General features: G+C 34.4%; 2 protein-coding genes across 2 annotated transcripts; one reads left to right on the top strand and one right to left on the bottom strand.

Moving 5' to 3' along the window:
* Window positions 1–27744: 27744 nt before the first annotated feature.
* On the bottom strand, window positions 27745–73165 carry LOC126810833 (small subunit processome component 20 homolog). Its single transcript, XM_050536133.2, has 63 exons — window positions 73034–73165; window positions 70887–70967; window positions 69736–69802; window positions 69278–69339; window positions 68946–69016; window positions 68474–68668; window positions 68238–68322; window positions 67521–67580; window positions 67327–67404; window positions 66143–66304; window positions 65829–65984; window positions 64475–64678; window positions 64052–64236; window positions 63782–63901; window positions 63376–63467; window positions 62409–62523; window positions 61848–61995; window positions 61317–61379; window positions 60874–61023; window positions 60192–60348; window positions 59109–59358; window positions 58377–58568; window positions 57954–58044; window positions 57784–57869; window positions 57504–57629; window positions 56537–56703; window positions 56209–56287; window positions 55337–55532; window positions 54981–55058; window positions 54636–54715; window positions 53795–54039; window positions 53168–53321; window positions 52498–52588; window positions 51901–51974; window positions 51654–51723; window positions 51471–51509; window positions 51097–51252; window positions 50094–50249; window positions 49642–49779; window positions 49168–49439; window positions 48736–48845; window positions 47916–48136; window positions 47637–47776; window positions 47243–47399; window positions 46671–46769; window positions 46101–46268; window positions 45638–45804; window positions 44942–45086; window positions 44452–44562; window positions 43987–44157; window positions 43606–43737; window positions 42610–42720; window positions 42306–42455; window positions 40651–40770; window positions 40197–40259; window positions 39675–39806; window positions 38982–39111; window positions 38078–38247; window positions 34740–34811; window positions 30240–30443; window positions 29881–29998; window positions 28151–28296; window positions 27745–27953 (listed from the first exon to the last, which is right to left on the bottom strand). Exons 1-63 carry the CDS (start codon window positions 73058–73060, stop codon window positions 27813–27815), a joined length of 8196 nt encoding a protein of 2731 aa, XP_050392090.2. The 5' UTR covers window positions 73061–73165; the 3' UTR covers window positions 27745–27812.
* An 11190-nt stretch (window positions 73166–84355) lies between these two features.
* Window positions 84356–136891, top strand: LOC126810841 (synaptotagmin-9). Its single transcript, XM_050536148.2, has 5 exons — window positions 84356–84593; window positions 104240–105084; window positions 126169–126289; window positions 126642–126813; window positions 133185–136891. Exons 1-5 carry the CDS (start codon window positions 84575–84577, stop codon window positions 133411–133413), a joined length of 1386 nt encoding a protein of 461 aa, XP_050392105.1. The 5' UTR covers window positions 84356–84574; the 3' UTR covers window positions 133414–136891.
* The last annotated feature ends 891 nt before the right edge of the window (window positions 136892–137782 follow it).

Genomic DNA, 137782 nt, shown 5'->3' with positions numbered 1-137782 from the left:
TTACTAGACTATAACAAGATTACACTACCACTTCATTGGTCTGTGGATGCTTTCACCGATTCATCATTCCTGCGTTAAATTCTGTTTTAAGTGGCATGAACAATTAGGCTTTATTTCTTTAAAATACAGTTTCAAATCAAAATTGATTTGTGCGCTTTAAGGACATTCTTTATGAAGAACATAATGTCACATAACCCAGGCTTCTGAGATGAAACTTGTTCTACTTGTTTTGTTGTTTCTATCGAATTGTCGGACCTGATTGAAAATACATTTCTGCTTTATTTTACCAGACCTGAATGTAGGCCATCATATTGGAGATTTTATTTTTAAAATAGACCTAAAATACGAATGGTATGTTATATTCGTTGGCCTATCCGCAGAGTCTAAGAGAAGTGGGGGGGGGGGGGTAAGTTTCTGATCTTCATTACTTTATAATCATATGCTCAACCAATTTCAAACATATACCGTAACCCAGATATGCTACAATTCGAATCAATCTAGCATGTTCGATAAAACCCTTAATTTCTCGACGCCAATGTAAATATTGGGTTTTTATGCACACTCGGAATCTTGTTCCCCAACGGTCACCACGCCCCTGCCTCTCTATATGCAATTGCCATAAGACGGCCTTGGTTCTGTCTTATAATTAGGTCATTCTGAACATTTATATGTACGTGACACTTACACTACAATTTCTTATTTATCGATGAATGAGAAATAAACGTTTGAAAGGATTTTTAGATTGAACAGGAAAGCATGAAGATATTGACTCAGGGACCAGTCGACCAACTGCCGGAATTCTTCCTACTGACTGTAAGATTACAAAGTGGGGGCTCATTCATACATATCGCTGAGCCACACATTATACGAAATGAACTTAATCGGAGAACGCCAAGTTTATTTGCTAAATATTCGGTGATTAATAGCCTATCATTAGCCAGACGAAGTTATTTTGTTGATGAAAAATGGCTTTTGTAACAGGTGTTAGCAAAAAATGATGCCACTCGCGGTTATTGTCCCACTTGTATTTACCACTTGTCTACTGATAACAGTATTACAGAATAGTCTTTAGAATCGAGCTCTGCCCCGTGCGTGCCAAACAAGTGCATGTTTCGTCTTTCACATTGTTGGTGCCAATCCAAGTAATACATTTTTTATTGGTTATATCAACAAAATAACGGCTCTTTCATTTACCTAATCCAGCAACATTTCGCCTAAAATTCAGGTAAAAAATGTATGTATTTATACAAATGAGACAACCTTTTGTCCTTTGGTGTGGGTTTTTTTTGGGGGGGGGGGGGGTAAACAGACGGGCGTCGGTAATTAGTTTTAAAGAAAACAAAACAAAAATACACCCCCCCCCCCCACGCACACCCGTCGGTATTACCGCATATGCCCAAATCGCAAGAAAGTACAAGTCAACACGCAATAGTGAATGTACGGATGATAAGAACGACATTGCAGATGAAATAGAAATCTTATAATTTGGAATTTTCGTTTTTTTAAATGACAAATACATTTTAAAGAATCTCTCGGTGATAACAATAAGTTATATTCGTATGATAATGTGTGCCAAGTTATTTAAAAAACAAAAAGGAAGACAGCCTAAACAAATCTCAGAAGTTTTTGACATTTCGTATTGTAAAGAAGTATAGAATCTTAACAATGGTATTCAAGAACAAGATATAGATCCAGTCGGCGTATGATACCAATAACATAATGCTTTAAAATTCCTTTGTTGCCCGAATGAAAACGACACCTATATCCAAATAATCCCAAAACAAGATTACAGTATTTCATAGGTGCATATGTGCAACACTAATATGTTAATATCCAAATACAACCAGACAAACTTTTACTAATAATTTTACAGTTTGGCGATAGTTGTATCTGGAGTCGCATCGCCTTTTTTTCCAGAAATAAACTATTGAATGGGGTTATTAGAGAAGCGAGGTTTGACGAAAATGTGGATACCCAGACACATTTTTCTCGATCTTTGTTACAAAACGTGGCGATGGTTAGAGATCACGAACTGGCGAAAAAGGTCTAACATTTCTTTATGGAGATTACTGACAGCCACGTTATATTAAGCACACATGAAAGCCCTCCAATATGAAATGAAATCATCATTACTACTTTATATATATATAGTATAGTAATATAAACGAACAGGTAGAAACCCATCCCTCGTTCCCATCCCTATGGAAGTTAGTCACTAGTTACACATGTATATAGAACTTCTCCCGTGGACGTTTACCTATGATAAGATAATATATACCGACCATATGTTTCCTTGGGCTATGAAGTTCAAAGAACTTTAGGTTATTGGTCATTCAACTAAATCCTTGTGTTTAAGTGCTTGATTTTCGCCTACAGTGGAAATCTTTCAGAATTTTTTAATTTATGTGCGTCGTCATTACTAGAAGTAATGTTTGTGTAAATAGCTTTATCCTGAAAATGACCGACGTCAAATTCTACGAACATCAAGATTTTACTTGCAAAACATTTGACCTATCATTAAAATGGAGCTTCAGCTTCTGCAATCCATACCCTCACTCCATTTATCGGTAATTAGTAACGGGTGTCGTACACGGAACATACACGGTATACATACGCTTACTAGATAATACCACTTCTCATTTGGCATAGTTAATAAATGGTTTGTGTTGTATATATAATTTGGATAGGTCTTGGATTTTCGATAAATGGGTGACATATAGCTGGCATTCGGGACGCAGACCCGGCACTCATTTGCTAACCGTATCTGTAAGCACATGTCACGTTTTGTTAAAATCTGGGATATGTGAGATAACCTTTGCCCTAAAGATCATTGAAACAACTTCAATTTCAACGTATTAGGTACGTTAATAACGGGACACCATCTTGACTTACATTTTCTACCGGAAATCGAACTTGAAATTTGGAATATGGTATGATAACAAATGCGAAGACAGGACAGATGGAAATTAGCTTACCAATGATGAAAATTTTGTGAATGTTCTTCATACAGTTACTTTTTGGAATTCATATCTTAAAATAGTTGATGTAAACTTTGGAATGTCAAAACAAATTTGTCAATCACTACACAATTGAAAAACATATTCTATCTCTGAGCCAATTTTGTTCTCAACAAATTTCGCAAGAGAGAGATAAAGGTTAATGTTCGTTCAGAGAAAATTGACGAGGCTGGACAAGCGAACCTATTCCCTATCATCTACAAGCCTAGCATCGAAACCACAAGTATGATCTGTACGATGAAAGCCATTTTAAAAACAAGTGGGAGCGTACTATATGGACCAGGAACCGAGTATGAGATCATTTCAGTCATCTTAAAATTGTGATGTCATATCAATCGATGCGCAATTGTCCAAGGAACAAACATGGCAAGTTTCATGTCGATCGTACTGTTGGAGCCTTAGGGTTGTTCTTTACGAAGCGAGTTGCCCCCAAGAAGAACAACAGGATGAGTAGCGCTTGAGGCTCAGATGCTGGTCCAAAAATACGACAGTCAAGATCATTCTGTATATAACCCTTTCGATTTATAAATAGCTGATTAATTATGGATATTGGTAATAGCTTTAAGTGATTGACGACCTATATCGTAGCTAATTGGTGGTAAAGGTTTTAAATAATTTAGAACACCAGTAATAATAATGAAGAATATCTAGCAATTATTGTGGTCGAATATCTCTACGTGTTTAGCATCCAGCCGTTTCATACTGCACTGTCTGGTCATCAGGTACTATAATACATTACAAAATCAAAATTTATAGATCTTGGTACGTATACGTTTCATGAAATTAGGTAAATCTCAAGGTAGTGACGCCCCTCTCTCTCTCTCTTTCTCTCTCTGTTGCCTATATCATTCCACCCCACACTTGTACATCCGAGAACTTGTAGTTTGCTATCCCGATTTTGAAAACAAATTTTCTTTTGAAAATACGCTCGTACACTTAAAAGAGTCGCGGAGAGGAACAATATTGGCTGGTAACAGCTTGCGTGTAAAATTTATCCTGTATCATTATCAGTCAATTATTGCTTGTTGAGTTGGTCTCTTTCCAACAGCGCAACATTAATAGCTCTGTCTGTGCATCTATAGTGCATGCAAGTACATGTACGTGTAATTCTGTTGAAATCTTATTTAAAAGCACTTAAATCACTTAAATACATGTATTCGTCGAACACATTTCCATTAACCACACACACGCGCATATTCCATATAACTTGATTACTTATCAAACCGACGGTTGATACATTTATATTATCATTAACAAATATATTTTCTTTGGGCCTTTCTGATAATGCTGATGAACAAAGAATAAAACGAATGAGATTTAATCCAAGACACCGCCCCCCCCCCCCCCTTCCCCCAATCCCCCCGATCCCCACCAACAATGTTTTCAGATCCTTACTGTTAAATTCCCTTATCTAAATTTTAGATAGAAGCTAATTCGTCGACGAAGAAAGGGACGTATTCGCGCACTTTTATCACTTTCACAACCTTAAACCAAAGCAGCATTAGGACAAAAAAAAACAATTTAAAAGGGGATAATATGGACATTAGTCAATAACTTACATCCCAGTTTTGCTGAAACTACATCGGCAATTTATTCAAGACATGTTATCTTGTATTGTCTAACAATATACTGAATTGTGTTTTTTGAACTACAATTATAAATGCAGATGTTAAAGCAACTTTGTAAGCAAGTCTGATGGAACTGATGCCCAAAAAAACAATCAACCACTGCCTGTGGCAATGGAAATTACTTCCAGGATACTGCCAAGAGTGAAGGCGGTGGAAAAAATTATGTTGACTGCCGTGATAATTGAACCGTTGTATTTTCTAACACATGAAGACAACTGTTAACTTTTTATACTTACATTACTATCTACACCCTTCAATAACTAGAGATGTCTATAACATATACACACGTTGTTTGATGTTAAATATAACATCATTTCACAAATATACAGATATACAAAAACGTACCTTTTGCTTACAGCCAGACAGACGTTATAACAAGCACATACCTTTGCAACGCTTCGCAAAACTACAATTTTTTTGACAATTAGCGTATTTATAACCAAGCTATACTAATCCTTCTTCAGTGATCCACGATAGATTATTTCATAATCAAACAATTTAAATAGGTTCGCCAGTCAGTCTCCCACTGGGTTCTCATTCAGATGGACTAAGGAACAACCTTAAAGAGGTATTATCACTTATAGCAAGAAAATAAATAATTAGTTTATGAGTTCATATTCTAAAGAACCCTAGACGCCCATGATAATCGACAGTAAAGAATTTTAAGTCTTGACCTATCGGTCACAAAATTTATTCTGATACATAGCGTGTACAAAACCGGACAATTCACAATCTGAACTGATTAATATATCTAAACATTTTTGTTAAGAAAAGGTATTGAAACAAAATGGACTAAAATTGCATAATTTAATTTAAACCCTTACACTTAATCTGGAATTCCTTTCGTCATGGGAATCATGAGTAGCCATTCATCGTCAAATCTACGTTACCCAAGAAAAAGTAGAAGGTATATATTCTTTAATATCTATATTATCTGTCATAAAAATTTCAAGACAATTTTTCTGGTTCTTTACCACAGGTCGTCATTATGCAAACATTTAGAAACCCCATATAGTAAACCTAATGAAGCTTAACCACTGTATAAACCTATATAGAATCCGTCTGATCACACGGAATCAATAGAATTCTATTGGAATTGTCTGACGCGTCCATTGCTTTGCATTAGCGGTAATGTTTGATGTATTGTGCCATTATTGAGATTATAGACCGCAAATTCTACAGTTCTAGCTTTTGCAATGACTCTCCTGGGCTACGTAATGGATATGATGCAAAAACTGCTTTAGTTATGGCGGGCGTTGTCTGCGTAATATACTGCTTTAATAGCATTCCTTTATCTGTAGAGTATCTCAACTGTATAGGTGGTGAGTTTCAGCGATACTGTTGTTGTGTCTACCATCATATACAGAGCATCTTCAAATTACATACACATGCAAATACAACCTATATACTTTCCCGTTTCATCTTTTTACTCTTCATATTTATATATGAATCGAACCAACGCATGGCATAATTATTACGGGGAATAATTCAAGTACTTTTTACTACGTTCTTCATCATTAGTTCACTTCATTGGCAGATACTACAAGGTCATTTTCTGGTCTTGTTATGGGATAATGAAATGAAATGGTATTTAGCCACATTTTAGAGAAATATTTTTGTAGATAGTGTTTGTTAAGATAAATTAGGTTTATTTATATAAATTGCCATTTATCACTGTGTAACATTGGACATTCAACAGTAAGATTCCATCGATTGCGGTCCAAAGCTGCTTTCTTTCCTTCTTCCCTAGTTTCTTCTCACTAGTATTCGCTTGTTATGCTTGAATAAAGGTTGTCATTGCATTCTGTGCGGGATTCTTCAACGGTTTACTGGTTTATTCTTCCCGACATTTCCTGGTATGGGATACGATCTGGTTGCCTCGTTAGTAAATATTTTCTATTATACTATTCTAAGAGCGAAGCAATGGCGTTTGTGGTGCGTTTGTGGTTTATAAGCTTATTGAAAAAAACACTAGAAGAGTGCTCTATAGTTTGGATGCGATCTCAAACATCAGTTTGAAATCTCCATGATCCTTTTCAAAGCTTACTTCAAAGATGACGCCAGTGTTTGTAATATCTGAAGACCCGATAAAGTGTAGCTGATCACTTCTCTGTTGTAAACATCAAAATATCCATAAACAAGATAAAATAGTATTTGAAATCGATGTTAAAAGGGAGACGGGTTCTATTTTCAATAGATGGGTTTGATTGGTTTGCTACCTTTATCTACCAGTAAAATAATCCACCACAAGCGAGCATGGTGTGGGCAATTTTTGATCTAGATGCATACAGAATTTCGTTAAGATTTTAAACCTTTGATAATTTATGATTTTCAAAACTTACTGAGAAAGTTTGCTTTGAATTGTACAGTATCAAATGTTTCCTCAAATCAGATTGGAAGCACTCCTTAAGCCCCCGTGTTTTCGTAAAACCCTTTTACTATTATGTATACATGTACCATCTATTAATTGGGTGACGACCTTGGGGGCCTAGCATCAATGTTTGAACCCGGAAAGGATATGTATGTAATGCCCAGTCATATTTCATATTATAGCATTGCTTTATAAATACTAGAGAAGCCTAGTTGAAACATTGCGCAGTAATAAAAACTGTAATTGTATCCCATAGAATTGTATCCTGTGTATTTCCAGTTCAATTACTGAATACCATTCAAGCAAATTTATTTATTATAAATCTTTTAACATGGTTATACACTATTACAGATCGCTAAAACACTCATTCTTTGTTTCGTGTAATGTCTGGTTTTTGCACTAAGTAAACCACCTGCTTACCGGCTTGCAACACTTCCTGCAATCCAAACGTTATGTCCTGGAAAAGGCGTCGCTACTTCCTATTAATAGCGGCACGAAACTAAAACCAAAACGTAGCCAAATTTATATTTGGCGTAAGAAGTATTTATCTTAGAAATCATGAGCTTTCAAAGAAAGACATGGGCCAAATTTTGAAAAAAGAGTTCATAATTCGCTTGAGTTTTAACAAACGAGGCTGTTTCCATTAAATGTATTTTGGGGGTCGATTATCTGGATTACTTTCAAAATGATTTACTGATTAGCTGAAGTAGAAGAAACTCCCGTTCATAGTTCATCAAGTTGGTTTGATGCCACCTTATAGAAATGAACCAATTTAAAATTCTCTTTTGTTGCAGTATGAATGATTTTAAAGATATGCACACCTACATGTCTGCTTATCTTCCGTTACACAGAAACATATATCATGTAGATATAGGTCTTTATCCTTGTTCTCTTCTCTAAGAGGTTTCCAGAATACTTTTGTTTATTTACATAGTACGTTCATATACATTCACAATGTCATCATAAGACTATTATACCGTATAATGACGTAATATATGTCTTTCGTCACATCTGCACGAGCAATTAAATTGCCGTTGCTATAAAGGTATTTCCCTTCAGATAATTTCAAGATATCAAATAAAAGAATCTCAGTATTGCATTTGCCAAACATCAAACGGGGGGCTATAAATATTCTTACAAGACTGATGAGTCAGAAATGTGAAATGTTATAAACTAGTGCATATGTACATGTAGTCTGCATACATGCGACCAGAATAACCAATATAGGCTACATAGGTAAAAATAGAGTCTTTAGACAAGGCGTTTTTCCTCCACTTGTATTAAAACCACTTTGTGCATGTACATATTACATAGGGTCGTATATTGCATGCTTACTCTTAATAATTACATTGAAATATTTTTAAGTGGTTACGTTGAATCTCCCAACAGGTTTACTTTTTAATTTAAAAAATACCCCCAATAACCAACAAAATAAAGAGGCGGTTGTTAGATTAACAAGTATTATTTGAGAAAACACGTTCATATATTAGAAATATAACCTCTTTCAGATAGTTTCGATTACAAAATGGATGGTATCGTGTGTCAAATTCTGTCCATTGGGACCATTTCTAATGTAATTCCGCCACTGCTATGTCATAATTGAAACGATAAATAAATTTGTGTCATCTTGGTTTCTACCACTTTATTGATCATGTTACTGTCTTACTGAAACATCCGTTCATTTGATAAAACCTCCTGTATTAATATTTAATTTTTACAGCCGCGTCTGTTCTTTTCAGATACTGTAAACCTTAGAATTGTTGAAAATAAAATACATGCCTTCAATAATCTAAATGACGATAACGAGATGCGAAGGTTATTAATGTTCTACAAGATGATCGGTTTCATCGAACAGTAATGGTTGTTGTATGTGACTCATGAAAACACATTATTTTCCACAATGATAAAAGCATTTCAGTCTTGTCGCAATCCATTAAATGTCTCCGTAGATATTGCCTGATAAAGTTCATCTAACATGATTCCCTTGTTTTAATGTCATTTAGAAATTTGAGTTTTATTTAGATAGAAATAAAATAGAAACTCGGAATGAAATGTGATCTGGTGCATTACAAATGTTATTTATGTTGGGGGTTTTATATCAGATTTTAAAAATTTGTTTCAAGTATGAAAGAGATAAACTAATAAATTGGTGTAATTAAAAATGTTTTAGGCTGTTACGTTGTTTTTTTATACTATCACAGCCCATCTACTTACACCTCATCTAATTTAATTTCATTTCATATGTCAGTCCATCCATTGTCCACAATTTATCGTCCAATCTTTTTAGAATTATAGATGTTGTTAACATCAGTGAAATGAATATTTCTGATACTTACGTCCAGATTTGTTGATCTTGTTCAGTGTGTATCCAATTCCGATAATAGCAACAAAAGTTATATTATATCTGCGTTGTTCAGATTAGTGTGATTATCGAATTTCAACAATTTCCGTTAATTACTTCTGAAGCTATTGCTCTGCTCACTTTGTAGAATCTTGTGAACGCTTTTGTGACAAAATTATGATCTGCTTTAAAATATGTATATGCATTGTTCAAATAAGTGAGAATGATAAAACTCCAGTAATTTATGTTTATTGCTTCTAGAGTTATTGAGCTTTCATACGTTGTAGGGTCTTGTAAACTAGTTGAAATTTACATTCTTGGTTCGATATTTTAGACGAATATTTGTTGTATTTGATTATTTTGTAAAAAGTTGTCAAAGGGTACATTTCAGTATCTTTGTTGGACGACTAGAAACTTGTGGGAATATTGTTTTGTTCCTTATGTAACAAGAGGTTACCGTGCAAGATATGTCCACATTTTGCAAGAGAAGAGAGGTTTAACGTCCACTCGACACAAACTAGGTCATTTCGGGGCTAACACATCGTTCAATTTCATTTCAATAATTGGTTTGTGCGTAGGGGTCTTTAGCAGTGGGAGGAAACCGACGTACCCGGAGAAATAACCCACGAGGTTGGACAGACAACCCTACTCCTTGACACGTACAGACGGGGAATCGAAACCAGGTCACTTGGCTCAATGGCAGACCTTATGGTCCAACGCGGCCCCAACCTCCAAGAGATGGATAGAGAACAAGCTACAAAAAACGATTTTTCGTACAATTAGGGGTCATAGTTCACGACGTTCCACAGTGCTCCGTTCTCGGTCCATTACTTTTCATTATATACATCAACGATATGGTAAACCGCATAAAATCAAACATTAGATTATTTGCTGATGACACTAGTTTATATATAAAAATAACTGACCCAACCGAATGTGCGGAAGCCTTAAATGGTGATCTAAGGAGAATAAACCTTTGGGCTAAGACGTGGCTTGTATCTTTTAACCCGCTAAAAACTGAAACACTAGCACTAGTAAATAAAAATAATACATTTTTCCGACACTAAATCTAGACAATGTTGCAATTAAATCAGTTTCTGAGCACAATCACCTGGGGCTTACTATCCAAACAAACTGCAAGTGGGATACTCATATAAATAAGATTTTGGCCAAAACAAGTAAATTTGTAAATTGTCTTTGCTCATTAAAATATAGATTAAGTCGTAGATCTATCCAAACCATGTATACCTATTCTTCCTCATTTCGACTACTGTGGCGTTATTTGGGATGGGAGTACCGCCGAACTAACACATAAACTAGAACTTTTACAATTAGATGCACTCATGACTATATGCGGTACTGTGAAAGGTACAAGACACCAGCTGTTATATAAGGAAACAAGTTTTATTACACTGCAGGAGAGAAGAAGGCGACATAAATTAATTTTATTCTACAAAATCATAAACCATATCACTCCCGAATACTTATTTCAGCTGATACCATTTAATATAAATTCTTATCGCCTACGAAACCAAAGCAACATCCTAACATTTTCTTCTTCTTTTATACCATCTACAATTAGAGAATGGAATCTACTCGATCTTTCTACTAGAAACTTACCTACTTTATCCTCTTTTAAATCTAAACTCGGTTACCTTAATCAAATTATACCTTCAGCATACTGGCAGCAGGAAAAGTCAAATTCACCATTCTCGCCTTCGACTTTCTTGCTGTGATTTAAACGGACATAGTTTTCTCACACATATTTCTGACAGCCCTACATGCGATTGTGGTCACGCCTTTTAAGACTCTGAACATTTTCTTTTAATTTGCCCCTTACATTAAGATGCACGATTTGCGACAATATCAAAACTTTATCAAAATTTATTATTCGGAACTGAAGACAGAAACAATTATGAAGAAATTATTTCTCGTGTATATAGCCATCTTATAATTTAATCTATCCCCTGCTTTACTTTACTTTACTTTTCAATATATATTTATGTTAGTACTTTTATGGAGAGGGGATCTATAGGATTCTGCCTGTTCTCCAATCCAGTTTCTGTGAATAAATATTCACAGGCGTCAATATCGAAAGGAACCGCAATCGTTGGGGTATAATCATATACATGTATTGTAAGTTTCATCAAAATCGAATCAAAATTGTATTACATACTTATACACCATTTGCGTACATGGAGTCGGGTAGTTTCGGTCATTACGGTGTAACGGTGATATATTTGAACGGGTTTTAAAACGCGATTTTTCGTACAATTAGGGACAATAATCAAGGAAGTTACGGTAAGATATGCTCGAATATCGAGAGGAATCGAGATCTTTGGGACATAAATATATATATTTTAAGTTTCATCAAAATCAGATAACAATTGTGACCTTTAGAGGGCCTACAACATTGGTATTACATACTTTTATATTATTTGCGTACAGGAAGCGTTCATTTTATAGGGCAGTTTCGATTACGGTGTAACGGGGATATATTTGAACGGTTTTTAAAATCGGATAAAAATTGTGACCGCTACATGGTCCACGCGCTAACAACGCGTACAATCAGAGACCATATTCCAGGAAGTTACGGTCCGATATGCGCCAATATCGAAAGAAACAGAGATCACTAGGATCTGACCATATTTTAATTTTCATCAAAATCGGATAAAAATTGTGACCTCTAGAGTGTCCACAAATTAGGTATTACGTACTTTTACATAATTTACGTACAGAGAGTGGCCAATCAGGGACCATAATATATAACGTTACAGTCAATATCGAAAGAAACTGAGATCCTTGAGAAATACACATATATTTCTAGTTTCGGCAACAATCGGATAAAAATTGTGACATGTAGAGTGTCCACAAACAAAATGTGAACGGACAGACAGGGGCGACGACAATATACAAGTCAGTCCACACGAAAATGTGGGTATATAAAATGTATAATAATGCACTAATCCAACACAATGTACTAAAGAGATTATAATCTGTATTATAAAGATGATACCTGCTTAACATTATAGGGTCGGATTTGTTTTGGGTATATTGAAACTTTTAAATGTCACATCTGTATATCCATTGTGAATCAGTGATTAGGTTCAAACAAGTGAACATTTTAATCACTCCTCCTGGATTAAATACTTGATGTTTTCTTGTTCTTGTGATGTTCTACTCCGATATCGATCAAGAAATGTTAAATTATTAACTGTACTGTTTGCACACCTCTAGTTTTGTGTATCTCAGAACGTTTCCGTGGTAAGCATGGTGGTAAAAAAAATTTAAAACTGATATCAAGCATCTACCAAACAGAAATACAAGTTATGAGCAAAACAGACAGACACAAAATAACACCAACTCAACACCAAAGCTACATATTGCAAACTTAAATGCACAATCCTGTCGTAATAAGGCTCTAGACATTGCCTATCTTATGTTTGGGGACAACATAAATATCCTATTCTTAACTGGGATATGTCTTTAAGCAGATTATGAGAACTAACCCCAACTGGTTATGCTTTCACTCAGGTTCTCAGATCAACTGGCATTGGTGGGGGCGTTTGAGTAGTTTACAGAGGTTCTCTTTGTATTGAAATACTACAAATCTCTCGACTTGAAGTTAGTTCATTAATATCTGTGCACGTGTGTTTTGCTTGTATCGACAAAAAACAATTTGCCAACTTGACCCTATATACCAACCAAACTTTTAACATATCTTCTTCTGCCGGTCATTCCAGTAATTAACACTAGTCTGAAAACCGCTTGTTTTCCAGAATTATTTACACAGGCTGTAGTTAGACCTCTAATCAAAACATCTGGCCTGGATCGCAACATCCTCAAAAATTACAGACCAGTTTCCAATCCGCCCTTTCTCTCCATTGATAGAAAAAACTGTTAACAAGCGAGTGCAGTTTTTTGTCAGCAGCAATAACTTATTGGATAAATTCCAATCAGAGTACCGACCTCATCGCAGTACTGGAACAACTATAGTTCGGGGGTTGAATGACCTCCTGCGGATAGTTGATAGTGGTAGACTTGCATCCTTAATCCTCTTGGATATGTCTGTTGCATTTAATACGGTGGACCACCAGATTCTTGTTAATAGACTACGTCAATACTTTCATGTCTATAAACGGCATTGCGTTGGGTATCATCATATCTGTCAGACAGCAGTCAAAGGATTTTCGTAAACAGGTCTGAATCAAATCCTGTTAACTTGGTTGTGGTGTGTCCGGGGGTCCGTACTCGGGTCAATGTTGTTTGTGTTGTAATAGACAGTTTCGGGATCACTCACTATTCATACGCTGATGACACCCATGTAATCTGTGACGCAAATCAAAATGGAATTGACGAGTCTCTTCATCAGACAACACACCGCTCTAGACCTGTAAAATCAAACTGAGTAAGCACAAACTGAATGATGACAAGACGGGATTCATGCTTGTAAGGCATCTCAACGACTTAAATGACAGCTCCAAACCCATAATCTGTGAAACCAACATTCAGTTCTCATCATGTGTAAAACAAAATATTGGTGTCCTACTGGATTCCCCATTAACCATGGACAAACAGCACGAAGAACTCTGTCGCACGTGTTACTACCATCTCCGATGTATTGACAATATTCTTCACCTCTTGACAGTTGGTGCCTATAAGCTGCTTGTGCGTTCCTTGGTATTCTCAAGACCCGATTATTGCAACAGTGCTTTGATTGGAATTCCCCAAAAGGATCTATCTATGCGCAAATCTAAAAAAAAAATCAAAACACCGCCAGCAGAATAATAACAAGAACACAAAAATACTCTCACATAACTCCCATCTTAAAATCACTACATTGGTTAAGAAGCCCGGATAACTTTCAAGATTCTAACATTGGTTTATATGTGTCAACACGATCTTTCCCCATTTGACCTCATGGACCCTAAACTGAATTCCAATGGGGGTAAAACCTTCAGTGTCTGCGGACGTAACATGCCTTTGGAGATACAAAGTTCTCAAACATTAGCTGAGTTCGAATCCAAACTCAAAACCCATTTTACTGTTACTTATCAGGATTAGCCATTATCTTCCATCTTTCGTGTGCTTCGATCATGCAATATGGATGGAGTGAGTGCAATCATGAATGTACATTATTATTATAATAACGGTCCAATGCCATCATTACATTTCCTATAACACACATTGGTAGCAACCTACCAAGCTACAGACATCAATAAATATCAAAATGGTATGTGCCATAAGACCGGCACAATTAAATATTTATTTAATCACAAAACAGTAAAGTTACAATCATTTTGGCTTATATTCATGGAAGTCGATTTCCCGAAGAAAATCATGAATGAACGCAAAGAAGATCTTTGGACTGGATTATAACACAAACATATGGTCATTTTTCGTTTGACTACCCACTGGCACCCATCGGATTTTATATCGTATGTAAATATGATACGGTATAACCAGTAGTCTTTTTATCGACCCGTGATGATCTGATATCAGACGTAGCGATAATTCATGACTTTAATAAAACAGAAAACCCCTTAACATAATCAACTAATGAAGCAAGTTGGAACTATAGGGAGAGATTTAATTTAATAGATGCCTCTACTTCCTTAATACTCACGACATTTATGTCTAGCGTCGTGATTTACTATACAAAGTATACCCAAAGATAGAATAGATTCTTTATTGATGAACTAGCACGAAGCGTCACCGAGGAATGTCATTATTATCCACACGTATATACTCCATTTAATTATTTATTAAAGTCAATCATTGAATCATCGATTGAAATTTAACAGGCGCACTGGCTGAAATGGTTGAACGGCTTCAGCTTGGATCGCTCACCGCTAACCTATACCTTAGTAAGAGAGAATTTCGAAATTTTCACGAAAATCACATGAATTCAACATTTGACTTTGGCCATGACCGCAAACTTTAGACAAAAGTTGTAATTCACATTGCGTACTATATTGCTGGTTGGAATAACTTAGGAGATATATAGTCAGATATGCATGTTCAGAGGAATGTCATTTAGAAATAAAGACGAAATTAAAAAATCGATCGTTAAACCAACACACAAACTCACACAAACACTTCTCGACAATAAGAGTAAACGCTGCATGACCATTTAGCCAAAAACGTTTGGTCATCAATAACCTACCCAGCATGTTTTCCCAGCGAATATACGAATACACAACTGAACAGCCTTGCAGACCAAGTGACGGTAGCATTTTTCTCGGCAAATCTGTATGAATCGTTCATATCCCTGCGCAGCCACATTAAACAATAGAGAAAACATGGTATATAGAGTACATATTTAAACAGTTTCTCGAATCTAGACTTTCTAAATACATGTAGACTAAATTCAAGGTGTGTTTAATTAGTTAGTGATTAGTAACATTTTATTTTTGCTTTACAGACCAGAATCCATAGGGGTCATTATCAGCTTGATGAAAAGACCTCACAAAATTACAATCATCTGTCTCTCTAAATCATAATTACCATCGTTCATTCTCGTTAAAACACTAGGGATCGTAAATTGGGACAACGCATCTATTATATATGAATGAGATTTATAAAGCCCTGAAAAGTATTGAAGAAATGTCTCTGATTTAAACGCGAATGATACCACTCTAGCAAAGAAGTCCGATCATATAGAACATATTATAAACACCGTGGATTTATTTTCTGTGCCATATTTGATTCATTCTATATTAACTTGAATTTATGTAGTTTATAATAGAGTCACCTTGACTGTGTGTGTCATTTCCATTTTTGGGGAAAAAATCGGGATTTCTAGAAATGTCGCCTATATAAATTGTCTATATTCTTCATGTGTGTCTAATTGGTTTTGTAACCTTTCTATTTGAAAAGATTACCACGCGGATTTGTTGAGTATTTAGAACTCTAAATATAAAGAGTTGTCTCTTTCTTAAATTTGAATAACTAAAGAACTGTGTATATAGTCTAGAATATATTGTTGATTTATTTTTGTGTCGTTCAATGGATTAAGGTGTCGGGGGATTAGGATTGGCCAATCTGAATGATAAATGTTTCTTTACAATAGTTTAATCTCTATCATCTATCGTATATTAAGCTCAGATTGTCATTATCCACTATTATCCCTAAACATTGACCAGATCTCCGCTGTGATAAATAGTACAACTTAAAAAGAATGATGAGGTTTAGACTTAAGTAGATAGTTATTCTGTATAATATCCCTAATTGTGTGGAGTGTGTGGTTGTTATAAATCTAGTTGGGGATAATGATTTTAAATACAGGGGGGTGATTGAAAGTACGCTGATGAATGAAACAAACTGCGTGTTTTGAAAATTGCCTACAATGACATGGGAAGGTCATAGGGTGGGATGAAAGGTGACCTAAAGAAACGCCCCATAGTGAGTAAGACCATGCCAATTGCTAACCTGCCTATACTTCTGCTTACCGGGGAGAAATGACATACAAATTTATATAAAAAAAAAGATGTACACTATTAAGTTTTTCATGGTGTGTTTTTCTATTCTTTAGAGAAATAACTGACAATAGATTTGAAACATAGCACTGTAATGTTTTTATTAATTACTATTTCTTTATATTCAACCAAAGCAATTACCCACATAATCGTTTAATACGAAATGATTCCTGATTCAAATCGAACTAAATAAGATTTTATATTAATTAATTAGGTAAAAATAAACACACTTGTATGGATATACTACTTCTGAATTTTATTAACATGTTTTATTAACAAGCAAATACTTGATAAAGATACCTGTATGTGTATTGAAACGTAGCATGTTAATAAAATTCAGAAGTAGTATATCCAAATAAGTGTGTTTATTTTTAGTAAAATCTATTTCTATATGTCTTATAAGGATTAATTAATTAGGTATCACGAATAAAACATACATCTGTTTTCCTCACACGAACTAAATAAATTACATAGGAAACTACCCGGTTGTTCTATTCTGATATATCTATATCGTCTAATGTATTACCTATATATAATATAAAACTTGTGCTAGTTCCTGTGCGGACGTTAACACGATGACTATAGCGTTTCTCTTGCATACCGTTCATGTTGTACAGTACTTTATGGGTGGTGAACATCCTCTGTGCAGTATCTATTTTGAGTTATACAATAAAGCCGTTTTCCCCCGGAACCTTAACGAAACTAGTAGTCCACTTAGTCAGTTCAATACTAAATTCGAGGAAGACTTTTAAACTTTCTAAATTTAAATAAAAAGTGGTGCCAGACCCTCTATGACTTCACGACACTCATTAATCTAATAGAGACACAATCATGACTGGGTTATTCCGTATATGCCAACATTTCTATAAATTTGGCTACCCGCTGAGGAGTTTTGACTAGGGTGGGGGCCTGGGCCTAAAGCGTACTCGTTTGAACACAAGCCCCTTCGCCCAGTATTGAATAAGGAATTCTGCTATCATTTAGACGAAATGTGATGACAGAGTTACAATTATGTCAATTACTGTTTTTAATTGCTGATTGAAAATGTTTTTTTCTATACTATCCTCTCTTGTCAAGGAATAGGTATGTGCCACATCGTTAATTAAAAGCTCGAATGGGCATAAGCGCTTTGGAGATCGCCCAAGCCACTCAAAGAAAATTGATAGACCGCGCTTTTCCTTGATTTGACTATGCAGTTGTATTGAGGGTGTTCCCATTAACATTAAAAATTTGATATTCAAATTAGGCAAACTCAGGCCCGTCAATTTTACAGCACCCCTGAGTACACTTCTTCCCCCCCCCCCCCTCGGTTGCTCTGAGCTAGTTACGGCCCTGGGCAAACCATTACTGGTAGAGATTTTTTTAACTGTTAATTTATCTAAAGTTTCTTGGATTTTAATACGTTATAGAAGAGGCGCGCAATATGAATGTTGTGACCATTTATTAAGCTTATCTTCTCGCTCAGGAAAGCCCAGAATAACTTGGAACCAGACGACTTGTTCATCGCCAACTGTTCCCCAAATTTTCCTTGGGCTGAACGCTTTTCACTAGGCCTACAGACAGGGCAACACATGGCCACGGTTTTGCTCCAAATTTTGCTTTATATAGACGAACTACAAATGGTGAAATTTTTTGGTGGACTGCATCCACTTGTTCAGAACTCGACTTCTCGATTCATAACTCTTAAAAATGCTTCGGTCGTCATTGCAAATGTGTTTAAATTGCACTTCCGGGGCAGATGAGTCTAAGGGTTGTTTTTTTAAATGATATATTTTTGAAAATTAATTGCATTTATAATCTTTGAGAAAGTCAAACTTTCACTTCAATTTTGAAAAGATGAAAGTATTATTGCCAAGCAATATTTATATGGTAGAAGTAAACAGGCCAATTCGTCTTTTTACTTTGTCAAAACTATTTTTCTTACACCCGCTTTACATTATTTTATTGACAGTATCAATCAAATACAAATGCATCTTATGTTGATAGATATGCCCAAACATAAACAACCCGACTTCATCCCATGCTCCATTAACCGGATAATGTAAGTGACAATTTATTGGCCAGATGGAGAAGAATTTAAACTGTTTGGCAATGAGGCGTTAGAAAGAAAATTACGAATATGATGAATAGTATTAGAGTTTTATGGCAAAGAACAATTGTATTGTATGTAAGAGGGTGTCTGCTGCTTGTATCTAATATAAGAAACATAGATCTTATAATATATGAAATGTGTTTTTGATGCTTGATAATAAATATTTTAATGATGATTTCCTGCAACTGTTAAACTAGGTCTTTCATAATGAGAATGATATATATTTTAATTGGTTATTATACAGGTTGTTAAGGACGTACCAAAGGGAGTATCGTCATCTATTCAATGGTGAATAATGTTGATGATCAGGGTTACTTTATTGGGACTAAGAGTCTCCTTAATGTCGAGATTTTGATCATCAAGTTTTCTTCAATGTTAACCATCGCAGATTATAACACAGATTTGAGATTCCGCCCTCTACCAGCGTCCTCTGATGACGAATCATGAGATGGTCAGTGGCGAGTAAATAGAACGTATTATGGTGAGTGGTGACTGGTTAATTAGTGACAAGTATTATGACAAATAGTGAATAACAGAGAAGAAAATTATTGTCAATAAGAAATTGTAAAAACGCATTTCGAAGGAAAAAATTCTATGGCGAGTAAAATGCCAACCATTTCTATTTGGATAACTGTTATCTTAATGATTTGCATACCCGTTTAGTTGTATTCTAAAGCAAGACATTCCCGGCTTGTACCCGGAACTTAAACACGCAGATGTGTTTACTTTTTTATAATATCGAAGTTATTAAAGATACATGAATTATTAATATGGGCGTAGTAGATATAAAATGCATTTAACAGCTTTTGACCTACATAGATGACGAAGTTGTTTGATTTTTTAAAAAAATAAATAATATATGCGTACATTTATAATATATACTATGACCTATATCATATGTAATAAATAATATAGTGATATTTACATATAAACAAGTATTGATAGAACGCGCTACACAATGTAACACATATTATGTACTTTTATTAAAACCATGGACCTTATAATATAAGGTCCATTAAAACACAAAGAGGCATAAATAACATCACAGTCTTGTCAATTTAACCCAAGAAGTGAAATCAATTTCATTTTACTGCCGCTATTTCCCCTTAAAGTAATGAAGCGTCAATAGAAAATACAGAATCAAAGGAAACGGTATTATAGATTGATGTAAAAGAAGCATAAGTTGATAACAATATGTATTCAATTACCACAGAACCATTTTGTCATAACCAATCATTAAAGTTCAGGTTTTTTCTTAAAGGTTAAATTGCCACATTAATTCTTAACTACCCCTGAATTAACTCATAAATGCCACATAACTAATTTAAAATCGTATGAGGTAACATCAGTCATCAGTCAAGATCTTTCTCCTCCAGTTGTCCAACGAGAAGTACCAGGATAAACTGCCCGAGGAAAACCCAATGGGAAATTGACAGTGGGAAAACGCTATTTTCTGAACCAGGACCGCAAATGAGGCTTAAAAGTAGTTTTGCACTATGGTCAGAACCGATCTGCCCGCTTTAGTTCTGAACCATTCGGCTCATTTAAGCCGGTCGGTCATCGCGAGACATTACCCAAACTCCCATCGACCGGTGAGTCGAATTTTAATCATGATCAACTTTTTCAAACATTATACACACAGGGGGGATCCACGAATTTTTGCAGGAGGGGGTTTGCCAGGTTCCTGAGACAATGTATCTACCCCCCCCCCCCCCACATTGCCTCTATCGTCATTTTGGCGTATATACATAAACATTGAGCTTTTTAAACAGAGAAATTCAAAACCTCGTTTGACGTCAATTTTTATTATGAATTAATACAATGACATTGTGATTCAATTTCATGAATGCAAAGCATTAATTGTGATATCACATAATGTCTATATCATTATCTCGTGCTTTGTTGAGTGCCCATCCTGTCCCACATCTGACGATAAAGGATAAAGCACACGGCTGAGAAACTTTTCACGTAAAAAGTGTTAATTTACAAAAGAATTTATATAGCTGAGCAGGAGGGGAGGGGGTCGCCCCCCCCCCCCTGGATCCGCCCCTAACTCACCTGTCAATTGACCCTTTTTGTCTAAAATAGAACTAACAGTAGGGATCCCTAGCAACATTAACAAATCAAAAAGTCAAGAATTCACAATTTCAGTTATTTATTTATCATATAATAAAACAATTATAATTCAATTCCAGTGAATGAATTTCAACACTTAAACAGTAGGGTCATTGTCCTGGCAAGAGTTTCTATGACATTGTTTCTTAAAACAACCCTTTAAAGTAAAATAACACTTCATAAAAATGATCATATATTTTAAAGATCTGTCTATGACACACTTTCTGTGACGTTTGTAAGTGAGCTGGCTATAATGTGTAATAAATGAGTGTCGACGCAGGTGTCCTATCCTTTTGGTAACAGACCTACCATTGATTTTATATTTGGGGACCGGTAGTTATTAATCATCTTGCAGAACCTCTATCAATCTGATAGCCTATTATAGTCCGATAGTCACTCGCGTTCCGAACTTCTTTGAAGATGTAAATTCCCTGTTGTTGTATTTCCTTTTTAAAAAGTTTAAAATGGATACCATTATTTTCAATACGAATTGAAGACACTGGACTGAAAGGCAACCACAAATTTTCAGACCATAGCGAAAAGTATATTTGAACAAAACATAAATACGCCATACAGTGTGCTATGAAGGAAATTTTGCCTGGGCAGCGCACTATGGCCTACTCTTATATCAAATTCCAACTGCCAAGGGATATTTTATGTGTACACATGACCTGGGTTTTTCGTCCTGTCCGAACGACTAGACAGCTGTCCTTGTCAGGCCGTCCGGCCTGCATCATTGACAAGGGGAAACCACATCGGAAAATCCCGATGAACTTTCTCGGCCAATGCAGGTATCGAACACGCGACCTTCACGCTAGCAAGCCAGCGTCTTACCCACTTAGCCACCGTGGCTCTTCGCCCAGAAAAAGTAAACCTGGAAATAACTAGGCAAAACTGGTCAAGATTTTTTAAATATGCTTAAATCCACATTAGACCATTATATTGCGTTATAAAATTAATATCCACACGTTTTTATATTAAAATGTGAAATAAGTCTTCGCGTACTGGACAGAAAACAAAATACGACGTTAATATTTTGAAATAGTTATACTTTCAGGTTGAATCACCGACAAGATCGGGTTTTTTTTTTGTTATTTGGGTTGGGGTTGTTTTTTGTTTTTTTGGGGGGGGGGGGGGGTCAATAAAGTATTCCAAAAATTGACCGACAAGGAAAGATAATATTGTTACAGATATGTTTATTCTACAAATCATATCTAAAATCAAATTGATTTTTAAAATAAATGACAGAGTTATGGATAATTGAAATATTGACAAAAACGTTTTTGCTAATCACCACAAGAGCTTCATTTTGTTAGTAGCTCCCAAAGTATTTCAAAAAGTGAGCGACAAGACACGATATGCATATTCTAAACATCATATCCCTTATTTGTCGTAAACATTGTGAAGGCGGTAGAAGCTACAATTTTTATCGGACTTTCTTTCTAAAATTTGATGTAAAGCACTGAGTTTATAAGAAGACTCGATAGATAATCAGCGCTCAGCGACATTCCGCTGGAAACCTTGTGAACACGATAGAGATCAGAACCCGCGTTCACAAAGTATTCTCAGACATACGTTAACAATTTACTCAACTTTCATTCACTGTTTAGGAAAAAAATGTCTTTGTTTTAATCGTCTAAATTATAATAAGAATCCCTTATTTTTGTTTAATTTAACAAAGGAAAATGTTTATTGGCCTTCTGCCACATCAATGTTTTAAAATCGGGTTTCCAGACATATTTGTTCATTGATTAAGATCCGATCGACACCACACCCCCACATGCGGTTGAATTACATTACAAACCATAACCTAACCCATGGTTATGTTAATTGGAAGGAATAAACAGTAAACATATTTTGTGTGGAAATTAGTATGAGAGGTATATGGTTGCAATGCTTTAATTAAACTATTATAATGAAACTGTTCCCCGTAAATCAATATACAGCTGTTAGTGTGTATTAATGCTATCTGATTGATTTTTATGGTCTTCTATCTAGGATTGGAATGATAGGTATCCCCGTAAAGCCTTAAATGTGTGCAGCCAGATGTGTCTGGGAGAGTGGACCCGTTATTAGAAATCAGAATTTAGTAGCAACCCAAATACAACATCCAAAGAAACGCCTGTACTTACGCATAAAAACATCTTTACCATAGTCTATTAAAAAGATTATTATAACTTGTATTTCATTTCTTGTAGCTTGATATTACACGATTCTTTAGAAAATATCTGTGCGAGTGAACCAGTTATTAGAATTATCAGAAATTAGTAGCAAACCAAATGCAATATACATGTACATCCAAAGAAACGCCTGTACTTTCGCAAAAAAGACAACCCAACACCTTTACCATAGTCTATTAAAAAGATTACAGCTTGCATTTCATTTATGGTAGCTTGATGCTACCCCGCCCCCCGAACACATCAGCATGCTGATCTATTCAATCTATTTTCTATTAGCATTATGTAAAAGGATAAATTTATAGGTGTAAGGCACACTGTACCGCTAAATAAGCTCTGCTCAATTCTGTCAGCGCTAAAAGCCATTGATTACAGTTGTCCTGTTTATTTTGATTTTTGTTAGTTGTACATTTTAGGCTAGTGGGTTAGATTCCCAACATGTTTGTGGGAATGAGTAAGGTCGCATGTCACCGACCCGTGGGGTTTTTCAGGTTTTCTCCCGATTCTTAATATCCCTTTAGCGAATTATTGAAAGAAAGGTATACCATGTTTGTCCCGACTTGACCTTATTTGTGGTGAGTGGACATCCCAGCCCCCCCCCCCCCTTTCCGGCGATATACACATAATTCAACAGTTATATTATAGTAAAATGTTCAAGCTATGTGTAAACTTTACACGTGCTTTGTAAAATTAGACCGAGGACCCCAACCTCTGTACTGATTCAACCATTTAGTGTTCCAAACTAAGACAATTCGGTTTATTAGCCAAGTTAATAATTCACTTACAAACGTCAATAAAAACTTTAGCACAAGTACTTTACAGAAATACCCCAAAATGTTATTAAAAATATTTCTCTCTGATTATAGAAACACTTCAACAAAATTACATAAAACTTTATATTGATTAAAACACGTTTTTCTTTAAGTTGAGGTTGAAGTGATGACCTAATTCTTATGAATGTGTTAAGAAGATGGGAGGAGAGTATGTACTGGAGTTAAGAGCCAAACCTTTGATCATTTAGCCAAAACGGATTTATTCGACCCCGAAGACTTCTGCCATCTTTGGTGGCACACGCGCCCCAGAAAACATGCGGAAATACTACAGACAATATGTTCTCTGTACGCACGCTAGCTGTCAATTACAGGCCATATTAGGAATTTGATCCTCGCAATTTTGATGTTCCTGGGTAGCATTTCAAGGTTAACAGCTTTCGGAAGAAAATTAATTTCTTTTGTATGTGGTCGATTAGTTCAGTCGGTACCATTAGCTTCTGTTCGTCTGCTGGCTTGTTAAGCAATGTAGCTTCAGTTTCAGACAGCATCTATACATACGTTTTTATTTTAGTTTGCACTTCCGCTTAAAGAAACTAATCATTTAACAGAAAACACGTTCAAGAAAATTAAATGTTTCTGTAGCTTGGTATAATTAATGTTGTCAAGGAAATAAAATTAATTGGAATTCCATCTCGTACAATAGGGACTACTGGAAACATTTGCCAGACGTTAAAAGCAATAGCCCCACATATGTACATGCATGGCATTTTTGTTTTTTTTTAAATTTATGCTTTTAACATCTTATCTTTATTTTAGCTATTCTTTCAACACTTGGTGTTGGAGTTGAATTGACGTCTCACCCGGAAAAGTATAGTCTTGGCTTGGGTTTAGCAGTACAGTTCTGGTTTTAGAGACCCGACACATGATCGGCTTGTAAGAATCAAAGAAATCATTTACAATAATAACAGCAATATGAAATATTAACGGTTAGCAAACAAAATGTTGTACTTAGTAGGGATTCCTCGAGCAACAACATGAAAGAAACTGAAGACTGCCCCTGTGTACATAACAATTGACATTAAAGGTTGCTTCAAGTGGCGCTCACTCACACGTGCTATTTTCACACCTGGGTAAAGAACGCAGTCACAATTCTTTTGTGGAATGGACTAATGTATCCCACGTGTGTCTGGAACAATTACAAAGGCATATCTGCTTGTTTTGAAAATTACACTTTACAGAAGGAGATACATAGGTATAATAATGCTAAAGATAGTGACGTCAATTAATATGCACGTACAGCATAATATGCATTGATATATATTACAACACCAGAAAACGGACTACAATTTAACATAATATCTTTGTTTATGCGTTCATGTATCTCATAGAACCGGTGCCAAACGTCAATGCTATGCCATTTTATTTGTGACTGAATCCTATAGGTAAGCTCATCTAGTAGGTCTTCCCCTTTGTCCCCTACTGTTGGATAACTGAGAGGCCAAGACGAGATGAACCATCTTCAAGACAAAAGTCAAGTTCAACTTTAATACAGATTCAAAGCGAATATAGAAAAAAGATACGTGTGTTACTGTTGTAATAATGTGATAAATGTAGACAAGAGATTAGATTTCGAGAATGTAATGAATTGACTTACATGTATGTTTTATAAGATTTCTACATGAACTAATACCATTAATACCTATACAACCAGACACCGCCCATATAGTTATCATGTTAATGCAATGATGAGAATTTGGTGGCATGTCTGAACATCCTGTATTTCATCTATAATGTATCTGCTTACTTGTTCTGTATTGTTGTCTGGAAATCGGATTTATTGAATGGATCTAAAACTTGAACTTAAAGCAGTTTCTATCGGTATATATATGAAATTAGACGGCCGTCTGGAAAATGACATAAATTTTTCATGCTTTTGAACATTTATCCCGATACTTTTCTATTGAATGGGCACGAAATAAATACACCGGTAATGTCTGAACGCAAGCATAAACCGTTTGGATTGATGGCCGTGATAGGGAGCCACGGAGGCTCACTGAGTAAGGCACTGGCTCACTAACCTGGAGATCACGGGTTTGATTCAGGTAATGACAGAGAATGTCATCCAAATTTTGCAGCATCATTTCCCCGTCTAGTTGTTAGGATGGGACTAAAAACTGAGGTCCTGTTCCCTTTCTGTGCATGTTGGTTAAGAAATGTGGGATGGTAAACTCAATCCCCACAGTATTTCCGACTGTTTCCTCAAGTTTGTAAGGGTTATTGACAACACCATTAAAGCCTAAAATGCTGTAACCTGTTCAGGATGGTAATGGATGGGTGTTTTTATACGTCCACTGTATAATGTCATCACCCCTGTCCGTCCGGACGCCTGTCCATCCACAATTGGTTTGTGGTCACTCTACAGGGGTCGTAATCCAGGAAGTTATGGGCTGATATGCGCAAATAGCGAGAGGAACCAAGATCTTTGGGACATAAACATATATTTTAAGTTTCATCAAAATCTGATAACAATTGTGACTTCTAGAGAGTCCACAACATGATTTTTCGTACAATCAGGGACCATAATCCAGGAAGTTACAATTCGATATACGCAAATATCAACAGGAACCGCGATCTTTGGATTATAAACATACATTTCAAGTTTCATCAAAATTGGATAAAAATTGTGACTTCTGGGGGGGGTGTTCACAACCTTGGTATTACATACTTTTACACTAATTGCCTACAAGGAGCAGCCATTTTGTCCAGCAGTTTCAGTCAGATTTTTAAGAAATTCAAACTCAACCTTCATTGATGTGTAGCGATTTAAACGGTTTTTAAAATCAAATACAAATTGTGACTTCTAGCCGGTCCACAAGCTAAAAATGTGAACGGACGAACAGACAGGGGCAACGACAATATATATGGTCTCATGAAAATGTGGGGTATAAGAAAATAGAAGCTGAATTAAATATGAATCTTAAGATCCACCAGTTTGGCTTCAATCAAACATACCCTAAAAGAATTCATCTTCAGAGTCAATACAAGACCTGTTGTTCCTGATATCATAGAACTATGCTGGTATATACATACAAATAATTACATGTACCAAACTGACTTTACCACAGTCAATTAAAAACACACTACTTCAATATTTTGTTTAAATTTAGATGTATAATAGCTTCAGATACAATTATTACATCAAAGAAATTATATGAGTATATTCTAAATGAATACATAATTTCTAAATAGAAAATATACATTTAATTATATTCTACTTGATAAAGTAGATGAACGCATTTTTGTTTGAATATTGTCTTCCTCAAGAATCTTAGGAAATTTCTTTTATACTAATGTCTTACGGGATATAGCACAATGCATCTAAAATTCATTTGTTTAGAACAAAGGAGTTTTTGTTTTATGTAGTCTGGTTTCATGAGGACCATAATTCATTAGAATGATGTTTTCACAATCGCGTAAACAGATCAATTCTCTCAAACGCAGCAAAAAATTAAATCCGACAGAATGGGAAAGATGGAAATCACATTTCAGCTACATTATGTCTCATCAGCACTTGCAGTCAGATCAGAGGTGCATTTTCATTGTGTTTCAGTATATATCTCTTCAACTCGCTTGATCATCATCAGAGGAAATCAATTTGTTACATACTATTCCTCCACATATACCAATATTTATTAGTACACTGTACATTCAATCAAACCTATTAATTGCAAGGTTGTGAGAGATAACAGCCATTGATACCAACTGCAGTGTTCTTTTCTACCAGTTATTTTACAGATCACATTTTAATGTTATTGCATACTCATTTTCTCTTGGATTTTTTATTTTTAGGTAATTTAAAACTATTATATATACTGTCAGTATGTTGGCGTTTTTTAGCTTTCTTTCTGTCCACATTTTTTCTAATCTTTTTAGATGTCGCAAAAGCTGGATTTGTTATCATCTAAAAAAAAACAATTGAAAAAAAAATATTTAATTATGAATGAATTTTAGTGATAATACATGATTAGTAATAGGACATTAACCACAACTCCCAATAATCTAACCTGGTATGTTAAAAGTATGGATAATTCCAAGTTAAAATAGTGTTAAACAATCTTATATCTTATAGTTTATTCCATTAATAACAACGAAATTCACCTGAACAGCTCTCTTGCGCTTTCTCTCAACTCGTCGTTCTGTTCTCATGTTTTGTATAGCGGCATAAACTTTTGAAAATGTTTCAATCGGTATCTTTTTCTTTATCATGTTTAAAACTTCATCTGCTAGTTGCTTTAATTCTACATCTATAAACAAATCACAATAATATTAATACCATAATATTGTCTAATTATAATACACGAAGAGTCCAGGTGAAGAACGATCTAAGTCACATTTTTTGTCTTTTCGCACAAAAGGCAAAACAGACTTTTAGACGAGAATGCTTGACGCGAACAGAACAATAAATGGGTTTAATTACAACTTCAAATGATGTTTAATACGAATCATCATTTCATTACCAGTACAACAACTGACTTCCACTTTTCAGCCAAATTAAGGTCAAATAAAGGGTACGATGGACATATTTGTCCAGGAGACCATTTCAGAAGGGCCTTGGTTCGATGTGACTCCAATCGTTTTTACCTGAAATTGATTGTTCCACAGAAAGCTTATACGATTTGCTACCAGATGGCGCCATTAACTTGAAAAAGTGACTTAGATCGTTCTTCCCCGGGGCTTTTCCCATCTTATAATCAATATATTTACACAACTGTATTTATTCTGCATTTAAATTCACATACAAGATAAGAAAAATGTAATGCATCAAAAAATGAAGATGAACTACATGCAAACTGATATTGAAAACTATTGTTACAATATCATCTGATATCAATCATTATGTCTCAAGTGATAAGACTTTTTTTGTTCATATGTACAATCTCACCAAACAAAATGTGCTTCTTATATGTACGAATTTCAAACTAAATCAAAAATGATTTTTTTTTTACACCTCAACAAACAAAAGATGCTTTTAAGAAAAAGATATATGAGTATTTCAATAGTATCTTGAATCTAAAGAAAATATCCTGGGGACATCTGACTAACTGATGATACATATTTGTATCAAGATAGGTTGCAAGGCAATGAAACATATGACAACAGCAGCTAAGTCGTGTGGGCAGTCAACAAGTGTTGTCTCATATTTTTCATTTGTCAGTGATGAGAACATTTACAACACATGAAAATCTGATTATGAGTAATAACCTATGAAGTAATTATCAGAAAACATTAGAATTTGTTTCGATTGTTTGTCACATGGCCTTAAACAATTTATATTAACTTAACCCTCGAGAGCGTCTATAAGATTTTTCGAAGTGATCAAGGACCATAACTCTGACAGTAATTATCAGAAATCATTGAAAATGAATAGGATTCTTTGTCTCATGACTTTAAACACTGTATAAGTTTAAAGTCAATCAGATATTCACCTTAGCCTCAAGGGCTTCTACAAGATTTTTTCAAAGCGATCAAGAGTTATATCTCCATCAGTAATTATCGAAAATAGTTGATAAGCAATTGTGGACGCCGGACAGGGGTGATGACAATATACAACCACATTTCAATGTGGGCGCATAAAAACTGCTAGAGGTTTGTCATCAGGACTGTAACGGAAAAGTGTCACATTTCAATGTGGGCATATAAAAATTGTTTTACTTGCAATAAATATAAAAACTGTAAGAGGTTTGTCATCAGGACTGTAATGGAAAAGTGTCACATTTCACAGGAAAATTACATTTGTTTAATCTACATTTTCCTCACATGTAGCTATTAGCACAAACAATCAGGGGCCACAGTATAACATGTATACGCACATCTACAGTAGCACCTACCTAAACCAGATACTGATTCCCGCTGTAATAATGGCATGATTATTGGTAAAATGGCTGATAATTGATCAGATTCAAGTTCTAAACTTAATGCTGCTATCCATTTAATAACACCATTTCTCTAAACATAAAATAAAACATTTTTTTTATAAAAATAACAGAAAAGCATGAATGAAATAAAAACAAATTAAGATGATGAGGAGATTGATTTCGGCACAATACATGTCTATTTATAAGTTACAGGAGATTCACCATAAATATAGTTAAAGAATGGTTATTTATTCCAAATTAATGATATACTGTAAATATAATGGTGATTTATTGAAATTGATCATAAAAACCTTTGACCTGTTTAACCATACCTTTATAGTATCTTTACTAAACTTGGCTACTATTTCCTCATTAGCTTCATTGATCATTTTAGCTACCAGCCAGGATAATGTTAAAGACGGATCATCTCCTTCATTTTCTGCTGCTTCTTCTATATCATCTTTATCATCCTTGACAGGCTCCGATCTTGATATCAACTTAAATATTTTGCCCATATATAACATATTCTTACTGATCTGCAGAAGACAAAAAATTAACTCAACAGTCAACTTCTTATTAATGGGTATATGCTTACTCTTCCAAAACACTTGGTACCAATTCTTATGGGCTCATCTTTGAGAGCGATGTCATGTCGCTAGATCACTTAGCTGACAGTTTTAAAATCTGTATTAAATTTTTGTACGTAATATCATATTTTTGTCGCTGTAGAGAGCTTTGCCAAGACTTTTGCTATTTTGGAATATATGTGTTTTTTTGGGCAGTTGTACTGTACTGTTGATTAAAACACAAAACTAATTTGAATAATATAAGTTTAGATGAATGGGCTAAAATGTTCTCAAATGTTGGCATTTAATTGCAATATAATATACCAATGTTTTAACATTAGCTTGTTTCACAACATTTAAGGAAGAAACTAGAAGCATTTCATTTAATCATGCATGACATCCTATATAGTGTATGCTTACTCTTCCAAAACACTTTGTACAACACTTCTTATGGTCTCACCTTTAAGAGCGATGTCCTGTGGCTGGATCACATAGCTGATAGTTTTAAAATTTAGTTTTACAACATTTAAGGAAGAAAACTATATAGAACTAGAAGCATTTCATTTAATGTCATTATTGACATTTAAAAACTGCTAAATAATTCATGTAGTCTTACGGCTAAAAGACAAGTCAATGAGTTGTTGTATTTCACTTGAAGCGTATCATTGTAGCTTATGTGGCATCAATCATATTTTTACAATCTGTATAAATATTACAATAATTCTTATATAGCATTATAATGAGTTGTTGTATTTCACTTGAAGCGTATCATTGTAGTTTATGTGACATCAATCATATTTTTACAATCTCTATAAATATTACAATAATTTTTATACAGCATTATACTCATATAGGTTCAAAACCAACTTATAATCAAACAATGAAATGGGGTTTAACGTCCTACTGTTCTGCTCCGACTGGGCTAATCACGACGAGCATATGCCATACAGTGGGTCAATTCAAGTCCCGGGTTACACTTGTGTTAAGGTTGTGTTGTAGTGGTGTATAACTGGTGTTGTGTTTTGGGCCTTAACCTGAGCGACTCGATGTAGCACTAGTGTTTACACCAGTGTCTAAACTAGGTTAACACCAGTGTCTAAACTAGGTTAATACCAGTGTTAACACTGGTGGAAAATAAAAAAAAAACACCTAAAACACTAGTGTTATCTTTAAATGTTGCACTGTGTTTTTGTCTTCTGTTATTTGCATGAGCTGGCCAACTAAAAAAAATCAGCAGTTGCCAGGCAAGATACGCCCGCCCACCTTTTGCACGAGATGGATAGAGAACAAGCTAAAAACAAAAGTCACTTTTCGTTATGGTCTGAAATCAGCAAATATCAACAGAGACTGAGAACATAAACACATATTTTAAGTTTCATCAAAATCAGATACAAATTGGGACCTCTAGAGTGTCCACAACCTTCGTATTACATACTTTTACACAATTTGCATACAAAGAGCGGCTATTTTGTCTGGCAGTTCTGATCCGATTTTCACGAAGTTGGAACTCAACAGTCATGAGGGTGCAACGGTGATCAATTTATATGTTTTTTTTTTAAAATTGGATAAAAATTATGACCTAGAGAGTCCACAAGCTAAAAAAGTGGTTTTCGTACAAACAGGGGCCATAATCCAGGAAGTTACGGTCTGATATGCGAAAATATCAAAAGGAACCACAATCTTTAGATTATAAACTCACCTTTCAAATGTCATCAAATTCCACAACCTTGTGTACAAGGAGCGGCCATTTGTCTGGCAGTTTCAGTCAGATTTATTATGAAATTCGAACTCAACCTTCATTAATATTTATTTATTGAATACAAATTGTGACTTCTTGGGGGTCCACAATCAGTGGCCATAATCTAGGAAGTTATATTCAGATATGTGCGATTATCAACAGGAACAAAGATCCTTGTGATATAAACATAAATTTAAGGTTTCATCATAATCGGATAAACATTGTGGCCTCTAGAAAGTCCACAACCTTGATATGCCATATTTTTTACATTATTTGCATACGAGGAGCGGACATTTTATCCGACAGTTTTGGTCCGATTTTCACTAAATTGGAACTAAACCCTCATGAGGATGTAACGGTGATCAATTTATACATTTTTTAAAATATTGGGCAAAAATTGTGACCTAGAGAGTCCATGAGCTAAAAACGTGATTTTTCTTACAATCAGGAGCCATAATCCAGGAAGTTATGGTCCGATATATGCCAATATCGACAGGAACCGAGAGCCTAGGGAGACAGACCTATATCGTCAAAATCGGATAAAAATTGTGACCTGTTGAGTTTCCACAAACAAATTGTGGGAGAAAGAGAGAGAAATGGGGTTTAACGTCCACACGACACAAACTAGGTCATTTCGGGACTAACATATGGTTTAATTTTATTTCAATAATTCGCTTGTGCGTAGGGGTCTTTAGCAGTGGGAGGAAACCGGAGGACCTGGAGAAAACCCACGAGGTTGGACAGGTGACCCTACTCCTTGTCACCTACAACCAGGGATTCGAAACCACACCAGTTGACTCAATGACAGACTTTATGATACAGCGTGCACATGCTAACCATTCAGCCATCCAACCCCCCCACAAATTGTGGACGGACGGACGTCCAGGGGCGATGGCATAATACATCCACATGAAAATGTGGGATTATAAAAAAACAGCAAAAGAAAGGCAATTGAGGAAAACTAACCGCTTTTATGAAATTAAGTAACTAGGATCTATGTAGAATTTTTGTAGTCTCATTTGATCATTATTCAGTTGAAATTTCCTATCTGAAATTTCTCGTAAATCAGCAGGCTTGCAATCAACATTTCTTTGTCTTACGATTTGGCTATATATGGGTAAAAAAATCATTTTAAGCCTTAAAACTAAATCTAAAAGTCTTAAAAGAAATTCCCTTCTTGCCGTATGTTGTTTCACACCAGTGTTGTAATAAATGACTTGAACTGAGATTTTTTTTAACCCCTAGAGGTTAGTGTTAGAGTTATTTTTAAAAAGATAATAACTTTTATCAAGTTATTATAATTTAACATTTTTTTATGTAATTAGAAATAATATTGCATAAAGCTCCTTGTCTTTATATTTTTTCCATGTAAATTTGTTTCTTAAATCGAGATACTGATACTGAAAATATAGACAAACTGAGGGGGCCAGGTATCAGTTAGTGTTGGGGTAACACAGATATGACACTGATGTTTATGTTGTGTAAATATATCCATGTTTAACACAACCTCAACACCACAGACCTTAACTCAGATTGATTTCAAATATAGAGGGGGTCTGAGGTTGAGTTAGCACGGCGTTACACCAGTGGTACACTGATCTAACTGGTGTTAGACACTACACCACCTTAACCCAGGACTTGAATTGACCCAGTGTGCTATGAGAGAAATTTTGCCTGGGCAGCAACACAATGGCTTACTCTTATATCAAATTCCAACTGTCCAGGGATCTTTACATGCATGTCAATGTATACACGGGACTTCGGTTTTTTGTCCCATCCGAATGACTAGACAGCTGTCTTTGTTAGGCCCTCACTCCTGCACCACTGACAAGGGGAACCACGCCGGAAAAGTGATAAGAATAGGGTTTCATACACTCGTTTTGATACTATGAAGTATGGTGATATTATCTATGGTTACGCGAGTAGTACAAAGTAGGAGAGCGGTGTTTCTCCAAACTCTTCTTCAAATTCAAACTGCCAAGAATTCTTTTACATGTACTTCAATATATACACAAGATGACCCTGTTTGTTTGTCTGCTTTAAGGGGGGTTGGATGGTCGAATGGTTAGCACGTGCGTGCTGTATCATAAGGCCTGTCATTGAGTCAACTGGCATGGTTTCGAATCCCCGGTTGTACGTGACAAGGAGTTGGGTCGCCTGTCCAACCTCGTGGGTTTTCTCCGGGTCCTCCGGTTTCCTCCCACTGCTAAAGACCCCTATGCGCAAGCGAATTATTGAAATAAAATTAAACCATATGTTAGTCCCAAAATGACCTAGTTTGTGTCAATGGACGTTAAACACCATTTCTCTCTCTCTCTTGTCTGCCTTAGACAAACAACTATACACAGTTTTTCCTTGTCTGCAGGCACCACCCATGAAAAATGGGAAATCTTAATTTATATAGTTTCTTATACAAGTAGAGGTGTAGAAAATGTAATTTTAGAAGCGAAATAATTTGTAATTATGATCTGAAGGAAGTTTTAATAAATATATAATAAGTTATAGTTTAATTATAAGAGTAACTATACCTGTGTGATAAGATCATCATCTAAATATTCTGATCTCATTTGATTACAGAACAAACACACTAGATTAATTAACTGAAAAACAACCAAAACATTTTATCAATATTACTTCATCTTAAAACATTTAAACTCCACTCTCCCGGTGATCCTATAAAAAGATAAGTAATCAATTACTTATCAGTAGAAACTAGAAATGTAATTACCCAATTAGAATCAACGTTATTGTGTTCCAAAACATCTACAAATATAATTGCTTATCTCTGCTTGCCTAAACAAAAAATTCTCATCACCAACCAAATAAGACATTCACTTAATAAACATCTACAAGAGGTTTAAACAGTTTATGTCCATTAAAAGCAGAGTTACTATGTCCAAAAGGTGTGATGACCAGACAGCTGCTAACCCTAAGCAGACGCAACACAAATAAAATAAGTTGTTTCTCGGGCACCGCCCGCACGCAAAATTGGTTGCGCGTGCGGCCTATTTATTAGTCTTGATGAAAAATAAAAAATATGTAACGCCCGCCCGAACATCGATAAGCAAGTCATAAAAAGAATATGCCGCATGTACCTACATGCGTCATACGTGTATATCCATTCAAATGTATTAAACTGATCCAGATGTAAATGCTCATTTACTGGTCTTTTTTATTGATATCGAAAGAACCTCCATTTTTGTATCACATGATTTTAATTACCTCCCCTGGTGAACTAGAATTTGATTCGTGTTCAACACCGAAAGTCATCGACAACAATGCAATGTATTTCAATCATTCGATATTAATCGGCTCATTATTGCTGGCTTCAGTCGGTCCATGTTTGAAAAATCCTACTGATAAAACAATGAATCGTAGAACAGGTTAATTATTACTTGTGGCTACGAATACGACACGATGATAGTCACCATACCTCAGTCAGAATTTGGGTCATTAGCACATTTAATGGTAGTTTTGATAATCCGGAAAATAATAATTGGATTACACATTTGATGGTTTTACTGACCAGTTGTTAGTTAAATTTAAATAGTCATTCTATATAAACCCCAGATAGAACACCGAACATCATGAGAAACACACCGAATATCCTAAGAAACAGTCATTTCCCGAATCCCGATGACACGTGACATGCATTGGTTGGAATTAGGTCGATAATTATAAACCAGCGATACTAGATTTAGTTCTAAGTGTCGTTTACCGTGATGATTATTTTTGATACACATGCTGACAGAGGGTTACTCTTTAAAATATTGTCGTTATAATGGACGGCTATTAATAGTCGTACGGAATTTTATTTTAAACCAATTTCAATTATGTTTGTCACCATTACCATTAGTAAGCTACATTACGTGAATTAAATATGGAAAATTATTTTCCTTTCAGTCAGTGTTCAGTGTTTGAGTAGACTTGATTTTTGGGTTTATTTTCTAAGTATGTACAATATATAACTGAAAGCAAAACCGTAGACAAGTAATGACTTTCTCATTAAAAAAAAAATAAAAAATACAAGGCCGCCCTCCCGCCCCAACAATTTTCAACAATAGCCAAATTTTATTTTGCACCATCCTCTAGCCAGCAATGGGGTAAAAAAAAAAGAAACCGCCCTCCCCCCCTACAGTTTCAGCTGTCAGTTGCCCGAGAAACAAGACATTTATTTTGTGTGGCCTAATCATCATCAAACTCAATCTGTTAGAGTGTTAGATCTAACCTAAGGCAACACAAATAAAATAACTTGTTTCTCGGACACCGCCCGCACGCAAAATTGGTTGCGCGTGCAGTCTATTTATTAGTCTTGATGAAAAAAAATAAATACCGGTATGTAACGCCCGCCCGCACATCGACAAGCAAGTCGTAAAAAAAATATCCCGCATGTACCTACATCCGCCATACATGTATATCTATTCAAATGTATTAAAACTGATTCAGATGAACATGCTGTCTTTTTTATCCGAACAATGGCGAAGTTTGGCAGATTTGCCTTTTTTATTGATATCGAAAGAACCTCCATTTTGTATCACGTGATATTAATTACCTCCCCTGATAAACTAGAATTTGATTCGTGTTAAAAGTCATTGGCGACAATATTTCAATCATTCGATCGTAATCGGCTCATTATTGCCGGCTTCAGTCGGTCCTTGTTTGGAAAATCCTATTGATAAAATAATGAACCGTAGAACAGGTTAATTAATTATAGCTAAGAATACGATACGATGACGATAGTCGTCATAATGCATACCTTAGAATCTGGGTCATTATTAGCACATTTACGGTAGTTTCGATAATCCGGAAAATAATAATTGGATTACCGATTTGATGGTTTTACTGACCAGTTGTTAGTTAGATTTAAATAGTCATTCAATATAAACACCGGATAGAACACCGAATATCCTGAGAAACACACCGAATATCCCAAGAAACAGTATTTCCGGCAATCTCCAATACCGATGACACGGTGTGACATGCATTGGTTGGAATTCGGTAAATAATTATAAATAAACCGGCGATACTAGATTTAGTTTTAAATACTGTTTACCATGATTATTATTTTTGATACACCTGGTGAAAGAGGCTTAGTTTTTAAAAATATTGTTGTCTTTATGGAGGGCTATTACATAGTCGTATGGAATTTTATTTTAAACCAATTTCAATTATGTGAATTAAATATGGAAAATTATTTTCCTTTCAGTCAGTGTTCAGTCTCAGTGTTTTAGTAGACTTGATTTTGGGTTTATGTTTTAAGTATGTACAATAAAGTTGAATATAACGGAAAGCAAAAACATAAACAAGTAATGACTTTCTCATTTAAAAAAAAAAAAAAAGAAAGACCGCCCTCCCGCCCCAACAATTTTCAGCAATAGCCAAATTTTATTTTGCACCATCAATGAGTTAAAAAAAAAAAAGAAACCGCCCTCCCTCCCTACAGTTTCAGCTGTCAGTTGCCCGAGAAACAAGACATTTATTTTGTGTGGCCTAATATTGTTAAGGAGCTCATCTGAGAATATACAGATTTACTGTAAAAACAAATTCGCTTAAAATAATGGCAACTCTAACTGACATTGTCAGACACAAAGGCAAGCTTTCATAGTCATTCTATCATAATGTTGGTAAAACTTAAACTGCACCCAACACCTTGACAGGTAGATGTAAAATCCTTTTTTCCAGGCCAGAAACTATTATAAAGATTTTAATGCTGGCATTTATCAATTTTAACAGGACCCCACCATACATAACAATTAACTAGACACCTAGAAGACATACACACAGACATTGTAAGCCATAAACGAACTATAATATTTAGTGACTTTCAACTTTGGCATTTAACCAATTTATTTCATGTATTCCTCACCTTATTTTCTGTATCAAAGGAAAAATAATGATCGGTTTCCTTGCCATCAGGTTTATCTACAAAATCAGATATTTCTTGAGGAGTCCATGCACCAAATAATAACCCATATAGTTGGGCTGCTATCAAACGAACCCAATTATGAGGATGTTCTAAATGATTCTCTACATGTTCTGAAACAAGATTTAAAACAAATTTGATGTTTATTTCCATTAAGGATGGGACAATATCTAAACAATTAATTTTCATTTGGAAATACTAAGCGAAAGTCAGATAGTTTACCAATTGGTTCTATCTGTGGACCTAATATTTAAAGATGCATTATGGAAGAGCTATATTTGCCTATTGTGGGTCTTTATTTTGGTTTCAATTGTTATATATAAACTATTATTAAAACATTTATAAACATGACAAGACCATAATCAACTCTCTAGGTCATCAGTTGGCTTCCAATTTTAAATAGATTATAATCTTTTGGCCATTTAATGGTTTAATCTAAAAATGGAGAAGCGAGGCTAAGTTTCGAATAATAAGTACCATTGTTACAATAATAAACAATCAATTATTGTTAAAACTCCAATCAGTTATAACTTGGCTCAGAATAAAGTAATTTGAATGAAATTTTCAATATATTCATTTTGCATTATCTATTTTTGAACTATTATAGCAAGAACGGCCAGCTCTGTATTTAAATCTTTCATAATGCATCTTTAAATGTGGACAGATAACCACTTCACAAGCCAAATCAAAGAGGTCTTATCATTGTAATCCACATGATTTCAGCATCATAGCGTACAAAATAAGAATTCATAACTACATCAGTTCTTGAGTATGATCTGCTCTAACATTTTCAGCAACAAAAGCATAAGCTTTTGCTTTTATCTAAAGAAATCAATTCTAAACTCACCCCAAATTGTATTCATATCATCCTGCCAGGTTTTATCTCGTAATATAGGACAGACTTTAATAATTTTAGCTAATGTATTTAATAGTCTATATAGTGAACTGTCCACATCTTTATTTACACTTTCACCAACCTAAACATTAAAAAAGGTATTTCTTATAATACAAATTGTTTAAATACATTCATAGTGACAGTTTAACATTTTCAAATATATACAGGACAAATAGACAGGATTAAGATAACTGTATCGAAAAACAGATAAATATATGGATTCTTATCAGAATGATTGTATATACGGCAGTTCATACAAATCTGGTCATATATGAAATATCTTAAAATCCATAGGATTATAGGAGCCATGGTGGCTCAGTGAGTAAGACGCTTTGCTAACATGGAGGTCCTGTGTTCGATCCAGGTGTTGGCCGAGAAAGTTCATGAGGATTTTCCATTGTGGTTCCCCCTTGTCATTTGTGTAAGACGGAGGGCCTGTGTACACATTGGTATGCACGTAAAAGAACCCTTGACAATTGTAATTCGATGTAAGGGTAGGCCGTAGCGCCGCTGTCCAGACAAAATTCCCCTCATAGCACACTGCATGGTGTATGCCTGTCTTCATTAGTCCAGTGGCCGCAGAATAATTGAAGTTAAACCCCATATCATTTCATTTCATATGCTTATACACAATATAAATCTAACCTCTTCATATCTAGTAGGATCTATTTGTTGTTTTATTAAAGGTAGAACTTCTGTTAATCTGCTATCAAATCCCTCACCTTCTATTTCTACAAATAAGCCCAACAGTTGAGCAGCCAAAGACCTATGTTGAACCTAGAAAATGTATAACAGGTAGAAGAATAATACAACAAACCCACATCACTCCACAGGACAATGGGCACACAATAAAAGAGAATGTATGAATGAAGGGACACAACTCTATATTACAATTTAAGCTTTCGTGGCGCTGTAAAGTCCCAGGTCTTCACTTATAACAGTATTAGTTCTGCTCTTCAGGTTTAATCCTAAAATGACCTAGTTTGTGTTGATCTCTCTCTAGGACTTCGCAGGATAGTAAAAAAAAGAATTTTCAAATTGATGTGTTTTGATTGACTATAAAATGGTTTTCCAGGAATGTTTATCCAAAACACCCAACTGTAAGTATGTTTATTTTCTAGGTAAAAGAGAAGTGTCTTGAATCTGTAAGTTAAAAAACAGATTTACCTTATTATCTTTTAACCAGGTCATAGTTATAGAAAACAGCTCATTCTTCTTCTTTAGTTCTACCTATAAACATAAAATACACATCTTCTTAGTTTGGTACAGTTGTAGATATTCACTGAAGTAAATTACCTTTTCACCTTGATTGTTTACAATAAATCAAAATCATATATGTACTTTTCTTGTTTCTACAAATGTCAAATAAAAATTAATACAAGAACATCTTATATATTATTGATTATGCACAAAGTAAGCACAATTATCCTAACTAATTATAAACCATTCCTTTCAAAAATAATTTGAGATGGATTTACATACTGGTCTTTGATACATAATTCAAATTATTTAGATAGATCAACGCTTGTAAAATTGCACCTGAAAATATCAAATACAAAAGTGATAAAAATGGTAATATATTGCCGGTATGCTTGCAAAATTTGATAAACTAATATCATACCTTTTCCAATAAAGCCTTTAGACAAATAGCAGTTAACTTCCTGCATTTTTCAGAATCATCATTTACCATAGTAGCTGCCATTGGGACAAAAAACATTCCAGCATGAAAGCATAGCAGTTTCTGAAATTATAATGACATTATAACTATTTTGTTTGGCTCCAGCTGTCATGGATAAACTAAAGCCTGTTGTGGTCCTAAAATGCTTTTATACAAGAATTACCTTGTTAGTCCCAAAGAATCAACCAGAATAAGTAAAATGAAAGCCAAGACAATAATCATTATTCATTCCATACAACATTCAATCTAATGGCAAGTTAAACTGGCTTAAAATGGAAAGGCGGGGCAAATAAACCAGTTTAAAAACTCCAGCTTTGTAACTGTCTTCGAGAATACGGGGCGCCGTTTGTAAAATAATTATTTAAATTTATTTATAGCAAAAAACATTAGATTTATCTCCGAATATATATATTTAGATAAATATTAGAACAAAAATGGCATATATGTAAATATCAAAATATATTGTAGCTAAAAGTCGAGTTTTTGGTCTATGAAAAACTTTAAATGTTATATCTTGATTTCACATCGCTTAGTTAAATATATAGCTAAATGTGCTGTTTTTCGTAGGTATAAATGCTAAATACTAAATCACTGAAAAATCTAAAGTTAAATATTTAGCTAAATATATAAACATTTAGCTGAATATATAAACAATTAGCTAAATATATAAACATTTAGCTAAATATATAAACATTTAGCTAAATATATAAACATTTAACTAAATATATAAACATTTAGCTAAATATATATTATTTAGCTAAATATATATTATTTAGCTAAATATATATTATTTAGCTAAATATATATTATTTAGCTAAATATATATTATTTAGCTAAATATATATTATTTAGCTAAATATATATTATTTAGCTAAATATATATTATTTAGCTAAATATATAAATGTTTAACTAAATATATAAATGTTTAACTAAATATTTTAACATTTAACTAAATATATATTTAGCTAAATGTTTAAACATTTAACTAAATATTTAGCTAAATATTTATATATCATCAATTGGTCTTAATATTCAATGCTAAATGTTAAATATGAAAATAGAGACAAATCAAGAAATATTTATATATATTATGTTAAATATTGAGTTTTTGTTGTATTTTTAGTTTAAATATTAAAAGTGAAAAATTTGCACAAAAGTCGAGATTTAACTATATATATAAATTTAAATTAAATCTAGTGATTTTTGCTATATAAAAAGCTAAATAATTAATTTACAAACGGCTTTCTTAAAAGCTGTCTTATCTTGTTCTTCTGAACATGATCAACTTAAAATTGCTGACTACAGGTTGCCTTGGGCACAGCAGTAAGTTATCTTCCTGGCAAAATGACGACATATGCTTAATTAACTCTAATCTTTAACCCACAAGGTGAAAATAGCAATACAATATCCTGTCTTAAAATGCCAGGCGATTTTGAACTAGTTTAAATATAAGTGTTTGAACGGCCTATAAGGATTGGAGTATAAATGGTGAGCGAAACAGCTCTGATTACAATTTGAATATTATTTCTCTCCTAATGGTCTTTTCAGCTCCCTTTTTTTGCATTTAATTAAAAATATTAAGAGCAAAATAATTTACCGGTGGAAATTTAGCTATCATTGTAGCTATCATTTCTAGAGCAGATTCTCTACCAGATTCACGGTCAAACTGTAGCTGTGCCACAAAATACTGGATATGATTATTGATGTTTCTACCTAGAGGGTAGTCTAACAGATACTGCAGAACTAACTGAAATCATGAAAAGAAAAACGTTATGAATTTAATCAATTTTATTTGTGGAAATTACATTATTAACACAATTTATGGTACTTACACATGGTGAAAATTAATCTATTTGTGATAAATATGTAAACAGATCCCTGTATATTATTTATAATGTTACCTGTCTACTCTGTAATCTAGTACTAGGTATTTCACTGGTTATACTAATATCCTCTAATTTCTTCATTAAATCATGTAATTCAACCACATCTATCTTACGTGATAATATAGCCTGAAAAAATAAACCCAACTAATTATAAATATACATATTGTTTAATGGTCGAGAGCGAGACATTAAGTAATATATTGTAACAACATGAGGGCTGTGAGGCCCGAATGTTTTTACAATATATTACACAATGTCTTAAGCTCGAGACCATTAAACAACTTAAAATACAGACACTTGCACGTGCTTTGCAATGATATACGTCACTCGAGTTCAATATTTTACCAAGTTACGCTTGGCCCATTGCCCGTACGATTATTTGAAATAATGGTACCCCAACATCAAAGGATGACGTCACATCTGTATTTTAAAGGTTAATAATGTACACTAACCCAATTATACATACCTTACATAACTCTTCATTATATCTAGTACTATAATACCAAATTATACATATATCTAAGGCAGTACAAAAAATATTCTGGTTCTCAAATAATCCTTACTACAAATTTTATGCGGGAGGATGGTTTTTTGGGGTTTTTTTTATTTTGTCTAAAGAATCACTACTGCTGTACTGGGCTAAACAACTTCTTATAAACATCACATTTATAAACACTTCATTCATCTCACGTTGTTTATAAGAATGTATGATTATCTAGTATCATTTATGATTGTCAGCAACATTTATCAGGGTTGTATACTTGATAACTGAGACTACGCCACATTTCTGGATCAATTAAAAAGGTCAAACATTTACATGTGATAATGAATGACACCATTTTTAAATTCTATTTTTTAAAATAAAATTGGGTCACGTAGCCCTTTTTAAGTGATGAGGTATTATCTGAGAACCATAATATTTTTTTATTTGGCCAAAAAACATCATTTTTTGGAATTAAAATTTAATTGGATCATATGGAATGCTTATTTGCATTTTGTATATTACTATACCTTGAGTAAAGAGAAAGCTGTACTTTGTCTGTTATAATCTAATAAATCTTCTTCACAGAATGATAACAATACTTGTAGTTGATCTTTATCTATATTATAGAATGACACATCTCTCACTAATACTGTTACAGCCTACAATATATAATAATACTATATTAATGCCACATCTCGCAATAATGTTGTTACGTATATCACTAATGTATAATCCAAATAATGTATATTTTTTGTTATAGTTAAATAGATCAATTGCACACTATTTTTTCAGTCAATACTAGGAAATACATTTCCCTGTTGAGTAAGTAACACTAAAACTACAAACTATAAAGATTCTGTATTCCTAACCATATGAAATGAAGGGACAACGTTATAAAACTATCATACCTTAAAACACATGTTGACTAGTTCAGAGTTCTGTCCCCTTGCTGCACCAGCAGATGCGTAATTTTTCAATAGAATAAACATACCATTGGCTATTTTACGCATAAATTTCTTTAAACTAGGTAAAGGAAACCTTAATATGTAAGTAACACATCTTAAACTGTATGTGTTTACCTGAAATGAAAAGAAAAATATAAGTCCTTAAATTTGTAGTCAGTCGACATTCCCCTTTTCAACCATTTTTTTCTTCGTAGAAGTATATATTAAATAGTAACCAAATTTAAAGTTACAGTATTCCAAATTGTAAATGAAAGCTTTTAATGTCTGTTTATTGAATAGTATAATGGTAACTGTGTATGAAGGAAAGATATCGTACTTGTATATGCTTATTGAATAAATTTAGATAAAGATTAATTATTAGATGGTATAAATGTTAATTATGTATAAAAGAATAGTAATAAATCTTACCAGTATATGTTTAGAAAACAAACAATCAGATATTGTTGATACAAGAGGATCTAATAGCTGTAGATTTTCTTCTTTATTCTGATCTAATTTCTTTAAACAGTTCACTAACAACTATATTAAAACAAAAAAAAAAACGTGTCAAGCATGGGGATCAATATAAAGAAACACACGGCATCATAGTAATTCCACTCCAAGTTTCTCAGGACTTTGTTCATTTCTACTTCTGAGTTAATCATAAAATTTGCTTAGTTGAGCATCTAATATTCAATCAATTTATGACTATTTGCCCTTGTCCAGAGGTCGAGTTAAGCTAAGAAAAAGCTAATAGCAAAATGAAAGAAACTGTATGAGGATCCAGGGATAAACAGATAGTTTCAGAGAATGTAGAAAAGAAAATCATTATCAACAATAAAAATATATCACAAAATTTGATTTATTAGATACTAAGATTTATCAGAAAATATTCTATGAAGGGATTTGTTCAACTTACATGTAAACCAAACTCGACAATAATATGTATATTTGTATGTTTATGTAGTTTAGATTTAGTAATACCATGTGGCACATTATCTGGTAACAATAAACAACTTGGTGGTCTCTCTCCTTCATGCTTATTCTCTTCTATCTTATTTTCTCTATAAGAACACAATACCATATTTACCATATATCTTATTATCTTAAGCAGGTTAACAGTCTTCAGGATACAAAATTAACTCTGATACAATATTTAAGAACAATCCATGTATGTCAACTAGTCCTGCATAAAGCTGATTTTTAAGACAGGACTACATATAGAAGCACTGAACAAGGTAACAAGAGCTATTATTATAGACCTTGCTTTAAAAGATCAACATAAAGGGCTAAATATATACTTGTGAATATATATATTTTTAAGAAGACCGAGCACTTTCCAGTAAATCATTGCCATAGCATTTTTACACAAAAAAAACCCAAAGCTTAACGCAGTAAAATAATAGAGAGAGAAATGGGGTTTAACATCTACTTGACACAAACTAGGTCATTTCAGAACTAACATGGTTAAATTTTATTTCAATAATTTAGCAGTGAGTCTTTAGCAGTGGGTGGATACCGGTATCCTGGAGAAAAGCAACCCTACTCCTTCTCACTAACCATCCAACCCCTCAGTAAAATAATAACAAATCAGTAATTAACAAACTAAACTTACAATTTAGTATCTTCTAAAGCTGCTAGATTATCAGCTGTTAAACCATGTACGAATATCATCAATGTTTGTACATTTAAAGATGTATTAATTAATAAACCCATAGAGACTTTCTCTAATACATCTCTTACTTTCTGTGCTATCTTATGTGATGATGTAGTTTCTAATTTCTAAAACAAATAAATAATAGCGGAGACATTAGCAGATAACAAATTAAAATATAATGGTTTATGATATGTATAATGGTTTATGATATGCCGAGATTATATTGTCAAAGCAATAAACAAATAAACCCAAAACAATATACTGCTTCCTTGTGCTGAATTAGACATTTTCTTTGTATATTTCATGTAAATATTCTATCCAACTACATACATGGAATGTAATTGCAACCAATAACAGACAGGAACACTATGATGACTGTCAACTTTTCAGGGGTTTGAAATCAAACATAATAAATACTAACCTCTTTTAGTGGTGCAATCAACTGGTTTAAAGATTTAGGACGTAAGAATTGAGATATAATGAAGAATGATTCTGGACCTTTTTTATATTTAGCTTCAAACACTTGATTTGTAATAGCTTCTACTTCCTTCTCTTCTGCTACCTTACCAAACATTTCTTCTATAAATATCTGAAATAAAATCATTACCAAGTTGTAGAACTCTCGTCAGATCTTTTACTGGACCCCCAGTAATTCAATGGAGCTATATAAGTGTGAATGTGTTTTGTGCACAGTGTTCAGATATTTTTATGTCATCCTTTCTTTTTAAATTTTCCAACAGGTGTTGGGGTTGGGGTGGATGTACTATGAAACTTAATTTTCAAGGCCTCTAATCCCAGAGGTGCCCACAGAAGTGATTTTAGTTCATATTACCCAAGCTTCAGGGACCTACTAGTGGCTGACATTTTTTTCAACAGATGATATTCTCTTTATGGTTTATTAGCATAAACTTGAATACACATTTCTCCTTTATGTATATATGTAAGTCTTCAATTTCATACAAATTATTTTATAAAGTATAAAAATCTATACCTCTTGTATAATCTCTAGAGCTGGTTGAAGGTCTCCTGCTTTCAATTTAGGTGATATATGTACTAACAGTTTATGTACAGAATAACATAAAACATGGCGCTGGAAAAAACAAAGTAACATTTACATTTTTATGTCATTCTAAAATTTACATTTAACAAGAAAGACAATTCTTCATATTCTTGTACCAGTACTTAGTTAAAGTCTCTATGCACCACTTGCATTTTTCAGAAAATATCAAATTTTCCATGCAAAAATGTACTCAAATTAATCTTTTAACATTTAGTCAGGAAAATAGGCCCATCAAATGATTTAAAACGGAACTCAAAGCTAGTGTTGGCTTTAATCGACTATATCCTATTGACTGAAGTGGATGTCGAATATTGACAATTTTCAATTCATCATAATATTGTAAATACTGAACAGACTTCAACCATTTTTAGACAAATTCCTTTTAGAGATTCAACTTTCACAATATTGAAGATTGCAAAGGCATTAACAATCCCTTAAATGAAAATCAGAGACTTCAAGTAAAATCAATTCAAATATATTGATACATATTATCGTTTACTTACCTGATATCCTTTAACTAACACAGACTTCATTTGTTTTAACACAAATGAGAAATATCGTGGTCCTAGAGCTACACAGATTTTACATAATGTAGCTCTAGCATTCTCTCTTATTTCTTTAGCTCGAGACTTTAAGAACAAACATACCCTTGATAACACACTAAAATACAGAAAATGATCACAATAAATATCTAAAATATGTATCCATTTAAAACAATAGTAATTTTAAACCATAAATATCTTTGAGATTTTAAAAGTGGCAATTTGAACATTCATCAGAATGTTATAGAGAATATCTCATTTAATATGGAAATGTCTTTGTAAGTACATTTATGGGTTATTTAGTCATTTTAAAGGGTCTAAATAAATGTATCCATGAATAAAATTGTATAGCTACCCTGGTAATTTGACCTCTAGTATTTTGTGAGGTAATGTCTGTAAGAGTTTTACCATAGCCAAAGCTAATGGTACACGTAATACCTCATCATCTCGGGCAAAACTAGATCTCTGAGATTTATGCTGGGTCTCACTCTTAGCCTAAAAAAAAAAAAAATAATGAATTAATGAATATTTATTTAATGGCTTAGTCAATTTCTAACTCCTTGCTATTCTACCCTTCCCTAATCCCCTTTTCTTTTACATAATATTTGGTAAACATAATAGATATCAAACTTACTCTTTGAGTTAAAACTTTATGTAACCAAGGTATCATTTCTTTAACTACTTTTCTATGTATCTCTGTAGCTAATTCTTCTGTACACATTTCCATATCTGATTTCTTATTAGCATTCTTAGGTCCTAGTTCTACCAAATCTTCAGATCCTTTCTCCTCTGTTGCTTCATCATCTAAATCATCCACCATTGGGTTCTTGTCTTCTTCATCTTTCTTACCTTTACCTATAAATATTTATACACATTTCAGATTTATATATATATATTGTTACTCATCGATTGAGATGGTGTGATAGAAAGAGAGAGGGTTTAACATCCACTCGACACAAACTAGGACCAACATATGGTTCAATTTTATTTTAATAATTTGTTTGCGCATAGGGGTCTTTAGCCATGGGAAGAAACTGGGGGTCCCAGAGAAAACCCATGAGGTTGGACGGGCGACCCTATTCCTTGTCACGTACAAACGGGGAATCGAAACCATGCCAGTTGACTCAATATCAGTGCACGGGTATCATAGAAAGATTGACATTATTCGATATGGCTGCAAAAACATGTTCTAATCTTAAAGTGATTAATGATCCAATTGTCTAGAATGTACTGTAAATTGAATAAGTTATTTTCTTAATTTTTTTATTGCAGCATATTTGGAAACATTTCCATAATTTGTTCCATTTCATGAATTTTTAAATAATGTCTGTTGAACAATGTTGTGGATTGTAATTTACTTATCTCTCCATGACAAATTATAATACAACTATTTCATACACATAAAATAACACTATACATATTCAAAAATTCACCATTCACATGTATTCACTTGCCTTTGAATTTCTTATTAGGTCTTGGGTTTCCCATAAAAGGCTTTACTGGTGGTTTATATAAAGATTTAGACAGGTTGAAATGGAACGATTTTAATATCACGGATATAACTCTGAAATAACAGTCAACATTATACTTATAAAAGAAAGCATATGCTATACAGTCTATATATATACTGATATTAATTGATAAGAATCTGTTCATTTAATTTGCTACATAGTTCTGTTTATAAATGTTTATTGTAAATATCAAATAACAAATTCAGGATAAAAAAGAAAAAAATCCCAATAGATTGAACAATCATAGTCACAGACTTAGCTGATCTTATTGATAATTAATACAGACAATTCACTGATCATATCAGCACAATTATTTTATGAAAGAATATTTGACGATCAACAGAGTAGAAAAGATATACTAATGACTTTTCTCACCTGACAAATAATTTTTGCTGTGATATAGATTTTATAAGTAATTGTAGATATTGTTTAAGTTGTTGATAGTAGGCTGTCCATGGTAGTTGTTTACATATAACACCTAATGTCTCTACAGCTGAGTCAACTAGATCATTCTGTTTACCGTAAGATTCATCTATTATAAATCTACTTATGATAGGCAGAAAATAATGGTTTATTACTCCGCTACTGGGTGTATGGGTTTCTAGATATTTCTGTAATCTTCGTACAGCTATCGCTTTCTTCTGTAGCTATAATAACACATTAAATCAATTCATAGAATATTGATTTAGGATTTTCATATATACTTTAGTATCATTAATATCTGTGAATTTAAATTGAACTTTTTTCTGTACTAGGGGCAATAATTAATCATTTGTGATAATAAATTTTATTGACAAATTACTTTCATTTTAACGCCGAGAATGCCTAGATACAGAAGACTGAACTAACCTGAATATGTCGAATAGTTTCAAAGAAATCTAAATCCATTGAAGGATCTTTTAGATCCTGTAGTTCTGAGAAAACTGGATCATGTGGAAACTGTTCTACTAATACACCCCACAGTGATATATATTCATGTTGAATAATCTATAAATAATACGATACAAAATATATTCAATTAACATGTCATCACTAACACACATATTTCAATGTTGATTTTTATATAAATTTTATATAAGTTATTTTATATGAAGGGTTACTGTCTATCTATTAACATAAATTTTGTTATTAATTTCTTTATTCATTAAAATCTGAACTATCCTTTAACTCACAAAACAGGACCAAGACAGATAAAAATTTCTGAAACATAATCAGATAGTGACAACATCTGCTGTATTTAATATGTTCATGTAAAGTGAAAGTAGTTGGTACTAATAGTTTATATGACAAGATATACTTACATCAGTTTTTGCTATCAATCCATGTTTAACACGTGGTATAATAATCTGATTTATAACAGTTTGATATACAGTTTTATCTACATTTATTAAAGCCATCTGTTTTATAATGACAGTTAAACAATTAATACTACTATCTCTTAATGACATATCATCTTCCTGTAATAAAATAAACATTACATAAATTAATATTCAATCAAAGACATTAAATCAGGTAACTGAAGAAACAAAGGCAGTTGATTAACAAATTGCATTAATGAAATTAAATTTTGTTTTTGAATTACAATGTAATACTTAGCTATAAGTCAGTAAGCCTGCATCTTAGACACTGAGCCACTGTGACTTATTGAGTTTATAAAATACCACAATTACGTATCAGTAACAGATATAAGTTATAACAACTTTCAGAGTTTTTAAAATAACGTGGTGATGGTATAAGGTGACATTCAGAGTTATAAAATACCACAATTATATATATGGTAAAAGATATAAATTATAACAACTTCCACAGTTTTTAAAATAACGTGGCGATGTTAAGGTGACATTCAGAGTTTATAAAGTACCACAATTATATACATGGTAAAAGGTATAAATTATAACAACTTCCACAGTTTTTAAAATAACGTGGCGATGTTAAGGTGACATTCAGAGTTTATAAAGTACCACAATTATATACATGGTAAAAGGTATAAATTATAACAACTTCCACAGTTTTTAAAATAACGTGGCGATGTTAAGGTGACATTCAGAGTTTATTAAGTACCACAATTATATACATGGTAAAAGGTATAAATTATAACAACTTCCATTGTTTTTAAAATAACATGGCGATGTTAAGGTGACATTCAGAGTTTATAAAGTACCACAATTATATACATGGTAAAAGGTATAAATTATATCAACTTCCAGAGTCCTTAATTTAAGGTGGAGATGTTAAGGTAACATTTATTCAGAGTTTATATAAAAAAAAACAGTCACATGTAAGTGACATGCTATAATGACTTACAGAGTTTATAAAATAACAACAATTCTGTATTACAGGTAGAAGAAAATCACAGTCTAAACTGGTAGCATCTTTCACCATTGTATTATAACTACTAAAAGCATCCAATCTCACTCGATAATCTGGTTCATCAGTTCTTTTAGGATTCCACGAGTTCAACTAAAACAATAATAAGTTAATCATGTAAATTATACATATTGGTTTATCACAACTCATAACTATTTCATTAGTTTATATGTACATGTACTACTTTAGAATGTGAGGGATTCTTTTTTTTCAAAAAATAATAAAAAAATTACAGGTGTAAAGATTTTTTTGAATTTGTCCATATAGATTTACTCTATGAAATACTTTTTAAAAAAATCTTTTATCATTACCTTTATAACAATATCAGCTATTGGTGTTGTACATACAAGCTATAAATAAACAAAATACAAACATTTACATCATGTTTCTACTATAATATAACTTCAATTAAATTACAAGTACAATTAATAAAATAAAATATTCTGCTGCAAACATTTCTTTCAATGATTAATAGATTATTTGAGAAAACTTACCTTAAAAATATTACATAACATTTGTCTGGAACTTCTATTACCAATAATAAAAAACAGATCTGACACTTGTCTGAAAATAAATGTATTAAACTGAATGAATGCTTGTAAAATTAAGTCTCAAGAAATCAGTCAGTGTATGTTAACTTTATTAGAAAAGTTCGACATTATACTCATTTCATTTCATAACTTTATTAGTATCATAATACAAAAAACCATTAGAACTACAGTTGTCAGCTAATGTACATACCTATAGAAATCTGTTGGTTGATCAACTACATTTAATAAATTCTGTACACTTTCTAACAAATTCTCTTCTCCTTCCTATAATAAACATTGAACAACAGGTACATTTACGTAGTGAATTGCAGGATAAAGAGCAGTAATTCTCTTCCCACTGATCTGAATGTTAAATCCATGCCATTTATAACAACAAAGGGCCCAACAATCTATGCCATAAAAATATTGTTGTGGGTTGACAATCTCGATTTTTTTCTTACACCATCCTATGCCATTATGTTATTTTCGTATATGATTTCTCTAATTCATGTTGGTTTAGCTCCTGATCCTTCCACCCAAAATTCATGAATATACCAAAACCTAGCAGAAAATGTACATCCAAATGCTATTCTTCGATTCTAGCCAAAAACGTCAACAGAAATTGTCACGCATAAAGGGAGAAAAGGGATTTGCTTTAAATAGATTAACTACATCATGGTTCATGAAATCAGGGGAAGTAATTACAGGTCTTAATCCTGTATTTCACAAGAATTATCTTTTACTGTTGCAATTTATATTCAAAACTTATAGATCATATTATTCCATGGAAATAATAAAATATATTTACCTGTGTAGATTTTTTTTTCTTACTGAAGAATGATAGTAATAAACTACATAGACTAGCACATTGTGTTTTATCACTGATATAACCACATATCCTGATAATATGAAAAACAATAAACACAGTATTACATCAACCAGTCAATACATAAAAAAAATACTTTTACAACAAATACCAATGGTCATGATCTGGTCATGCTTTACACTGATCTCTAAATATAGAGGGGAAAAATACAATCTGATTAAAATACAGATCTATATTTTGTTTCGTATTTTTATATTTTCGATGGCCTTCACTACATGAAGATCTGACCGGTTGTAGAGGGAGGTCACGTTATGGGTCATAAAAGCGGCTTTTGACCCTATGATGTCAGACATTTGATTAACAAATCAGCATTGGTTTACCCACAGTTCTGTGCACAACACTCCAAGAGCTCGCTGCAACAGACTGTTTCATTGGCTAATCCCAAACATCAACCAGAACGCGGGCTACATAACAACTCTTCCATATCCTAGTGTAGTAAAGATAAATAAACAAAATTTTGAATTACAAAAAACAAAATGAAATAGAATCAGTGTTTTAATCAGATTGGGGAATGATAACAAAGTAACAATTCTCTAAGAACAGTAAGTTTTACTGATCAATTTGTATATAAAATTAAAATCTGTTTAATTACCTCTGTAATATCTTCAGTTCAACACTATCACCTTTCTTTCGAATTGTTTTACTATTTCTCTTAACAATATTATGTAGATATTGAAAGATATCTGTTATATGTGGTAATAATAATTCTATTCCTTCTTTCTTAACTATCTCCATTTCTTCTTCATCTAGAATTTAAAATCAAATATTGCATGTATCATATACACTGTACTACAATTTACATTTGTAATATCAATGAAATAAGTTCTACTAACAAACAGGCTTTGCCTGTTGTTCAATCCTTTACAAACAAATAAAATGTTGTTTAAAATAAACCAAAATTCCAACACTTATATAAGCTTTGCCTGTTGTCCAATCCTTTTCAAATGAATAAAATATTGTTTAAACTAACACTTGCATCCAAACGGTTAGACTTCAACCCACCCATCCACCTGCACCTCGGTGTAAGAAAATGTTGACATATTTCTGCTCATGATTCAATATTAAATAACCAACATTTAATTTATCATTTTCTGTTCAATCCATCAACCCAGTTCCGCAAGTTATTCATTTGGACGTAAGTGTTGAAATTTTGCCACGGTCCCTTAGTGGTTTTATTTGTAAGAAATTTGTATATACGCCATCAAATGTATACACACACCTGGTCTATGTTGGCCGAGGGACTCTTCTTCTTCTGATCCAGAATCTGTGTCCATTTCTTCCTCATCTGCATCTAATTCTGTAGAGGTGTTGTTTTCACCATAATATAGAAACTGATAGACCATATTCATTATAAGCTGAGATATTTTTATATCTATATTTTCTTTATTTAACAGATGAAATATCTGAGATAATGGTGTCATTCCTTTATTATCAGGATGTTCTTTTCTCAGCAAATAAAAGTATCTAAAAAATATAAAACATATCCTCCTTAAACTAATATTTCTTTATATTTACGTGTGGACCACCTCATGAAAAAGGCAAGATAACAGTGAGGATGGTGTTGCCTACCGCTTTTCCTTAAAGAAATACGTAAAACGGGTTAATTAGTAGTTCCACATTTACTTTTTTAACGTCCAGACCAATCAAATTGTTATGAATCTGCTTAACCTGAGCAAAAAATGCTCGAACTATTATGAAACTATACAGCAGGATTTATCACTCTCACTCAATTAGAATCAAAGTTATCATTTCCCAAAGCATTGACAAATCAAATTACATATCTATGCTTAGCCTTAACAGAAATGCTTATAATCCCACTTGTCAAGACATTCACCTAATAAACATCTACACCAAGTTTGAACATCTCAGTTAGAACCAAAGTTATGGTGTCCCAAAAAGTGTGACGGACGGACAACCAGAGATAGAAACGGACGAACCCATTTTAATAGTCCCTTGCTATCTTCGGAAGGTGGGTGCCAAAAGGGTAGGAAAAAAATATGACACATCAGTAAATCTAAAACGATACACTCTCTTTCTAAACATATTAAATCATGAATTACCTTGGGTTTTTCGACCATATGTTGAAGAGTGATAGCAATGGTGTTACATAGGATGTGGTGTCATTATTCAAATTAACCAACTGAAATAAATTAAATAAATATACTATTCTATTCAAATTGTTAATGTTAAGAAAATTGTTTAAATACTATCATCATGTAACGATTTCACCGTTCATATATTATGCATTCAGAGTTCGAGATTAAATCTGGTTAATGTCAATCATCTGTATAGGTAAACCTTTTATTTCTTTATTTGTTATATCATTTCAATACTTTATATCACATATATTACCATTGTTTATAATTGTGTGTTGTAATATTGTCTTTTATCAACGAATTTCTTACCTTAGGCCAAACAATAGTTTCAAATAAAGCATCTATATCACTGGCTGTGTAATCATACTTATCAAATTCTTCAAAAACCTAGAAAATATATACAACTTTATAAATATAGTATAATATTTCTCAACATTCCTAAATTTGTCTACGAACTGGTTGTCATAAAAGTGATCGGATGAAATATTAAACACATATCACTTGTCTATCAGCATTCAACATGGAAATTGTGTCTGAATATTTACTTTGACAAGTCTTTCCTGTAAATGGATTGAGGAAAATGCAGAGATCATGTTACCTTTTCACTCTAAAAAAGCAGAACGAATAGACAACATTGAAATATATAAATAATGAATTGTACTTACCTGTGTTAATCTAACTAATGTGACATGTCTACATGTTCTAACTGTATCTAATACAGCATGTCGTACATTAGTTGATTGGTTTAATATAGTATTAAACATAGTATATAAACCTAATATCATACGATATAACGATGGCACATAGAAATCTAATCTCTGAGATAAATTTTTTATTACCACATCCATCATACCCAATAATCTACAAATAAAATATTTTATTTTTAATATTTTCATTTAACAAGCTGTTCACAAGACTTGTCATCTGAGAAAATCTATATCATGCATGGCACAGGGAATGCAATACCCCCAATAGACTAGTATACAAAATTTAAAGATACAATATGGGAGATTCGGTAACGAGTTGGCAGTTCTCACTATAATAGTTAAAAACTAGATAATGTAAAGGCAATTTGCTGAAAATTTCATTCAAATTGATCCACTATGAACCGACAACAAAGCTATTGAAATTTCCGCCTAGCCTCGAGCATCATTACTAAAGTCAGTACGATAAACAGCATAGTTTTGATTATCGATTTAATCGTTAAATCGTGAAGGAAAGTTATGCAGTAAATCGGCTCACAATCCACTAACAATCGCAGGCTAGCGATGCCATCTAGAGTTGATTATGGTCTGGATAAGTTAATTAATGTCTAATTAATAATTTAGATAACATTTCAGGCCTAAAGAAAGACCTGCAATAGACAGATTTAACTCTTGCATAATGTATGTTTAAGTTTATCTACTTTTTATACTATATAATCTGTAGTAAACACAATAATGTGATAACATATTCTTTAAGTGGCATTTAGCGATCGGGGAACACATTAACAGAACACAGTTTTTATGGGATATTTTAAGTACAGCAATATACTTACGCTTTTAGTTTTTTTAATGGTATCACAGTTGTTAAATCAAGGCTCTTTTCAACCTGCCTCACCATATCCAAAGGATTGTCTATAATAACAATATTTAGTGATATTTAAAAGCAAGTCCAAGATATACAAATTAAATTTGTTAAACGGCTGTTTTTTCTAGAATTAACCCTATATTAAAATGATAATTAATGACATAATTTGGTGCAACTGATTTGATTTGTATTCAAGATGACACATATGGGGTACTGCCAGCAAGACACTTAAAAAATATTCCAAACAGGTGTGATTTAGTTTCTAATGTGACAAAAAAATAAAGTTACTTCAGTACCTGTGATAAAATGAGTAATCGGTGAAAAGACAAGTTTCAAGTAAAATTCTAATTCATCTTCTGTACACCCACTCAAAAACCTGAATATCATATCTTTTCTTAATGTATCTTTTATTCTACCAGATCCATCTTTCCTGGCTTTACTCAACATTTTACCAAATAATATTCTGTAACATAAATAATAACACCGGACATTTAATTTGTTTGGAGGGAGATAGAAATGGGACTTAACATCCAATCAATAGACTTTAGTCATTAAAACCTACTGTAGTGACAAAAACTAAATTTATTCATTGGGTCATATTAATTAAAAGGCCATTAACTGAAAGTTATGGCTGGCCATTTACTGATGACTTAGTTATCACAGTTTTACGAACATTTAACTATTTATAATCTTTACTGTATAATTCTTTTCCTGTTATTTTGCCAGCCTTTGAGTTTACAAAAGGTCACTCTATTGTCTGCCATAAGATTAAGGAGGGAGAGAGAAATGGGGTTTAACGTCCACTTGACACAAACTAGGTCATTTCGGGACTAACATATGGTTTAATTTTATTTCAATAATTTGCTTGCGCATAGGGGTCTTTAGCAGTGGGAGGAAACCGGAGGACCCAGAGAATACCCACGAGGTTGGACAGGCGACCCTACTCCTTGTCACGTACAACCGGGGATTCGAAACCACGCCAGTCGACTCAATGACAGACTTAATGATAAAGCGCGCGCGCACGCTAACCATTCAGCCATCCACCACCCCCCTCAAAATAAAAACAAAAGCAAACCAATGAATGATTTTCAAGAAGGACATAATAGAAATAATGCAATCATTCCAGTCGTCTCCAGAATGGCAAAAGTCTGTCATTTGACATCACAAGTTAGAACTTCAAAATCAAATTAACAATAAGGGTGATAATCCAAATAGAATGTCAGAAAACACTAAAAATGAAGGAGATGTAAATATTCAACTTACCTCAATAAAAGTGGTAGAATATCTTTTCTATGTTCTGTTTTAATTATTGTAATCTCTTCATCTAAACCAAATACAATCAGTTCTTCTTTAAATGTTGTATTGTTTAATATATTTAGTATATGATCCCTATAATTAAAAAAACCCCAAAGAATTAGTGGTTGAAATTATGTCTTGAAATTGTATCCGTTACAGCATTTTTTGCTACTTGATATTGTAAACTGCATGAATCAATCAATGCAAGAGAAATCCAGAAACACTGAAATAACATGGATATACTTACTTGTATGGAGTTATATATTTAAACTTGTAACATAGCAGACATTTAAAGGCTATTGTTTGTATTTCTGGATCTTGGTGTTGTAAAAACTACAAGAGAAAATATAATCAGATTAGAATACAGGTAAAAGATTGATAGAAATTATAATATAAATCTATATAAAGTATAATCACCTGTGTATATAGATCTAATAACTGGGGATGTTTTCTCATCTTTTTAGGTTTAGTAAATAAAGCTAGCAGCTGGAGATGTGTTACAAGTGATCTATAAAATATATAATTAGACATATGATGTATAATAATATATTACCAATATCATTTATAAGCTGTTATAATTTGTTTCTATATCAAAAATGTGTTGTGTCGTCTTTAATACACTTAAAAGAACAAACTAATGCCTCTAGAGCATGCGTAAGACTTTAAAGTCAGTAACAATAATAGGGAGAGGGGGTTTTACATAGGCTAAGCCTGTTCCTCAATCCAATTCAGACAATATGAATAAAATATTGTTTATAAAAAAAACCCAAACATAACTGATGCATATCCTTAAATTTCAAGATACGTAAATAGCAAAATATATTGGAAATAAAACTTTACTTTGAAGCAGCATTCTTCCTCCTAAATGAAAAAGGAATTTTCTGTTGGTCAGTGTTTTCATTTTCGTCTTCCTCCTCTACTGCATCCCCATCCTCATCATCATCTTCATCATCACTTGTCTTATGTTCACGTTTATTATATTTGATATTCTGTGATGGTATTTTATCAACATCAGTAGGAAAATACTCATCTCTATAAATAGAGAAAAAAAACCATCATTCTTGTACAATAATGGATTATATCGCCGTCACCTGTGTAGGATGAGTTGAATAAACATAGAAATGAAATGGGAATGGGGTTTAACATCCTACTGTTCTGCTCCGACTGGGCTAATGAGGACGGGAATGAACATAGAAGTTAGCTTAAGTTGACCACATAGACACTTGATTACGTTTGTTGTTAATTAAATAACCGGTAGACACTCTATAAATATATATTTCAATGTCATAAATAGCTTCAAGCCAGACAAATGAAATGAAATGGGATTTAACATCCTACTGTTCTGCTCCGAACTGGGCTAATGAAGACGGGAATACACCATACAGTGTGCTATGAGGGAAATTTTGCCCAGACAGCGGCACTACGGCCTACTCTTATATCAAATTCCAATGTGTACATGGGACCTTGGTTTTTCGTCCCATCCGAACGACTCCAGTCAGACAAATTGGAGCATAAATTACCAATAAAACATATTAAACACTTGATGCTTTTTATTAAAACAATGTGACTCACTTGATAAATTTTAGGACCATATCACCAATATCATCAATCTGACTTTCACAAACTTCAGGGAACTGTTGCATAGCTTTCCACAGTTCTAGTCTAAATATGGTGAAATCAGGCTGTCTATCTTCCTCCTTACAGAATGTCACATGATTTTCAAATAATGAGTCCATATAAAGATCCAAATTATCATCAACTTCTTCATTTTCTAAATCATTACCTTCCTCTCCAACACTTCTTCCTCGCACCAAACTTTGTTCTAGTAAAATATCAACAATACAATAAAATGTCATTTTCAAGAAAAACATACCAACCACATGCCTGTATTTATTGAGTTCATTTATAAAAGTCTATAGATGGTAGTTCTCACTATAATAGTTAAAAACTAGATAATGTAAAGGGAATTTGCTGAAAATTTCAGTCAAATTGATCCACCCTGAACCAAGTATTTAGCGATTAAATTTGGGGCCTAGCCTCGATCATCATTACTAAAGTCGTTACGATAAAAAACATAGTCTCGTTTTTCACTTTTTTTATTTAATCAGAAGCAGTAGACCAGGTTCTAATCCAGTAAATATTGCAGGCTAGGGATGCCATCGAGAGTTGATTATCGTCTGGATAAGTTAATTAATGTCTAATTAATAATTTAGATAACATTTCAGGCCTAAAGAAAGACCTGCAATTGGCAGATTTAACTCTTGCATAATGTATGTTCAAAGATAGAATGGTGACGATGTTTCAGGTGAATTTAACTACCGGTAGCTAAAAAATTCAACATTAAATTCTGACATTTACAGTACATACTTGTAAAACATTTATCTATTTGAATCAAGATCTTATTTCTGTTATCTATCAATAATAATGCCTGTCCATCCTCGTTTTTTTTTTCTCCCTTACCCCTACGCACAAGCGAATTATTGAAATAAAGTTGAACCATATGTTAGTCTCGAAATGACCTGGTTTGTGTCAAGTAGACGTTAAACCCCCTTTCTCTCTCTCTTTATCAATAATATTTGTTTAAGTATAATATGCTGTTAGAAAATATATAACAGTATGTACTTTAGATGTATTCCAGTTACAGCAATATCATACCTGATTTTAAAGAAGCAAAATCAAGTTGTTGCTTGAATTCCTTCCAAAACTCAGATGTATCCATATTTTCAGCATGAGTTGAAATTAATGTCCTAACTTTCTCCCATAGTAATGTGAGATTACAGAACAGGTTGCCTATTAGGTACAGTAATGGTACCTATGTGGAAGAAGATAGAAATATAAAAATAAACAATATTTGTAAGATGATGCTTATATTGTTATTATTTGATTTATACACTAAGCGCATTCACAACAAAACGTTTCGAGAACATTTTTGAAATAAATATGCTTTTAAGTTAGTCTTAAAGCTCTGGATGGAAGAGGACTCTAGAAGAGTTTTTGGAAGATCATTCCAAATTTTAGCTGCTCCGACAGAGAAAGCATATTTACCAGAATGTTTATTATATTTAGGAATCCTCAAAATGCTCTGATCATCTGAAGAATGAAGGTTGGATTGCCGGAGAGTATAGAAATCAACCAATTCTTTAAATAACGTTTATTTCAATGGCAGTCACAATCGTTAATCAAATAAGTAAAACTAATTATTGTTATTCACTTACTAACATATTGTCCATATCATATAAAAATGCTTAACATTACAAAACAATTTAGATCTTGTTATCCAGTCACCACCCTATGCTAGGCAATAACATAATGTGTTAATGCTCAAATTTTAACTCACCTTATTAAAAGGACCAATAGGAAGAAAGTTATGTACTAAGTTGTAATCTAGTTTTTGTAGATGTACAATACGTTCTCTATATTTCTGTACACTAGCTGGTGTTCTTTCTGCTGATAAACAAATCTCCAATACTGACATCTGTTCTATTTCCTATAAAACATAATATATTTATAGTTTAAATCTTCTTTATATATTTTATAGAATATGAGCAATTTATGTAATGTGATGGAGGCTACGTAAATGAATAAATACTAACTATTTTCATAATGAAATTGGGTCAAAGCAGGAAAGTAATGTAGTTTTGTTTTGGCAGGGCATGTAGGCATATCTATATATATATAATATCGTAGGCTTGCATAAATCTCTGACAATTTATGAAAGATCCTCTTAACAGTTCATAATTTATACAAGTATGTTTGGTATATGTACAAATAGAAACTAACCTCTTCTACAACTGGTAGCTTTACAGGAAATATAGATAAAATATGAAGAGACAACAACCGAATCTAAAAATAATAATAAACATTTGTAAATTAGTAAAATTTTATTTTTCTACTTGGATTATTTTGAGACTAACAAAATGATCAAAATATTTGTCATGTCTCACTTTCACCTCCATTTATTCAAGAGGGGTTGGATGGCTGAATTGTTGGCACATGTGCGCTGTATCATAAGGTCTGTCATTGCGCCAAGTGAACTGGTTTCGATTCCCAGTTTGTACGTGTCAAGGAGTAGGGTGGCCTGTCCAACCTCGTCGGTTTTCTCCGAGTCCTCCAGTTTCCTTCCACTGCTAAAGACCCCTACGTGCAAGCGAATTATTGAAATAAAATTGAACTATATGTTAGTCCCGAAATGACCTAGTTTGTGTCAAGTGGACGTTAAACCCCATTTCTCTCTCTCTCTCCATTTATTCAAAAATGTAACAGATTCTACCTAAATATTAAATATAATGTACATAATAATGTTTTAGATACCTTATGAGACCAATGAGCTAAGTTAGGTTGCAAAATATCAAATAACTTCAGTAGATTATCGTCATTTATTACAGATAAACCATCTTGTGCTGCTTGACTTAAATACAAATCACCTAATCGCAATATTAAGACATTCTGGGGATACGCTCTGGAAATAAAAAGATACAATTCAGCAATAGTTCAAGGCATATTCAATACATTATAATAGCTATTGTATTACCCTCTGTTACCTAGGAACCTCTTTGTAAGAAATCTGACAAGGGTTAGACTCATCAGATTTCTTCAAACAGATGGCTTTAAATAAAATTTTAAAATAATACATAATTGATTTATATCAACCCCTGTAAATAACTGAATTTGTTTGATTCAATGTCTTTTTTCGATTAAGGACAAAAATCTGTTGAATTAATTCATGTTACAAAAGACAGACAAAAAAACTCAATATATAAAATCCAATGAAATTGACAATTTTACTTTTGACACAAATCAATCAGGTCTAGACATATAATGAAAACTTAATTCTACAGGTGGACTATTTGTGTGATGGTTCACTTTACTTACTTAATAAGTTGTAGAATCTGTGACCAGGAAATGTCAGTGTATGTACAACTCTTGTCATCTTTACACAACAACAAATAGTTAACTAATACTTGATTCATAATAAATAACATCTTATCTATAAAACAGGAAACACAAAATGGTGATTGTTCAATTTCTAAATTTTAAACAGTATATGACCCAATCTGATTTAAACACAGACCGTTTCATTGGCTAAACCCTCAAATCAACCAGAACGCAGGTTATATAACAACTCATCCAGGTCCTAGCTAGTGTAGTGAAGACAAACAACACAAAATTTTAAACTATAACAAAAAAAAAACGAAACAAAATAAGATCTGTGTTTTAATCAGATTGGGATATGACCAGGAAATTATCTACCGATGCTATTTTTATTTTATTTTATTAAATTTTAAATAATCGATATAAGTAAATTTTAGCATGGATTAAGCTCTGAAATAATCGAATGATAATCAGCAGCTTTAACAAATATAAACAATTTTATACAGTTTGAACAATAGTATAAAATGGTAAGAGCTCTTCAAAATATAATCTATAGTTTGTTAAAGCTGCATTATTAAAGAGCTAAATCTGCCTATTTCTTTAGGCCTTAAATGTTATATAAATTATTAATTAGACATTTATTAACTTGCCAAGATCATAATTTTGACACGATGTGCGCATAGTTGTAACCACGGCACTGGTATGATCAAGACTGAGCCTCGCTTTCCCATTTTTAAATTAAATTTTCAAATGGTGAACCATTCTAATCTAGTTAAAATCTCGAGTATCAGATGCCATCAAGAGTTGATCATGGTCTTATTTTGCTAATAAATGTCTAATTAATAGTTTATACAACATCTCAGGCCTAAAGAAATACCTGCAATAGGCAGATTTAGCTCTTGCATAATGTATGTTTAAGTCAACAGAACAAACTATAATGTGTTTCTAAAATATCAAAATCTCTCACCTTTCTTTTCACCACAATTTATTTTATTAACAACTTTAAACAAAGAATTCCACATCATAGTACATATACTAACAACCTGTTTTACATCAGAACTAAAAAAAAACAAACAACATAATACAGAAAACAGATAACAGATAAGATTTTATTTAATATAATTACGATACAAAAGAGAAATGTGGTATAACTAGGTTATTTTAGGATCAATGTGGGTGTTTAGCAGCTGCAGGAAACTCAGGTATCTGGAGAAAAACAAGGATATTAGACAGGTGAACGAACTCTTTGTCATAAACACATATAATTAACAATCATCACATCATCAATAATCAACTAATTATAAGAAGAATGAACAATATAGCATTCATTATTACTAATTAATACATATAGATATTTGTAATAATAATCTTACCATATATTAGGTAGGCATATCAAGAAAGACCATAATCTATACAGTGTTTGTTTATTTATATCTTTACATGATGTTTTTAGGTATTTAATCATATACTCATAGACACACTTAACTTCATATCTGTAAAAGAACAACAAGATATAAACATTTATATGAAAAATAAAAATTGTTCAGCATAATCCATCAACATACTGCTGCATAGAAGAAAACAAGCTCTTGATATTTTTAAATCCAAAAATGAAATCTTTAAGATAAATAATATAAACTTACTTGTCACTATATTTACTGTATAACTTATATAACTTTAACTTTAATATATCTGAACCATCTTCTATATTAAGTACAGATTTCTGTAGTATTATATCAACTAATATCTGTACTACAAGATTTCTATCATCTTCATCCATTGTAGTAAAATGGCTATTTATATACAATAGTAAATTAGGCAGCACATCCTAGAAAACAAATGTTATTAAGAACGTAGGTAAATAACAATAAGCGGCATGTTCAAATTAAGCACCCTGTTGCCATTGACAAAATCTAAGTACAGTAATAGCCCCCCCCCCCCAATTCATTTCTCTAACATTTCTTTTAAAAAAAAAAGACATTAATTTTCCAACCAACCTGAACTTCCCTATAAAATTTTTATCATAAATTATCATTCTGTAAATAAAAATCCAGATGTCTACATACCTTTTCAAACATATGAAGCTTGGTGAGAGTTTTGGTGAATATAACTAGATCTTGTAGAGGGAAACTTTGTTTAAATGGATTAGATATTAAACTCTGTGTAGATGATACAAGATAGGTATTTGTTAATAATGTAGATATACATGATAATAAGGAGCTGGCTATAATAGTTTTATCTGCTGGACTTTTACATATACCATTTAATACCTAAAATAAAATAAGAAGGATACATGTCAGATATTCTATTGCTTCGAAAACATTTAAAATGACTTTTATCCACATGCATGGCTAACCATTTAACAAAAGATAGGTTGCCAGGCAATGAAACATATGCCCACAGCAGCTAAATCGTCCTGGCAGTCAACAAACGTTGTTGCATATCTTTACTTTTGTCGGTAATTAAACATTTATAATACACTAAAGTAATTATCATAAAATCATTAGAATTTGTTTGGCACATGCTAACGTTTAGTATACAGACCATTTAATATCACGGATTTAGCTGTTCAAGTTATCAAAAATCATTGAAAATCAATATACTTGTTCGTCTCAAGACCTTAAACAATTATATATAGGCGTACACACAGTGTATAAATATAAAATCAATCAGATGATAACTATGGTCTCTAAAGCATCAACAAGATTTTTCAAAGTGATCAAGGGCCATAACTCTGACAGTAATTATCTGAAATCAGTGAAAATCAATTGACTTCTTCGTCTCATGACGGACGGTCGGATGACCTGACAACAATATTGACCACATTTCAATGTGGGCGTATAAAAATGTTTAGACTATGACAAACACATAGAGGATATTTGTCGTTTTAGAGTGAATAACATATTTTATTTCATCGTGAAAATATAAACGTTTTCTTGCTTAGAGATGAAATAAAATATGTTATTCACGACAAAACGACAAATGTTCTATTTATTTTATGATTTTACAATCATTTTAGGTAAAAACAACATGGACTACTGCTAGCCAGTGGAATAACACTTTTATTTCACTGATAAAACGTGGTATTCCACTACTGATCATAAAATAAACCTTTTTATTCTTCTAAATGAAACTAAAAGAAAATATTATATATCAAGGTAGTAGGCGCTAGGCCAAGCATTATGCATTTTTAGGTTCTAATACCCTTAAAATATTCATTAAATTTGCTTCTCATTAATAAAATATTCACAAAGATCATCCAACAACTATCGCTATATGCATCATATTAATACAGATTTGAACATATATTTCTGTTAACTGTGGGGAGAACAAATACACATGTAATGACATCACCCACACAACTGATTTTAGACTAATTGCAGTTGTCTTATAGCCTTTACCCAAATATTTGAAACTTACATCTCCAATTTTATCAGTAGAAATCATCAATCCACCATTTTTACATTTGATCATCATAGTGAGTAGATTTATCTGTCTGGCAAGTTGACAACATAATGTTTTCTGTTCTTCATCATTACTCTTTGTACAAGCTATATGAACCTTACTTATAGTATCCTATAACACAAAGAAAAATACATTTACAAGCAACGTGAACCTTACTTATAGTATCCTATAAAACACACAGAAAAATCATTATCAATAAAATACATTAACAAGATTTTGAATTTTACATGTGTGTCACTTGTTTATGTAAACAGAAACTCTATACATACCAATAATGTGCTCCACAATATTTCAGAATATTCTTTCTTGGTGTATTCAAGACATTCTGCCATAAAGAAAGTTACTGATTTATCTACTAATTTCCAAGGTAGCTTGCATTTCTTTTCATCTGGGTTCCATGGACCAAGTTTATAAAATAATATAGGTAAAAGCTGCAAATATATAAGATGGTGATTTAAAACATCACAACAAAAATCATCATTTAATTTTGTTTGATTGTCTACATTAGGAGCTATTAAGATAAGAGGGCCGGCTGAAAAGTTCTAAGTCTATCTGTGAAAGACCTGTACAAAGTCGATGGTTTCCATTTATATTAGTCCCCTTTTAGGTGTGCACACTTTTGCCAATGATGTTGCAAGGCCTTGATGCCAGACAGGAAGAAATTTTCTTCAGCCACCCTAAAAAAAAAGTTGTTCACAGCTGCCATGATGTCATCATTAACAGGAAAGTGACGACCGGCTAGTTCCTTTTACATTTTTGGAAACCGGTCTCATCCATGGTTACAAATCTGGCCAAAAAATTACCAGGGTCAGCTTCAAGTCGGCGCAGATTGTCACGGGACATCAGGAATCTGACACATTTCTGATCCGCAGTCATTGGCACCCATTTTCGGAAACTTTTGCCATTCCAAACTCGTTGGCGATCATGTACTCAACCAACTCATGAGAGATGACCACGACACTGGCAGTATGTCGAGTGTTCAATCGTCGATCAGCCATCACCATGTCATGCACCCGCATAGTGTCTTCTTGAATGGTTGCTGTTGATGACCTTTCAGGACGAAGGTCATCGTCAAGGTTCTCTCTGCCACGCTTAAATTCCACATTCCACTTCTTTACTGTGGAGACCATTTTGGCATGTATGTGTGTTGGGGTTAGTCCTTTCAGATTCAGGTACTTAATGACTGCCCTATAGCCAGTTTTGTCCATTTCTGTTTCAACCCAATTGATCTATCATTTTCAGGCATAGAACTTTTCAGCCACCCCTTAATAATATTTTCACCTACAATACATGACTCTGTATTAAATATGTAGAGCTTGTATAAACTAAATGCTATAAATGATAACTGTCAGGAATTGTATAAACTAAATGCTATAAATGACAACTGTCAGTAATTGCATAAACTAAATGCATGTTAGTAATTGCATAAACTATAATAATGGATATTACGTACCTGTTCACTTATACTATGAAATTGGTGATTGACGCCTTTGATCACTTCAAACAGTAGTTTACCCAATCCTTCTGATGTCTATAATAATCAAATAAAACAATTATATAATCAATATTCGATTCAAAGTTATATGTAATTACACACCATGATATCAAAATTAAAAAAATTATATACAAGAAAAACAAACATAGTACCTCTGGTGATTGTTTCAGACTTTTAAACAAAAAATTCAACAACTTGTTTTGATCAGGAACCTGAAAGAAAATTAATTATTGTCTGAATTTGTTTGATATCATTTGTGTCTATTAAAGTAGAGTTAACCCCCATTATTCTAATATATATGTGTAAACATTTTAAAGAAGTAAACAGTATTAAACATACATTATGCAAGAGCTAAATCTGCCTATTGCAAGTCTTTATTTAGGCTTCAGATGTTATAGAAATTATTAATGAGACCTTTATTTACATGACAAACTCAAAATCAACTCTGCAGACCCTCGGATGGCTTGGATACAGTTTGGATTTAAACAGTCGTCCATTTAAAATTAAATCAATAAATGGCGGACCAAGCTAACGTTTACCATTAGTCGCTGATGTCACTACAGGAAACTGGTGATGAAAGCCTGCCAAGCGAGGCTACTTGATAATGGAGAATATGTGCGTGGAGTTATCGTCTGTCATTCAAACAATCGCCAATTCTCATAGACGGTGCAGACACAATTGATGCCTATTTCTAGTTCAAATTTCCAACAGTGACAATTCCGTTCAGAACAAAGTAATTTGACTGAAATTTTCAACATTTTCTTTTTTATCATCTATTTTTGAATTATTATAGCAAGAATGGCCAAATCTTTATAAAACTCTTAACTAATGTATCTTTAATATATTTTGAGTTAATAGTTAATACCTACCTTTCTCAGCAGAAAAGAGAAACTTTCTGATGCAAAATCTTTAATAAAATCTCTCTGTTTACCATGTAATAGTACAGAAAAAAACCTGAAAAATATTTATAGATATATTTACCATTATACGGAGAAACAAGATTCCATGATAACAACTCTTTCATTTAAAACTACTCACATAGAGGGGGGGGGGAACCTATTAATCAAATATGAAGGGTTGTTAAAGATATCTTACATGTACTTACCCATATACCTCTTGTATATCTTTAACTAAATAACGCCACAAAAATTTAAATAAGTATGCTAAAGTTGTAAATATTTTTTCTAATATTGTTGGATCTTGTCGGTAGGTTTTCAAAAGGTTGGTTAAAATGAAGAGAAAGTCTTTGAAATGTTTGTAGAAGTCGGATTGTAAATCTCGTGCTAGCTGCACAACCAAACTGAAAATATAAAGATTTTTTTTTCAAATATATTTCAATGCACTACAGTAAATCAATAGAGGGTAAAAAAAATAACTAACAATATTATCTAAAACCAAACATGCACAGAAGAAATTAGTGTAAAAATTAGTGAATGCCCTGGAGGTCACTTCAATATCACGACATACTAGAGAAGTCCCAATTGATTTATTTTAGCTTGCACCGACTCACAGTATGTTTTACTCTGGTGTATACACTTCACAATTATTAAATGGAATAATAAGTTTGGTTAACTCACTCCAGCAAAGATTCCATAGCCATACTGTTTGGTACTTGAAGATGTTCTTTCAGGCCTGCCACAATATTCTCCTGAAAATTTTATATGTAAATGTATAAGATTTACTTTTGTTGGATAAATTCAGTTTAAGGCAATGTATGTAGAAATCTAACATGTCTTATTTCATGACAAGAACAACAATCCATCTGCAGAATATTTTTGCTCAAATTATTTTTTTCTGATAAACATTTTACACATTTCTAAATGCCCAAGAAAACTTTACAGGAGAATATTCACTAATTTTAATTCTACTTGTGGGTAACACGTTAAATGAAAACTATGATATATCTTACCTCATTATGAACTAGCTGTTCAAATGATTGAAACTGATTTGCAATAACGCACCTGAATTTATCTGAAACATTATGAAACAAAATATAGGTTTAATGTGTAAGTTCTGGTAATAACATTAGTCACTAATGAAGTTTAAATTTACATAATGAAATGGGGTTTAACGTCCTACTGTTCTGCTTCGACTGGGCTAATGAAGACGGGCATACACCATGCAGTGTACTATGAGTGAAATTTTGCCTGGGAAAACGGCACTATGGCCTACTATTATATCGAATTCCAATTTCCAAGAAATCTTTCATGGGCAAGCCAATGTACACACAGGGTCTCAATTTGTCATGCCATCCGACGGACTAGACAGCTGTCTTTGTCAGGCCCTCCGTCCTGCACCACTGACAAGGGGAAACCACATCGGAAAATCCTGATGAACTTTCTCAGCAAAATTTACATAATGACTTACAAAAATCCTCTGTACAATCTAGATCAACCCATTTTCTTATAGCTTCATAAAAATAGGTAGATTCTTCCTAAAAATAATATAAAACATCTGAATATAATATTATGAAACATAACATACATTTTACAATGTAATTTTTTCACTATTATACAAATTCATGTTAATGAAGAGCTAACAAATTTTTAAAGTTTCAACGATACAAGCAATTAAATGGCCTATAATAGGTTATAAATCCATACTTGATGTCATCAGTGAAAATATCAAATCAAATTAGAATTCATAATTTCATACTTTATTATGGTTAAACATACATTATGCAAGAGCTAAATCTGCTTATTGCAGGTCTTTCTTTAGGCCTGAAATGTTATCTAAATTATTAATTAGACAATAATTAACTTATCCAGATCATAATCAACTCTCAATGTCATCGCTAGCCTGCGATGTTTATTGGATTAGGTTCCGATTTGCTGTTCGACTTCCATTCATAATTTAATTATTAAATGGATAATCGAGACTATGTTTTATATCCTACCGACTTTAGTAATGATGATCGAGGCTACGCAGAAAATTCAATCGATAAAATCTGGATTCATAGTGGATCAATTTGACTGAAATTTTCAGCAAATTCCCTTTACATTATCTAGTTTTTAACTATTATAGTGACAACTGCCAGCTCTTTATCTAATCTCCCATAATGTATCTTTAAACAATTGTTAGTCATTTAGTAATGGTAAATTCCGAGATGGTACTCGCCACCTTTGATTTTTATATCACTTCAGGTACCATCACTGGTTCAATACACTGGTAGTTAATAAACTAGTATCACTGCAAGAGCTTAGTTTATTCCCAATGAATTGACGCATCAAAGGGAGATAATAATTTAACTTATCTTGCAGTAATTCATGAAGCTAATCATTATAAATCATACATCTAAAATATTATATACATTACATAATAAAGGCACAATAACGTATCAACCTATTTTTAGTTTTAATTTCAGTTTTAAGGTATAATATGTAAAAATCTGCAAAGTAGTCCAACATGTGTAGTGTATACAACAAAATGGTGCCTGACCAACACAAATGACAGACATACATGTAGCTGATAATATGCCCACATAAAATCTTGGCATAAAGAATTTAAAAAACACTTACTGTGATAGTATCATCTTTATGTCGTATCTTACGAATGACATCAATGTTGATCTTTGATATTCTATCTGTGAAGGACTTGTACTAAAAACAAAACATATTTTACTATAATTATTTATATAGTTTAGATTAAGATCTGTGACAGATTTTAAGGATCAGGTTTTGTTTATAACAGCACTGTGTTGCTTATTTTCATTTCAAATCCAAACCAGAAGATGTACATAGACTACTACTGTTACTTAGTACGTTTATGGTTGGCTCATTAGTCCCAAAATGACCTAGTTTGAGTCAAGTGGACTTAAACCCCATTTCTCTCTCTCTCTCTCTGGTTGGCTCATGAGTAATGCAGCACAACATTGTGTGTTTGTATTATGGTCAGCAAATACTTAATAACTTAAATGAAAATGTTTGCAGTTATGCAAAAGTTGTGTCGCTTCGCACATTAAACTGTGTATATTTGTGATAAAAGTATACATCTTATTTATAAGATATTACAGACAAAATGAGTTGCAAGGTGAAACTGAAGTCATAATCTGAGTTGACATTATTCTCACTTTCGATTGAAAATATATTTGGCCATGGTCATGTCAAATCACGACACAGCTCACGAAAAATGGATACTGAGTACTGACACATATTTTAAAAACCAAAATAAAAATAGGATTTATTCTTTATATCGTAAAAACTTGTTTTGTTTTTAAGGGGCAAGGTAAAGTGCTACCATCTAGGTCATTTCGGGACCAACACATGGTTCAATTTTATTTCAATAATTCGCTTAGCAGGGAAGGAAACCGGAGGACCTTGAGAAAACCCAGAAGGTTGGACAGGCGACCCTACTCCTTGTCACGTACAACCTGGGAATTGAAACCCTGCCAGTTGACTCAATGACAGACCTTATGATACAGCGGACACATGCTAACCAATCGGCCATCCAACACCCCTCCCCCCCGATCTATGTAGTACAGTAGTCAAGTCTTAGATTTTAAATTTCTTTTCCTGTTTCCATCAATCTAGAAAATGGCCCTTCGTATCTTTAGATGGGCGATGCGAATAATTGTTAAACTGACAATGTTTACCAGAACATTTTATCAATGTGTAAAGGTTTCATTTACATCACTATACACACGACTATACCGTATTCCGTTTAGTAAGAAAACACTTCACCGTTTGTATAAACATAAACATTTTTTTTCTGCAACGTAGCTTCTCCCCCAATATCAAACATCCTCTAACATACATTCAGTTCAGTTAGACGCTTCCATGTTCAATAGTGAACCATTAGTGTACAATCTAACATATATCAAATGCTGTTTTATTTTGAGTGTAAATAAATATTCAGTAAAATGTATTTCAAAATATTTTAGAGTAAAACTTAGTAAATATGTCCAATGTTTAATTGTTAGATATCTTTATACTTTCAGGCACAAAGTTTTGAAGGGTGAATTAAGAAATCATAAAAATGTTAACAATGTTTATTCACTGCACAAACAGCTGAATAAGGACTTGGTGTGCTAAAGCAAAGACAGTTTTCAAAATTTGAATTAAGAAATCATAAAAATGTTAACAATGTTTATTCACTGCACAAACAGCTGAATAAGGACTTGGTGTGCTAAAGCAAAGACAGTTTTCAAAATTTGAATACTTGATGGTTGTAGTGTATATATTCAGGCACCTGTGTGAGACTTTGTGATTTCCCTTGCTGGGCATATTTTCCAAAGTTACAAATTTCAAAGTCATTATTTTTAATTTTCATCCATTTTTTATAGTTCAATATCATCTCTAGCACATTAAGTTACCAAAATAAAGCCACTAAGGCGGTTGTGAATGTCTTTTTGAGGCCCCTCTCCCCCATTTCAGGTGTGACAATTCTTATCACACCTTCAATGACGGGCTTCAAGCATTTCATTTATGGAAAAGAAATCGTGGATGTTCCCAGAGAGAGACATGTATATGGGAATGTCTAATTGTACAATTGAAGTTTATCTACGGGAGCTAACGCCAAGTTTCATCTAAGGGTTTCAGAAATCTTTAGACTCCTTCCTTCCTTGTGCTTGCTTCATTTTGAAAATTGAAGTTCATACTATTACCGTGTGAATGTGACAGCGACAGTATGTATTTCTTTATCAAGAATCATTTGACACTAATCTTACCCTGAACGTTTGGTCTTTCTTCCCCATATTTCTATAATTATCTGTACTCAAACAAAATACAAAAACTTAGCGTAATTCTAGATTACCACCGACTTCAATTTCACATTTTCTCAACACGTGTTTTTACAACAGACTGGAACTTCCGGTTAAAATTGTAAACAAAATATTTATCTCCCTTTATTATTTAAGTTAAAGAATAGAAATTTAGCTCCTTTAACTTTAACCTTTCGAAAACCCGAAGTGGTATCGTGAAAGTCCGATTTTGCCACGAAAAGGGTGTAATTTAGTCTGGGGTGGGGGTAATTTTTAAATTTTATCAAATAGCCTTGATTTTTTTATGTTCTATTTTTCTCGTGCAAACGTTAAATCCATAAACACACATTTTTATATGTGGGTATTAGTGTTTAATATAAAACACGAATTAACGGCAGTCAGGGCGGGGGGGGGGGGGGCGAGTATAACCGTGGTTTAGAATGAAGAACTCATTCGCAAAAATGATTGATTTTTTCAGCTGACTGTATTTTTGATTTATTCATGATTGTATGTATCTATCGCAAACGTAGACTACTTGTACTAAATTATTACCCAGTCGGACTCAGGAGTATAGGTCTACTGCCCGGTCGGGCTAGGGCTCATAAGTATCGGTCACCGAGAACCTAAGAGTCTTCAATATTTGTAGAATATTTGTCTAAATGAGAGAAAAAAAGGGAAGCGTAATGGCATAGTCCATAGAACCCATTAGCTCTGCATTGTCATAAAGCAACCTGATAATAACTAAATAAGTATAAATGATCATTTCACATTTGCGCCCCGCCCCCTCCCAATCAAAAAAACCCACTGGTAAATGGGGTTTAACCTCTTACTGTTCTTTTGCTACGACCTACTCTTATATCGAATTCCAAACTCTCAATGGTTCTTTTACGTACACGCCATTGTGTACACGGGACCTCGGTTTTTACGTCCCATCCGAACGACTAGACACTGTCCCTGCCAGACTCTCCGTCCTGGGTACCACGTCGCAGAATCCCGAGACCGCCTGGTTAGCGAGCCAGCGTCCTGTGCACTGAGCCGCCACAGCCCCACTGGTCTATGCCAGAGCATTCACTTAAAAAGCAAAGCTTCTAAAGCATCCCTTTGGTCTATTCCCCATCATTCAAATCCATTTTGTATTTTTCAAGTTTTATAGGTCTATCTTATTTCTACATTTTATTTTTATGAACCACCTTTTTTAATTAACAAGAGCATGTTAATTTGCAAATTATATGACTTCAATTATCTATGGAAGACGAGGTTAGGTCAGAGTTAGGATCAAATTAAACCAACGGATAAACCTTTCACAGATATGTGACTGATAGTTTCTACGTAATTTTTACACAAAATAGCCTACTTTTTTCTTTTTTTCTGGAATGCCACGAATCGCCCCGAATAGCGCCTAATCGAAATTCGCGCCGATTTGACAAAAAAAGTTAAAAAACACCGCGAAGGATCGGGAGTAGCTACGAAGCAGTTACAAATAGTTTACGAAAGCGTTACGATAATCCGTGTGTAATTGGGTGAAAAATATGCCAAATGTCAAGATACGGTTACGATAAAGGTACGAAATGAAAGAATCAGTTACGAATTGTAGCGATTCAGTTACGAATATGACGAATTCAGTTACGAATATGACGAATTCAGTTACGAATACACTACGATCTCCACGAATGATGGCGTGAGGTTTTAGTTCGCGCCAGATTCGTGATTAGTTCTGCACATTCGGCCCCAATTCGTGGGTTCGGAGTATTCGTAGTTGATTCCTGGCGGGATCGGTGCATTCGTGCCAGTCCGAAGCGTTTTGGGTATCGTTCCACGAATTTTAGGCAGCCACGCATGACCACGAATGTCAAAGAATCGAATGACGACCAGAAAGGATTACGACGGGTTTACGAGGTTACGAAATTCCGAAATCCGTAGACCGGTCACGAATGGGAGAGCTACGGACTGCTACGTACAATATGAATGTGTAAGAACCAAATAAGAATCATTTAAGAACTTCAAGAACCGTCTACGATTTATCTACGAATCGGAAAAAGTTTTCATTCGGGACAATTCGTGGCATCCGTAGCCCATGTGAAAGCGGGCATTTGTAGCACCATGGGTCTTCTGTCAGACGTGGAGTGCGAAGGACATGCTAAAACCGGTCGACATCTCCGGCGTATGACCCATGCATCTTTTCTTACTACATATCTTAGTAGCCTTGTGATCGTCTAGTATTTTCACATGTCTTTGCTTCCACTTCTGGTTGTGTATTCTATTCTTATCTATCTCAGTTAGTTTGTCTTCTCAGTAGTTGTAACAATGCAATAGTTCGTTTTCACATTTTATATATCAAGCTGCTTTACATACAATGCATAATAGAATAAAGTCATTCGCTCAAACCCTATCCGACCAGGCTCGCTGGGGCGAGTCTGCTGATAGAAATCGCAACATCTTTTCCTTTCCAGAATCAAGCTGCTGCCTTCGTCGACGAATTCTCACATGATAGATTTATAGCTTTGGGTTTTGGACTTTCAAGTATCTAATTGGTCAAATATGATGTAAATAATAATAGAGCGTGGTTACTCAAGCCAAATGATGCAATAGGTAAATTTCCAGTCACGTGTTAAACATGATATTCTCATTCCCACGGAACCAGCTAATGTTTACCAAATTATAACCCTTTTTTATATACCAATCTGTCATTCATTCGCTCATTTTGATTTAAGTACAAGTACATATATGTGAATCTAATAATTTGCCAAAGATATTAATAAATTCAATGCTACTAATTTAAAGAGCAAACATTCTACAAAAGTCTTACACATTATAGTTTCCCATTTGAATTCACTCTTAGGTTATGCACAAAGCTGTGCAACAAACAAATTATGAAACTACCTTGGGAATATAGTTTTACCCATAGCAGGTTTGCACAGCCATGGTAATAAACACATTAACCAATTATTTAATGGTTTTCGAGGAATACTTCAGTAGACCTATAATTCCAAGAAAATGTGATGCATTGGACTAATTTAATTAAATTCACCTTCTCATCTAGGAAGTCATAAATAAATCCTATACCATGTATACCATTCTGCGTAATAGATTGGTTTCTTGGAAATGGTAATTTTGTTATTATGCTACACAGTTTTCATTAATTGTTTCTTTAGAGATTAGTGTTTTATGGCTAATAAAGTAAAAAAAAGAACGTTCCGAAATTGATTAATAATTTCATTTTGTTTTACATGGTGTTAATTTCTCTGAATTTGTTGGCAATGTATCAGTTTTGCCCAGATGTGCTTTCTATAAAGGAGTTTTATTTTTATCCATGACAATTTAAGGCTTTTTATGACTAGTTCAAATTTAGCATTCTTAACCTACCGATTTCATACTCCTTTACTAGTCTTTCGTTTAGACCTTTCGTCGGTCCTGCCATTCCAGATAATATTAAAAATCTCAGTTGTCTAAAATATACTATTCAAAAAAAGTAGGGGATATTTGATTTTTAAGTGTTATTAAAGTCACCTAATGAAACTGACGAAGAAACAAATGACAAAATGAAATGAAGTTCACATTCATCGATTTATTCCAAATGATCGTTAGACTAAGTAAGGCACAGACTGACCATTATAAGGGTAAAATGATACCCGGGGTCAAACAGCAAAGTTACCACAGCATCACAACCAAGTCAGTAACGGGTAAATCCTCCTCTGTTTGCCAAACAAGCATTGATCCGACGTGGCATACTCCTAATGAGACGTCTAAGGTCATTTTGGTCCAGATTGTCCCATTCCTGTTGCAACGCAGCAGCAAGTTCTTTGACATTGGCAGGACGTTGTCGACGTTGACGTAACCTCTGTCCAAGCATGTCCCAGACATGCTCGATGGGGGAGAGGTCGGGACTCAGTGCTGGCCAAGGTAATGTGGTGATGTTCTGTTGTTGGAGGTAACCTGTAACGATCCTGGCCCTGTGACATCTTGCGTTGTCATCCTGGAAGATGAAACGGCGGCCATGACGTCGTGCGAACGGCACAACATGGACTGCCAAGATGTTGTCCCGGTAGTACTGGCCTGTAACACGCCCTGCAACAACATGTAAAGCCGTTCTTCCAGCAACAGTGATGCCTCCCCACACCATAACAGAACCACCCCCAAATCGATCATTTCTGATGACGTTAACGTCTTGGAAGCGCTCGTTTCGACGACGCCACACCCTCCTACGTCTGTCCAAAAAATCAACAGTGAACCTTGACTCATCTGAAAACATCACATTGCTCCAGCGTCGATTATCCCAGTGTTGACGATCCCTACACCAACGACGTCTTGCCTGAATGTGATGATCTCTCAAACAAGGGATCACGCGAGGACGTCGGGCGCGAAGGTGACCCCTATGCAGTCGATTCCGAATCGTCTGGCCACTCACTCTCACACCAGTGTCTGTTTGAAGACGAGCGCTGATCTGATTTGCTGTGATGACACGATTTCTCAAGGCCAAGGTACGGATAAATCGATCCTGGGCTTGAGTTGTCGCCCTTGGTCGACCTGAGCGTGGTCTGTCCTGTACAGATTGTGTATCACGGTATCTGGACCATAGCCTGCTTATGACAGACTGAGAAACATTCATCGTCCGCGCCACAACCGCCTGTGTTGTGCCGATCTGTAGCATGCCAAGGGCACGTAACCTTTCATTTTGGGTAAGCCGACGCATATCAAAATTTGTTTTCTGGTCACTAAAACAATTAAACTGATGTTTCCACCCTGGAATTCAATGCCACAATGACTGTAACATTCAAAGTCAGAGTCGTGCAAATCTTGGGTTGGACCCCCATGATGATCCCAAGCATCACCTGCATTCCATGCGGTAGCTATTGGTGCGTTTGGGCGTCACATGTAACTGGAAATGTTTCTTCTGTTAGGTTCTATAGTGACTTTTTTCGTAGTCATTTGCATATTTTAGTATTATGCCCCCAAAATCAAATATCCCCTACTTTTTTTGAATAGTATAATTTCTTTATTTGGAGTAGGTAGAAAATAATAGGATACTTTATAATATATGTACTGTTATTTTCACTGGTATTATAAACCTATAACAGTAAATCTCTTTGATCTTTGGGGTATATTCTATGCCCGTAATAACTTGCGGTCTGAAAGTCAGGGCGGCTTTGAATATATACAGGGGAATTTGTGGTCATTCTTCTGAATTTTATTCTATTAAACCTGTAACGGGTTTTTCTTCCTTCCAGGGTAGGTGTTTTTCTTTTCCATAAGGAAACATGATGGAATTCTTGGATATTCTCATATTACATATACATAAATACATAGACGGTTTATAAGCAAGATAACGTCCTCGACTTCAGTTAAGCTGGGGTAGAAAGACTCTAGAAAAAACCCTCGTGTTATTTACTTCAGTCTTTCTTTCCCCAGCATAACCCCAGACTCGTGCTTTATCCTACTCTGAATCATTTTGATCACATAACATGTACAATTGTTATTTGGACTTCACCAACTTCATGCTTTTTATCCCATCAATATTTCTAGAAAGGTTATTCCCAAAGGATTTGGGTCATGAAAGGACGAACCTTATCGATATTTAGTGTTAAACACCCCGTTCAGGAGTTACCCCGTCTTTGCCGTAAACCCTGGTCTGTAGAGTCTTAAGGTAATCTGTAAAGTGTGTTTAAATATGCAGTTGTATTTGGGGATTTTATTTTTTAAAGTATTGGGCAGAGAATCCATCTATAGCAGGAATTATTTAATTTTTATTGTCTGTTAAAGCGGTGAATGCCTCTGATTTTGTTATATAATTTCAACAGATGACAAATGATCTGTACGTTTCTTGAATTAATTGATGAAGATTAACATCATCTAATATATCACCTCTACTTTTAGAACGATGGTTATCATAAAACGACTTTAATTCCATATTAATTTCCTGTTGATTATTGATGACATTTTCTCTTATATTTATCACTTTTGCTATGGTTATGTTCGCATAATTCCTTTTCCTATGTAACAGAAATACTTGTTTTTTTTCCCATACTCAATCTTCAACTCTGGATCTTAATTATAATTATATGTCCATCAATTTCCTGTTGTCTCAGTTCTTCAAATTTTCTTTTATTTCATTTAGACTCTGTTCACCCTCGGTATCCCTAGGTGACCTCATTCTGTTCTACTCCACTGTAACCTGGGTTGATCCACAGGGTTTCCACGATTTCAAATTATCTGCCCTGGCCTTGATTGTAACTAAAGTCAACGAACCAATCAAAAACAGTTTACAAACCAGTCTTACTAATGAAACCGTCTTCGTTCGTTCCTGGAGTTTTACGTCCACTTCCACCAAAGTAAACAAAGAAACGGCCTTCGTTTCGAGTTGTTTTTATAAGGGTATATAACCATATCCATGTCCATGTAAATAATGTATATATTTCTAATTCTTTTATACGTAATTGTATTATCAAAATATGTAGTATGTTTCGCGGATTTTAGATATGTATAACATCTATATGTTTGACTTTTGTTATTATTATTACTCTGGAATGTTTCATTCTGTTATGTTTATTATTACTGAACTTATACTTGTCAATTTGATTTACAAATTGTCTGCGATATGACCTTCGGTGGAAGCGGACGTTAAACACAACAACAACAACAACAACATTCTCAAAACTCTTGAGCCTACAATATAAACACCTGTCCGGTACTCATTAATATATTATATAATACTTGTAATTTGTTGTTAATGAATACGCATTTAGTATAATAGGGAATTCTCCCATTCAGGCTAATTCATAACCTTGTCTCTTGAAGGGGGAGCCTTTGCGTTTTGCTTACCGGTACTTTACCCGATGAGAGTTACTTCCCTTTGCCAACTTCCTTTTCAATTTACAATTAACGATTTATGGGATTGGTCGATAAAAATAGCACAATCATCAAGGACAGATAATTTGAAAACGTGTCCTTCCCATAGATTAAGAAAGGGGTTAATGGAGTAGAACGGAATGGGACCACTGGGAATACAGAGGATTGACTCCATTCTAATGAATTCGAATCTAAATCTTGATAAAGATCTACTAAAATATGTAGCCTACAGTATTCATCCTTTTCTCTTTGTCTTTGTCCTGCATTAGGGGATTGTTATTGGTCGTATGTTCAGTACAGTCATTCCAGTACAGTACAGGTTATCTTCAAATTAATGTAGTTTATGTGATTTAAGTTGGGTTGAAACACCAAAAAGTAATTTCCTTTATACCAAAAAGAAACCTAGACGTGATTTTTTGTCGAATTTTTTCTGCACCATGTTTAAGATATTGGTGTGGGGTTTGAATACAGCGAGGGTTAATATGACACTTTGTATGTTATATAAATTATTAATTAGACATTTATTCCAATGACAAGCCCATAATCAACTCTCTAAATCTGCCTATTTCTTTAAGCCTTAAATGTTATATAAATTATTAATTAGACATTTATTAAAGATACATTATGGAATATTAGATAAAGAGCTGGCATTTCTCACTATAATAGTTAAAATGTAAAGGGAATTTACTGAAAATTTCATTCAAATTGATTCACTCTGAACCGAGATTTTAGCGATTGAATTTCCGGCCTAGACTCGATCATCATTACTAAACTCGGTACGATAAAAAAAACATAGTCTCGATTATCCATTTCATGATTAAATCATGAATGGAAGTCGAACAGCAAATCGGAACCCAATCCAATAAACATCGCAGGCTAGCGATGACATCGAGAGTTGATTATGATCTGGATGAGTTAATTTTATTGTCTAATTAATAATTTAGATAACATTTCAGGCCTAAAGAAAGACCTGCAATAGGCAGATTTAGCTCTTGCATAATGTATGTTGAACTTGCCAAGATCATAATCAACTCTCGATGTCATCGAATGGTTCTAATTTTAATAGATTGAAACACGATCGCCATTTAAGAATTTAATTTAAAAATGGATAATCGAGACTTTGTTTATTATAGTAACAATGGTAACAATGAAAATAGAGACTACGGTACGCTATATTATACTCTTATCAATATTCGTAACCTCTCTCAGAATGATGTAATTTGACTAAAACTTTTGATATATTCCCTTTTTAATATCTATTTTTAAACTATTATAGTCAGCTCTTTATCTAAATCTTACATAATGCATCTTCAAATGTTTATAATAAAAGCAATCTCGTTTATAATCTTCCAGAGTTCCTGCCCTACAATTGATTGTGAATTCGTTACGCTGTAATTTGATCGACAATTTATGGCTGTTGTGATGGTTAATCAATGTTTTCGGGCATTATTAATGTTCATATTCCATAAGTGCTTTTTTTTTGCACTGCCATGTTCAGTCCATTGGGGTCAGAGTGCTCTAGCTGAGTGTATCAAAGATTTTTTCTGCCATTTCCATGTTGACACCGTGGCAAAATAGCATTGTTACTTATATTATACCACCGAATAGTGGAGTTTAACGTCTTGGGGTGTTATTTCGACTAAGTGTTTCTTGTCTGTATAAGACAAATGTTAAGGTCATACTGTTTTGTTGTTAACACGCCTTTTAGAAAATGATGCTTTCTGCGGGCCAGCTCTTAGATTTACGATAATTGGCATTTATTGGTCTATTAATAATGATATTTTGAAGGCGGTATTATATAAAATCAATCACATTTATTTTCTTGCTGAAGGGCATAATACTCATGTAAATACATACTGTGTTAATTTTGTACACCGCGTTGTTCAATCGACAGCTTCGTAATTTCTTATAAGCCTCTTACAACCTAATGGGTGCACAAAATATAATCCCCGTATGGTGAAGGAAATCGGTTAGCCGCAGAAACTCCCACAGGTCACCATTACTTTTAAAGATACATTCGTGGCAAAGTGCATCCTTCTTTTCGCACGACACTTGAGACGATATTGTTACTGTTTTACAAAATAGGATTAGGTATTAAGAAACATACAGGGAGATTAGCCTTATTCTAAATACTTTAGAGAGAGGATGCTCTTATGTGTTGGTGGTATTATTCAAGATAACATAAGCCCGAAGGAGGTGTTGTATAAAGGCTTTACGTTTTCTTGTAAACTTATAACGGTAAATATATCTTTGATCTTTGGGGTATATTCTAAGCCCTGAAAGTCTGAAAGTCAGGGGCGACTTTGCTTATATACAGGGGAACTTGTGGTTATTCTTCTGAAAGTTTTTCTTTAAACCTGTAACGGGTTATTCTTCCAGGGTAGGTTTTCTGTTTCCATAAGAAAACATGATATAAGGTTTTCCTTACTGGAATTCTGGCTCATTTTACGTACATGTAAACACAGACGGTTTATAAGCAAGATAAATTCCTCGACTTCGGTTATGCTGGGGAAGAAAGAGTGAAGACAAAAAACCCTCTTCAGCCTTTCTTTCCCCATCATAACCTCAGTCTCGTGCTTTATCCTATACATAATCCCTACAACCATAAACATAACCATCCTGTATGGACACTATTTAAGATATTATTGGAATTAAAATTTCGGCAAAGTAAAAGCAGTTTGCGTGTTTCAGCTTGTGGGAGGAAATTATCGACGCTTAGTTAAATTTATTTTTGTGCTTTCACAATATCAGTCAAATCAAGCATTGATATATTGGTGCTTCAACTTTAACATTTTTAGCGGTTGCCAGGAAATTTTAGGCAACTCTGGTTTAAAATGACTAGTATTGATCAATATTTGTTTAGTTATTTTCTCCGCGAATGAAGCCACGATGACACGGTGAGTATGACACTGGCATAGGAAGTTTCGGGTTTGGCTTGGTCCCTATTTTGGTCGAGGAAGTGTCTCGGGATTTCCAGAATGGTTTGTTCTTGGTTGGTGGTGTAGAATGGAGGGCCTGGTATAGAAAAGCGTTCTGTCGTACGGATAGTCCAAAACCCGAGGTCTTGTGTAAAGCATCGAAAGCATGTTAAAAGTCACTCGAAATTTGAAAATCGAAATTAGAGTAGACCGTAGTGTCGCTGACATGACAAATTTTCATCATAGCACATTTAATTTCTAAAACCTCTTTAACAGTGATAATGCCAGAGGTGGAAATATTGTGTAGACAGCTACGTTGCTCTGCGGGCGGTCATTGTTCCGAGATAAGTTTCGACCAAGCTGTTTCGGCGTTGGAAATCCACACCCATGCTTTCGTTCATTTAAACTATAACCACGACCGAGTGTCGTATTTGCTACAATGTAGGATTACTATATTTATAACATATGGTATCACTTGTCTATTATTTGGGAGATTCGTATAGATTTGAATTTATATTAGCCTAAATCTAACCATATCTACACATCATTGCAGTTTTATTAAATAGAAGAATTAAGTGAAAGTGTTTTAAAGGGACCATCTGTGTATTCATATGTTGCGTGCATGTTATATTTTCTCTTTATGAATTCCCATCTATTATTTATGACCAAATATAGCATTTTCTGTATGCTGAACAAAGCTTTGTCGTGTGAATGCGATATAGGTAATATTGGAACTCGGGGACTTCTTCAGTTGCTATAGTAACTACCACGGTGCCTGGTTAATTCAACACGACAGCAGTCTATATACAGGGTACTGGTTTAGTACGAGTCACCGTGCTAAAATATTCATTGTTGGATAGAATAATTGTCATTATCATACACTATTCACTTCCCATTAAACACTATACCGATTCACAGAATCCCTGGCACCACTTGTTGATGGAGAATATTCACACATATCTGCAGACCTTGATATAGTACCTGCAGATTAACACGTTACCCGTGTTACTATTTCTAGTAATGTGACACTATGCAGCAGTTCATTGATTGTTTATTTCAATGTTAATCTATCGGAATGTGAATAAAATCTACTCCCTTCTTGATTTAATATTAGTTTTATTGATTTGAACTGTAAGTCAGTTACACAGTGCAATTTTGATAGGACGTGGTTACGAATAATGCATTGCTGTGTTAATAATTTTGTTTTATGGACACATTACGACAACTGTACCGTCTGAACGCATGTATATTAGATTCTCTGTGTACTAACTAAGCGACATCGTTAAATTGCTACGTCAATCAATGGGTTTAATTCCGCAACATTTGAGTTAAACGATGTTTAGTAGGTTAATGGTAAGCCACAGACGTAAAAGCAAGTGACATACGTACTAAAAGACAATTAGTGTTTCTCATCTTCTATCGATTGGTGTACGTCGCTATAAAAGCTGTAATCCTAACGTACATATATATCACCAGTGTTTGTTATCTCTAGCATACTGATGTTTGTGTTGTGACTATCCAATAAGTGCTCACTAAAACATGTTGGATTAATGGATTGCTTGTTACGATGTTTCTGGATTTGACTTAGATGTAGGTTTCTAGATAACTTTGCAACCCGATCGCGTACCAATTTATAATCGACAAATTCTTTTCAACTTCCGCGCGAGACACACACACGCTGCGTATGATCATTAACAGATGAAGATTCTGCTTGAAATATTTTGATATCTACTTTAAACGTTCTAAGATGATGAAGCATTGGCCAGGTAAGATTAACGCACTTTTTAAATAAATACAAATTTATATGCTAAATGACAAGGAATGTAACAATTTGATTAATGTGGAAATATCTGAACCCACTTAATTAGTTAAAACACACAATATAGCTTTAAATCCACTAATCTATGTTCCTAGGTTCCAAAAAGAACTTTTCAGTCGGATCATCCAAACATACACGGATATCATTTTATTTTTAAGACCAGGCATATACTTGCATTTGACGATAAGCTCCACGTAACCGTCAAGACTATATTCAGCAATAATTGCTATTATATGTGCGTTACTTTCGTCGTATTAAGGAATAGTTAATGAGCAATAAATCTGGGGCGAATATACCCCGAATAAAAACTTATTATGCGTACACAGTTTTCCGATTGACTGTAGTTTCCATCGTTGGTCGTTTACCAAAAAAGACAGATATCGATGACGTAGAGGGTTTAACTTTCAAATAATTGAATTATCAACACGAAGCAGATGGCTATGTCGGTTACTGCCAATTATAAATACATTGTATATGCTTGCAAGAGAGATCAATTCTGGAACTTTTGTGTCTCAAAGTGACATATTTTATGTAGGGTCAAAGAGAATGCTTCAAAATCTTTCAGTTAAATTGGTATTTTCAGATATATAATATATATTATGAATTATAAGCATTTTATGTTCATTTATATCCTTGCGATTACTGATGGTTTTGGAATGTGACAGCATTTTATTTTGGACTCACATATAACAAAAGCGAACGATTCATGATAGTATTCTAAAATAAATCAAATATATGGTGGATATTTCCTAAAATGGAGAGAATATTTTATAGGTTATGTTGAATTGTTTGTTTTGTACGATTTTATACAAAATGTTTAAATAAGGGTGTCTTGACATAAGTGATGTCATTAATAAGTGAATAAACAGCTAATATAAGAACTTGCCAACGGCCCCTTGTTTTGGGGATGAAGGATTAGTGAAAGTTGAGTATTTACGAATATGATATACAGTTGTAGAAAGTTGAAGCAGCCTCTGGATATTGCTTGTTGCATGTTTTTATAGTATATGCAATACCAGTGTTGACCTTTGCTTCGTCTCTAGGATCCGATGACACTAATTGCAACACCAAGTATTAGTTACCAATGTGACATACTGTTGTAGAAAGTTGAAGCAGCCCAAGGATATTGTTTGTTGCATGTTGTTTATAGAATATACAATACCAGTGTTGACCTTTGCTTCCTCTCTAGGAGCCGATGACACTAATTTCAACATCTAGTATTAGTTGTTAACCCGGTGTGGTTTTTAGATGAAAAAACAAATGACTTCAACTGGTCACGATTTGGAACTCTATTTTTTTTCAATTTTTACTGCTGAAAGTGCCTTTTCTCAGACCCAAATATGTCCGTTCCCAACCGTTGCAGGGATCCCAAATGACTCAAACCATCGACTCAAACACACCAGTCTGGTCTAATCAATGCTTCCACTTTCAAACGAATTCTTGTTGTTTAGCTGACGGTGCCCTAATCCTATAGAGTGATTATAGACAGACATCAGTGATAGCATCTTGTGGAATCGGCGGCGTATACACTCATGCCGATCACCGACGCGCAGGAGTGCAACTTGATATAGCATTGTTTCATGTGTGGACAGTACACAGTACAAATTACAAGGCTTAAATAGTGAAGTGGCTAGGGAATAGATTCGTCTTTTTTCCCATCATAATGCCTCGCTCGCCTAGACAATTTTCGAGTCGCATGTTCAATTGGCTTTTTTACTCGATTTTAAGGCTCCTTTTCAACGATTTCCGAACGTTTACTTAGACGAAAATATCAGCCAAATAGCTCTTGGAATGGCTACAGATGCAAGGAAAAGACGGATAATTTTTTTATGCGCCCCCCCCCCCCAAAAAACCCCCACCCCTCTCAGCGGCTTGCCCCGTCTCCGCGGTCAGTGCCCTCATTATGCGGCGCGCCCCCCCCCCCCTTTTCAAAATTCCTAGACAAATCGGCCCCGTTTGTCGCGACGCAGGAGCGCCATCACGTAGTGATCTCTAAAACTATTATGGCCACTTCCGCCTTCATTTCTATCGGGTTTGGAGCTCAAAGTACGGCAATAAACTCGCTCTAACTTGACTGAATGAAAAATCTAACATACCTTTCGACTTTGTGGAATAACAATCTATAATTCTACTGATCTTTTTTTTGAAAATCTTATCGGATTCCTGAGAACAGATGTAGGCCTATTTTCTTCATGATCACCATCAAAACAGTGAAGAATCCATTATGTCGTAAATTTTATGTTAATTAGATTGCCATTACTTAGATTTTCCTTTTTCTCACTGTTTTATTGTCGATTTGGGATGATACGAATATTTAATATATATTAAAGACGTCTCTATTCATTTGACCTCATTTGACGTTTAAACCTATATAATGTACATGAATTTTAGATACTATTTTTTTTTCGGATGAATACAGCTGTTCTGTATTGTATTCTGTTGTAGACTGTGAAAATTTTGGATCCATGTGTCGACGCTTTAAATCACATGGATCCATTAAACATTCTAACTGTTTAATTCCATTTTTTTCATTGAAGATTCTTATATTACAAATCTTTCCTTACACTAGAAACGTAAACACTGGATCCGCCCCTGAATCTGATACTTTTTTCACCATCTCTTCCAATTCTAAGTCTCCTATTTAATCGTGTGATTTTTAAATATGACCACGTACCATAATGGGAATCGAATCATGTGCGGTAGACATCTTCGTGCTAGATTTCGCTGAAATTCGTCCATTGTAGGTGAACATGACAGTATGCTGTGGCGCATGCAAGACTGATAATGAGCGCCAGTACGCCACTGACTTTATTCATCGTCGTTATTATTAATGGCGGATGTCCCATTCGAATATTTTAAACTTCTAAATCCCGTGCGCAATAGAGTAACGTTAGCTATAGTTTGTGACTGTAAATCAAGGTTTAGTAAAGTATTACAAGTTGGACGATGCTCTGTATCGGTTTGTAAAGACTTGCGTTGCGAAACCAAAACACCGATCAAAGCGGGACAGCCACAAAGCCATAAATCTTTGATTTATGAAGTGTCAGTCTGATTGTAACTTATGTGGTATGCTGGAAGTGTTCACTCTAAACAGTTATAGTGTTCAGATCAATGGATATTGTGTTCTTTCAATTAACTTGGAAATTTGATGTGATTTCGAGGATATCGGTTGTGCTGAAGGTTTAAAGACCTTAAAGTAGGTAAGTCTCTAACTCAGTGATTCTCAACCAGTGTGCCGCGGCACACAGTTGTGCCGCAAGATCTTCCTAAGTTTGCCGATAAATTTTGAACGGCACACTAAGAAAATTTCTTAGTTATTTGACTGATGAAATTCGAAACACTGCAATAAAATAAGTTCATAGCTGTGTTTTTCTTTATTTAGTTTAAGTCATTCTATGTGTCTATGACTAGTCTGTGTCTACGGTAGTATGCCGTTTATGACTTGCCATGTTTTTATTTTGCAAAATTCAAATATTTTTCATATATATTTAGCCAGGTGTGCCGCTATTTTTTTTATGTGTTTCAAGGTGTGCCATTGGCAAAAAAAGGTTGAGAACCACTGCTCCAACTCAATATCATCCAAAGTCTTCTACATTGAAAACACTAAGTATTTGTCAATTTAAATCGACATTGATGTTGTGATCTTACCGGGAAAAGATGGGCATCTGATATACAATATTTAAGACAAAATAAACATTTTACCATTGGTACACGAATCGTGTAACATAATGCGTTTCAGCGCCATTTGTAACAAGGGACTCGAAGAACGAGGCTAGACGTATTTCAAAAGTCATGTCAAACGGTGACGCGATATTCTTATCTGGACAGCATGCGCAATAAATACTATCGGTGTAGACTGGAATAACCAGCCGCTAGAGATTGCCACTCGACAGAGACTTCTGGCGTATTTCGCCGAACATAACTGACTTGAAATTAGAGTAAAAACGGAAACGATTGAATGTTAATCAGTTTATATACATTCATATTACATTATTATATGCGTTGTGACCCATTTGTGTCAATTTCTAGGTCCCAAATATTAGCGATTTTGCCCCTTTAAATAACGGTATATTAGGCAGCAACGACCAATCGTAATTCTATAATTAACTAACTTCCTGTATTCATTATGTCGGCATGAAATAACACTTCCAAATATATATATATACCTAAGGCCACGATTTTTATTATATACGTTACATATATAAAGGCTGAGCAAGAACACCACAGGTCAATGAATGAAACGTGACAATTTCAGACACTACACTGGATGTTATGAGACACAGCTGGTAGGAACAATATCATTCAGATATGAATTAAACTAACTATGCTAAAGTCTTATTGTGTTAGGACTATACAATTAATTCACTGTCTTCTAACACAAGAGAATTCAGAGTTAATTTCCTTTCCCCTACAGGCTTCAATAATTACATCATGGCTTTCTTATGCATGTCAGACGAATATCTAGCCTGAAATTAAAATTGCTATTAATTATAGACAGCTTCTGATTCACTGAGCGGTAGTACATAACTATAATATAGTGGGAAGTACTTTCTTGTGGAATTCCACAGAGACTAACGCTTTGAAAACATACCATTTAGCTAAAATAGACTTTAACCCCATCTGGTCTCAAGAGGCGGGAGTCGTAATGATGTCGACCAATGCAGTTCCAGACTTACTCATCAATTAAGAGGGCACTGGGATAAAGGGGGTCTTTCTCGAACCCATATTTGAGATGAAGGAAGTTCTAAAAATTTACAAATTTAATATTAACTTTTCTCGATGAGCAGTAAATTCCCTGCATTAACTTCCGTGGGGGGCAAAAATGTCCCATATTTATATTGTTAGGGGCAGACCCCAACCCTCCCCTCCTCTCCTGGCGCCGAGAAAAAACATTTGAGGTAAGTGGAACATGCTTTAATCGATTTTAAGCGTATCTGGACCACTGTGACTGTGATTTGGCCAAGTGTTTTCAAATTTTTAGTAATGTTGGAACAGATATCTTAAAACCGCATTGAAACCATTTGAGAAGGGGCTCAAAAACTCAATGGACGCAAACGTTCTAAACCCATGACTTAAAGCACGGCATTGTCCCCCCCCCCCCCCCGACCCCCTTTCACTTAGCCCCCGATACTTGAACATTATATCTACATTATCGCAATGTGATACCTGTACTTGTAATAGCAGTATTTTTAGATTTGAACTCGAATAGAGTTTCCCGTAAAGATTATATACTGAGCGCCATGGAAAACGCATCACTTTTTTTTCCCAAATATTTTATTACTAGGTGGTTTGATATGTATAATATTATGCAATACTATGAACTATTGTTTCACACAATGCTCCCAAACGCAAAAAATATCGGCCCGTGTGCACAAAAAAAAATTGCACGAGATGCACATGAAAAACCCAATATTGACGTGCAGCATTGTGTGTGAGCCCTTTAATGCTGTAGCTTACCGTGATGATGTCTTGCAACCAATTGTTGTTCCGATGTTTCGAGCGCACCCACAACTTCAGCACTTCCAACAGGATAATGCACGTCCGCATACCGCCCGTTTTAGTATGGACGACCTGGCTGGCCATCCATGTCTCCAGACATGGCACCGATAGAACATGCCTGGGATGAGATTGGACGCCGTCTCTATCGGAGACCACAGATGCACACCATTGCTGCTTTAGAAGCTGCTCTTGTCCAAGAATGGAACAATTTGCCCCAGGCCTTCTTTCAAACATTGGTAAATTCCATGCGACGTCGCTGCACAGCGTGCGTAAGAACCCGTGGAGGACACACGCGCTACTGACATCTGTGTCGTACTTTTGGTTTTGACCCCTCTGACATTGTACCGTTGATTACAGATTAAACATCCATAAGTGTACAAATGTGTTGTTTTTGATGTGTTCCCATTTGAATATTATTCATAATAAGAAGCAAAATAAATAAGATATGTTTACAGGATCATTTTGTTATACGAAAAACTAAGTGATGCGTTTTCCATGGCGCTCATATTTAGGCCGTAGGTTATGGAGGAAATATGACATAGTCCTATTTGATATGGTTGTTACTTTTTATAGGTCTATTAATTGGACTGTTTTATAACCCATATTATAGATAGTAACTGTTTTATAACTCACATTAGATATAGTAATCGATATTGTAATCAGTTACTAATTTCTGGCCACACTACCGTCTCTACAAAACAAACATTAAGAGGTTGAGTTACAGCGTATGTTGGTAATAAAATACAGATTAATTATATTGAAATGGCACACCGTCATGCAATTAAGGCTTATATGTACGTAATACAGTGATATGTATGACCTCTGACGCGACCTATCGCTACAACCCGTCAGATCTTCATGTAGTGTAGGCCATCGAAAGTATAAAAAAACGAAACGAAATATAGATCTGTATTTTAATCAGATTGTCTTATATATATAAGATTGTAATTTACATATTTAAACTAACTAGACATATCGATATGATCTTGTAATAGTAACAGTAGATATTTTAATTAGGGTATTTTGAGAATAGCTCACACACATAAACTAATTAATTCACCATGTACTAAAAGAGCAGGCATCCAAATTTCAAAATGGAGGGAAAAAACCATAGATAATAATGCAGGGCCCGATTCCTAGAAAATTCTTAAGCACGTTCTTGTGCTTAGATTTAAGTAGACTTTGCATTTAAGTAAACTTACCTTATTTTGTGTTCCCAGAAAATTCTTAAGAACGTTCTTGTGCTTAGAGTTTAAGTAGACTTCATTATATGCGTTCCAAGAAAAAACTTAAGCACAACTTCGTTCTTAAATAACATAGTCAATCTAAGGACAAGTCCCAGCTTACCAACCATAAGTCTGTTTCTGCTTCAAAAAGGTGGCTGACCGTAGAGTTATTCGACGGCATTTCCGATACCAAAAGGACAATTACAAGACAGAAAAAAATCTTTCTCCAGAAGAAATTTCAAATTAAGAATGCTATAGAAAATTTCGCTTCTAGGCCTACCCTGAAATCATTTTATTTATTTGCTAATTCGTAAACAATAGGCTACAAACACACAGACTACTATAAGATCAGGCGCTCTCACAATTATTCAGTTAGTTTGTATGTGTCTGCGTTTTTTATCTTGTGGCACATTTTATATGTGAATAGGGGACATGTCAAATGCATCGAAATGAACCATATATATATATATATATATATATATATATATATATATATATGACGCCAATGAAGCAGGCGACAAACTTAAGACGTAATTCGCATACAAAAGTTGTTTTTATGACGTTAAAGAGCATCGTAGTCTCAGTTTATGGCAAACTTTACCAGTCACAATGTGCTTAGACTTATACTTGACTTGTGCTTTCGAATTAGTGGTCTTGAGAATTTTCTAGGGACGGTATTTTTATAAGTTTCTTAGGCTACCTTAAATAATTTCTAGGAACGGGGCCCAGTTGTTAAATAATCCATAAAAATTTCAGTGAGATCGGATCAAGATTGAAGCTTCTTACATTCTACCAAGATTTCGTTTAACGACTTTTCAGCCTCTTCTGGACTAATGAAGATGAGCATACACCATACACTGTTCTATGCATGGAGGTTATCAATATATAGCTCTATGGTTCTATGAGAGAAATTTTGCCCAGATAGCGGCCTACTCTTATTTCGATTACCAATTGTGTAGAACCATGGGTCTTTTGTCAGACATGGAAAGCGGAAACTACCTAACACCGGTCGCCACATCCAGCGTATAACCCATGCACCTTTTCTTACTACATATCTTAACAGCCTTGTGGTCGTCTAATATTTTCACTTGTTGTCTCTGCTTCCCCTTCACGGTGTGTATTCTCTTCTTATTCAATAGTTAAGACGGTTGTTCGTTTTTACATTTTATATATCAAGCTGCTTACGTATGGTACAATGCATAATAGATTACAATAGAGTCATTCTCTCAATCCTAATTCACCAAGGCTCGCTAGGGCGAGTCTGCTGATAGAAATGAATATATAAATGCTTTTCTTCTAGAATCAAGCGACTGTCTGACAAATGACCAGAAATATGATGGTCTTGTAGCTTTGGGTTTTTGGACCTTCAATTATCTAATTGGTCAAATATGACGTAATTAAAAAACACAACACAATTTATATGGAATACAATCACTGGTTTATACACATATAGCACGACGTTTCGACAAGTATTCTCTTATCGTTATCAAGTACAAATGTACTTTAATGTGCTCAATCACTAAATGCCACTCAAGGATTATGACGTAATTAGTTATAGTGATTGGTTACTCAAGCCAAATGATGCAATTAGTAAATTTCCAATCACGTATTAAACATGATATTCTCATTCCCACGGAACAAGCTAATGTCTACCAATCTTGCTACAACTGCTAAGGCCTATTTTACGCGCACGCCATGTGTACACTGGACCTGTGTATTTTGTCCCATCCGAATGATTTTAAATTGTCTATGGCCAGCCACCACCTACCCTCCTCCGCCGTCCTGCACCACTGACAAGGGGGGATCATGACGTAAAATCCAGATGAACATGATTTCGGAACAAGGGGTGTTTACTTCAGAAGGATATACGTTGTAATAAGATTAGTAGATTTTTTGCTCTTTAAATAAATAATTTCATTATATTATATCTTTAATTATTGGGTTTCATTTTGGTAAAGAAGTCATATCGCGTGCATATGGGCTTATATAGGCCTTTGCCTGTTGTTCAATCCATTTCAGTTTATTGAATAAAATATTGTTTAAACTACATCTCATGCACTTAAATGGAATGAGTCATGGGTTGACACATAAAAAGATTTATAAAACCAAACCATAGCTGGTTCAGTGTGAAAAACAAAATATCACCATATCATGGTAGGAAAAATACCATTGCATCATTAAGCTTAGCAACCAATCATTATTATTAATTACGCCATATTTGACCAATTAGATAACTGAAAGCCGAAACCCAAGGGGGGAAACCATCAGAGCTCTGAGCTATAGACAGACAGACGCTAAATTCGGGAGAGACCGCCGAGGTTCAAAAGACCCCAGCTGGCCTGAGTAAACCCCATTGATTTGTAGGAGAGCCATATGATGTAGGGTGTTCCGTCAGTCAACTCGATCTGCAAATTAGGGGATGGAGAGAAAGGCATGTCAATTTTAAGTATTGCAGTGTAACCTAAGCTTGTAACCTATGTATCCAGTGCTTGATTTAAAATGTAGAAACGAACTGATACATTGTTATGCCTGGTAGTTTAACGTCTTAACTGCTGGGGTACAAATATATACACAACGTGAGTCCTAAGAAGAGAATAAGAAACAAATATAAACAGATCAAAACTAGATGATCTCAGGGTTATTACCGCGTTTGTTAGGGATTAAATGTGAGCTTTCCAATCTGAACCACTGAAATTTTACATTACCTTTTTCAAGCGTGCAACGTGTGAAGCGTGAGCCTTCTCCTTCTGCCCACCGAAGTACTGCAGTAGTGTATATTTTTATATATAATTTGCACACGTATTTAATTAATAAGGTTTAAATGTCAGTTTCTATTTTAAAACTAAAGTAACATTTCTTTGCTGACGTTGACTGATAACAGATTAACTCTGTTATATAAGAATATTGACGTATTAAAGAGACACTAGAAGAGTCCTGTATTGTATCTTATTTTAGATTGGTTTTAGGTATAATTAATGGTGACGTGTAAGACTTTTCAAACGATACGCTGGGATTAACTGGAGGTAATATAATTACTCAATATGACACTTGAGGGATTGAGCTGGGCAAGATTAGTTTTCAACCAATCAATGGCCAAACCTCTAGTTTTCTCTGGATGTTTTAAACAGCCAGCAATCAAATTACTAGAAAATAACTAGGCGTGTTATTCGGAAATTCAAGCCTTTAAATTTGCGGACAAATTGTCTTGTCGTCACTTGAATAAATTATGCTTTTAACTACAATATTGGAACTTGAATTTCAATTCAAAGCTATGTCTCTTTACTTACTGTATGTAAAATGTTTTAAGTTTATTTCTATGTTTTGTATTGTATGAATTGTATAATTGTAGGAATAAGTTTTGATGAAAATGTGTTATTGATAAAAATGATATTGTTGTTTCAATCAAATTGATATTGTTGTTTCAATCAAATTAATATTGTTGTTTTAATAAATTGATGGTTATGTTTCACTATTTGTATTAATGTTTTAGTACTTTGTTGGTTTAACAGATTTCACAATTATATTTCTATTACAACCCATATGTTTCTACTTTTTGTAGACTGCCTACACCTATTTTGGGATGAGTGTTGTTTTTTTAAAGTTGGGATGAGTTGTCTTTTAAACTTGGGATGAGTTGTCTTTGGGATGAGTTGTCAGGTATTCGTTATTTTATAGCATAGGTGAACTTCTAGTTTCTATCAGCTAATTTAAAGGACAATATTGGTGTCAGTCATTATTACATATGTGATAGAACTGGTTAAATATATACATTCCAAATATAATTTTAACACAGAGATCATTGCTACGGGAGACGTGTAACAAGCACGGGGAGAAATGGGAAGTGACGTCAAACATGACAAACACGAGTTGTCCTTCTATATAACTGGCTGAAGTAACGAGCGATAACAGACAAACGATTGAATTTCATTTCACTGATAATTCAGTTGAAGATGAAAACTTGTTATATGAGACGATGAGAGGATATCTGACAATTAAAAAAAAAAAATTGGCTGTCAGTAGATAAAAGATAACGTACAAATTAGAAAAAGTCCGTGCATTACCATGTTTTTATTAAGAACAGAATAAATAAAAACGGGGGAATGTACGGGATTTTTCTATTTTTCTCGTGTCCCTTATCTAGTTACAGCCAATTCTTCATGGATTTTCTTCAAACTTGGTATACTTATTCCTTATACCCCAAGGAAGATCCCTATTGTTTTTGGTGCATGCCCGACCCCCCGGGGCAGAGCCACGCCCATTTCTAGTATTTGTTTGTTTGTCGTCTACAGGCCACATTTCTTAACTAATAATCTTGAAACTTTGCATACACATTCTTTGTACCCTAAGGAACATCCCTATCGTTTGGGGTGCATGCCCAACCCCCAGGGGCAGAGCCACGCCCATTTTCTTTTCGTGTGTCTTTGTGTCGCCTACAGGGCGCAATTCTTACTGGATTTTCTTCAAACTTGGTATACTTATTCCTTATACCCCAAGGAAGATCCCTATTGTTTTTGGTGCATGCCCGACCCCCAGGGGCAGAGCCACGCCCATTTCTAGTATTTGTTTGTTTGTCGTCTACAGGCCACATTTCTTAACTTATAATCTTGCATACACATTCTTTGTACCCTAAGGAACATCCCTATCGTTTGGGGTACATGCCCAACCCCCAGGGGCAGAGCCACGCCCATTTCCCATTTTCTTTTCGTGTGTCTTTGTGTCGCCTACAGGGCGCAATTCTTACTGGATTTTCTTCAAACTTGGTATACTTATTCCTTATACCCCAAGGAAGATCCCTATTGTTTTTGGTGCATGCCCGACCCCCAGGGGCAGAGCCACGCCCATTTCTAGTTTTAAAAAGTACCATATCAATCAAAGCAGGAATGTGGACGTATATTGCAGCGGTAGCGATGCTCTTGTTGAATTGTGAGATACCCTCTCACCGTCCCATATAATAACTTTTGAACTTCAACGGAATTATCAGTGAAACGAAATTCAATCGTTTGTCTGTTATCGCTCGTTACTTCAGCCAGTTATATAGAAGGACAACTCGTGTTTGTCATGTTTGACGTCACTTCCCGTTTCTTCACGTGCTTGTTACACGTCTCCCGTAGAAATGATCTCTGTGTTAAAATTATATTTGGGATGTATTTAACGAGCTCTATCACATATTTTATAATGACTGACACCAATATTGTCCTTTAAATAAAATAACCACTGTTATTTCATTGATTTATATAACGATTTTACTGAGCCGAAAAGTAGAATTTAACAAATCTAGTAAGTACTTGTTTAGTAAAATAAACGTGATTTAAAATATTCGTCGATTTATGTGAAATATCAAATTATGATATCATGATTATATAAACGGAAAAGTATTTGTTTATATTTAAATTTCAATGATTTAATATTGCTTTAATTATATAAAATACATAAATTAGTAAACGGAAAAGTAAGATTTCATTATAATTGATAATACTTGTTTTACTACAATTTATAGTTAAGATTTAAATGATTTCAGATATCAGATATCTCTCACAAAGCGAGTTATATTTAATTTGTATTTTCATATTACACCCATAATCAATTATATTTGTTTATTTACACCACCCACAATTGTTTATATATTCGCACTTTTATTTCATACATTTTGATAAAGACTTGCCTAAATTATATTTTTAACTAGTTTCTACTCAAAGGGACACGGAAACGCACGTTTATAGTACGGTTAAACTTTTGTAGCGGAAACTGTAAATGTCCTGAGATTATTCATTAGAACCCTGGACGCTAATTTCGTGTGTAAACGGTATCCGTTCTGAAAACGGTTTTCTGCGCATAATTTAGTATTAACTCTGACTATTTTCCCGGATAACTTGTAATACGACAACTGTGGGGTATTTATAAACGATACAATTGTTCGCTTTTGTCTCCTCTGGTAGCATCATATATCGACAAATAATTTGATGAGTCTGCAGCTAACACATTCAAGTCATGCATCAAGTTGCTCGAAATATACTCACAGAGTTACAGGACACCTGGTCAATCATGGATGGTGCACCATAAAGGCACTCGTTTTACCGGACTCTCATTCCACATAACTTTGATGCGTTTGATTAAACTAGACCAGTATTAACTGTACATGATTGGTATAAATTGGAATTTATTTGAATTTGTTCAGTCAATCAGACAGCTTCAACCCACTTTCTGGATTAAACTGCCGCATATGGGGATCAAGTTGTTTGTCCTGAACGCGAAGGAAATATCCGGAAAACGGCGATGATTATATAAAAAGTCTTAATATCGTAGATCTTATGTATAACATTAGATCTATATTGAATAAACGAAATAAAGATATATCTTAGATCTTATGTATAACATTAGATCTATATTGAATAAACGAAATAAAGATATACCTCTTTTTGTTATTAAACCGCATTTTCTATAAACTCATTTATGGGAATATCCAATAAAATACGTGAAATTGAATATACAAGAACCAATATTTAAATTGTCTGTTATATCTAGAAGGAAAAAATCAATAAAAAGAAATCCCATTGCAGTCGTTAAAATGAAGATTATGATTTTGTACTTGGTATAACATAACGTAATGTTTTAATGCTGGCCATCATAGCATGCACTTATTTATTGTCATTTTGTAAGATTTTATTGGTGACCTTAAAGCACATTTCTGTGTAGTATAGTTTGCGGTTTCTCTATCGAGTCGGAATTGAAGCAGTTGGGATTTGAGAGAGAGAGAGAGAGAGAGAGGGAGGAGGGGGAGAGAGAAGAGAAGAGAGAGACAGAAACTAGGTCATTTCGGGACTAACCTAACACATGGTTCAATTTTATTTCAATAATTCGCTTGCCCGTAGGGTCTTTACCAGTGGGAGGAAACCGGAGGACCCGGAGAAAACCCACGCGGTTGGACAGACGATCCTACTCCTTGTCACGTACAACGGGGAAATCGAAACCACGCAAGTTGACTCAATGACAGGCCTTATGATACATCGTGCTAACCATTCGGCCATCCAACCCCCTTGACATCCTGTAATAAGATCTAAAATGGAACTGGAAATGTGTTGTTACAAATGTAACAGGGGTTGTAAACATCTGTGATTATACCAAGAATACAATGAACCAAAAGATTTTAAAAACATGTGTAATCTCGACCTTCTCATAGCATTCCCTGGTGTGTATTTATTCTGCTCATGTTGAGTGTTTGGTGATATATCTACATATAATGCATCAAAGCCCCAACACACCAGAAGGGTTAATTATATCGTTTAAAACCATTAAAAGCACTTTTTCTTTTTAAAAAAACCCCAACCAAAAACATTAATCAAATTGACCAATTCTAACTTATAAAAACAGACCCCAGTGAATAAACGTGATTAATTCTGTGTACAGCTGCTCTTGAAGCACTTTATTATAGGTCCAAGCGATCATCTGAGCTTTACACGAAATACAATTACTGTTCATTACTGAGCGACGGTTTGACCTAAATAAATATCATTAAAACAATCCATCTGGAGCTTGGTCATACGATTTCAAAGAAATCTCTATTGAAAGTACGCTTTATTTATTCAAATTTCTTAATTTTAACTTAAAGAAGACATCCCAGATATATTTAACTGAATAAACTTGTTAATTCTGTGCGGTCGGCTCTTAGGACATTTTACTTTAGTTCCAATTAAGCAGCAATCTGGATTACCGAAGTCCCAGTTGGTTGACATGTAAAGGTTTGAAACGAACTTAATTAGCAATCACCATCTATAACCTACATCTTTCCACTTTTCTTTCGTGTTTTGATGATTCATTCTTGTTGCTCTCTAGCGAGTAATCCAATCTAGTAAGGTGTTGCTGTGATATACTTACCTCTTGGTAAAGTTTACAAATAATACATTTATAAAGTTATATCGAACAGTGATCATCAATTACATATAATGTATACAGTTATATCGAACAGTGATCATCAATATACAAAGTTATGTCGAACAGTGATCACCATAGTGACACCTGTCGTTTTAGTATATATTTACTAATATATTTCTGTTGCACTAATGGATTAAGATAATTTGACGAAAGTGAAATTCAGAATGTCTAAAAGCAATTTCCTGAAGAATATGTAAATAGTCTTCAGATCTACCCATGTGGTCCCGAGTTTAACATATGTTGTTGACATAATCATTAGTTCTTCACTGACGTGAGTGACATATATAGTCCGGGAGCTAGGTGGGTTTTGTTCAACATGGAAGGTGCGGAAGGTTTGGTATGCTAGTGGTGTATGGCTGGGTTAGGAGACCCCAGAAACCCAATTCTTAAGTTGCGCCAGCGGTGGGTGTGGTAGGAGGAGCCACCCATAGTACCCCCCAAAATGGGTTTATTCAACATGGAAGGTGCAAGTTCCACTTCAATGGCATTTGATAGAGGAATGTGCCCTGAATTCGGAAATATAACTTAAGAATGGGATTTTTGGTGGAAAGGCCACTTAAGAAGAGGTCAAAGGTCACTAATTAGCAATTTTTCGATTTTACTGAAAACGATCTTTCCATTATCTCGTGATCAATTCTAAGTACATTGCACAAAACTACATGGACAATTTGATAGTGCTAGGAGCAAAGATATGAGAAATAAAATAAATGAAGTTTTAGTTAAAAGTATGACATAATCTCAAAAATAACGGAAATATCACCTGACCCCCAACGGTAATTAAAATTTTAATCAACATGGAAGGTGCAAGTGAGAAACCAAGCCTAAATTGTACGTAATGATATCAGAAATCAGTATCATCAACTTAAGAATGAAATTTCTGGTGGTCAGTGTACTTAAAGAAGAGAAAAATGCTGGTTTGCACCGAATGACCCCTAATTAGAAATTTAATTAACATGAAAGGTGCGACATTGGAACAAGGTGTAAAATGTAGGGAATGATCATAGGATTCACAACCACTAACATAAGAATCAATATTTTGGTGGTAAATGAACTTAAGAACAGCAGATGTGACCAATAACCATAAAAAGTCAGTGACAAGCAGTGCAATATGCCCACAATGCTATGTTTCCTCTTGATCTCTGATAGTAACACTAATGATATATTAATTACCGCCCACTTCCTTCATACTAAGAATCATTTAAAACATAGATCTATGTCATGTTATTGCAGATATCAATCAAGACCCAATCAACCAGAACCTAACTTAGGAGAGGCAACCATTTCGATCAAATTAAGCATCATCAGATTCCTCATTCCTCAATGAATTCCTCAACCAATGACTCCCATAGGTCAGGACCATTAAACGATAAGATTTCATACTGTCTTTCCTTAAACTCCCAACCATCTTCTGCCGATGGATGCTGGTTAATTCCTGATTTATCAGCGTTTCCCTATATCTTTGCGACCAAAAATGCCCTTGTCATCTGTAGTGACACTTCGGTTTGTCCAGAAGATTTGAACATCTTGCCTTAGACCCATTACGTCTTCTCAAACACGGTGTAGCGATGCCTGTTGAGTGAGGAGATTGCTTGTCGCTTAGCCCCATACATCTGCACCTTGAATGATATCGCTACATCGTGTTTGAGAAGACGCAATGGGCCAAAGGCAAGATTGTTACATAACAGATGTTACAGACGCTTCCTACCATCTTGACACGCGACAGTGATTTTAAACCTGTCTGCTATCGACACCCCTGGAGGTCTTGGTGACATTCCTTATGTTATTATGTAATCTTAACTTGTTGTTGGCCTGTCTTATTTAAACTTTCTTTGTCTGATAGGCATGTGTTGGGTGTTAGACCTGATATGATACATTAGCCAGGTGTCTTATAAGATCCATTTTCTTGAAGGGTTTATAAAACCAGAATGGAAACGACATAGTCAGTTAGGTCCGGACAGGACACAAGACCGGAGGTCCTGGGCGCCTTTGGCGCGAGACAAGACGGAACGAGGGAGAGCGTCTTGGAGTCGGCACACTCGTGCCTAGCCAAACTAGGACATGGCTCCCTCAATACAAGTTAGTTCTGTGTGTCCTTAACATTACGATGTTTGTACGTGATATGTAAGAAGCAGAGAATAAAAGTATTATAAGATGTTAAACTAGTCTTGTCATCTGAACCTGATATAAAGACCCAATACTGTCACAAGATGTAAAAATCGTCTGGACAAACTAAAGGGCATCGATGATAGCAGGAGTCCTCCTTGCGAATCAGAAGTGTCACTACAAATCAAAAGGGGCATCTTTTGTCGCCGAGATTTCGAGAAGCGCTGATAAATCAGGAATTACCCAGCACCCATCGCCAGAAGATAGTTGAGAAAAGGACAGAATGAAATCATTCGTTTTAATGGTCCTGAACTCCGGGAGTCATTGGTTGAAGAGGGCATTGAGCAATCTGATCAGGATACATCTGATGATGACGTTGACACTGCTTCCTCTGATGAAGACAGTTGCCTTTCCTAAGTTAGGTTCTGGTTGATTGGGTCTTGATTGATATCTGCAATAACATGACATAGATCTATGTTTTAAATGACTCTTAGTATGGAGGAAGTGGGCGGTAATTAATGTATCACTGTTACTATCAGAGATCAAAGGAAACAGCATTGTGGGCATAATGCCATGTTTGTCACTGATTTTTAAAGGTTATTGGTCACATTCGTAAGTTAGTGGTTGTGATGATCAGTCCCTATATTTTACACCTTGTTCCAATCTCGCACCTTTCATGTTAATTAAATTTCTAATTAGGGGACATTCAGTGCAAACCAGCATTATTCTCTTCTAAGTACACTGACCACCAGAAATTTCATTCTTAAGTTGATGATACTGATTTCTGATATCATTCCGTACAATTTAGGCTTGGTTTCTCACTTGCACCTTCCATGCTGATTAAAATTTTAATTACCGATGGGGGTCGAGTGATATTTTCGTTATTTTTGAGATTATGTCATACTTTTGTCATAACTAAAACTTCATTTATTTTATGTCTTATATTTTTGCTCCTAGCACTATCAAATTGTCCATGTAGTTTTGTGTAATATACTTGGAATAGATCACGAGATAATGGAAAAATCGTTTTCAGTAAAATCGAAAAATTGCTAATTAGTGACCTTTGACCTCTTCTTAAGTGGCCTTTCCACCAAAAATCCCATTCTTAAGTTATATTTCCTAATTCAGGGCACATTCCTCTATCAAATGTCATTGAAGTGGAACTTGCACCTTCCATGTTGAATAAACCCATTTTGGGGGGTACTATGGGTGGCTCCTCCTACCACACCCACCACTGACGCAACTTAAGAATTGGGTTTCTGGGGTCTCCTAACGCAGCCATACACCACTAGCATGTCAAACCTTCCACACCTTCCATGTTGAACAAAACCTACCTAGCTCCCGGACTAATACTACTCTACGCTCATTAAATTTTATAGTTCTAGTTTATATTTTAGATGTACCCATTGTCAACGTTTCCTTGATAAACCCTTAATTGGCAAAATGGTTGCATTGCTAACATTGCTAAAAAGTTGAGACGATTGGTTATGAAATGTGCAATACTTCCCAGACAACAGTTATTGTCCTAAATAACGGAATGCCACAAAACATCTTATTATTCCCGCTAATGGTTTATATTATGTGAATCATATTTACGTGTTTATCCAGTACTGGAGAAATCCATCCAGACAATTAGGGCTATCTAGTGATTATTGTGCTAAGTCATTAATAATTACTGGAATCAACCGTCTAATTACAATATTTGATACCATTTCCCCCACTTAAAGTTTGTAACCGCATATATGACCATGCGTATATTTTAATGATAACATTAGCTGCATTTGTTAATGTCCTATGACTGCGTTAGAGAGAGTCTTATTAAATATGATAATGTCCTATGACTGCGTTAGAGAGAGTCTAATTAAATATGATAATGTCCTATGACCATGTGTTATAGGTTGCGTATTCGGGGCGTCTGAATTTAATAATATCCTACAACTATGTGTTATCTAATAATGTCAACAGTAGCAAGGGTGCGAAACGGGGCGTCTAAATTTAATAATGTCCTATGACTACGTTACAGAGAGTCTAAATTTGATAATGTCCTTTGACTGAGTTTAAATTTGATAATGTCCCATGGCCAGCATACTCCTCGCAGTGTTACGTTTGATTAGACCTAATCCCACACCCACTACTGTAAAGAAGGCAAATTCTTGTTCTAAATTATGACTGGTCAATAGTCCGATTAACAACCAATAGCTTACTGCGTAACAATACCAAACAGAGCTCTAAATTGGACCAAATATGTTTACATAACGTTACGTCATGACTCACGATTTTATTATGCCCAATTAACCAGTGCTTAGCAGAATATTCCAGAAAAACTAATTGTGTGACAAATGAGGCTATCAGTACGGATATAATGTAAACAATACTGTTTTGAGTTGAACAACACTTTCACCGTTTTTAATACCGTAAATCACTGTCCAAAGTTTTAGGGAAGGCACTTGATTAAAAGAAGGGCTGTCATGTTGCTGTGCTTGGGGATAGATTTGATTGGACGGGAAGAATAGACACACACCCTCAAAAGCGCAAGTATCAGAAACTAATCCAGCAATGGCCAGAGAGGGATTTCTCGGGCCATTGCTTCAGGAATATGCATGGTCATGTGCTATATTATAATGTCAACAGTAGCAATGGTGCGTTGACAGCAACGTGATTTCTGAATCTGAACTTGATAGACTTGTGAATGGTGTAAGAATGTATCGGTGGAGAAGAAAGGAGAGTCTCAAGAACGTATAAAACGACATTTATACCCGTTCTCAAGCACTGCTGTATAATTAATATGTGTTATTTACCAAGTAGTATTTATATCTCATTATTTGTCATATTTCAGGCACTCTGGATCCAGTAATAGCAGGTTCTGTGTTTGGTTGTAGCGCATTAGTGTTGGCTATCCTGTTAACAGCTGCCTGGTATGTTTGTACGAGAAAACTCAACAGAAATAAAGCATTAGTGGCTGGGTTGAATCAATGTGGAGAAAAGGGATTTGGTCAAAATGTAAGAATAAGTCAAAGTACGCCTGATCTGGCTAATGAATCCTCGCCAAAGCACATTGCCTCGGAAACACCAACCAGACGTGGCATATTTCAAATCAGTTCCCGCCAATGGACTCTTCCTACAGTGTCACCACGTCATATGAACTTTCAGCGCATGCTGTCGCATAAAATAGACTTGTCAAATATAGAGTTTTCTGTTCAGAGTATAAAACATAAAGAGCAACCAGAACTGGGCTCAATTAAACCAGAATTATACAAACAAGCATCCATAGACAGTCTCAGATCAGAGCACACGCCTTGTGGAAAACTACTTTTTAGTTTGACATATTCACAAGAAGAGGGGAATTTATACGTTGACATACACCGTGCTGAAAATTTGCCAGCTAAAGATTTTTCTGGTACCTCGGATCCCTATGTTAAAGTTTATCTTCTGCCGGACAGAAAGACAAAATTTCAAACTAAGGTTCACAGAAAAACACTAAACCCCGAATTTGAGGAAACTTTTGTTTTTAATTTACCGTATGAAAGTTTACCTACAAGAACCTTACAGTTTAATGTGTACGATTTTGATCGGTTTTCACGCCACGATATTATTGGTGCTGTAATTGTGAAAGACATCTTAGGTGAAGGCAGTCTTGGCAAAGAAACATTTTTTGTGAGAGACATATACGTCACAAACCAGGTAAAGTATATTCAATACATTATTTCTGCATGTATTTAAGTTGCTTTATTTCTTTAGATCTTTTAATGGATCTAAATATAGTTTTATCCTTAAGAAATCCAATCTTTTTTTATTATATTGGAGTAAAGAATTAACACGAAGTTAATATTTCACAAAACAGCCGAGGACTGCGTCATGTTTACCATTAAAGAGATTGATTATAATGTCAATATATCATTATATCACTTTCTAGACATCACCAATTAATAATATTTAATATCATGTAGTTATTTTAATGATAGCTCGTGTATTGTTTTATTATATAATATCCCATGGTCATAATGAGACTGTATATATAAATTGTGAACGATACTACTAAGGTAGCGAAGCTTCATGGGAAATAGACCTAATTTTCTTGGCATCTTTAGGGATTTGTTACATATTATGACTTCAATTATTGGTCTTTAGTACGGCAATCAAATGATGTGTTGGGGATATAACGCAATTTATAAGCCGACTACGCCGTATATTGCTTTCGCAAATTTCCAATCATTACTGTAATTATTGTTAAAGGTTCTCGATAGCTGAACTAGTTCCGCTAAACTTGGTCTTCATATTACGTATAGTTCATGTTATAAAACAAAGGAGTCCAGTTGGGTTTTAATCCAAGCTTTTTAACTGAAGTTTGCATCAATCCGGGCAGTTGTTGCAATAGAAATGCCACCACGGTTTATGGTCGGTCTAGACGTATATTATCTGCAAATAAAAGGCCCAGTCCGAAATCCGTGTTCAAATGGGTCAAATTGGCAAAAATCCAAAATGGCCGCCAGTTTTGGCTGGCAAATACGAATTTTTATCCAATTATCATGATATGATCGATAATAGTATCAAAATATATCCTTTCGGGGTAGCTGAATCGATTACCATACATATTTTGGTGATTAGTTATACTACTGAGTTAATGTTGGGAAGTAATTCCCGATGGCGGTCCAGTTTGGAGGAAAAATTCGAATTTTACAAAATGACATTTGGTGTCAAAATATGCCTTTTGGGGGTAGCTTATTCCATTTTTGACACATATTCTCATCTTGATAATTATTTGGTTCCCCTGGGTCAAAGTATGAGAAAATCCCATTTGAGATTAGGGGTTTAAGAATATCCGAGTGTGCCTCAGACCTAATACGATGGCATTCATTAAGCCTCAACTTAATTTCACTTAGACTCTCTGGCCGACCAATGCTCACTGCGGAAGCAGCCTAGCAGGCATGACGAAATGGGCCACTCTCAGCTCACTGTGGACGCAGCGTTGTGGACGTGTAATATTTCGATCACCAACCTCGAAAATTAATTCAAGATGACCAAACCTATTTCGCAAAATGATTCAAATGATGAGACACGGGTGAATCCCGATATGCAGTGAACCATTTTATAATGAACGGGTATTGGAGGCCGACAATAATGAACCGATTAAGATCTATGGCCTTGACTAAGTTCAATAATGAGCGGGGATAGCAATTTCAATGGCAGAGTATTTAGGACATGACTAAGTTCGACAATGAGCATTTTTACACAGAGAGATGAACAATTTCATTGCTAGATGCTTTATAAAAATGTTAGATGTGTAAGTAATTAATGAGAATTATGGAAACAATTCTCACTGCTGATTTGTTAAATACAACTAGATTAATGTCCAGTCGTCATTTGCCCTGTCTTGGCAGGTCCACAAAATAGTTGTTGCGAGTTCTACTGCTTACCGCTGTAACAGCGATCACCGATTTTATTTGCTGGAATGGACCGTCTAAAATCTTTCCTACAGACCACGTAAAAGACAACGGCCCGCAAAAATGAATTTTGGCGCTACGGACCGTCTAGAACTCGATACAGACTCCTTCACTTCAATAGCTTTACAACATTGTGTAATATTAGTTTAATGATAGTGAAATTTGCGACATTCCACATGGTATTTTTCACCGAGCTCGAAATCACGACCATAATTTCTCAGCTTAGCCGCCTCATGAAAGCCTCCAATATCCGTTATCTTCGGAATGATGGTGGGCTATTCATTATCAAATGGTTTACGGAAGATCTGAGAAACAAGTGATACTGTATCCATTTGTCTCTGAACATTTGAATCGTTTTGTATGGCCAGCTTCCGCAGTGACCTGAGAGTGACACAATCGACATATCCGCTACGCTACTACCGCAGTGAGCTGGGAGACATTTCAAATGAAATTTAGTTGATGCAGGATGAATGTCATTGTATTAGTTAGGCCTAAGGTAGGAATATCATAACGGAAATATAAATCCCTGATTGAACTTCCTCCAATATATATACAGGGGAATGACTTAATCACTAAAATATGTACGAAAATGGATTCAGAATCACTACACCTACCAAATAATTGTTGTGTGTTTTAACTGGCCGTCCTAAAGATGATGATTCACTTCACATTCTGTTTGAATTGTCTGCAGTTTTTGACATGCTAGGTTTCTACTGCATGACTGAAGACTTAACGTTGGCATCACGGACACTGCATATATTCTGAAACAGCGTGAACTCATGTTTGGAGTACCACAAGAAACTGTATCAGGTCCAGTTCTGTTCACTATTTCCATTATATCAATTGGAGATAGAATTAGATTCCACAATGATAATTTCTATGTATCTTGCGTGACAGAATATGTTCTGAAACTGAATGATGGTAAAATTAGAATCTATTAAACATGCATTATGCAAGAACAAAATCTGCTTATTACAAGTCTTTCTTTAGGCCTGAAATGTTATCTAAATTAGACATTAATTAACTTATCCAGACCATAATAAACTCTCGATGTCAAGGCTAGCCTTCGATGTTGGCTGGATTAGATTCTTATATGGCGCTAACGGCTATTGATAATTAAATCAAGAAAAGTGGATAATCGAGACTATGCTGTTTATATTAATGATTTTAGTAATGATGACCGAGACTATGCAAAAATTTCACCCGCTTCTTTCTCGGCCCATAGTGGATCAATTTGACTGAAATTTTTAGCAAATTACCTTTACACTATTTAGTTTTTAACTATTATAACGAGAACTGCCATCTCTTTATCTTATCTCCCATAATGTATCTTTAACTGAATGAAACCTAAAATAATATTTTCAGCTTTATGGATAGGTGACAGTATTTTTCGTGAAATTTTATTTGCTAGAACCCTTGGCGTGGTCAGCGATTCTGCCCTTAGCCTGGCACAGGATGTATATGGTATATGCACAAATGACCTTTTTCGCATCAGAAATATCAAGCAAATATTAATAAAACAATAGCCCAGTGCTTCGGATGGGATTGGGGGACATACATTCGTTACATACAACCTGCTTTATGGAATACCGTAACATCTCTTCGTTATATTTCAATCTCCAAATAACCTCATGTTATCCAATTCCTTCCCTATTCTAATCGCCAGACTTCGTCTTTTAATATAATTATTCAGTAAATGAAGCTAAGTCAACAATCCCTCTTATTGTATTTCTTCTCGTTAAGAAATTGATTTAAAGGAATAACCGGATATTGATTATTGGTTGTATTTCATCGCATTAAAAACTGAAATAGGTTGGTGATGACCTACGGTGATGTTTTAAGCCAAGATTGGCGGATAATTCCCAACACGTTGGCGTTTGATTAGCTACTTGTATCGCCGTTCCTTTAAACATTTACTAGTCAACTATCATTTTACATAATATGATCGATGACATAATGTCATAACCTATCGAATAAAATTGCCATTGGCAGCCTTCCAGGTTACTACGGCCATAATATTGTAAGAAAACGAATAATGGTATCGTGATATGCTTAGCCATATTCACCTAACCGACGACCGACGTTCATAATATTTAATTGTAAAATTCATGGCAACGACACTTTCTAAATATTTGCAAATGCTAGTAATTAATGTCACATTACCGGTCACAGGATACATTGTGATCAGCTAGCTTATTCTATAGACGACTGCAGATTCCGGTTTCATCTCATTACGAGAACTGTCTTCGATTTGCTCTGATGGTTCAACAATTTGGAAGTAAGTGAATTACCAACATATTCCCAAATTTCAATTTGCTAGACGTCTAGAGGTTTTTGATTCGCTCCCTCGCTTTCCTTTCTAAACTGAAAAATAGTGGGATAGAGTCTCCCATCTAAGCAATGATGGTATAAAAACTCTTTTATTTCAAGTACAACATGAGTATATGTAAAAATGGATTTTAAAACAAGCTGAGCCTTATATAAATTGATCTTCATAACCATGTTGTGGGCCGAGTTTGCACCATTGTCGGCCCGGGTTGCAGGAAGCTTTCTAGTATATTTAAAACCAGAAATTTTGATTGGATTGTTATCTCCTGGAAACAACCACAATCCACCTTGATAATCATCGTTTACTTTCAAGCAAAAAAAGCTTCACACCGTGATTCTTAAAGCAAATTGCAACATCAAAGCAAACATTACATGAATGCTAAGTACACAAACAAAATCTTTGATTATTTCAAAGTAAATACCGCTATTCTCTCGATGGCAATCGATAAGTATTTAATTTCTGTGATGCAATTCTTTTAGGTAAAATGTCATTCAAACTATTCTGTTCAAATTGATATTTTGTTGGACGGAAATCTTGTTTTGGACAATTTAACACAATCTATTTCAAGTTCTTTAAGTTCCGTGCTTTAATTTCCCTGGAGTTTATACAAAATTACAGAATAGTCTGTATGAAATCGTTCTGTCATTAAAAGGATTACTCATAAAAAGTGTCTAATATTACGATCAGCAATAATTAGCGCTTGCGGCAATACTATGGTGGTTACCAACAAAATATATCAATATAAATGTTCACATCCTTCAACGTTGATATTACGCAAGACTTAATTTTCCATATTAACCTCATTAAAGATGATTTAGTTAAAATTGTCTGAGTAGGTGTCTTCTTTGTGACAATCTTCTATTTTATCAGTGACTAGCAATATGTCTAATGAAACCGTTTATATTCAACAGAACATACAAGCTATAACATGTACATAAAACTCTCTGATATTAATAAATAAAAGCAAAATTATATACAATTGTACTCGGGGTAATTTTACTTAGACGGGGCTGGTTATTATTTATTCCAGTGACTAATGACTTGGGATTATTGGTTAAAGCAGTATATTCCCATTAAACCTGACCGACTGTCTGACCCTCGGTCATGAGTTATTGTGGACGCGTTTATAGCTGACTTTCATATGGGCCACGAATCGTCTCGAATCCAAACTTTTTCCGATTCATAGATAAATCGTAATCGGTATTTAAAGTTCGTGAGTGATTCTTTTTTGGTTCTTATACATTCGTATTGTTCGTAGCAGTTCTTAGTTCAGCCATGAAAGTTTTTGTTTGTCAAAAACTTTCGTGAACGGTCTACGAATTTCGAAATTGGAAGTGTATCGTCGTAGCCCGTTATTATCGTAACAGCTTCCTATTCGATTCTTTGACGATTAGAATTAGATATCGTAAACTTTTCATAGCTTTATCGGCATCATTCGTGGAGAGCGTAGTGTATTCGTAACTGTGGTGTATTCGGCATATTCGTGAGGAATTCCGCGTATCCATAAGCAATTCGGCATATCAATAACTCATTGGTAACTGAATCGCTTCAATTCGTATAGATGATTCTTTCATTTTGGACCTTTATCGTAACCTTACCTTTACACGTCAGGCTTATTTGTCATCCGATTACATATAAATTACCGTAACTCTTTCGTAAACTATTCGTAACTGCTTTGTAGCTTCTCCAGATTCTCGACGATCTTTTTGTTTTTTTGCGAATCTCCACGAATTTCGATTCGCCACTCTTCGGTGGGATTCGTAGCATTCGTAGATCACATGAAAACCGGGTATAACACCGAAGAGTCCACAGCTATCACCATATCTATACGAAATATCTATCTATATTTGGGGGGTTGGATGGCCGAATGGTTAGCACGTGCGCGCTGTATCATAAGGTCTGTCATTGAGTCAACTGGCGTGGTTTTGATTCCCCGGTTTTACGTGACAAGGAGTAGGGTTACCTGTCCAACCTCATGGGTTTTCTCTTGGTCCTTCGGTTTCCTCCCACTGCTAAAGACCCCTACCGCTCAGTATTTATAGAAATATGACGAATAGAAATTTTCACAACTCCCCTAGAAATACTTTGAAAAATCGATGTTATTTGGTGGATTCTGGCCATATCTTGGGCAAAACAAAAATCGAGTTTGCCGTCTTGAAAAGGGTCACTAGACAATGACGATGAACTATAGAAATCTACACCTATTAGATTGAGTAAAAAACACACATTGGTTTATTATTCAAGTGGACACAGAACATATAACATAGCCTACCCAAAGATACCTCCCAAAACACTCCTTTAATCAGTGACTTTAACATTTAAAAAGGGTTAAGAATTCACAAAAATGTGCAGAAAAGTAAAAGAGTAAAATTCTGTCAACGTTTCATTACTGCACGAATGACAACGCTTCTGGTAAGGGGGGTTGGATGGCCGAATGGTTAGCACGTGCGCGCTGTATCATAAGGTCTGTCATTGATTCAACTTGCGTGGTTTCGATTCCCCGGTTGTACGTGACAAGGACTAGGGTCGCCTGTCCAACCTCATGGGTTTTCTCCGGGTCCTTCGGTTTCCTCCCACTGTTAAAGACCCCTACGCGCAAGCGAATAATTGAAATAAAATGGAACGATGTGTTAGTCTCGAAATGACCTAGTTTATGTCGAGTGGGCGTTAAACCCCATTTCTCTCTCTCTCTCTCTCTCTCTCTCTCTCTCTCTCTCTCTCTTCTGTTAAGTTTAATTTCCGTTGGCTGGTAAACTATTATGTATACGTCTCTTTGACAATTTTCCGGAAAAGCTGGTGCCACATTCCTTTATGAGTTGTCAGATCTTGTCTACCGGTTAGAATCGATTGTGGATGTCTTTTATTGATATTTTATCCAAATGTAAAACTCATATAATTGAAAACTACTCTGGCATCGACGCCTGAAATTGAATTAGTTGCTAGGATTAATAATGGATTGTTTGTTTAATGCATAAGGGCACAACAGTAGTCATTTTTATTTTTTTCAAATGTGAAGTAGTATATTTGAAACGATTCTACTGCATTAAATTGTTGAGAGAAAACTGATATAATGTAGCGGAGATAACGACGTAGTTTCTGCCAAACTTTAATAAACGAGATGCCTGAATCTATGTTAATAGTTATTTTTCAGAAGAAAACAAAATACATGTACGGCAAGGTAAAATGGAAAATGTCTATATAATGAAGATGTCTGGTTAGCTACGTTTCTGGGCTTGTTATCTTGACGTTGACATTATCTAAACGTAGATCTGCGTGTTATCTAAAAGTATGATATTTGTTTTAACTGCGAAAATAATATCATAGATATATATAACCCAATCAACACGCCCCCCCCCCCACACTCTGCTGTTTATATCTAGGAATCTGCGTAATTCACACGTTTTCCGGTAACGGCAGCGCGCGTCCTTTTGTCGTCTCGCAAGTGTACCAATTTATGGAAGCTTCCCTTAAATTATCTTGAAGGATATTGAAAGATCTAGTTTCTCCGATAGTTTATGTATGGTTTCCAATCGATGTTTAAGATCCGCGACTGTCGACAAAACACTCTACCACTGAAATATTATTTATATGGACATAATTAGTTCGGCGACAGGAAGACAGGAAGTTGGTTAGTTTCTTTGCTAGAACCTCCGCTGTTGAATGAATAGTTAATTATTTTTAAAAAAGCAGTGAATTCAGAATTTTCTCTCTAGCTTGAAAATATACAAATAATTAGGTCAGTGTCAGTTAAATAGGTCTCTGAGTACAATGTATCAGGGAAGGAACTTTAATACAAATGATTTAATTTCCTGTTCAAGCCTACGGGTGTATAGCTATTATAGCTTTTTAATCGTGTTCATTTCACAACTTTACGATCTGGCCTCGGAGCATACAATTTTATTGTATGGGTTAATCTGACGATATCGGTTATATCTCAATAACGGGCTAAATCTGTGCAGATGTTAGGGATATTTCTGATGTAGGGAGATCTCATCTGGATAGAAAACAAAATGTACCACATCAAATTTAATCCAACTCACACGGCCATGACCTTTTAAATATGACTTTTACAGAAAATTAATTGGCGATGTTGAATAGTAAAGGTCATGATTGAGATTTCTGTTTGCTCATGGTGCCGATTTTTGAAAAGTTTTTATTAATCACTAAATCTTTCAAAGTGTGGGATTTAATTTCTAATCTTACTGAATATTAAATTGTTAATCGTCTACCCAGTAGCATCAGCTTCTGAAATCAATATCCAAACTATAGCCTAGTCTCTATCACCCAGATAAAATATTCTAGGAATATTAGTCTGGATGTGTTGTCAGCATTTGAGAATAATAGGTCATTGACTAGATTATCGGGTCTTTTACATTATCATAAACAAAGTCTAAGAGAGGTAACTGTCCTGAAACAAGATGTTGAAGCCAATGAAATTTCATTTGATTGCATTGCCAGTTCAACATCCAACACTCTTTTAATTTTTTTTAATGTAAAATTACTTTCTTCATGGGCCATATTTATGGTTTTTTTTAATTAATCCTAATTCTTCGTCACGATTCATGTTTGTTTATATTAATGCAAGAATTATGGGATTTATTACGGGAAGGAGCCCAACTCTTACTTGACTTGGCCAAAGATACTGGATAATCAACCACATACAAAAAAAAACTCCCGGTTACGCATGGGCAATGGAACTTTTCGTCAAATATTGACAACGGTCCTAGACCCTCCGTACGTTGAAGACTAGGAGGTTCTGGGTGACCGAGACTAACCATAACTTCGTTTACATAGCGAATGGCGTATTGCACAAGTCAAACAATACTGGTGTCAGTCATTATCACATATGTGATAGAACTGGTCAAACACATTCCAAATATAATTTTAACACAGAGATCATTGCTACGATGTGTAACGAAGATATGAAGAAACGAAAGTGACCCAAACAATGGAAACAAGAGTTATCCTTCTATATAACTAGTGATAATCAATTCTTTTTATGAATTGTCAGATATCCTCTCACAGTCTCATATAACAACTTTTGGTCTTCAGAGGAATTTTCAGTGAGCAGAAATTCGGCCGTTTCTCCAAATTTGCGTTGCAGTGATCTCTGTGTTAAAATTATATTTGGAACGTGCTTAAAGGCTCAATACCACTCTTGTTGTAACTGAATAATATGTCCCAATCTTTATTCTGGTCAACAAATTGAACTATTTTAGAATATTTCAATTAATTGATGATACAAATTTCATCTTAACACACCTTATTTAAAAATTTTGAAAAATTCAACATAATGGTTTGAAACGTCGATTTAAAAATATTTTCGAACCCTCTGGACAAGTAAAATAGGATGTAATGGATAATTTACACAGCAGGTAGGACACTTAATTAAACATCTAGTACTTAGATAGAGATATTATTTATTTTCTGGAGCTTTCAAGCCAGCAAGAGTGTTATTGTCCCTTTAACCAGTTTTATCACATGTGATAATGGTTGACACCAATATTTTCCTTTAATTTCACTTCCAGAATATTTGCGTACTTATTTTCGAAAATGCCCTTTATCTTGGTTGGCTACATTATTTACCATGTAGCTGCTTTCAAAAATCAGCCTTTTGCGCTATCGTCGTTTGAAATGAACGTCACGTTTTTTATTGGATACATTATACAAGTAGGACATTATCTGTACTGGTTTACAAACCCGACATTTTTATGAACCTAGGTATTCCAGTACGTCTACCTCATAACCCGATTGTTATTTAATGTGTGTAAAGCGATGTAATATAGCTAGGATACTAGAGTCTAATGGCATTATGGATGTGACCAGGTGATAATATATCCTATTATATCTCTTATGATTATTTGACATGAGAAACCAACTAACGTTACCAAGGGAATAGAAAGTCTGTAATATCAGGAAGACGTGGCATAATAAATTAGAGACACGTTCTTTTTGGGTCATTTAACATCATTAGATAACTCGTTATATAAATGTAGATTGGACCATTTATTATTAATTCCTAGAGCAACGACTGTAGTTATAATAGAATAGAGGTGATTAATTATTTCTTTTAGTTTTTTTAAAACAAAAAAGATGAAATAACAATCGATACAAGTAGGCCTACATACATATAAATAATATAGCTATAGAAGAAGAAGAAGAAACTTGATTGCATAAAAAACTTACAAGGCTATGTGCATATACAAATAAACATAATAGAAAAAATACATGAAACAAACAAAGGATACATACATGGACATAATTATGCAAAGATACACAGCTTTACAAAGACATAAACGAATTGTATACAAAAGCTCCTAAACATTTTAAAATTTCTGTATTTTTATTCATCATCAGTATTTTAAATTGTTGTAAATCATTCAGTTTATAAAAATTTGGTTCACGAACTAGAATTAATCTGAACAGTTCTTTTCTTTTTTCGTCATGTCTTTTACAATTTGTTATCAAATGAATTTCATCTTCTACCTCTTGACATACATTACACAAACGATCGTTCACTTCTAATTTTAAATATCTCCCTGTTTCGATTTTCAATTTATGTGCGCTTATTCTTAGATTTGTTAGTGCTTTTCTGTGTTTTCGATTTCTTATCACATCTAAATAATTTTCATAATTTATATCATTTTTTATAATTGCATATGTCCTTAACTTATTTAAGGACGTTCCATCACGGCCTTTATTATTATTTATTTTTTCGGACAGTAAATTATTATAGTACGATTTCAAATCTATGCTTGATTTTATATTTTCACAATTCTTTATAAATGAAAACCAGCTATATCTTCCGTCTGCATGCATCTTTTGATTTTCAATCAAAGCAAGTCTTGTTAAATTTGAAGTTGGTAGTTTCGTAATTCTTTCATAATTTTTAAGTGCTAAACATCTAATAAAGCTTTCAATTGGCCTGCATCCCATTTCTGCACGTACAGCTATGTTGCTACTCTTTCTGCTTGTTTCTAAGGCATATTTGCACATTTTAATGTTCAATTTTTCTATCATTGTTGAATCTATATAGGAAAGATGATCAAAATATTTGTCTTTTAAAGTACATCTGTTTTTAGCTTTTTGTTGTTTTTCGTCTATATCCATGAACCATATATCCGAATTTGGGAGATAAAAAGTTTCTTTACAAGATACGGATCTGGATTTATTTTTGATAATTTGTTAATCATAATGTTAAATGCCTTACTTCCTTTCTGTGTCAAGTTATCCATGGCAGCTAAACAAGAGCCAGTGTCTGATATGACGGTTCCAAGATAATTGAATTCATGAACGTTTTCTAAATATTTTCCATTATACATAAAATTATGTGAGTTATTTGTTAACTTGGAGTGTGTTAGGCACATAGTTTTTGTTTTATTTGTATTTATCGTTAGTCTCCACTCATCTGAATAATTTTCTAAGTTGTCTAGACATTTTTGCAGACCGTCTTTAGTTTTCGAGATCAAAACGATATCATCAGCAAACATTATACTGTTGACTGATATATTATTTAATTCTACTGGTTTACATTCTTCATTGAAAACCTCGTTTATATCATCAATGAATATGTTGAACAAGGTTGGACTTAAACAGTCCCCCTGTCTAACACCTGTATCTATCTGAAAATCTCTGCTTAGCTGTTCTCCTATTTTTACTCTTGATATTGTTCTTTTATACAAGTCTTGGATTATATTGAAGCACTTTTTGCCAATACCTATTTTTGCTAACTTAAGGAGAAGAGCTTGTCTCCATACAGAATCGAACGCTTTACGGAAATCAACAAATGCTACATATATTTTATCCTGTTTATTTTTGACGTATTTTGAGATTAGTGTTTTCAATATAAGTAAATTATCTGATGTTCGGTGGTTTTCTCTAAACCCAAACTGGAAATTGGAGAGCTTACTCTCTATTAATGTTTTTAACCTAGTATTGATCAGAGAATTAAAAAGTTTACTTAGGTGACTAGATATCGCAATACATCTATAATTATTGGGATCGGATTTTTCACCTTTTTTATGTAATGAAGTAATATATGTCTTTCTCCAAGAATCGGGATATATTGACGTGGAAAGTATTTCATTAAATAATTTTGTTATAATGGAGGTAATAACATTTTTTCCACATTTTAGCATTTCCGAATCTATACGATCTAGACCTACTGCTTTATTACCTTTTAGTTTATTTATTTCTTTCTTAACTTCACTTATTGTAAATGGTTTGTCTGTTATCTCCGATTCTTCGAGATTTTCCTTCAATTTATTTAATTCATTAAATATTTTCTGTTCTATTTTATTGTTATTTTCTTCACATTTAACTCCTTGGTTTTTATAATGTTCTTCCCAAGTATTTGGTTCTATTTCGGAAGCACTATCATTATTTATTGTTCTTTTCATTTGCAGAGAGTTTAATAATTTTCAAAATTTCTTAGGTTCATTATTTTTACTGAGAGATTCCAATTGTTCTTTAATGTTGTTGTAATATTGTATTTTTTTATTCTTCATAGTTGTTTTTAACTTTTCTTTCTCCGAATAGTATAGTCTTCTAAGGAGTTCATTTGTTGAGTTTCGACTTAGTTGTTTTGCCATTTTTTCCAGACATTTATATTTGGATCTAAGGTCACTATCAAATCAGATCTTTTTTCTGGTGCGACACTGTTTAGGGGCCGACTTAATCTTTAGGCAATTTTCTGCTGCTGTAGTCAGCAGGTTTGTTATTCTATCATTTAATATATTTATTTCATTAACCCCGGATGCAGGTTTACTAAGTTCAAGATCAATTAGTTTATCACAAAAGGTATTTGATAAGAGTGTATCAACATACTTCTCTTTATCCTCTGGATTCCATTTAAAAAATTTAGGCATAAATTTGTGGTTATTTTGATTTTTTGTGAATATTTTAGGGTTTGTTGTATTTACTGGTATGTGTATATCAACTTCAATTTGACAGTGGTCTAAAAGGGGAGTTAGTGGATGTACGCACATATATTTAATCGCTTTCAACATCTTAGAGCTGCATATAGCTAGATCTATTGTGCTGGACCCGTTGTATTGGAAACATGTTGGATTACCTAGCAGATCTCCTATAAACCTACCGTTTAGAATTCGCAATTTTGATGAAATACAAATATCTATTAATTGTTTACCATGATTATTGACTGATTTAGATTCACTCTTTCGATTTATGGTCCGATCGCTAACATAGTTATCAGAAAGATATTTATCAATATGTCTGCAGTCATCAAAAGGAATATAATCTTTGAAATTCCCCACTTTTGCATTAAGGTCCCCCATTAACAGTATGTCCCCATCGTCATTTTATTCATTAACATTGGTTTGCAGTGTTTGAAAATCGTCGTCTGAGTGTGGAGAACCTTCTGGTGGTACATAAGCGGCACATAAGTACAAGTCTCTTTCCGTTACGAAACCTTTGCTGTCTAGTTTTAACCAGCATATGTTTTTCGAGACTTGTTTACAATTTATTTTCTTGATATATTTGTTAAGAAATTTTCTATAGTAAATTGTTATTGATTTCAATTTTATCACTTGGTTCAGTCCAAGTTTCTAGAATTATATTTATATCAAACTTATTAATGTTCGAAATAAAATTGGGCTCTTCGATTTTGTGCCTCAAGCCATGAACATTCCATGACGATATTCTTATGTTATTTTGATTCATAGATTATAACAGTTATGGAAACTCAACATAGATAAAGGCAAAATATAAGTTGTACCATGGGAAATTGAGCAAATTTTAAAATGATAAAATATATATATATATGACATATATGTGTGCATGCTTATTACTATTAGAATCTTTTATAGTTATTACAAACTACTTACTACATCTTACACATGCAATTTAATTTAATTCATTAATCAGTTTTTTCAGTAGATATTTTAACTGATTATTATTATTGTCCATTTTTGAAGAAGGTCTAAAGTTCCGTTGTGGTTGATTATATATGTAACCCGGGTTCATTTGATAAAAATCTGATCGTGGTTGCTGACTGTGAAACCCTTCAGTAGTATATCTGTTATAGTTATCATCTCTTTGATAGTAAGGCGGTTTTTCACCAATTTGTTGCTTTATGTTCGATACTAATTTACCTGTGCCTTTTGTGTTTAGGTGTATACCATCTGGCTTAAAGTCGTTTTCTAGAAAACAATTCTGTTTAATGATATTTATTCCTGTGCGCTCAGCCTGCCGATGGAGTATTGCATTATAGATTGATCTTCTGCGCATATAAAGTCCATCATTGTATCTTGGCAATATCTCTGATAAATATATCTTACTGTTTGGGTTTGAGCGCTGAGTTGTGTGGATCAAATCATCGAGTATATTCTCGATATGTGATTGTGAAACATTTTTGTTCGCAACATCGTTACTACCTGTCAAAATTATGATTTTCTCGGCTTCTAATTTTTCAGTCTTGATCAAGTTTATAGCGTTTCTTAAGTTTATAGGCTCTGGTAAAACAATCTTTATGCGTTTCTGTGTGAAACGACTTGGTATGACGTCTCTGATGATCGAGGATCCAATTAATAAAATATCAAGTTTAGTGTCGTTTATTTCACTGGGTGTTGTCAGTGTCTTTGATTCTGTCTGCTCAATTTGTTCCACCTCTTGTGAATGCTCTATGGTTAGATTTACTTGTTTATATCCCGGGATGTCTTTAAGTTCTGTTGGATTGTTGTCTGTTTTATTTTGTTCATCATCCTTATCTGATATGAATTGCACAGAAGCAGTTAGTTCTAATTGACTGTCTTCTAATTGCTTAAACCTATGATAGAGTTCAATTTCTAAAAGTTCAATTCTTTTTGTGTTATCATTTATCATTTTTGTAATATCATGTGTCTTGTTTGCGGAATCTTTTGGTAGGTCACTGATGGTCATTTTTACTTTATTTTGTTCTTTTTCAATTTGAGATATCCGTTTAGCTAGCGTAGCTACACTGTCTGTCACCCTTGTTAGATCGTGAGTCAATTTTGATATGAGTTCTTTTACTTCAGTATGTTGATCTTGTAGTGTGGCTGTATCTTTGATATTTACCACTTCAACTTCAAGGTTATGTAAACACTCTTTGATAGACGAGATTTCATTAGGTGATGATGTATTTGTGTTGGATTGTAACTGTAAGTCAGGGAGTGGAATCAGCTTGAGGGGGTCTAGTATGCACGCTGACCCTTTTCCTTCAGTAACCATAGTGATCATTGTTTCCACTTCATTTTTCAAATTTTCAAATTCTTTGTGGGTCCATGTTTGGCATTTATTGCCCTGAATCATTATTTTGTGAATACTGTAATAAATTGTTATAGTTAATAGTTTTTCTTCCTTGTAACTTAGCTTTACTATTGTTTTAAAAAGATCGTCATGTGGTAGTTTTGCACTTATTATATCTGTGTCTTTTTCATCATTTAGCACCAACGTTTTATTATCTTTATTGCAGTCTGCCCATTCAACTAATGTGTCATCTATATTTCCAAGACATATGAAGTATCTTAATAATAATAATTTTCTCCACATTAGTATTCCTAATTGATTTGACTGAAATGAGTTTTGTCTATGGTCATTATAGGTATGTAGTTCGTGGTCATTGGTTCCTTTCTTTGGCGCCATTTTCACTTTCACTTTTATGAACACTTATTAATCCAAAAAAACACAAATTTCACCACAAATATCTTACTAATTTTCTGTGTATTAATTATACTTCCTTAGTGATGAATCTGTAACATTTTGTAACTTTCAATATCCATGGTACACTTATAAATGGAGCTTCTAGCAGCAAGTCTGACACTTGGCGGCCATACACTATACAGCTACCATGATTCCGGTGGAATGGCAGCAGGTATAATCACCAAATCATAAATCCTACAAAAACAATACGAGAAGGAAAAAAAAAACAACCATCATTATTAACACAGCTGATTTGGAGTTGCTGTTGTATCTAAGATAATTAAATTGCATTCCTGCAATTACAATGTTTGTATGAACACATTATTTTTATGGCTTGTATGAAATACAGTGGGGGTTTTGATTATACAATATAACTAGGGGTGAGTTCGTGGGGGCGGGTAGTCGAATGGTTAGCGCGTGCGTGCTGTATCATAAGGTATGTCATTGAGTCAACTGGCGTGGTTTCGAATACCCGGTTATGCGTGACAAGGAGTGGGATCGCCTAGGCAAGTGAATTATTGAAATAAAATTGAACCATATCTCTTGCAATTGATTTTTAGAAAGATTAGTATCCACGGTACCGCTTCAACCCTTTGATTCTTTGAAGCTTAAATCCCAGATATGTTTCTTTTTTAATGGCTAATTCGACTCTGAAGGCTCGTAAAGCCCTTTATTCTAGTTCCAAGTAATTATCCGGACCTCTTTGGCAAGTTTTTGTTTTATCGAAGTCTAATTGTCTGGTTGAGTTGAAGATGAGCTTCTTGACTATCAATCACGTATCCGCGGTGTCAACTATGCATTCATTTTTTCCCAGCGAGTAATAGAATTTGAAGGTTATAACTTCTTGGTAAAGTTTACAAATGGTGTCTAATTGTCGCGTTTATAAGGCCATCCTATTTCTTCACATACCTGAATGTACTTTTCTTCCGGAGACCCAGTGGAAACCGAGACTTTCCCCCAGCTCCCACATCCCCATTCCCATTTAATGTTACCATGGCAATTCTATAAGGACGCATTCAAACATGGTCATTACCATACTGATTTATTTGACAGATTTGTTTTTTTAAAATATGCTGTACTAGACATAATCATATTTAGAATGACTCCTGAGTTTCTGAATATTGTGAAATGATATAGAATGGAGTCAGTGTTTCATGTCATCATGCAGCCACTGACATCCAACCTACCACTAATTAGAATGGCAAGTGAAAGCTTAATAATGGTATATTATTGGTAAAGTTATAATTTGTGTCAAGATGTCCACCTATATCTACACATGCAGATTGATTTTACATTTAATATTGGAATAATATAAAACTGTTGAAATAAAAAACAAAGTACACCGTGTTTCCAGACAATGTAAATACGCATTCTGATAGCTTTAAGGTCAGGCATGTAAATCAGAGTCAACATTCTCAACAAACTCTCAAAAAAAGTAACCACAAGGTGTGGATGCGATGGAAAGTGTAAGTGGATGCTCGGTGCTGAATTCTGGTAGGGTTCCTGCTTATGAATAGTCGGATTATCTTAACAGAATCGAAGGAAAGTATCTTTAAAAAAAACTATGACATGTAGGGCGTTTACAACGGGAAACAAATCAGCCAAAAATCGATACGTGACTCTCAATTGCGCCCCCCCCCCCTCCCCTCGCGACCCACGCCCACCCCCTCCTGCCATGAATAACCGAAAGATCGAATGTTTTGAAAACAATTAAGGATTTGAATTGCGTTTACAAGATTCTAGTGACAGTGACAAAAACTGCGAGTAAAATTGATGCTTCACTTTAAATGTCGATAGGGTTTCGCCATATGAATCGTGTGTTTATAAGAATTGTCAAAACAAACCCAGACGGACGCACTTACTTGGTGACGGCAATCTATTTCCTCATGACAAGTAGGCGTAATAGTATGATGATAAAAAAAAATGTCAAGCAATTTTACGTGTTTTTATCATCCCCTAGCGAAATAATCGATAATTTGTATCGGAAATTCAATAAAAGAAAAAACTATTGGAGTAGTCAGTAAATTTGTCGCCATTACAAAGAGATCCTATAAAAAAACAACAAAGACATAGTTCATTGATTAGGTTACCCGCTCGAGTACAGTTGTCAGCCATTAACGATCATTGCTGTATGTAAAAACTCAAAATTCATTTTTTTTTTTTATGAGAAACGCTGTAATGAAATCTATTAATGTGGGTGTCCATTTTGATGAATAAAAATGTAATAGGATACCATTATATGTCGTTATAATCAGTTCTGATTAACATCACAATAATGTTGAAAGGATATGACATTAAATTTCGCATTGTGTTTTAGTTGATATAATTCCCTATCTCTAATGTATAATATTGTTGATGATAATAACAACTACAGAAACAAAATACTTAACTAACAGCTGAAATTGTGGAATCACGGTAGCCCTTCATTCAATAAGGCACTGGTTCACTAACCAGGGGATCGATCCAGGGTTCGAACCTCGAGAAGGTTCCCCGGTATTTTCCCGTGTGCATGTTGACGTGCACGTAAAAGAGCCCATGGAAGATGGAATTCGAGTAGGCCGTAGAGCCACTATCCGGGAAAATATTCCTCGTAGCACGCTGCACTGTGTATGACCGTCTTCGTTAGCTCTATTGGTAAAAAACAGTAATACGGTAAACCCCACTTTATTTCAAATGAAATTGTAATCATAAACTGGTTTATGTTTACATTAACGAGACGACGTAGACCGTGAAACATGAATCATTTCTGATAATTACTTCTAGAGATACCTAAAGGATTACAGTCCTATATATTTCTGGACTTAGCTGCAGTAGGCTTTTGTTTCGTTGAATGGCAAACATTCTTTGTAAAGGCAGACATCGCTGCATGTTTTTCTTCAATCTGATTAAAATGGCAATCTATCGTTCCGTTTTTATACTTTCGATGACCCTATGACGTCGATTAACCAATCAGCATTGATTTTTCTAGTGGATTACCCACATTTCCGTGCACCTCACACCAAACGCTCGCCAAAACAGACCGTTTCAGTGGCTAATCCCTCACATCATCCAGAACACGTCAATGATAACAACTCTTCCAGATCCTAGTGTAGTAAAGACAAGTAAAATGAAATAGGATCTGTGTTTTAATCAGATTGGTTTTTCTTCCAAAACTGCAAAATCAGTAACTTTTATCTTGTTAATAAAATCATATGTATGAACATCTAATCAATGTTATCTGACCTGTGTATATAATATGATAGCCATAACTATAAAATCAATGGAGGCCTATTGTCCATATTTCACAATAAATATTAATTATTTATCCATTAATTATATTTGTATTATTTTGATCATGTATAATGTATATTTATTATTGCAATGGAATCGATACCATTATTTCCAGGACACGTATGTTACCCGCTGTTCCAATGTGGGCCTTAACAAAATAAACAATCGACTTATCGCTTGATGTATGCTTTATTTCGTTTTCACGCATAAATTATTATTCTACGCGGATCTATATTATGATTTTATTATGAATTATAAACGGACCTATACTATTCTAGTAATTAACTATTTTTTTTAGTAGGCCTGTTTGTAGTGTGACACGTGTTTGACGTCAGCTTCAAGTTTCTAGTATGCCATTATTGGCACTTAAGGGTTTAGAATTGTCATTGAATTAGCCATTAAAGGCTTAAGTTTCTTGTTATCAACACAAATGTATTCAGTGTACTAAAAAAGTAAAGCCTCGGTCCTAGTTAACACTTGAAGCCAAACCTCAAACCTAGTTCCGGTTCCCTGAATTAATTTCTGACCAGGTTTAATTTAAGCATGAATTTCTTTGATAAAAGCCATACGCACACGCTTTGCGAGAAAACATCCACCTTTCAGGCATTACCGTTGCGAGCGGTTGAGAAGTGGGGTCGAGTGAATGCACTAGAGGCTACAGTTAATATCCGATTGACTTTAAATTTATACACAGTGTTTAGGGTCTAGAGACAAGGAAACCCATTCATTGATTTCCGATAATTACTGCCAGAGGTATGGTTTAATGATCACTTTGAAAACTAGTGGACGCTCAAGATGCTATAGTTAATATACGATTGCCATTAAATTTACACACGGTATTTAAGGTCATGAGACGAAGAGATCTATTGATTTTCAACGATTCCGGTGTTTTATATACTAAACGTCAGTAACGGGCAGAACTAGACGCCAAACAAATTATAATGATTTCTGATAATTACTTAATGAGTTGTTACTCCTGATCAGATTTTAGTGTGATGTAAATGTTTTCATTAATGACAAAAGAAAACATATGCGACAACCCTTAGCTGCCGTGGGCGTATGTTTCGTTACCTGGCAACCTATCATTAAGAATGCACAGAGAATGATAACCTTCTTAACCAACGTCTCTCGCGATCTGTTGTGATTTATCTTGAATTAAGCATCACAGATTCAGTTCAGTTTTCACACAAACTTTCGAACCATGCACGTATTCTATTGATAGGGTGGCCCATGTGCTCTACAGAAATAAAGTCCACCGCTGATAGTTCGAGACTACCACTGAAGCGTACACATTCGCCGTGCCGAGACCAACTTTCTGACAGTATGATACTATAAATAGCCATGGCACGTGCAATTCTCTACAAATCTATCAACTATTACAGCCGTAAAAAATTTATTGTTGACGATTTTGAATAGCAGTGAAATTAAGCTTCTTGGTTATTACAGCAGATTTAGAAATTACGTTCGTTTCATTTTTTAAATCGCTTTATCATTAACTGTACCGTTAAGAGCGGCATCTTTTGGTTTAGTACAAATAATATCTCTGAATCACTCGGATTAGACAGGAACATGATACTTGCAGTAGTTTCATTTTACTTTTACAAGGTTCTTAAAACGATTGTTGAGCTACCTAACGTGCTTATTTCTAAATTCAATTTCTTGTTCTAGCTTTCTGTTATGTTTCGTAAAAAAGTAGTCTTGATTATCCCGACCTGTCAATCAGACGTAGAATGGTCGATAGACTGGTTAAGCGAGACTAATTTCAAAACAAGGGCACGTAACCTATCTTTTACTCAAAAGTGTCTGGATGTAATGGACGACACTTGGAACCAGTTTTCAGTCTATTATTTATAGATGATTAATGGTCATAGCTTATTAAGTACAACATGATCGTTTATTTAGTGATTATAATTGTGTGAAACTGATTTGAGGCTTGGCATATATATAAATATTGTGGCGTAATTGTCGAGATATAAGGAGATATATGGAGATATTTATTTATGGTGGGTCACCCTACTATTGATCTCTATATAATTTTTATTACAGGAAAAGGCAGATATAGGTGAACTTATGTTGTCATTATGTTACCTCCCTACAGCGGGTCGGTTAACCTTAACGGTTGTTAAAGCCAGAAATCTGAAACCAATGGATATTACTGGTTTTGCTGGTACGTATTACATTATTGATATATTCAAATATTGACAATAACAAATTAACAAGTAATCAATACTGTTTGTTTTTTGACTGTGTATGCTGTCATGTTATCACCATATGTCATTCTTCAAGTAATAGAATATGCATTGAACGATTCAAAAGATGCAACTTGGCTTAACGACAGTTTCCTCTTTTATGCTGCAATCTAGAGAGCGAACAATAGCGTTGTCTTGACTAACCTAATTGGCATGTGTCCAATCTATGCGACCTGACCGTGATCCGAAACTGTGAAAATATAAATCCTACGTGTAAAGGAAATTTCTGTCCACCGAATTGATTAGCTATCTCTTATATCACTTTTACAGATCCGTATATCAAGGTGTCGATGATGTGTCAGGGGAAGAGAATTAAGAAGAAAAAGACGTCAGTTCAGAAGAATACCTTACACCCAGTATTTAATGAAGCGCTGGTATTTGATGTTCCACAAGAAAATGTAGAAGATGTTTATTTTATTATAAAAGTTGTAGATTATGATAGGTAAGATGACGTCATTACTATAGAAAAATAAATGAAATGAAATAGGGTTTAACGTCCTACTTTTCTGCTCCATCCGGGATAATGAAGACGGGCATACGTCATATACAGTGTGCTATGAGGGAAATTGCGTCCAGACAGCCCAACTACGGCCTATTCTTATTACGAAATCCAATACGGGCACACCTCCGTTCTGAATCACTGACATGGGGAAACCATACCGGAACATCCCGAAGAACTTTCTCGGCCAACACCGGGACCCCCGTGTACTATGAAAGTTTTAAAGTATGATAGATAAGATGACGTCAGTACTATCCAAAAACTGCAAAAGGGTTAAAATAATTAACGTTCACGTGCAATAAAAAATTCATCTAGAAAACCCATTTGACATTTACGGCTAGATCGAACTTATATGTGGAGGTAATCAACATCTATCTGAACCATGCCTTGTCCGTTTTTAATTAGTTTTGACGTCTATTACAACCGATAGGGGTGTTTTTAGCCCTGAGCTTAGACACTCATAAAAGTTATTTTAGACTATTCCGACATTGGAATTGTAAAGAAACTATTTCCGTGAATATTCTGAATAGGATGGTGTTTTATTTTCTATATTTTTCTGTATTGCTCTACTTGCCTAACAGTAACCTAACAGTTTCTATACAATATTGATGGCGCTGTTATTCTAGCGGTATATAAGCTGATTATTATTATTATATATACATAATAGTAATCGTGTCAGTACATATCTATCTGTGGTTATTGAAATTATTTCTACTGTGTTATCTGACATAAATAAATGATTCAAGTCACGCATACACAAAGTTCCTGTATTTTTTATCTCTGTTAAACATTGCATGACACGGTGTTTTGTTTTTTTCTCTCAATTGAAAAAAAGCACAAAGACTTAATCATTTTAGCAACTATTTCGATATAAGCCGTCCTACAGAATTTTAAACATACATTATGCAAAAGTTGAATCTACCTGTTGTAAGTCTTTATTTAGGCTTCAGGTGTTATAGAAATTATTAATTAGACCTTTATTTACATGACAAGTTCAAAATCAAAATCAACTCCGTAGATCCTCGGATGGCTTGGATACAGCTTGGATTTAAACAGTCGTCCATTTAAAATTAAATCAATAAATGGCCGACCAAGCTAACTTTTACCGTTAGTCACTGACGTCACTACCGGACACTACCGATGAAAGGCCTACCAAGCGAGGATACCATATCCATTGAGAATGTTACTTGATAATCGAGAATATGCGGGTGGAGTTATCGTCTGTCAATAAAACGATCGGCAATTCTCGTAGATGGTGCGGACAAAGTTGATGCCTATTTCTAGTCCAAACTTCCAATAGTGACAACTCCGTTCAGAATAAAGTAATTTGACTGACATTTTTGTATTATTATAGCAAGAATGATCAACTCTTTATTAAACTTTTAACTAATGTATCTTTAAATATGGTGTTTTAAAGTACTGATAGTGACATCAGAAGAAATGAAAATTGGGAAATTATTTTGCGATGAACTTGAAAACAAGAGAGATAGAGACATTTTGAAACTAGCGAATATACGAGCACACGCCATACAGTGTGTTATGAGGGAAAATTTGCACGGGCAGCGGGGCTAAAATTCAGCCAGTGAACAAACAGTCTTCTCTTGGATTAACTTTAATCAGTCCGTTAGCTAACGGATAATGAAATTGACTTTCCAGCAACAGAAATTTAACGGACCGTTAACAAACGACACGTCAACGATAACGATCCGTTATAAAACACAAATTTATATGGAAAACAATCACTGGGTTTATTTCACACTACACTGTAACAAAAATTTCCGTGAAAAAACGTAAAAAATTCCGGAAACAAAAATTACCAGGAAAATTTTATCCGCATTTGTTTCTCTTGTAATTTACAGAAATTCCCTCAATTAACATAAATTCCATTTTCAAATACAGAAAAAAAAATCCTGGTTAATTTTGTTTCCTGACCATGAAGATGATAAAAATTTCATTGAATTAACCATTGACTTAATACGCGTGCGTGAAATAGCTTTATTTAATGTCTGCTTCTACCGAAGTGATATCGCGGATAATCTTTAAACGTAACCTCTTTTCGCTAATATAAGAATTGAGAGCAAGGTATCTCAAACCGCTACTCTTCGGTGGTTGGGGGCTTTCAGATGTAAGTTTGCAGTATCACCAATTCGCAGGTGTGTAGACTCTGCCGTAGAGACAAACCGACTTACACTGGCCAACCGGTTGTACTATCCGGACTTAAGCGTGCTTGATTACCAGATATCACAACCTTAACACACGCGGCATTAAAACATATTTTTACATATTTATGAAAATACTTACAATCTGATTACTGTATGATGAATAACAATACTCTTTATAGATCTTATAAATAATGGAAATTAGATATACATGTCAATTAATATACCAAACGTTACAAAATATGATTCTTCATATTATGGTTAATAAATTGAAATGAATACTATAACATGATGATTATTAGGAACCATTATATATGTATACAATTACTTATCGTTGCACAGTTTATCCCGTAAAATAACAGAATTAAGTCCATTACAGAACGCAATAAAACATTTTATCCCTAAATTTCACGGAACTTCCTTGTCATTCTACCGTTTATTCCGTAAACTAACAGAATTAAGTCCATTTTAGAAGGGAATAAAACATTTTATCCCTAAATTTCACGGAAATTTCCTGTTTAATACTGAATATTCCACAGAAATACATAAAACACGTAATTTGAAGAAATAATTCACACTATTAACACAATTTCTCAAAAAAATCCATCAATTAACAGAAAAAAAGTGTTAAATTACGGAATTCGGCCACATAAAAAATGGATATTTTTTACAGTGTACGTTTCAACAAGTTCCTCTTTTCGTTCTCAAGTAAGTAATGACAATATAATAGCAAGAAATCAAATTATCTATATTACTTACTTGAGAACAAGAGGAACTTGTTGAAACGTAGTGTGAAATAAACTCAGTGATTGTTTTTCATATAAATTTGTGTTTTATATCATATGTTCAGTTACTAAATGCCGTATAAGGATTTTAAAATAACTTAGTTTTGAGGAACCGGACCCAGATGCATTTCCTTTAGGGTGCAATGTTTTAATAAATCGCAGTGAGGGGGTCACCCGCTTGTGCAGCAGTTTACGTTAACACTAATGGTTCAACTCTATACATGACTTGTTGGCATCGATTATGCTTTAAAGGCAGATAAGAAACCGTGTATAACAGTTACAGAGTTTCGTCTCACAACGACTCAAAACTCGGGCAGTTGGGGAAATATGGTCATTAGCATTCTTTTAAGTTTAACCCAGACAGTGCATCATTATCAATAATTCAAATCATGAACAATTCCTTCCCCAGACAGTGGATTATTCTAACAAGAATAGAAATCACCCACAGTTGTTCAGATGCGGTCTTCTTCAATGATATTGAAAAATGTGATATTTGTTGTCTCATTTAAAACATAAAAGATAACATAGTTAACATTTCCCAACAATGGGGGATCACGTGGGTAAGTCAGCCTAAGTGGGTGTTCGATCCCTGCATTGGCCGAGAAAGTTCATCCCGATTTTCCAGCGTGGTTTCCACTTGTAAGTGATGTAGGACGGAGGGCCTGATAAGGACAGCTGTCTAGTCGTGCAGATGGGACGAAAAACAGAGGTCCCGTGTACACATTGGCGTGCACGTAAAAGATCCCTTGGCAGTTGGAATTCGATATAAGAGTAGGACGTAGTGCCGCTGTCCGGGCAAAATTTCTCTCATAGCACACTGTATGGCGTATGCCCGTCTTCATTAGCCCAGTTTAGGAGCAGAACAGTAGGACGTTAAACCCCATTTCATTTCATTTCATTTACTAACAACTAAGTTTTGCATTCAAGTCGCTAGGAGAGTCACATGAAGCTATATGGTACAATACACTCAACAAAGTATGACGTCGCTGCCCTTCTGGTTTAATAATGTAGGATTAGTTTTAGATGTAGGATTAGTTTTAGACATAGACCCATCCATAAGGTTTGACCAGAAGGGCAGAGCCATTTAGAGAGGACATTAAACCAAAATATTTATTTCGATTACAAAACTCCACATTGTCTTAATGGGCATTAACACTGGTTACAGTTACACCAGACAAGTTCAAAGTAGATCCTATTGAAATTGGGTGACAAATCGACTAAGCCTTGACTGAGATATTCACGTTCTGACTGTCAATTTACGAGTTCTATAAATTGTATTAGTAGTTGTCAGTGGGCTTAAGGGTCGTTCGCCAATAATACCCGATACTTCCTATTAGATGCAATCTGATAAAATAAATACAGATCAAAATTTCGTTTCGTTTTTTATTTTTTATACTTTCGATAGCGTCAACAACATGAAAATCTGATCATTTGTAGTGGGGGGGGGGTCGCGTCAGAGGTCATATGAGCGGCTTTGACCCTATGACGTCAGATTTTTTATTTACTAATCAGCGTTGATGTTTCTACTGAAATACCCACAGTTCCGTGTACCGCACGCCAAAAACTCGCCGTAACAGACCGTTTCATTAGCTAACTCCTCACATCAACCAGAACGGGAGTTATATAACAACTCTTTCAGATCCTAGTGTAGTAAAGACATTTTGAACTATAAAAAAAACGAAACGAAATAGGATCTGTCTTTTAATCAGATTGTATTAGATGAATCTAAGGTTATTTTCAGTAGGATATTATTCAAAATTAACTTCATTCATTTATTTATTTTTTTGTTGTTGTTGTTGAGACTGATATTACCCCTTTATTACAAATGGTAAATTAAAACATTGCGTAACATATTATTATATACTAGTTTAAACATTTCAGCAATATTTTATTTTTGATTAAAAGGAGATTTTTTTTATAATATACATGATATGTTTAATGCCAAGATTAAAGAGAAAGAGAGATAGCACGCTGTTTCATCTCGTTGTAATGAGTTTTACTGATTATACGTCCATTGATTATAATAGAATCTAGATACAAAAAAGTGGGAGAAAGTAGTTATTGTCTTTCATCTGTTTTTATGGCTTCTTTTTATACGCTCAAGTATATGTCGCCACGGCCGTCCTTCGGAATTACGCGGAGTTATTGTCTCTGTCTCCGAAACTGTGACCCTAAACCAGCAACTGGAGAAAATGTATTTATTACTAAAAAAAACATCAAATATTTCCAGATCCCTTAAGGGAAACCCTTTTTTTACAATCTACAAATTTTAACGTTTATGGCGAATATGTGGGAGCTAATGTATGGACACACCCGCTCTGATATAGCTACGTCAGAGTCAGTGGTTTATACTCCATAATAATTTATTTATTTATTTTAAGCTTAGTTGACAATTTAAGTCCATGTTCTGATTTTCCATGGTCATGAAATATATAATGCTATCAGATAAAAATAATTTTAGAAGGTCGATCAGATGACCCATTTTTTTTATGCTGGAACATATCTTTAACAAACACTAAGAGGTGAAAGATCAATGTACCGTAGACTTAAAGGATTTGGGTAGAAATATCGCATTATATTGGGGGTGATCTGATGTGTTATTTCGAGAAGTGGTGGGATACTTGGTTGGGAAGATTAAGCAATCCGGATCCCAGTGGATAATCTTACTTGTCAAGTCTCTCTCATCATCACTACACCGAAGGACCTCGTATCTATCCAGGATGTAGTATTGTCGACATGATTTCGTTGTGGGTGGAGATGTAACTTTCATTTTCTTCAAGCAGCAAGAAAAGATCTTCTTGGGCGAAAATCACATTACAGGTCTCTGTCATTATCCAGGAGATTAACACTCTTATAAAACAGTACATGGTCTTCGTGGGGTCACGGGTCAGAACGAGTGGTCAAAAAGCAAACTTTTGTGGTCACTGCAAATACATGTGCCCCAAAACAGCTTATTTATTTTGTTTATTCTGTACGTTGCCAAAGTGAAATAGTCCTTATACAGATTGGCAGAATACAACTCTATTCAACTGACGCATGCTTTGTGTAACAGGGAGCTGGCCCCGAGTTCACAAATTATTCTCAGACTTAACTTAAGATTTTACTCAAAATTGTTCCACTTATTTTGACTAAAATATATCCCATTATAAAACTTTTGTTGTTTTAATCTATGAAATACATCAATAAGAAACTATGTTCAAAGGTTTGTGTTTCTGGATCAAAGATATTTCTCATAAACAGTGATTGAAAGTGGAGTAAATTCTTAACTTAAGTCTGCGATTGCTTTGTGAACTTGGGGCCTGGTTTCTCAAAAGTGAAACATGTAACTCTTTAAATAGCGAAGAAAACAATATATGTTCATCTGTTTCAGGATTGGTAGTGACGAGTTTATGGGCAGTGTTGCTCTGGGTCCAAAACATAATGGTCTAGGGCGTGACCATTGGTATGAAATGTTGGAGAACCCTAGAAAACCCGTCGCACAATGGTATCAACTTCAAGAACATTCATCATTCCCTATGCCTATAACGCCTAATGGTAAATGTTGCTTAAGACACCGACAGTCAACCGAAGACTCCAGTGACTTCAATGGCATACATTGATAACGTTATTTTCTATTTTTCTATGATAATTATATAAATATATTGTATGGTTGTGTTGCACGTCAGCATTTGATGTTTGATGCCTTTTTACTATATAGTTAAAATGTCTCTGGTCTAGCAATCCCCCATATCCCCTCCAAAATATTTTATACATTAAATATTACATTATCATTACATTGTAAAGTTCACATTAAGATATCATAATAGTTAAAATATTTCAGATTTTCAAGTTATATGTCTGGTGTGTAAAATGTGTTAATCGGACGTTCACACCGGTTTATATACCGCCATTTCATTCGGTTTTATCCTTTGGTTGTTTACTCCCTTTTAACTTGATCTAAACATAATTACAACTTCTGACACTGCCACACCAGATAACAATTTGAGCTTTTAACACACCATGTGATAAAGTAAGATTCGCCGTGGAACAGTTTGAGGTAGGTTGTGATTGGACTATCTTTCAATCAAAGGCCGTGACACGGAAAAATTCCGCGAAATCTGTTGAAAGACATCAATTATACAGAGATTTCAGTGACTGCTTGCCTACTGTCAAATGTATTTATAAGGAGTGACCAACAGACAGACTAAACGGAACAAAACATCTAATTTTAGTTAGACTGCGTTCCGTTTCCTTCTATTCGTTCCTGTTTCCCATAATGACCATTTCTACAGATGAAACATTGGTTACATAACAACGGTTGCTGACTTTTATACACCCATATTGAAATGTGGTTATATATTGTCGTCATCCCCGTCCGTCGGTCCGTCGTTGACAATTGTCTGTGGGCGCTGTAGAGGCTAAAATTGACATTCCATTTTAAGGCCATGAGACGAAGAATCCTGTGGATTTTCAACGATTTTCGATAATTACTGCAAGGGTTATGGCCCTTGACCCTTTCGAAACTATTGTGGGCGCTATAAAGACCAAAATTATAAAATATACACGTTTATACATCATTAAAAAATTTCCGATAACTTGAACAGCTAAATTCGTCATTCGTCATATTACACATTACACGTTAACGTCGGGAAATAGAGGCCAAACATGATTTTTGATAATTAATTAATGGCGTGTTGCCGTTGATCAGTGTTTGGTGTTTTGTAAATGATTACATTGCCGTCAAAAGAAGAAAAAAATATAAGATAAACCGTGTTGACTGTTCGGCTGCTGTGGGAGTAGATATGTTTCCTTGTCTGGCTATCTTTCTTTTATTTTGGATACATCCACACGTGGGTTTGTTTAAGAGGAAAGGGTCGCCAGATATAGCTTATTGTTTGTATTTGCTGATATAGAGCCTATTGCTACATTCATGCTTTTTTTCACATTTTCAACTTATTTTTTTATACATCTATTTTTTTAATAATGATGTGTATGTATCATTATTTAATATTTCTCATTGTTGTGTTTGAGTCGTTAACCAGCATTAAGTAATTTTCTAATCATATGGGTGGGGGGGAATGGCCGAATGGTTAGCACGTGCGCGTTGTAACATAAGGTCTGTCATTGAGTCAGCTGGCTTGGTTTCGATTCCCCGGCTGTACGTGGCAAGGAGTAGGGTCGCCTGTCCAACTTCGTAGGTTTTCTCCGGGTCCTCCGGTTTCCTCCTGCTGCTGAAGACCCCTACGCGCCAGCGAATTATTGACATAAAATTAAACCATGTGTTTATCCCGAAATGACCTAGTTTGTGTTGAGTGGACGTTAAACTCCATTTCCCTCTCTCTCTCTCTCTCTCTCTCTCTCTCTCTCTCCCTCCCTACGAGCAAGTGAATTATTGAAATAACATTGAACCATATGTTAGTCCTGAAATGATCTAGTTTGTGTCAAGTGGACGTTAAACCCCATTTTTCTCTTTCTATATTTATATAAAATCATATGAATTTCATAAATTAAAAAAGGAAAATTATAGATTGACATCAATTATGTAGACAGTAATACAAGCCCATGAGAAAAATCTTATACGCTTACATGTTACTTCTACAAAGTTTAGTTCATGATCAAAATATTATAATACTAGAAGAATGCCCGGCTTCGCTCGAGGGTCGTAACCCCGAAACCGGAAGTGGTAGACTAACGTCACCTGGCCTATGTTACTCCCCTGTCCGAGCTACCCCTATACCCCAAATTTCAGACTCGGGGCAGACCTAGTGTAGCCGCCAACCCCGAACAGACAGACAGACAAACGACAGTCACAAATATTAGCATAGATTTATTTGCCCACTAGTGAAGGTGGTAGTTAAATCTGCTAATTAGTGTCGGGTGAAGATGATCCCTGTCGATCTTTAGCATTTTCCAGGGTTATTGTCCCTTACTGGGTGATTATTGATCAAAGTATATAACGAAGCGGGTACTAACTCCAGAGAATACAGTTCTCAACCAATTTGCAATGTGGGGTAAAGATAACCTATGCATTTTAGCGTTTTTGCAAAGACAGTGCCAGAGTAAATTATCCCAGACATTCCGTGGGCCTACCAAATTTCGCTAATCACTCCATAATTCAGAATTTTTGAGATGACACTTTACATTCATTATTTACCGAGTTATTGCTCTTGTCAAAGAAACCTTGTAATCTACAGGTCGGGTGGGGTTTTTTTCTTCTTTTTTTTCAAACTTGCTGGGATTGTTTATCGGGTCATAAGTTAGACTCACTGAAATGCATAGTAATGCGTCATTCATTGTCGAGGTTACTGAACTTGTCATCAAAACCTTGTCATCGTTCTACATGTCAAAATTTTAAGCGGGATTTTACTGTATAAACTTTTTACCAGTGTCAGATACTCAGTAGGTTGTCTTGGATAGTGAGCCGAACTGCGCATTTGATAGTATTAAAATCAAATTCTGTCTTGACTCAGATTGCGATCGCTTGTGTTGTCGATGGTTATTTACGTCAATGTCAGAATCTACACCTCTCTCCGTGTCTGATTGTCTTCCGCTAAAACAATCTCAGAATTAGATAACGATTAGAGATTAATCGTAACCTCAGTATTTAGGTTTAAGGTTCAAGCTGCGTTTAACTATATTTATTGGGACACAAGAAGTGCCTGGAAGCTTCTTTGGGCTAGAATTAGGGTTAGGTCATAAATGCTTCAGAAGTATTTACGAGACAATTTATACTTTATTCGTAAACACTTTGGTTAAGAATAACGTCGTCATTAAAGAAAAGTATTGGATAAATAAAGTCCAAGTAAATTAGTCCCATGTATTATATATTTAAAATTAATTCCCAGCAAAGAATAAAAGAGCTACATTGTTAAAGCTAATATACTTCTTTATGGTGTCCATTATCATCTAAAAATATGTGTATATATATATATGCCTAATCTACTTCTTTATGGTGTACATTTTCCTGTGATTTTTATGATTATTATACTGTTTTAATATTATTATAAAATATCTATTTTATGTAAGAAAATTGTAACAACGTGTATATTTATTAATATGGATGTCATCTTTACTTTAAGCTTCCATAATAAAATTATAAGTGTTGGAAAATATGATACTATGGAGTTTTTATCCATTATTATTTTTAATGCAAACCTTCTTACTTTTGAAAATACCCAAATAACCAACATATTTCCGGAGAAGTGGTAACGCATTATTATTAACCATTGCCAAACTTGATAGAAAGTTCGAGCGATTGTTTTCAGTGGCCTACTAGGTTCGCTTGCAGACGAATAAAAACGGCTGGTATTAAAGATACATTATGGGAGATTCGATAACGAGCTGGCAGTTCTCACTATAATAGTTAAAAACTAGATATTGTAAAGGCAATTTGCTGAAAATTTCAAATTGATGCACTATGAACCGAGAACTAAGCGGTTGAAATTTCCGGCTAGCCTTGATCATCATTACTAAAGTCATTACGATGAACACCATAGTCTCGATTATCCATGTAATCGTTAAATCGTGAAGGAAAGTTATGCAGTAAATCGGCTCATAATCCACTAAAGACCGCAGGCTAGCGATGCCATCTGGAGTTGATTATGGTCTGGATAGGTTAATTAATGTCTAATTAATAATTTAGATAACATTTCAGGCCTAAAGAAAGACCTGTAATAGACAGATTTAGCTCTTGCATAATGTATGATTAAACCTATTTATATATCACGGGAGTCATGGTGACTCAGTGAGTAAGACGTTGGCTCGCTATAATGGGGGTTCCGTGTTCGATCCCTGCGTTGGCCGAGAATGTTTGTCGGAATTTTACGGCGTGCCCCCCCCCCCCCTTGGTGAAGCACCTGACAAGGGACAACTTATAGTCGTTCGGATGGGACGAAAAACAGCGGGCAAGTGCACGTAAAAGATTCATTGGCAGTTGGAATTCGATATAAGTGTAGCCGTGGTGTCGCTGTCCGGGCAAAATTTCCCTCA

This window comes from Patella vulgata, chromosome 2 (genome assembly GCF_932274485.2).
Source record: "Patella vulgata chromosome 2, xgPatVulg1.2, whole genome shotgun sequence".
In the NCBI taxonomy this organism is placed as follows: domain Eukaryota; kingdom Metazoa; phylum Mollusca; class Gastropoda; family Patellidae; genus Patella; species Patella vulgata.
The sequence above is the reverse complement of the archived record's forward strand: the minus strand, read 5'-3'. Positions and strand labels throughout refer to the sequence as shown.

What these genes read in the sequence shown, in the direction of transcription:
- LOC126810833 (XM_050536133.2), bottom strand. Translation starts at nt 73,060, where the DNA reads ATGGGGAAGAAAGACCAAACGTTCAGG. An exon ending in ATAAAGATGATACTATCACA is followed by an intron (nt 69,803 to 70,886) that starts GTAAGTGTTTTT and finishes TATTATTTTTAG; the next exon opens with GAAGAATCTACCTATTTTTA. An exon ending in CAGCTTTCTCTTTACTCAAG is followed by an intron (nt 42,721 to 43,605) that starts GTATAGTAATAT and finishes TTATTTTTTCAG; the next exon opens with GCTATATTATCACGTAAGAT.
- LOC126810841 (XM_050536148.2), top strand. An exon ending in ACATATACGTCACAAACCAG is followed by an intron (nt 105,085 to 126,168) that starts GTAAAGTATATT and finishes TTTTTATTACAG; the next exon opens with GAAAAGGCAGATATAGGTGA. An exon ending in AAAGTTGTAGATTATGATAG is followed by an intron (nt 126,814 to 133,184) that starts GTAAGATGACGT and finishes CATCTGTTTCAG; the next exon opens with GATTGGTAGTGACGAGTTTA.